General features: G+C 35.3%; 7 protein-coding genes and 1 long non-coding RNA gene across 11 annotated transcripts; all 8 read right to left on the bottom strand.

The window, feature by feature from the left end:
- Window positions 1–6,792: 6,792 nt before the first annotated feature.
- On the bottom strand, window positions 6,793–8,214 carry LOC100377461 (medium-chain acyl-CoA ligase ACSF2, mitochondrial-like). Its single transcript, XM_002732202.2, has one exon. The coding sequence runs from the start codon at window positions 8,212–8,214 to the stop codon at window positions 6,793–6,795; it is 1,422 nt and encodes a 473-aa protein (XP_002732248.2).
- Window positions 8,215–8,336: 122 nt separating this feature from the next.
- LOC144346188 (uncharacterized) lies at window positions 8,337–17,728 on the bottom strand. The gene is made up of 2 exons (XR_014929993.1): window positions 17,675–17,728; window positions 8,337–8,507 (listed from the first exon to the last, which is right to left on the bottom strand). It is a non-coding gene; the product is annotated as an uncharacterized LOC144346188 (long non-coding RNA).
- A 16,561-nt stretch (window positions 17,729–34,289) lies between these two features.
- On the bottom strand, window positions 34,290–35,984 carry LOC100375010 (medium-chain acyl-CoA ligase ACSF2, mitochondrial-like). Its single transcript, XM_002742269.3, has one exon. The coding sequence runs from the start codon at window positions 35,982–35,984 to the stop codon at window positions 34,290–34,292; it is 1,695 nt and encodes a 564-aa protein (XP_002742315.1).
- Window positions 35,985–46,657: 10,673 nt separating this feature from the next.
- Window positions 46,658–59,567, bottom strand: LOC100378453 (medium-chain acyl-CoA ligase ACSF2, mitochondrial-like). Of its 3 annotated transcripts, none has more exons than XM_085501698.1 (2): window positions 59,514–59,567; window positions 46,658–50,151 (listed from the first exon to the last, which is right to left on the bottom strand). In XM_085501698.1, the coding sequence occupies exon 2, from the start codon at window positions 50,129–50,131 to the stop codon at window positions 48,437–48,439; it is 1,695 nt and encodes a 564-aa protein (XP_085357824.1). In that variant the 5' UTR covers window positions 50,132–50,151; window positions 59,514–59,567; the 3' UTR covers window positions 46,658–48,436. The 3 variants fall into 3 exon arrangements, with proteins under 3 accessions (XP_085357824.1, XP_002730516.1, XP_085357823.1); XM_002730470.3 differs by lacking the exon at window positions 59,514–59,567 and adding an exon at window positions 55,934–55,986; XM_085501697.1 differs by lacking the exon at window positions 59,514–59,567 and adding an exon at window positions 54,464–54,537.
- An 8,034-nt stretch (window positions 59,568–67,601) lies between these two features.
- LOC146740859 (medium-chain acyl-CoA ligase ACSF2, mitochondrial-like) lies at window positions 67,602–94,662 on the bottom strand. Its single transcript, XM_085501860.1, has 2 exons — window positions 94,575–94,662; window positions 67,602–69,312 (listed from the first exon to the last, which is right to left on the bottom strand). The coding sequence occupies exon 2, from the start codon at window positions 69,294–69,296 to the stop codon at window positions 67,602–67,604; it is 1,695 nt and encodes a 564-aa protein (XP_085357986.1). The 5' UTR covers window positions 69,297–69,312; window positions 94,575–94,662.
- Window positions 82,087–83,475, bottom strand: LOC144350910 (medium-chain acyl-CoA ligase ACSF2, mitochondrial-like). The gene has a single exon (XM_085501859.1). The coding sequence runs from the start codon at window positions 83,473–83,475 to the stop codon at window positions 82,087–82,089; it is 1,389 nt and encodes a 462-aa protein (XP_085357985.1).
- Window positions 94,663–108,703: 14,041 nt separating the features above from the next.
- Window positions 108,704–134,016, bottom strand: LOC100372540 (cyclic AMP-responsive element-binding protein 1-like). The gene is made up of 7 exons (XM_085501302.1): window positions 133,903–134,016; window positions 123,284–123,368; window positions 121,511–121,642; window positions 114,807–115,044; window positions 113,139–113,300; window positions 112,105–112,246; window positions 108,704–110,700 (listed from the first exon to the last, which is right to left on the bottom strand). The coding sequence occupies exons 2-7, from the start codon at window positions 123,338–123,340 to the stop codon at window positions 110,556–110,558; spliced, it is 876 nt and encodes a 291-aa protein (XP_085357428.1). The 5' UTR covers window positions 123,341–123,368; window positions 133,903–134,016; the 3' UTR covers window positions 108,704–110,555.
- On the bottom strand, window positions 115,695–121,392 carry LOC102804530 (cAMP-responsive element modulator-like). Of its 2 annotated transcripts, XM_085501303.1 has the most exons (5): window positions 121,257–121,392; window positions 120,701–120,944; window positions 118,929–119,084; window positions 118,648–118,786; window positions 115,695–118,129 (listed from the first exon to the last, which is right to left on the bottom strand). In XM_085501303.1, the coding sequence occupies exons 3-5, from the start codon at window positions 119,020–119,022 to the stop codon at window positions 117,985–117,987; spliced, it is 378 nt and encodes a 125-aa protein (XP_085357429.1). In that variant the 5' UTR covers window positions 119,023–119,084; window positions 120,701–120,944; window positions 121,257–121,392; the 3' UTR covers window positions 115,695–117,984. The 2 variants fall into 2 exon arrangements, with proteins under 2 accessions (XP_085357429.1, XP_006822107.2); XM_006822044.3 differs by lacking the exon at window positions 121,257–121,392 and having other exon boundaries at window positions 120,701–120,963.
- Window positions 134,017–136,148: the final 2,132 nt, after the last annotated feature.

The raw sequence follows: 136,148 nt of genomic DNA, 5'->3' as shown, positions 1-136,148 counted from the left end.
TTATTAACATGATGCTCCATAATATTTTTACGAGTTGCAATATATTTTTCAATTTTATAAATATTCAACACTAAATGTTTTAATACTATGAAACTGCTAGATAGTTCCGTAGCAGAAGCCAAGTCTCTAACAAAACTGGTGCACAAGCAGTGTATTTCACTTGATTTGGACCAATCTGAATACCATTTATTTTATTATTTTCAGATATAGCATTTAGTAAAGGTTCCAAACTTAAAATAAACAACGCAGGAAATAAAGGGTCACCTTGTCTTACACCTCGATTCATGTTAAAATACCAAGTTGAAAAGCCTTTGTTCATTACACAACTTGAAATATCAGAGTAGAAACAATGAATCCAGTTAATAAATGACTCCCCAAAATTATATATCTTTAGAACAGCAAAAATATATTGCCATTCCAAAGAGTCAAATGCCTTTTCAAAATCAATGCAAAATAAAATTCCAGGTATATTCCTGTCTTTTGTGTAGTTCATAAGGTCATCTATCAGACGTGCACAGTCACCTATATATCTACCTTTAACAAAAGCGGACTGGAGTTCAGAAATAAGGGAGGGTAATACTTTCTCCACTCTCAAGGCAACACATTTAGTCGCAATCTTATAATCCAAATTTAACAGCGATATGGGGCGCCAATTTTTAATGTATCTGAGATACTTTCCTTCTTTAGGGAGTAATGATATCGCTGCCTGTTTTTGTGCAATTGATAATTTACCCACCCCATACCCAAAATTCAATGCTTTCACCACACAGGGTCCCACCAAAGCCCAAAATGTTTTATAAAATTCGGCACTAAGACCATCATTCCCCAGTGTATAATTATTTGGAATTTTTTGCAGAGCTTCGTAAGCTTCCTTCAATGTAATTGGATTTTATTGTTACCTGGTACAAAGATGCTCTGTGCTAATGCACAGATGTGATTAAGTTTTGGTTCAAATCTGTACTTATTAATTGCTTAATTTGCATAATAATTTTCAGCTGTTCCATGACTGTTTCGCTGATATTTCCTAGTTCTTTCTAAGCTTTCTTTGATTTTTCACTAAATTGGGATCTGCTGAACAACTACTGGATTTTAGTCGGATTTGCTAGGGATATTCATGCAATATTATTAGTGGTGATAATTTGCATATGTAAATTAGCTTATTGTTTTCACTAACTTGTAATTATCTTTTGAACAACACAATAGATTTAGACCAAGTTTGTAGGAATGTTTATTACTATTGTGGATGATATTCCTTGACCAATTTTTAACTGTTCAACCTTTTGTCCAAATACACAGAAGCCCTTTCTAATCTTTCTGGAATTATTTATTTCAGGTGGAAGTAGACTTGAGAGGAATCTTAATTTATCTGCTATTCTCAAATATGCCATTGGTGCAGAAGAAGAGCCTGTCCTTGGGTTTAATATCCACCCGTCTATAGAGTTCATTGACGTTGAGGATGGTTTCACCCCAAAAGCCAATAATTGTATTAACTGCTTGACCCTACCAAAACCATCTAACAAGTCTTTACCAGATGAGACTAGATTGTTTAATGTTCATGATTTTTCTTTTTGTAATACATTCTTTGGTATAAATTAATAGTAAAAAACGTACATATATGTACTGACCTGCTTAGTTTTTCGACAATGTCTTGAATCAAGGACTATTGTTAATTATAAGATTGTGATATTTCTTTATTTTTTGTGCTTCTGATTCAGACCAAACTATTGTTTGTATTCTGATTTTTGTCGTAAAATTTGCCATTTCCTGAACTGTTTCAAAAGGAATGAATTTAGGATATAGTAGTAGCATGATAATCATTTCAATACATATTTCATATGTCTGTACACTATTAGTTTACATTTCCTCCGGGTATAAATCAAATTTTCTCTATTTGAACCACATTCACTTACATACCGCCAGAGTGACTGCAGTAAAACTGTACTGAGAATATTCATCAGATGATAGTAATTAACTATTTCTAGACAAGCCAGAGAGAGAAATATGTACACACTAATGCAGTCTAAAAATAGCTACCTGAGAGCAGTTATTTGATCTGCTACTGTCATGGAAAAGTATATATTGAAACACAAAGCTGCACATGGTGTGTCTGTTGATGACATAGCCACAGTGGACCCAGTGATTACATAACTACAATGCACCTGGTGATTACATAACCACAATGCACCCGGTGATTACAAAACCACAATGCACCCGATGATTACAAAACCACAATGTACCCGGTAATGCAATAACCACAAAAAAGCTAGTAATGACAAAACCACAATGCACATGATTACATAACCACAATGCACCTGGCTATAACATAACCACAATGCGCCTGGTGATTACATAAATTTAATAAAAGCCAGTTGAAAGCAGCCTATAGATGTTCACATGATCTGTCTGTAAAATGTTAGAAAACAGCGTGAAAAGTTAGAAAAAAATGTTTGAATTGTTTGCCGAGTAGCTTGTATATTTAACCTAAATCAGTGTCATGACAACCCCGCGGTTAAAATTCGAAAACGTTAAGTAAATGTCTCGAGAATGCCTCATATAGAGCAGATTATCACAACAGCCAACTGAAAAATCGATGACAAACAGCTTACAAAGTTGTGAAAAGCGATTGTGATATCATATTAACAAGTTCCATAGTTAAAAGTTCGAAAATGTTTTTCTTTTTGTTTCATCATACAGATGGAGAAGATAAAAGGCAACGTTCCTGCATTCTTTCTTACTGTGGTGTCAATCATTTATAGTGGAGAATCGTGGATTTTTTGTGATATTTTTAACTAATGGAAAGTTTTCAAATTCCTTCTGCTTTTTAAGAACAAATTTTTGATGCTGTGCAAAGTTGTTCAAAGTGATTGCAAAGTTATGCAAAGTAATTTCAAAGTAGTAGATATGTTTGTAGATATGACGTAAGTTGTTGGTATAAAGAAACGCGCAGTTGTAAAGTCGACACATTTAATAAAAGCCTATTTCATTTATTAAAGATCATAGTTTTCTAAATATTAACTTTAAGTTTCAAATGTCGTGTATATACTGCCAGATGACCTAAACAGGATTATAAGCCACTTTCTGTTTCGGAAGCAGAACAATATCATCTGTATAGAAAAGCTAGCTTTACGATGTTTCCTATACAGTTCAAGGGTCACATGTGTTGGGATCAAATATATCTGGCAGATCGTTTATAAAAAGATTGAATAATGTTAGACTTAAGTTGCAGCGCGGTTTTAATCAAGAGTGAGATTGAAATTACCTGTATTGATTTGTACTTTTTATGTAACATTACTGTACATATGTTTTATACATATTTCCTGTGACCTCCATATTATAATCTTTGTTAGTATAAATCGCATTGTCACACTGTCCATAACGTCTGATTTGCTTCTTACCCTTCTGTTTTCATGGTTTGTAATTTTTAACTTCTTGTGGTTCGTTGTGATACAGATATTTATTTACCACTGTATTTAAGATAATAGATTGTCTGATGTGTGATGTTTTTTTACGAAAGCTAAATTGGTGATTAGAGAGAACATGTCTCATGTAAAAGAAATCCGTTATTATTTTTGAGTACACATGTAAACAGCTTGGCATTCATTTTCAGGTAATATGTAAATGCAGCTTTTAATACATCTTTGTTTGTTGTGGATAATGAGAAAATCACAACAGAGAAAATCACTTGTTGAACCTTTCACTATAATAATATATTGTCCGTATTTACTCTTGAATAAGACAGCAACGCCTTCTCTGTGTTGATTACGATTATATGTTTTACATTGTCTATCTTATCTCAAGAAACCATAGTCATTTAAACAGATAAAGTCTACTTCAGAAATGAAGTTGGTGAAGTCACAGTCGTTAATCTTGTTCTTCAAAATTGTTATATTCGAATTAACGAAGTGGTAACATAGTTGGAATTATTCTTATTTCCCTTCATTTTTGTGGAAGACAATCAACATGTGGAATAGTGGGATGTACTACATATTTAGAAATTCAAACTATTTAGAAAATCAGGATAAATCAAATTCATGAATGAATTAGTTGACAATTTTGAAGAAATTTCAATAATTCATATAATAACTGGGGAAGACGTTCTTGTAGACGTGGTCGGCTATATCTTGGGTCGTGATGCCTCGTTCTTGGGCGATATTTTACGTATATTATCGGTCCGTTTATGGAGCTAAAAGATAAGCCATTGTTACTACAATTCCTTGTTCTGTAATTTCTGTGAATCTGATCATCATTATGGTCTCTTGCTTTTACCTTTTGTACTACTGATTTAATATCCTGTACAAGCTTATTAACAGCGCCACGGTTGTATTACCTTGGTGCTTTGCTCACTTTGGTAAGTGGGAATGTGTTGTTTTGCATCATACGTGTTCTCCGTGGGGTTTTCTGCACTTACATGGTTTGTCGGTATGTCATTCATGGTGGTTGGTTGGTTGATTTCAACATGGTCACATGCTTTCTGATGGTGATCATGGTGTTCTTTTGTTAAACCCTGTGACCGCGCAATTTGAATATGTCTTTAATTGCATTTAAAAATCCAGCCATTAACCTGGAATGGCAATGTTCTATCAACTTGTTGACATTTATATATGTATATTTTAAACCGTTCTGGTATACACTGTTATGCCACGTGTAGTCACAAGAAACTTTGGCAATACTGATAATTAGTTCGATCTACTACAGTATCGTATAGTAGTTACGTAGGCGCTCGTATATGCTCAATTATTGACAATATTCACATTTCCTGTACTGTGTAACATGAATCACAATTTTATCATTATCTTTGTATTCACTCTTGTTGATTTATTAATTGTATGTTTAATTTGTGGGATGTTACAGGTACAGTATACATACTTCAGAAGAAACACACTAGAGAGGAACGACACGGCGTTCCCATGATTTGCGTCCTCTAGTGACTAAAGCAACCATTCCTATAAGTCGAGCATTCTAGCGACACAATTCTGATACGTAATTGTGGGTAATGGATGCAGTTCAAAGCGATTTGTTTTCTTTACCATCAGTAAAAACGTTTTCAGCGATTTCCTATATACTAAATGACGAACTGTACAACTAAACAGACATCTTTTTGGATAGCATTTACGTCACTGCCACGTGACGTCAGTTTTCATTCGTCGATAGAGGACGCAACATATATAAAATGTGTCTTCCATTTTGAAATTAATGTGTAATTTACAATTTCTTGTGATCAACAGTATGCTATAACACTCTACCGTAAATAGACGACAAGCAGAAGAAAAATGGCTAAATAGCTCTTCCTTGGACTGTAACCTTCACGTGTTGATCAACGAAAAGGCTTTCTGAATCCAGAGAAAATACGATAAAATACGATGCTACGATAAAAAAGGTATGGTTCGAACAATTGGGTGGGGCAAAGTGTGGCAAGTTATTACAGCTCAGTTATTTGCTGTGAAGAAAGGAGTAAATTTACAGAGCGAGTATCTTGGTTACGACTTAGAGACTCCACCCCACCCCCCCCAAAAAAAACGTGCTTCTCTGGATTCGTTACGGAAAACAATTGTTATTATTGGATGGAGTCTGCGATATGACTTGTGAAAGAAGAAGTATTTGCAAGTTAGTGGCGAGCGAATGACATACTGATTACGTAACACTTACTTGAGATGACATGACTATGCAGAAACACAATTTTATTCCACTATCTTCAACGACATAAACATGTTCTGTGACCAATCATTTTAAAATGTTATATTGCGCATGTCTATATTTAAGGGTTTGGTTTATTTACGTATTTACATAGTAGCTTTATATTATATAAAATCCACATACTAATGACCAATACAAGGGCCGATTTCGAAGGAGGACATAAAATGCAGTTGGCTGCAATCCGAGAAAGACATACATGTATGATGTATTCTTATTCTTCGAACCATTAAGGGTAAATTTCAAAATATTTCAAGTTTTAGATGTCAAATCAACACTAAATGTTGCATTTATGGTCAAAGGGCATTGTCTTGAAAAAAAAATAATGACTCCGGCCAGCCCATAAACACTTGCATTATCTTCATTTGTACACTTACCTCCCGAGTTTATACTAAACAATAACTTATCAGGGAATGTCACAAAGTCGTAAATGATATACATTTGAAATCAAATTAAATCTGATTATTGGTATTAAAATTATATGAAATGTTAGCGTTGACAACATTATTGTTAGAAGTATTCTATGTTTCAATATACATACAAACTATTATTTGACCAGGGAAATACCTTTTGAATTTGGGTACCCATCTAACCTAGGAATAGTAAAACATTTGGTACGAACACAAGTATTATTGTACATAAACGAGTATTTGACGACTTAAATAATTAAAGGCAAACGAAAATTCACATAACAAGCAACGTGAGATTCGCTAATGTAGACTAATGCGCTAACCACTGAACCATAATAAGTGGATTCTATAACAAGTAATTTGTACATGCTTGTCCGTGTAGTTGTATGTCTGATAATATCGGCAGTTGAGCATTAACTCAATTAAGTAACACATTTGCATCCTGTGTGTTATTTTTGTATCTACACATGTTTTCTCAAATAAATGTCAGCTTGATATGTAGCAATGGTTTTAATTTTAGATGTGCATGCACAATAAATAACTAATTTTACTTTGGATTGCATAATTGGCATATTTCCTCCTCTCCTCATGTTTACATTTTTGTAATAAATACTATTGTACCTATATAAATTATTGATTGATAGAATAAAAATATACAATTCACCTTTTACGTTTCCATAGAATGGTGAGGTTAGTTATTAAGATTTAGAATCTCTGCTGCTTGTATTGCCAACTCCTTACGTTTAATTTTGGAGGTTTTGGTCATCGGAAATTCCTTCATAAAAAGCACATATCTCGGATACTTGAAAGAATGGATCTTTCCCTTTAAGTGTTCAATTAATTCATCTTTCGTTGATGATACATCATCTACAAGTATTACACACAAACAAATCTCAGAGAAAAATCGTTCATCAGGTACAGGAACGACTTGAAGTCGCCTAATTTTTGGATGCCCAACAAACAAACACTCAATTTCAGTAGGGTAGATGTTGTCACCTCCTTTTATTATCATATCATCTTTACGTCCCAAAATCTTCAAGCAACCTTTATCATCCATTATTCCAACATCTCCTGTATGGAACCATCCACATTCGGATTTCGCTTCCCTCGTCTTCTCTGGGTCTCCCCAATATTTAATGAAAAGAAATGGACCACGAAAGCATATTTCACCAGGTTTGTTAATAGCATTTATGCGATTGCTTTCATTAACAATCTTAAGCTCCCCGTACATTGCAGTGTAGCCAGCAGTAGACATTCTCTCTTTCATTGGGACACGATGACTCTGATATGTAATTGACCCGCATTCCACCGAACTATATAGCTGATATAGTTCCCACGAAGTCACCAAGGATACTTTCTTTGTTAGTTGTTCAGAGAATAGACTTCCGATGAGAATTGGATAGCGAAAACAGCTGATATTATATTCATCAATATTCATATGATTTGCAATATCATAGATAACTTCTGGAAATAGTAGACCTATGTTACACTGTTCTTGATGTATGGCCTTCAGTAAGGAACTTGTGTTGTTTGGTGGATAGGAGATCACAATAGTTGCACCAAGTGTCAACATAGCACCTTCTGAAAACGTAAAACTTCCACTGACTAATATGTCTTGATGTGCAAAGATCAGCCGCTGTGTTTTGACGGTATCTATGGTGATATCAAACGCATTCTTCATGAATAATACATAGTCGTTGTGACGTGCATGAGTTAATGAAACAGCCTTTGGAGATCCAGTACTTCCCGAAGTAAAGACAATTGTATGGAAATCATCCATGTCTGTCTCAGATTTCACCTTCTTCAGCAACAATCTCGCAGCCTCATTATCTCCAAGAACCTCTAATTCCTTAATGTTGATGACACCTGGACATTCATCTGCGAGGAGAGATATGATGTGTTTCAAATTTGGTAATTCTGATATACTAAGGTTATGCGATGTAGATGTTTCCAGTGATGACATGATATTTTTGAGAACTTCTATTTGGTTCATATAAGTTATCCCAACTATTAAGGCTTTACATCCAACTCTATTCAGCGTGTCTTTCAATCCATCTAGTGACACCAATCGGAGGATTCGCACTGATGTGAAACCTGCAGTCGCTGCAGCCATCTCAGCTGAAATGAACCTGTAATTTTCATCAGCTAAAATGGCAACGGGGTCCCCTGGTTTGAGATTCAACTGCAGTAGACCAGCAGAAATCCGATTCACGTCATGGTGTAGATTAGCGAATGTTTTTCTTGTGCCATCTTCCATGAATACTAGTGCTTCTCTGTTAGGAAAGTTGTTTGCAGCACTATCAAGAAGTCTTCCCACTGTGATGTTTTTGAATGGACGAATACATGATTGATGAACGTAACTTTGAGTCAATCTTGTTTGCGCCATGTTGTCCTAGCTGTATCCGTCTAAATGAAGAAATAAAAGCAGTATTAATTGTCTTGGTTGTTACTACATTGTGTATGTATCAAGAACAATGTTTAAATTGCCTTTATTGTTGAAAAGAATAAAAATAGTAAAGTGCAGGTCTGTTATAATGAAGATTTTTATAAAAGTGCATCACCTCACTATTGCCAATCAGGTCTAAACATTTTCATCGTGTTCAATTGCACGATCTCTCCACACAGGTTCGTTGACAAGGATTGTTAATGAAATATCCCTGTTAGCATTAGGGGAAATGTTATTAATGTCAAAAATAAAGTAATATGGACAAAATTAGTTAGTAATTGGAACTGCATAATTGGCTGGTCTAGTATCAACAAAAATTAGATGTAATAAATGACTCTTCCAAAATCTGAATATTAAACAGGATATGGTATTCGTGCATTTCTTTATCCAAACTGAATTTCATTTGTCCAGGCTCATGTATAGAGATATAGTAGTCACAAAGTAAGATTATAGGAGGTCAACTGTCTTTGATCCGATTGCACAACCAATTGCCAAGAACATGTTTGTAATATGTACAATTTGAAGAGAAAAACATAACATGTCAACGATAATTTCGAAAAAAAAGATCGGTCATTTTGAATTCGAAAACGATAAGAATCATCAAGACATGTTTCTCAACATGTATAATGTTTGTAACAAATTTGAATGAAAATCGACAAATCCTGTCCAAAATATTTTCCAAAAAACAAGATGACATGTATTCCATTATTTATGATGCATGTGCCAAATATGAATAAAACTGGTCCAAAAGTCACATATATGTGTAGTAATATGGGTAAAAAGAAGATGGCCGCTGGTAATCTATAATGTATGATATATACTACAAATTTGAATGAAAATGAATATGTCCTTGATACCATATTTTCAAAAATTAAGAAGGCTGCCAGTCGATCATTTTTTGATCTGATCTCGAAACGAATTGCCACAGACATGTATCCTTAGATGTATAATCTATGTACCGAAACAAAGCATGCATAAGACACCACATTTTCAAAAAACAAAATGGCTGCCAGTCTGACATCTTGGATTCATTGGTGAATCTCTGCATGTACATATGTCCCTGATAAAGTACTGGGTATATGTGAAGAATGAAAAAATATGGTCCACACGGTTCTGAAATATGAGTTCGGATGGATGGATGAAGACCATCGTTCAACAAAAAGTTAATTTAAAATTGCATCACATCTAAATATAGATAAATACATCATTAAATCATTTGCAAAATACGATGAATGGTCAGAGCGCTCTCTAGCGTTTGTGGGGATTCGTCTTTATTTGGAATGCTCTGATTGGATGAAAGTTTGACCCAGTAAGATTTGATAGAATTGGCCTGTTATGTTTGGATTAAAATAAGCATGAACCACTAAATTGACAGGGAAGTGATACTTATAATGAAGCAAGCTGTTTTAATTGCTGTTGTGATAGAGTTTTTACATATCCCCGTCAAATGCAATTATTGGTCCACTGAAAAATAAAAAAACTCTTATTGTTCAAGGCATTTTGAAAATCATGGGTGTTAACTCCCCGCAAGTTATGTCCCCCATAAAACAATGGTTGCCTCCAATATTAAAAGATCCTAAAAAGTTAGTATTTATAAGCCTGTGTGTTTTTTTCACTGTCTTTGACTTTCCCAATACTTTTGTTGCTATTCACAACAATTTAGTCCTTTGCAAAGCTTCAGTCAATGTTTTTTCTTGACTACCTTCACAGCTCCTCGTCGGGCGCAATTTGGTTGGTGTGCCACTGGTGTGGCATATTTAAGGTGGGTTTAACCCACCAAATCAGCACAGATGATACAGCAATTGTCACATTCAGTGCTGCAAGAAAATATTCTCTGTCCATGTGTTTTTATATATGTAGACGCAGTTTCTTTTGCTTGAATCAAATTCACTGGCTTTGTACATATAGGTATACCTGTTTCTAGTTGAAATTTAGCAAATCTTATTACCCAAGACAGTTGGACATTTGCCACATGTCACAACACTCATTTCCTAGAACAAGTAGTCAAATCTGATACTGGTTGTAGCTTTTGTTTATATGGCTTAAATCATTAAATGCATATGGCGAATGGCAAACTCGGTGGTCAGACAGTAATACAAATACGCACCGGCTTACTCCTCCCACCCCATTTTTTAATTAAATGGCTGTTTATAAGGCCACTTTTTACCAAACACTTCAGCGTGGTACTAAGAGTTTGTTTTCAGGGGTGGGTGATACCAAGGTTGAGATTGGATGCACATATGGGTGTAATTTCTGGAATTGCAATAGAGAGGGCTCAGGCCGAAATACATGTTTCGTCTGATATTTCTGTGGTATTCTGCTGCTGTAAATAATGCAAGATTTGTTCCGAAATTCAGTGTGTTGTGTGCACTCCAGGGTTATTCGTTTTTTGTTCAAAACACCCATAGTCGAATAGTTTCACTCCCATTGGGAAATCTGCATTGTTGCTTGAATGAGAACTAATTAAACATATTTTCCAGACCGGCGAAAGTGTATGCAACAGCCAATTTTAACAGCCTTTCACGTCAGGGGGCCGATAAGTTGGCCGAAGGCCAAGTTCGCGAGCGCCGATGGCGCGAAGCCCTGTTGGTTGTTGAAAATAGGGGGCCGTGATTTTACTCCGTATGTCAACATGAAAAGAGGCTAGTCCATTTTATGCAGGAATAATTGGGAGTAGAATATGTGAGGGATAGTATCAACAGAGATGTGTATACTGAAAAATAATATCTATCCTTTTTTGTATCGCTGAGCATTTCTGTTTTAGTATACTGGTTTGAAAATGTTGAATTTGCATGATTTGCGATGTGTTTTTTTAACTGAAACTCCCCTATTGATTGAATTCCGGGTTTGAAGAAGAACGGCACACCACGTGATTCGTTTGAATACAATGGTGAAGGGTTGACACAAATTTATGTTGAAGTTAAAAGTTCCTCCACAGAACTTTGCATTTGCAAACATGCCATGCTACTGCGGTACTCCACTGACGGGATGAGTTTCGTCGACAGTGGTCGTCGCTGAGCTGCACGCTACAACTTCGCTTGTGATGTAATTTGTTAGCCGTGGATTGAATGAATCTTGATTACCGGTTAAAATGTTGCTCATTTGGCGTTGGTAATTTTTATTTGGAACTGGGTAACGTCGCAACGTCGCCAGCAGAAACCTCCTGGTACTTTGATCTTGATGGTTACGCCTCCATGGCAATCGCTAATTTTACTGTGGGGGGATCTTCCGAGAGCCCTTCAGGGTTTATAAAACTCAACATACACCAAGTTCTCTCAATCGTAGTATTCCATGTGATGTACACTTAATATGCCAAAAATGTTGCTGAATGATTTGAACTGGATAAAAATAGCAGACGAAAATGTGTATACAAAATAAAAGTAGTCCGGTTGCCAATGAAAACAAGCCGGTAGGCTGGTTGGCGATGGTAGGACATGAACGTGATGCTAACGTTGGTTTTTACCTAAAACCGGGCACCGTATACAAAGTTCGCAAAAAACATTCAGTCTTTAGAAGTCACTTAATTTTATTGCTAGGACGTATTCTGCCGTTAAATGTATTATTTCCAACCGTTTTGCGATAGTATTTTCTAGATTGGAGGCAGCATTTACATTTCATTCAAAGTTGCATTGAGATTACGTTGATACAGTGTAACAATGTCGGCGCTGGTGTGCAACGTAGCCAAAATAAAAGGCATAATCATTTAAACATTGCTATTACAAGACTGGTAGGAGGTAATAAAGTTGGCACGAAAGTATTAAAAAAAACAGTTTCTGGCTGTTGCCATGGTACTGTGGGCCAGGATTGTTTTTCCAATTAGTGACCGTACGACCTGCCTGTCATGTATGAACAAAATTAGCTAAGAGAGGAGTTAAAAGCTGTTGCTGGTAAAAAGTTATCCCATTGTCTCGGTAATGAAAATAGACATAAAAAAAACAGTAAATTTTTGCCCACACGCAAGCTGAGTAGAATGAGTTACGTCCGTGCTTTTTAATCATGGAAATGTACGGTGTGATACATTTGGCATGAAGGTATTACAAGAATCGGTTTTTGGCTGTTGCCATGGAAACGGTGATCAGAATTTGTTTTAGGATTTGACAAAAAATAATTTTGTGCCCACACTCAAGCTAAGTAAAAAGCTATGTCTGAGGTGTTGTATCCTAAATTTGTTGAAGGAGATACATTTAGCGCGAAGCTATCAACAAATCAGTTTTTTTGTTGTGGAAACGGTGGGCACATTTTTCCCCAGATTTTTCCTGATGAAGGTGTGACCTACCTGCTAAGTTTGAGCGAAATCGGCCAAACCAAGACACCCAAAAGTGATTGTAATAGCAATTCCAGTAGAGCGGATCGCCAATACCATGTCATTTGCATATTGACTGTGAAAATACCAAAAACCTTATTGCATGGGTGATATGCAAATTAGTTTTAGTCAAAATAAGTGACTGCCTAGAAGTACCATTACTGTTGTTCAAATTTTATTTCAGTCGGCAACTTGAAGTATATTCATGTACTCAAGGGTAAAATATCGTACTTCTAAATATAGTTTATTTCTGCCATGTTTCGAAAAACGCTACTCTTGAAAGGACTAATTTGTTTGCTCTCAGACCTCATTTGCATATGTGATGTGGAAATACCGATTTTGATTTCAGGGACGAATCAAAATAAACTGCAGTACATATGTAATAATGTGAAATACTTCATTTTCACTGTAAACATTTTTCCGCTAAAATAAATTCCAGTGAAAATGCCATAAGTGAAATTCTATGTGACTTCATGAGAGTTGGAAATGAACAAATTATATGACACCCAACCCTACCATTCCATACATAGTGTAAACTACACCCCAAAACATCCATTCACCTATGTATTCTATTTGACTTTAGGAGAAATTGAAATAAACAAATTATATGACAACTAACTTAATTATAATTTCAGCTTCTAGTTCAGCACTGTTTAAATAAACTATCTCGTCTTTATGCCAACTTGAAGTTATTCATTGCTTCATTGTATTGCTACACCAGTGACTTCAAAGTCTATGTTTCAATCCGAGGAATTTCACTTGCTATTAATTGCATTGGAGTGCCAGTCTTGTATTTTTTATTGTAATGTCAATTTCTTGCGACTACTCATAACATGAAGCTGTAACCACAGACCGCCCAGCTGTAACAAAAACCTGGTATAAGCACCGGTTAGGCGGGCTTGAACTATGCATGTGAAGCCAGCTGAGAGGTTTATCCAATCCTATAGATTTCTCATTGTTTGGTAACTATTTGCTGCAAATGCAACAAAAATCCATATAAAAATAGGCACGGATCTAGAAGCCGTACCTGTACACGAATTGGTGACGTCACAAAATACATGACCTTCAATCGGGGTCGTTTCCTCGGTATATACGAATTGGTATATACAAATTACAATAAAGATACTTAAGACATTACACATAAGGTAAAACAAATCATGTGACAATATAATGATAATAACGGTAATAAATCCTAGCTTAACAGTTGAACAAAACGATCATATAGTCAGTCGGGTCACGCCGAGGGTCACGCACTCTGTTCCAAAATGGCCGTGTGGTTGAAACTGGGTCATGGCGTGACGGGTGGATAGACATCCTTAAACACTCTCAAAATCACAATAAAACGGGGGAAGTGGTTGCATATTACGGCGTAGCCAACATGGGAAATTAAAAAAAACGCCCAATACAAACGACATGGGTTCGAATCACACTAGATACACACTCACCAGAATCGAAGCAATCAGAAACCAGCAATCGTTTTGGCTTTTCCGTTCAACTCATCGGAACACTGGAGTAGGCGTGGCGTGGTACGCAAGCGTGCCATCAAAATAAAACAAAATTAGCTCGAAAAGACAGTGGGTTAGAGTCTCGCTCAGAGCTACCGTAAAAACGTAAATCAAATAAACTGAAATCTCTCACACCGTAAACAAGTAAACAAAGAACGTCGCGAAAAAATAATAAACCTCACAAAACTCCACCAAACAAAACTGAATGAATAAATAATAAAATAACTTACGTCTTAAATTGGACGACGCGCAACAGATTCCAAATTGTGACAAGAGATGAACAAGACCCAAGTCAAGGTAAGTTTTGTTAAAGTGTCGATGGCGTTCCCTATATTACGAAAACAATTCAGGCAACAGACGAATATCTTCTGTGGTGTTGTGGAATTTATACTGTGTCTGCGGAATTGTTGATTGAGTGTTCGAAGCCAGCAGTTAACATTTTGTTAGAAAGTTTCACAATTAAATCAAATATCCAATGATACCAGTATATTTATTTCATTATTTTAACAACTTGCAATGGTGGAAGTTGGTCAAACACACGTTTTTACACCTAAACAAGTATCATTTATTCTCTCAATTTAACAACCTTGTAGAGGTGGAAATTAATTAAACAACAGGTATTTACTCACAAATATAATGGTCAATATTTGTCCATACATTCATTCTGTCAACTTGTAATTGTTGGAATTAATCAAATGAAAGTTGTCTACACCAAAATAAGTTTCAAAAAGTTGTTCATACATTTATTCTCTCAATTTAACAACTTGTAATGGTGTAAAATTATTAAATGAAAGTTGTCTACACCAAAATATTAAGTCTCAAATATTTGTCTGCACATTTATTCTCTCAATTTAACAACTTGTAATGGTGTAAAATAATTAAACGAGAGCTGTCTACACCAAAATAAGTCTAAAATATTTGTCTGCACATTTATTCTCTCAATTTAACAACTTGTAATGGTGTAAAATAATTAAACGAGAGCTGTCTACACCAAAATAAGTCTAAAATATTTGTCCGCACATTTATTCTCTCAATTTAACAACTTGTAATGGTGTAAAATAATCAAACGAGAGCTGTCTACACCAAAATAAGTCTAAAATATTTGTCCGCACACTTATTCTCTCAATTTAACAACTTGTAATGGTGTAAAATAATTAAACGAGAGCTGTCTACACCAAAATAAGTCTAAAATATTTGTCCGCACACTTATTCTCTCAATTTAACAACTTGTAATGGTGTAAAATAATTAAACGAGAGCTGTCTACACCAAAATAAGTCTAAAATATTTGTCCGCACACTTATTCTCTCAATTTAACAACTTTTAATGGTGTAAAATAATTAAACGAGAGATGTCTACAACGTGACCAACATAATTGTGGGAATTAATCAATTAACGCGAGTTTTTTACACCAAAGTAAGTATTAAATAGTTGTTGAGACATTTATTCTCTCAATTCAACAACTTGTAATGGTATAAAATAATTAAAGGAGAGTTGTCTAGACCAAAATTTATCTCAAATATTTGTCCACACATTTATTGTCACAATTCAACCACTTGTTAATAGTGGAAATTACTTAAACGCGACTTGTTTAATCAGTTGACATCAATGCAACTTACCCGCAGACAGTGCACAACAGAGTATCATTATTGAGCAATTATAAACAGGAACGTGTCTTGGCATTAGGGTTAGGGTCGGGTCAGGTATGGGCAACGGAATTATAAACAGGAACGTGTCTTGGCATTAGGGTTAGGGTCGGGTCAGGTATGGGCAACGGAATTATAAACAGGAACGTGTCTTGGCATTAGGGTTAGGATCGGGTCAGGTATGGGCAACGGAATTATTAACAGGAACGTGTCTTGGCATTAGGGTTAGGGTCGGGTCAGGTATGGGCAACGGAATTATTAACAGGAACGTGTCTTGGCATTAGGGTTAGGGTCGGGTCAGGTATGGGCAACGGAATTATAAACAGGAACGTGTCTTGGCATTAGGGTTAGGATCGGGTCAGGTATGGGCAACGGAATTATTAACAGGAACGTGTCTTGGTATTAGGGTTAGGGTCGGGTCAGGTATGGGCAACGCAAATGGCAAACACCCAATTGGCAAGATGTACACTAACGGGTTATGGCATGCATATAGTTTACACAAGTAAAAACACAAAATTGGCAATTGTTTGGACAATTGTAACACAATAATAGAAATATGTCGTATTTCTATATATATACACACTATATAGTCTTATCAAATGCAAACACATGCAGTCAATCAATTGTGGTCTTGTGGTTCAGTTATCTACACAGTAATCAGGAGGACACGGGTTCAATTCCCTTGCCTGCCAGTCTTATTTGGCAAACACTAATTTGCAATAAAGGTAAATATGAAAACAAATCATTCATTTGCATGACTATCCATATGGTTCAGGCGGATATGTACAATGTAGGCAATGTGAAAGATCGCTGGTTCGAATCCAGTACGGTTAGTATGATTTTTGAATGCTAGTGAAAACATTGATCCTATAAGTAGGACTTAAATCCTATCATTTGTGTGAAGGCACTCGTGGTACAGTGGACAAGACAATTCGATGGGAACTCAAATATTGCAAGTTCTTTTGTATTGCCCCCCTAAGGATTGCTAATCCCCCTTTCTAACTCTTCCCCCCCAAATAATATATCCCCCCTTTTAGAATGAATTGACCCACAAATTAATGAATATTCATGAGCAAAGAAACTGCTACGTCATGAATAAATTAGCATAATTAAAAAAAATTGCATAAAGTGTAGGTACTCATTCTGGAGTCCTGCCTAAAAATATTACCCACACAGCATTCTACAGGTTACTTGTATAATATATATATTGTCGTTTTGGGGGTGCTGCTTCCGTTTTGGTTGCATTACCGATCAACACCACAGCACTATACGTAGGTTTGGGACATGACGTAATAATCAATCAATTACAAAAGATTGACATGCCAAGGACTGTGATTCGCTGTTACCAGCTTGGTGGGGGAACACTCGATGTCTGTTTTAACTATAGATCAGTAGAAAACATTATTTGCAGTTTTTGGTGGTATGCTTCAGCCTGGTAACCACGCGTTATTTCCCAACAAATATAGTGGTTGTTGGCAAGATCATTCCTGCAAGTAAAGTCACTGCGTTCAATACATAGATCAAAACGTTCAAGTTAGCTGACGTCAATAGCAGCATGGATTCTAGCTCCATGATAACATGATAACTGTGACGACAACTTGTTACTCTTCTCATAGATATCGGAAGTCGACAAAAATGATTAGTATTGAGATGATTGTTTTAAATAAATACATACCAACCTAGCTGTGACAAAATCCACTAGCAGATGACACTGGGACAACCCACACAATGATCCTCAGCGGTACACACCCGCATTTGCATATTTATTTACAACCAACCCAAAATCTAAACAAATACCTGCAGAAAAATCTCCCAGGCGATGTGAATATTGCGTTTATTTGCAAACACCTGCTGAGCGAAACTGTAAAAAGTATATCATGTAAATATAAAATCAGGGGAGTACACTTTGTGTAAACATTTTTAATGACAGTAAAACACTGAACAGAACTTTAAACGGACAACATTCACATATTGGAATATTTATAGGTAATTATGGTTTAGAAAATTCCCATATGTTTCACAGTAACCCTATCACTGTAAAATTTACGCAATGGTTCGTCCTAATTCACACAAAACATTCAATAATTGTACACTATTGAATCACTCGAATTAAATAAATTAATTCCCTTTATATTAAAGTGTCCCAAGTAAGTATTGACCATCGCTTCAACATTGCATTGTGTGGCCAACACTTGTATATAAAATAATATCAGACATTCCGACTGATTACGAAAATGAAAAAATACGTACTAGTCACTGCATTTCATAAATGTCCGTTACCTATTTAGCAAGAATAACATAATGATTATATCTGTACTCACTTGACATACGTTGTTACCAATTATGTTGTTAATATATATATTACTGTACACCAACGCTTGATACACAACAGGATTTATCATGATTTGCGATGTGTTTTTTTTAACTGAAACTCCCCTATTGATTGAATTCTGGGTTTGAAGAAGAACGGCACACCACGTGATTCGTTTGAATACAATGGTGAAGGGTTGACACAAATTTATGTTGAAGTTAAAAGTTCCTCCACAGAACTTTGCATTTGCAAACATGCCATGCTACTGCGGTACTCCACTGACGGGATGACTTTCGTCGACAGTGGTCGTCGCTGAGCTGCACGCTACAACTTCGCTTGTGATGTAATTTGTTAGCCGTGGATTGAATGAATCTTGATTACCGGTTAAAATGTTGCTCATTTGGCGTTGGTAATTTTTATTTGGAACTGGGTAACGTCGCAACGTCGCCAGCAGAAACCTCCTGGTACTTTGATCTTGATGGTTGCGCCTCCATGGCAATCGCTAATTTTACTGTGGGGGATCTTCCGAGAGCCCTTCAGGGTTTATAAAACTCAACATACACCATGACCAAGTTCTCTCAATCGTAGTATTCCATGTGATGTACACTTAATATGCCAAAAATGTTGCTGAATGATTTGAACTGGATAAAAATAGCAGACGAAAATGTGTATACAAAATAAAAGTAGTCCGGTTGCCAATGAAAAGAAGCCGGTAGGCTGGTTGGCGATGGTAGGACATGAACGTGATGCTAACGTTGGTTTTTACCTAAAACCGGGCACCGTATACGAAGTTCGCAAAAGACATTCAGTCTTTAGAAGTCACTTAATTTTATTGCTAGGACGTATTCTGCCGTTAAATGTATTATTTCCAACCGTTTTGCGATAGTATTTTCTAGATTGGAGGCAGCATTTACATTTCATTCAAAGTTGCGTTGAGATTACGTTGATACAGTGTAACAATGTCGGCGCTGGTGTGCAACGTAGCCAAAATAAAAGGCATAATCATTTAAACATTGCTGTTACAAGACTGGTAGGAGGTAATAAAGTTGGCACGAAAGTATTAAAAAAAAACAGTTTCTGGCTGTTGCCATGGTACTGTGGGCCAGGATTGTTTTTCCAATTAGTGACCGTACGACCTGCCTGTCATGTATGAACAAAATTAGCTAAGAGAGGAGTTAAAAGCTGTTGCTGGTAAAAAGTTATCCCATTGTCTCGGTAATGAAAATAGTCATAAAAAAACAGTAAATTTTTGCCCACACGCACGCTGAGTAGAATGAGTTACGTCCGTGCTTTTTAATCATGAACATGTACGGTGTGATACATTTGGCATGAAGGTATTAAAAGAATCGGTTTTTGGCTGTTGCCATGGAAACGGTGGTCAGAATTTGTTTTAGGATTTTACAAAAAATAATTTTGTGCCCACACTCAAGCTAAGTAAAAAGCTATGTCTGAGGTGTTGTATTCTAAATTTGTTGAAGGAGATACATTTAGCGCGAAGCTATCAACAAATCAGTTTTTTTGTTGTGGAAACGGTGGGCACATTTTTCCCCAGATTTTTCCTGATCAAGGTGTGACCTACCTGCTAAGTTTGAGCGAAATCGGCCAAACCAAGACACCCAAAAGTGATTGTAATAGCAATCCCAGTGGAGCGGATCGCCAATACCATGTCATTTTCATATTGACTGTGAAAATACCAAAAACCGGATTGCATGGGTGATATGCAAATTAGTTTTAGTCAAAATAAGTGACTGCCTAGAAGTACCATTACTGTTGTTCAAATTTTATTTCAGTCGGCAACTTGAAGTATATTCATGTACTCAAGGGTAAAATATCGTACTTCTAAATATAGTTTATTTCTGCCATGTTTCGAAAAACGCTACTCTTGAAAGGACTAATTTGTTTGCTCTCAGACCTCATTTGCATATGTGATGTGGAAATACCGATTTTGATTTCAGGGACGAATCAAAATAAACTGCAGTACATATGTAATAATGTGAAATACTTCATTTTCACTGTAAACATTTTTCCGCTAAAATAAATTCCAGTGAAAATGCCATAAGTGAAATTCTATGTGACTTCGTGAGAGTTGGAAATGAACAAATTATATGACACCCAACCCTACCATTCCATACATAGTGTAAACTACACCCCCAAAACATCCATTCACCTATGTATTCTATTTGACTTTAGGAGAAATTGAAATAAACAAATTATATGACAACTAACTTAATTATAATTTCAGCTTCTAGTTCAGCACTGTTTAAATAAACTACCTCGTCTTTATGCCAACTTGAAGTTATTCATTGCTTCATTGTATTGCTACACCAGTGACTTCAAAGTCTATCTTTCAATCCGAGGAATTTCACTTGCTATTAATTGCATTGGAGTGCCAGTCTTGTATTTTTTATTGTAATGTCAATTTCTTGCGACTACTCGTAACATGAAGCTGTAACCACAGACCGTCCAGCTGTAACTAAAACCTGGTATAAGCACCGGTTAGGCAGGCTTGAACTATGCATGTGAAGCCAGCTGAGATGTTTATCCAATCCTATAGATTTCTCATTGTTTGGTAACTATTTGCTGCAAATGCAACAAAAATCCATATAAAAATAGGCACGGATCTAGAAGCCGTACCTGCACACGAATTGGTGACGTCACAAAATACATGACCTTCAATCGGGGTCGTTTCCTCGGTATATACGAATTGGTATATACAAATTACAATAAAGATACTTAAGACATTACACATGAGGTAAAACAAATCATGTGACAATATAATGATAATAACGGTAATAAATCCTAGCTTAACAGTTGAACAGAACGATCATATAGTCAGTCGGGTGACGCTGAGGGTCACGCACTGTGTTGCAACATGGCCGTGTGGTTGAAACTGGGTCATGGCGTGACGGGTGGATAGACATCCTTAAACACTCTCAAAATCACAATAAAACGGGGGAAGTGGTTGCATATTACGGCGTAGCCAACATGGGAAATAAAAAAACGCCCAATACAAACGACATGGGTTCGAATCACACTAGATACACACTCACCAGAATCGAAGCAATCAGAAACCAGCAATCGTTTTGGCCTTTCCGTTCAACTCATCGGAACACTGGAGTAGGCGTGGCGTGGTACACAAGCGTGCCATCAAAATAAAACAAAATTAGCTCGAAAAGACAGTGGGTTAGATTCTCGCTCAACGAAACGTAAATCAAATAAACTGAAATCTCTCACACCGTAATCAAGTAAACAAAGAACGTCGCGAAAAAATAATAAACCTCACAAAACTCCACCAAACAAAACTGAATGAATAAATAACAAAATAACTTACGTCTTAAATTGGACGACGCGCAACAGATTCCAGATTGTGACAAGAGATAAACAAGACCCAAGTCAAGGTAAGTTTTGTTAAAGTGTCGATGGCGTTTCCTATATTACGAAAACAATTCAGGCAACAGACGAATATCTTCTGTGGTGTTGTGGAATTTATACTGTGTCTGCGGAATTGTTGATTGACTGTTCGAAGCCAGCAGTTAACATTTTGTTAGAAAGGTTCACAATTAAATCAAATATCCAATGATACCAGTATTTTTATTTCATTATTTTAACAACTTGCAATGGTGGAAGTTGGTCAAACACGAGTTTTTACACCTAAACAAGTATCATTTATTCTCTCAATTTACCAACCTTGTAGAGGTGGAAATTAATTAAACAACAGGTATTTACTCACAAATATAATGGTCAATATTTGTCCATACATTCATTCTGTCAACTTGTAATTGTTGGAAATAATCAAATGAGAGTTGTCTACACCAAAATAAGTTTCAAAAACTTGTTCATACATTTATTCTCTCAATTTAACAACTTGTAATGGTGTAAAATTATTAAATGAGAGTTGTCTACACCAAAATATTAAGTCTCAAATATTTGTCTGCACATTTATTCTCTCAATTTAACAACTTGTAATGGTGTAAAATAATTAAACGAGAGCTGTCTACACCAAAATACGTCTAAAATATTTGTCTGCACATTTATTTTCTCAATTTAACAACTTGTAATGGTGTAAAATAATTAAACGAGAGCTGTCTATACCAAAATAAGTCTAAAATATTTGTCCGCACATTTATTCTCTCAATTTAACAACTTGTAATGGTGTAAAATAATCAAACGAGAGCTGTCTATACCAAAATAAGTCTAAAATATTTGTCCGCACACTTATTCTCTCAATTTAACAACTTGTAATGGTGTAAAATAATTAAATGAGAGCTGTCTACACCAAAATAAGTCTAAAATATTTGTCCGCACACTTATTCTCTCAATTTAACAACTTGTAATGGTGTAAAATAATTAAACGAGAGCTGTCTACACCAAAATAAGTCTAAAATATTTGTCCGCTCACTTATTCTCTCAAGCAATTATAAACAGGAACGTGTCTTGGCATTAGGGTTAGGGTCGGGTCAGGTATGGGCAACGGAATTATAAACAGGAACGTGTCTTGGCATTAGGGTTAGGGTCGGGTCAGGTATGGGCAACGGAATTATTAACAGGAACGTGTCTTGGTATTAGGGTTAGGGTCGGGTCAGGTATGGGCAACGCAAATGGCAAACACCCAATTGGCAAGATGTACACTAACGGGTTATGGCATGCATATAGTTTACACAAGTAAAAACACAAAATTGGCAATTTTTTGGACAATTGTAACTCAATAATAGAAATATGTTGTATTTCTATATATATACACACTATATAGTCTTATCAAATGCAAACACATGCAGTCAATCAATTGTGGTCTTGTGGTTCAGTTATCTACACAGTAATCAGGAGGACCCAGGTTCAATTCCCTTGCCTGCCAGTCTTATTTGGCAAACACTAATTTGCAATAAAGGTAAATATGAAAATAAATCATTCATTTGCATGACTGTCCATATGGTTCAGGTGGATATGTACAATGTAGGCAATGTGAAAGATCGCTGGTTCGAATCCAGTACGGTTAGTACCATTTTTGAATGCTTGTGAAAACATTGATCCTATAAGTAGGACTTAAATCCTATCATTTGTGTGAAGGCACTCGTGGTACAGTGGACAAGACAATTCGATGGGAACTCAAATATTGTATTGTATTGCCCCCCTAAGGATTGCTAATCCCCCTTTCTAACTCTTCCCCCTCAAAATAATATATCGCCCCTTTTAGAATGAATTGACCCACAAATTAATGAATATTCATGAGCAAAGAAACTGCTACGTCATGAATAAATTAGCATAGTTAAAAAAAATTGCATAAAGTGTAGGTACTCATTCTGGAGTCCTGCCTAAAAATATTACCCACACAGCATTCTACAGGTTACTTGTATAATATATATATTGTCGTTTTGGGGGTGCTGCTTCCGTTTTGGTTGCATTACCGATCAACACCACAGCACTATACGTAGGTTTGGGACATGACGTAATAATCAATCAAATACAAAAGATTGACGTGCCAAGGACTGTGATTCCCTGTTACCAGCTTGGTGGGGGAACACTCGATGTCTGTTTTAACTATAGATAGAAAACATTGTTTGCAGTTTTTGGTGGTATGCTTCAGCCTGGTAACCACGCGTTATTTCCCAACAAATATAGTGGTTGTTGGCAAGATCATTCCTGCAAGTTATGTCACTGCGTTCAATACATAGATCAAAACGTTCAGGTTAGCTGACGTCAATAGCAGCATGGATTCTAGCTCCATGATAACATGATAACTGTGACGACAACTTGTTACTCTTCTCATAGATATCGGAAGTCGACAAAAATGATTAGTATTGAGATGATTGTTTTAAATAAATACATACCAACCTAGCTGTGACAAAATCCACTAGCAGATGACACTGGGACAACCCACACAATGATCCTCAGCGGTACACACCCACATTTGCATATTTATTTACAACCAACCCAAAATCTAAACAAATACCTGCAGAAAAATCTCCCAGGCGATGTGAATATTGCGTTTATTTGCAAACACCTGCTGAGCGAAACTGTAAAAAGTATATCATGTAAATATAAAATCAGGGGAGTACACTTTGTGTAAACATTTTTAATGACAGTAAAACACTGAACAGAGCTTTAAACGGACAACATTCACATATTGGAATATTTATAGGTAATTATGGTTTAGAAAATTCCCATATGTTTCACAGTAACCCTATCACTGTAAAATTTACGCAATGGTTCGTCCTAATTCACACAAAACATTCAATAATTGTACACTATTGAATCACTCGAATTAAATAAATTAATTCCCTTTATATTAAAGTGTCCCAGGTAAGTATTGACCATCGCTTCAACATTGCATTGTGTGGCCAACACTTGTATATAAAATAATATCAGACATTCCGACTGATTACGAAAATGAAAAAATACGTACTAGTCACTGCATTTCATAAATGTCCGTTACCTATTTAGCAAGAATAACATAATGATTATATCTGTACTAACTTGACATACGTTGTTACCAATTATGTTGTTAATATATATATTACTGTACACCAACGCTTGATACACAACAGGATTTATCATATACCTCGTATTGCCCGGCCTCGTAACGCTATGGGAATCCCGATGCGCGAGCCGAGCAATAATTTTCCATATCACGCCCGGGCCCCGTTTACCATATTTGGTAAACGCGTCTATTTCCTGGAACTACTTTCTGTTTATAAACAACGCGCGTAATTTGCGTCTGTGCTTCGATAATGGCTGACGATATTATTCTGTGGATGGAAAATATACCGAAAACACCAGTTGGACTCATTATTACCCTGACGAAAGCCGACATTCCACCACAACCAATCATAAATATAACTGGTCACAAAAACGTGTCAAGTTTACAGCACTACGATACTCACAATCAGCTGGCATCGGTGTCGCGGGATACACCCAGCGACACCGATGCCAGCTGACCGTCTGACGATACTGTCTCTCAACGGAAGATCGTCGGCGCATTTCAGATTTGTTGGTTACGCCAGAATCTGGAACTGTAAACCAAACTGCTTCTTGTCAAGCAATTGTTGTTCGTTCACCGACTACGGTTTTCAACAACTGTGAAATTAACGTGTCTTTACCCGTCTTTACCTGTGGCTACAACATCAGCTCCAAGAAATCGTCGGTTGTCGGACGGTCAGTAAATGACCAACTTAGCTGGACTGTAACGGTGTCCATTCTTAAGAAAGCAAGTTTATAATGAGTTCGTATTTATTACCGTTAAAATATTGTTATAAATTTAATGCATTTGCTGTTTCATTAAAACGTAATTTGTGGATATACTTGGTGACATTCGTTTGTCTATAGATTCCTGTCACTGACGTCATGTGGTACCGGTTTATTGTGTGAGTGATGTTGACGCGTTTGCGTCATTTAGAATCCTCTGTATAAATCCGCACCAGTAAAAAGGCCCGTATCGAAACCCGGGTGAAATCGATTAGGTTTTCTTTTGGGCCAGACGAGCGAAAAATAACATAACTAAAGACTTTTTTTTCATATAAGGTATATGATAAAACCTTTATGGACTGGATACGGCTTTTGCTGCCCTCGATCGTACGACTTACGCGCCCTCGCAAGCTCGGGCGCTTCCGCCGCACGACCTCGGGCCGCAAAAGCCGTATCCAGTCCATAAAGAATAATATCACACTGTAGTTACACAGCAAAACCTCGCAAAATAAAAAATCGATAAATCCAATTTTTATATTAATGACAAATATGCAAATGAGGAGATACCGTCCAAATGATTGGAACATTTCGTCACGTGGATTAACGTCATATACAATAATGAAATGGTTCGTATCACCTATCATTCGAGATACAATTTGTTCAGTGAGGTTGCATTTTTTTTTATAAACAATGCCATTGCCTCACAGTATTTACAATATCAAATATTAATTGTTTTGGTAACCAAACTAAAATCGCAATTTTAAATGTAAAGTAGCGTGCATCAGTAACGTATCATATTAAGAGTAGGTAATTGTACGGTACTTTCTTTTTTATTTAGCCAGTATTCATCCGATTGAAGATGCATATCCTCCACTCGTACAATCATTTCTGGTCAATTGGACGGGCCCAAGTATAGACTCGGAAAATAAGGAACGGCACGTCACAAGCCTGAATTGAGAGGAGTGATTCAGTTGTCCGACGAAAACCGCTGTTCTTTGTGCAAGAAACAACTGGGTATTTTACGTGCACTGAGGATAGAAACAGCAGTAACCTTAATGTACATTGATATTCAATCGCCAATCGATCATATGCCAATAACGATAAAAACAAATTGACGAATATAGTATACCGTTATACTATTTACAATATCGTGTACTGATATCACATTGCTAGTCACATCAGTAACCTTAATGTGGTCAACACAAACAAATGATATCCTGTGCTCGCACAATTCCTGGGATTCAACTAGTGGTAAATAAGTGAAAACGGAGCAGTGACCTGATTATGTTAAATCCATATTGAATTGTACAGTAGAAAATATATCTGTGATGAGTTCATGACCTGTATGATGGTTATAGGTAACAACTCAAGAACGTTGTTGAAATAATATATGTGAATGATTTATCATAGCATTGATTCTGATCATAAAACTCTTGGTTTCTACTAGGAAATGTGAAACATGACTAGACAATATCTATACTTGTTCCCCGACGGTTGTTTTAATCATGTAGGACGCGATTGGTTCTACATTAAATATGGCCAAATCACATCCATATATGATCTTTGCACGTTGATACATCCCTGCATCTGGAACCTTTACGTGTTATTTTATATTATTATTAAAAAGCGATGTCCACACGTAAAAGAATGACAAGTAATTAGGAATATTTATCAATGAAAGTAAACCTGGATATTGTAAAATACTTGCAGGAAATTTATTTTTTATTGAATGACCCCTTCAGCGAAAATATTATTTTATAGTATATTACTTGTCCTTCGTCAACTTTAAAATTTCAACTTAATCTTCGAAATCACAAGTCAGAATGTTTTCAAATTTGATATGCAAGTACCTTGGATGGTTCTTCATCAGATTTGTTCATTTCATATCAAAATCTCGAATTCTATATTTTTGTCGAATATTTTGGTAATTTTTGGTAAAAAAAGATATTTTCGACTTCTTGTCCGATTGCTTTGATATTACACACATATATATATATATATACTACATGTGGACCTCTCTTAGATTTATTCATTTCGTGATGATATCTTCAATTATCTATTTTTGATGAATATTTTTGTCATTTTTGGTAAAAAGTGGTATTTTTGATTTCTTGTTAAAAACCAAGAGTCCGATAGCTTTGATAATACATATATAGGTACTACATGTGGACCTCTCTCAGATTTGTTCATTTCGTGATGATATCTTCAATTCTCTAGTTTTGATGAATATTTTTGGTAAAAAGTGGTATTTTTGACTTCTTGTTAAAAACCAAGAGTCCGATAGCTTTGATAATACATATATAGGTACTACATGTGGACCTCTCTCAGATTTGTTCATTTCGTGATGATATCTTCAATTCTCAAGTTTTGATGAATATTTTTGGTAAAAAGTGGTATTTTTGACTTCTTGTTAAAAACCAAGAGTCCGATAGCTTTGATAATACATATATAGGTACTACATGTGGACCTCTCTCAGATTTGTTCATTTCATGATGATATATTTAATACTATAATTTTGGTGAATATTTTATTCAACTGTTGGTAACAAGTTTGGTAAAAAGTCTGTTTGTTTTAATACTATACATATTGTTCATTTTCTAATGATATCTTCAGTTCTTTAATTGAAATGTGCATTGCTAACAGCGGAGCTATCTCAGCCGACAGACTGCTTCTTTAACAATGTTTATTTAACAATGCCCTGACGGCGTTTTGAAGATAAACACATTGTCAATCATTTGTGAAAATTTCAAAACAAAAGGTCAAAGCGTGTAGGAGCTATTTTTTTAAAAAAGTGTTGGGATGTGCACTAAAACGAAGCTGAGATAATTGCTAATTTGCAGTAAGAAGTTTCCTAATGCTCATAATTAAAATGGTTGTAACAGTTCCAAATTTAAATGTATTATCGTTTTGTTAAAAGTTAAATATAGTGCATAATATGGAGATCCCGTCCTTTCTTTTTTCACCATGTTTCTTTTTTAATATTTATGTACAGCCTTGCTAAATCTTGCTAAGCATTCAAAAAAGAGAATGTTTGCACCTGTTATCTATATTTTAAAATCGGTTTTTGAGTATGTTCCACTATTCACAATTCTACAAAATTTAACAGTTCACTCCCAAGTGCCCACGAACCTGCATCTCTACCTTAAATTATGTCACACGTTTATTTTTCAACTGGTGTTTTTGGTTTCGTGTGCCGACCAGATTGTCGAATCTAAATTTACTTAGCTGTTCACACAATTCAATATTGTACTCGCGTCAATATGTCTGTTGTGTAAGTTTCTGTATGTTGATTTTATATTTCTTTTATTTTTGCATTGGCAATTTTTGTTTGTTTATGCCCTTGTGCAGCGTCTTTGAGTTGAAAGTTTCTGTAGTTAATACATAGCTGTAATATTTAATTAGTTGCTTTTATATGAATGTGTCCCGCAGATATCTACCTAATTTCCATATATACCCATTATTGGATTATTTTTTAAAACACCTAGAAGATAGAGGTAATTAGTATGGACCTCTTCAATGACTGAACTCAGGGTAACCCCAATATAATTAAATGCATTAGCCATGTTTAATTCGCTGCCTTCAAAAGAGAATACATTATCGCATAAAAGCCTGTTATATTTACTAAAGATCATAGCTTTTGTTTTCGAGATATTTACTTTAAGTTTCCAATGTCGTGTATATGCTGTCAGATGATCTAAACAGGATTGAAAGTCACTCTCTGTTTCAAAAAGCAGAACAATATCATCTGCACAGAGAAGACAGGCGGGGTTTCCTTTAGAGTTGGAGGGTCACATGTGTTCGGATCAAATATATCTGGCAGATTATTTATAGAAAGATAGAATAATATTGGACTTAGTTGCAGCCCCGTTTTACTCAAGATTAAAATTCCTTTGATAGTCCTCCATTATCTTTTACATTTTATGTAACATTACTGAACACATGTTTCATATTTTCTGAATGCCCATATTGTATTTCATCAAAATAAACTTATTGATGTCTGCTGTCTGTTTGTTAACGTGAATAAAAAAATGTTTTTAGGCTCATCATCTCAAATATATTTTTGGTGGCAGAGGTTTAAGATTGTTATTTTTGCTTTTGTGTACTATTTATGTTTACGTTTTTACAGATAAAGTGATGATTCTAAAGTTGACGCAGTTACAAACTCTATGGGTAAAACTGGCGAGTGCTCCAACTGAATCACCGATATTACGTCTGTTTAGAATGAATTGAACCAGTTTTCGACCGAATTTGTTGACACAGGATAATAGGATGATATTCATATTGTTTCTTAAACTAAAATTGTCTTCAGTGTATGCTGATGGGACTGTGAGATACTTGTTATTGTAATCTTTAACAGTGTCCTTACCTACTAACAATTACCTATTACCTAATTAAAATCTCTTAATAAAATTATTTGCTGGGGTAGATATGACTTTTCAGAACTAAGAACTCAAATCCTCAGAACCTGGAGTGCGCCCTCAGACGAAGAAATTGGGGTTAATGAATAATGCCATCACATACAAAAATCTGAAGAGCTCAACTGAGGAAGTTTCATTTTATTATGACAAATCATTTGCATTATTGAGATAAGAACCATATACATGCAAGTGCCATCGCATAAAAGATTTGTAACAGACTGGTAACATGTAGTCTTGGTTACATGTAGACTTGGTAACATGTAGACTTGGTAACGATGCTATGATGTTGGATTTCTTAACAAAAAAAATAATGTCTGAAATTTTAAAAAATCGGTATGAGGACACCATGACGATGATAGAGGGCGATGCAAATTAGCCAAGACTGCAAAAAATCTTAGTAATGTAAAAAAATAATTCATATGCAAATTAGCTAATTAAGTGCTATAGTTTGGTCTTAAAAAATATAATATTTAGGTTGATAGTTCAGAATGTTTTCTATTCCCATAAAAAAACAAGAGCTAATTCATAAACCTTAATTTCTTCGTTTGAGGGCGCACTCCAGATTCTGAGTTCTGAGGCTCTGGGTTCTGAGTTCTGTGGTTCTGAGTTCTGAAAAGAACACATTTGTGTTCTTCCTGGGTTTTCTGCACTTGGATAGTTTGTCGGTATGTTATTCGCTAAAGTTATGTTATCTACGTGGTTGATTTCAATATGGTCACATGCTTTCTCGTTATTTTGGTAAACCCTGTAACCGCTCATCGGTTCTTTTAACCCTTTGTGTTCTCGTTTTGTATTTTCTATAGTTTGCTGAAATTCTGTTTTTGCTTCCATCAATTTACTATCATGTCTGTTCCATTAGAATTTTCATTCTGTTCATAGTTTCCTTGAATTCTAGCTGGATGGATGGATGGTCCACTTTCTATGCTGCAGTTGCGTCACTTTTTGTATATAAGCATTTTAGTCCCAATTGCTTGAATTATTGAGGTGTTTTGTAACTTCTATGTTCTCATTTTCGTATCTTCTGTAACTATAATCACTGTTAAAAGCATCGTTTAATTTGTTGATGAATTTTTGTAATATACACCAAACAATGCATTGTATACGCGTTGTATACGTTGCATGGAAAATATATCGAACACAACTCGTCGCGAAGACTGTGGCGCTTGAATTTGATAATTTGAATATGTCTTTAATTGTATTTGAATTTCCAGCCACTAACCTGGAATGGCAATGTCAATCAACTTTTTGACACTTTATATATGTATATTTTAAACTATTCTGGTGTACTATTCTGTATTGTTATGCCATGTGTAGTGGAAAAGAAACCTTGGCAATATTAATAATTAGTTCGATCTAGTACAATATTGTATTATAGTAGTTTCCTAGTTAACTAGAATCTCAATTACTGACAATATTCACATTTCCTGTACTGTGTAACATGAATCACTCCTGTTGATTTATTTGGTGCAGATTATACATACAGTACAATACGTGTTTAAGGTAGAGATGCAGTTTACCTGAAAGGTGTTTTAATTAGTTAATTAGGAAACCAAGATGACCTCCCTTGTCCACAAAACTATATATTTTCGGAAAGCTTATTGTATGAATTTTACAATTTTGTTAGTATTTTTTTTGTATGGACACTGTAGTTTGAAATATGCACAAAAATGTGCTTTTTTGGTCTATGTGATGTAAAAGTGATGTAAAAAAAATAGCTTCTAAACCATGCTTCTGTTTCAAGTCAAAATTGGTTTATGGGTACATCTGTTTACTGTGAAGAAAGTGCCGTCTTGAAAACTGTCTACCAGTTGTCAATTTTGCAGGTCAGCAGCTCAAATTTCACTACTTCAACTTTATGCATAAATTAACACCCAAGGCTAGTTGTCTGTACGATTGTTGTAACATTGTTCAACCAAAAACAATGCCCCGACGGCGTTTTGAAGATAAACACATTGTCAATCATTTGTGAAAATTTCAAAACAAAAGGTCAAAGCGTCTAGGAGCTGTATTTTAAGTTCCGAAATGTGCACTAAAAAGAAGCTGAGATAATTGCTAATTTGCATAACAATTCACTCAGTAAGAAGTTTGCTAATGCTCATAATTAAAATGGCTGTAACAGTTTCAAATATAAATGTATTATCGTTTTGTTAAAAGTTAAATATAGTGCATATTATGGAGATCCCATCATTTCTTTTTTTCACCATGTTTCTTTTTTTATTATTTATGTACAGCCGTGCTAAATCTTGCTAAGCATTCAAAAGAGACAATGTTTGCACCTGTTATCTTTTAAAATCGTTTTTTGAGTATGTTCCACTATTCGCAATTCTACAAAATGTTAACAGTCTATAGCCAAGACTGTTTGGATAATAAAAAGCAAAAAAAAAAAAATTCACTCCCAAGTGCACACAAACCGGTATCTCTACCTTAATTTGTTGAATGTTAGCGAAGATGGACAGGTACAGTATACATATTTCAGAGGAAACACACTAGAGAGAAGCGATACGCCGTTCCCATGAGTCCCCTCCTCTAGAGACAAAAGCAACCATTCCTATAAGTCGAGCATTGTGTGTAATTGTGTGTAATGGATGCAGTTCACAGCGATTTGTTTTCTTTACCATCAGTAAAAACGTTTTCAGCGATTTGCTATATACTAAATGACGAACTGTACAACTACAGACATCTTTTTGTACAGCATTTACGTTTCTGCCACGTGACGTCAGTTTTGGTTCATCAATAGTCTTTTCTGGTAAAAGTTTTGAAATAAGTGTGTAATCTACAATAATCGACAATATGCTATAACACACTGCTGTAAATAGACTACAAACATGTTGATCAACGAAAGGGCTTTCTGAAGCCAGAGAAAATTCCCCGGGTACAAATGGTTTGAACAATAGGGTGAGGCAGAGAGTGGGAGGTGGGTCACATGACCAAGAAAAGTGTGTGCCATGTTGTTGACATATTGTTACTTCTATATCAGTTCAGATAATCGCTATGAAGAAAGTAGTAAATTTTTAGAGCGATTTTCTTGGTTGTGAATTAGACCCTCCCCACAAAAAACGTGCTTCTCTGGATTCGTTTATTATTATGCATAATCATAATTAATATTTTCTACTATCTTCAACGACATGAACATGTTCTTTGACAAATCATTGTTAAATGTTATATTGCACATGTCCACGTCCATATTTAAGGGTTTGAGTGATTTACATATTTAAAGAGTAGTTTTATAACATCTTTGTTGTGAAAACAACAAATGCACATATTAACGACCGATACTTATATGTACTAGTGCCGATTTCAAAGGAGGCCTTAAAATAAAGTTGGCTTCACGACATACATGTATATATTCTTCAGATCATGAAGTGTAAAATTCCAAACATTGCCAAAGTTGTAGGTGTCAAATCATCGCCAAATGTTGCATTTAAGGTCAAAGGGCCTTGTCTTGAAAAAATAATGATTTAAAGATTCCCATCAGCCCATATGGATATTATCATCATTGGTACACTGAGTTTATATACTACTATATTTTATTAAGAAATGTCACAAAGTCGTACATTTAGAATAAAATTGAATCTGATTCTTGGTTATAGAATTATATGAAATGTAAAATAATGATTGTTGGAAACATTCTACATTTGAATACATACAAATTAATATTTGACTAGATGAATACCTTTTAAATTTGAGCTCCCTCGTTAAGCCTAACGCAAAGTAAAATTCAAATAAGAACAGGCAACGTGAGATTCGCCACTGTAGACTAAAGCGCTAACCACTGAACCATAATAATGACCCCCAAAAAATCAGCCCTCAGTGAATAGATAGAATTACAAAAGCTGAATCCCACAGGACACAAACAACGTATACTATTTTAACTATTGAAACATATTATTTTCTCAGCAGATATAGCAGGAAGGAAGCCCTGAACACGGACACAATCAAGATGTGGATACAATTTCCGGATCTTTTCCATTCATAACTAATATTTTTTGTGCATATTTTCAGGTGAGGTAAACCTTGATTCAAGAACCAATGCACCCAAAAGTTCTTTCTAGTAATTGTTACTTGCTTTTCGTGTTGTGTATGCCTGGCAATAATCGAGCATTAAATCAATTAATTAACACATTTGTATCCTGTCTATTATTTTTTTTTAAATGACAGCACGGTATGTAACAATGGTTTAAATTTTAGACGAGAGTGCACAAAGAATAACTAATTTTAATTTAACTCATGTGTCTTGGCAGTTTGGATTGCATATTTGGCATAATTCCTCACACTCCGCATGTTTACATTTTTGTAATAAATACTATTGTACCTATATAAATTAATGATTGATAGAATGAAAATATACAATTCATATTTCACGTTTCCATAGGATGGTAAGGTTAGTTATTAAGTTTTAGAATCTTTGCTGCTTGCATTGCCAACTCCTTACGTTTAATTTTGGAAGTTTTGGTCATCGGAAATTCCTTCATGAAAAGCACATATTTCGGATACCTGAAAGGATCGATCCTTCCTTTTAAATGTTCAATTAATTCATCTTTCGTTGATGATATATCATCTACAAGTATTACACACAAACAAATCTCAGTGAAAAATCGTTCATCGGGAACAGGAACAACTTGAAGTCGCTTAATTTTCGGATGTCCAACAAACAAACACTCAATTTCAGTAGGGTAGATGTTTTCACCTCCTTTTATTATCATATCATCTTTACGTCCCAAAATCTTCAAGCAACCTTTATCATCCATTATTCCAACATCTCCTGTATGGAACCATCCAGATTCGGATTTCGCTTCCCTCGTCTTCTCTGGGTCTCCCCAATATTTAATGAAAAGAAATGGACCACGAAAGCATATTTCACCAGGTGTGTTGATAGCATTAATGCGATAGCTTTCATTAACAATCTTAAGCTCCCCGTACATTGTAGTGTAGCCAGCAGTAGACATTCTCTCTTTCATTGGGACACGATGACTCTGATATGTAATTGACCCGCATTCCACCGAACTATATAGCTGATATAGTTCCCACGAAGTCACCAAGGATACTTTTTTTGTTAGTTGTTCAGAGAATAAACTTCCGATGAGAATTGGATAGCGAAAACAGCTGACATTATATTCATCAATATTCATATGATTTGCAATATCATAGACAATTTCTGGAAACAGTAGACCTATGTTACACTGTTCTTGATGTATGGCCTTTAGCAAGGAACTTGTGTTGTTTGGCGGATAGGCAATCACAATAGTTGCACCAAGTGTCAACATAACACCTTCTGAAAACGTTAAACTTCCAGTGACTAATAAGTCTTGATGTGCGAAGATCAATGGCTGTGTTTTGACCGTATCCAAGGTGATATCAAACGCATTCTTCATGAATAATACATAGTCGTTGTGACGTGCATGAGGTATTGAAACAGCTTTTGGAGATCCAGTACTTCCCGAAGTAAAGACAATTGTATGGAAATCATCCATGTCTGTCTCAGACTTCACGTTCTTCAGCAACAATCTCGCTGCTTCTGTATCTCCAAGAAGCTCCAATTCCTTAATGTTAATGACACCTGGACATTCATCTGCGAGAAGAGATATGATGTGTTTCAAATTTGGTAATTCTGATATACTAAGGTTATGCGATGTAGATGTTTCCAGTGATGACATGATATTTTTAAGAACTTCTATTTGGTTCATATAAGTTATCCCAACTATTAAGGCTTTACATCCAACTCTATTCAGTGTGTCTTTCAATCCATCTAGTGACACCAATCGGAGGATTCGCACTGATGTGAAACCTGCAGTCGCTGCAGCCATCTCAGCTGAAATGAACCTGTAATTTTCATCAGCTAAAATGCCAACGGGGTCTCCTGGTTTGAGATTCAACTGCAGTAGACCAGCAGAAATCCGATTCACGTCACGATGAAGATTAGCGAACGTTTTCCTTGTGCCATCTTCCATGAATACTAGTGCTTCTCTGTTAGGAAAGTTTTTCGCAGCACTATCAAGAAGTCTTCCCACTGTGATGTTTTCAAATGGACGAATACATGATTGATGAACGTAACTTTGAGTCAATCTTGTTTGCGCCATGTTTTCCTAGCTGTATTTGTGTAAATGAAGAAATAAAAGCACTATTAATTGTCTTGGTTGTTACTACATTGTGTATTTATCAATCAACAATGTTTGAATTGCATTTATTGCCGAACATTACCATTGATAAAATTAAATAATAGTGTGCAGGTCTGTTATAAGATACACCAACTCTGATTGGGTGTATGCAATATAGATGTGCCCAATCAAGTCTCTGCATTTCACCTAGTTTGTTGACAAGGCTTGTTAATGACATTAGAGGGAATGTTATCGATGGCAAAAAATAAGGAATATGATCAAAACCAATTAGTAACTGTGAGTGAATAATTGGCTGGTCTAGTATAAAAAAAATTAATGTAATAAATGACTTTTCCAAAATCTGAATATTAAGCAGGATAAGCATGGTATTCATGCATTGTTGTATCCAAACAGAATTTCATTTCCAGACTCATGTACAGAGATATAGTTGTATGGTCAAAAAGTAAGATTGTAGGAGGCCAATTATCTTTGATCCCATTGCTATTGTCATAGACATGTTTGTAACATGTGTATTTAAAGAGAAAAAATGTGTCAACTATAAATTTCGAAAAACAAGATGGCTGCCAGTCGGTCATTTTGCATTCGAACACAAGACAAATCATCATGCACATGTTTCCCAACATGTATAATTTGTGTGTCAAATTTGAATGACGGATACCAGTCAGCCATCTTTGGTCTGATTATGAAACAAACTGACATGGATATGTATTCTAATATGTATGATGCAGGTGATGGAGATATACGTGCAGTAGTATGGGCAAAAAAAAATAGATGGCCGCCAGACGGCCATTTTTGTAAAACAAATTGTCATGAACATATAATCTAAAATGTACGATGTATGTAACAAATTTGAATGAAAATGACAAACCATGTCCTTGATACTACATTTTCAAAAAACAAGATGGCTGCCAGTTGTCCATCTTTGATCCCATCACGAAACGAATTGTCATAGACATGTATCCTAATGTATAATGTATGCATCAAAGCGAAAACAGACAAAACATGCATAAGACACAACATTTTCAAAACAATGGCTGCCAGTCAGCCATCTTGGATTGAATCAGTAAATCTCTGCATGTACATATGTTCCTATATATGTATAACCTTCCTGTGAACTAATACAAACAACCCGAACCCGAGGAATGTGTACGCGTTGTTTGGAGATTTTGGCTGTTTTCAAAGTTAGAAGCTTCTTTTTTTTCTTTCTGTTACACAAACAGTATGGCAGTAGGACGATTTAGTTATCGTTTGTTTGTAATTCTTCGCCTGGCAATCGACAGGACGGTCAGTTTGATGAACTGAGTAACACCTTAGTAACGGTTATTACACAATGGAATCATTTTCTTTTGTAAATTATAACTATTTCACTGTTTTCAGTGCGTTCACAAAAAAATCATTATCAGCTATCGATGAAATATTTTAAAACTTGTTTATCAGTAGGAATAAATCAACACAAGATCTCTCTAATAACAAGAATACGCAAATGATACGCGTAGTAAAAGTCTTGTTCTAGTCGCAAGGAACTCTGGGAAGGAGAATGACTGTCCCCATCTGCAGGTTTATAGTTGATATGAATAATTCATAGTTGATGCTGACGTCAAGAAATAAATATATCAACATAATGTAAGTAAATTTATTCTAAATGAATGCGTTGGTTGTTCACGTTATGAACACAATGAATACAGTCACTCCAACTAAAATAGCAAAGAAAACTATTAAATCGCCTAGAACCAAAAAAACAAACAATGTGCATTGTTTGTGGCAGTCAAAATATAAAAAACCGGAAGAGACTTTTTCGCGGGATCAACATAACTACGACATGCGAATTTGTTGTGGCAGAGACGATCGATCTATATCCATATCTTGCCATTTCGTATGCGTACAGAAAATCTGGACTGAGAGCGTCGACTCTGCATAAAAACATGGATGAGTTCGGGAAGAAATTTCAACATACTAAGCGAGAGTCATTGGAAAGGTCGCAGGCATTTTCATCTAAAAGAATGGCAACTGAAAGTGGGGGATCCCTGGTTTTGAAACGAGTTAATTTTGACAAGATGAATGCCAACACAGTACGCACGCCCTGTGTAGTTTGCGATAGTGTCTCGCAGGTATTCTTTGCAAGAAATATCATGGTAGTCTAAACGTTCCAGCACTTTTATAATGCATTAGTCAAGATTTGTTTCTGTCATGGTATCAAAATCTTCGCGTAAGTCGTGGGCGACCCCTGACCCTTTTCACGATTGGCCACAATAAAATGAATCTGTGCGACTATCGTTTGCATATGAAAGTACCCGGATTTGGTAAGAAATCTTACAAGTGATTTGCAGGGCAGGACAGTCGGTCGTGCCTAACCGCACTCTATACTTCTAGCCCTGCGTACAGTGCTGTGTGTACGGGGACGCGTTCAGTTGATAGATAGATGTCCCCACCACAGCCCTGCGTACCTCCATAGACAAAGTCCGGGACTTTGAAAAATATAATTTTTTTAATGAAATAACATGCCCAGGTACCAAAAATGATGATCGATCACCAGATATATCCAGAACTCCCAGTTCGGAGTCCAATTGTGGATGAAATCGGCTACTTTGCCCTAAAAACAATCATATTCTCTTGCGTGAATGAAATTAAAAATATAATAATTTCTCCGGTGCCGACGCGTTTACATTTTGTCCGTCTTTACTAGTCGCTTTTTAAAGACATTTCAGTTTCAGATAATTTGTAATGGTTGTTACGGATAACTATCGTCATTTCAACCGATTTCGGCTGGGAAACTACTTATTTTTAACTTACGCACCAATTACGGTGCGCTCCCGGACTTTGTCTATGTAGTTACGCAGGGCTGTGGTGGGGACATCTATCAACCGAACGCGTCCCCGTACACACAGCACTGTACGCAGGGTTATCTATACTTCCTGTTATTCACGCCTATTACGTTTATACACAATATTTATTAATAACAACAGTTTAATATTAGGTACGACCGACTGTCGACAGTCTATTTGATTACCTAATATTTTTAGGTTCATGTGCTGAAAGTTACAGAGCACATACCTAAGCAGCCGCCCCTCAGCAAATAATGAAGCAAAGGCCTTTTCGATGTCGAAATCGCAAAACTCTCCCCTTTTTTACATAAACTGTGAAGTTCGCATTACTAAACGAAGTACAGGACGATGAAGATGAAATATCCAAGAACCAACACATACCAACAATTATATCTCAAAAGCGAGTATTTATGGTGTATTTTAAGTCAACCAGACCGGAAGTGGAAATTTGTAAATATACAAACGTATTTTAGAATAAGGTCGGAGTAAATAAAAAGTAAATTAAAAAGTGATGTTCAGATACTAGTATTAAAATATATTTAAATTTCAAGAGAAGACATAATAAGCTTCTGAATATTTATACAAAAAATTGAAATCAGGAGTAACAATGACTGTTATGATTGTGATCATGGTACATATGCTGCATCTTTTATTTACCATATATGGTAAATCCAAATGGTCTACAATCTTTTCATGAATACTGTTATATTAATAATGTATGATTGCTATAAATTTAAAAATATGGCAAATATATGAACGACATATGGTGACATATATCTACGAGTCGAATTTGGCCACAAAAACATCAGATTGTTCACCAAAAAGCACTAAATTTCAAACTCAAGAAATATACACAGTAGTTGAATTACAGATACATCCAATTTTTGCGTGAAAACGCCGATGAATTTAAAACATGCAAATATAGATAGTAGCAAACATAAATGCATGATTATTTTTTATCGAAATTATAACCATTGAAATAAATAAATAATTTAATTTTGCTACTATGAATATATTTTCGTGTTCAAAATCGACAGCTTTTTGATGCAAAATTAGATGTTTTGGGTCATATTTGTTATATCAATGGTCACTGAATGTATGTATGATATCCATGAAATATAGCTTGAAATAACGATGCATTTGATTTTTTTAACTGTGCATTTTGAGAGTTTGAGGTTGATGTCTTTTTACGCTCAATCGGATGTCAAATATATAGAAGTCCTGTGATATTGTGACCATTATTATACGGAAAAATTGGAAGAATGACATCAGCAGTGAAATCGTTCGTCAACAAAATGGGTATCGCGCATGAAATTTATTCAAGACCTTCTGTTGTGTAAAACCGCTTCAATCGGTATGCAAATTGAGTCGTTGTCTTTTGTCTGATTACGTAAATCAGTCTCTCAACAACGTGGACTATGTGTAAATGTAAGCACATGTTAACTGTGGTTTGAAAAATAAATTGAAATTTCTCCCTTTATACTGTTACTACATTGAATCTTAATTATAAATTTCACTGGTGGCAACAATTATTAACAACAATCGGAGATCACTATGTAATCTGGTCGTTTATCTTTGTATTTGACGGAAATTTTCACATCAATCAAGTTATTTGTATTATATATATAATTCGGTCACAGATTATTAAGGCGTAAACATGTATATCGTTTTTGGGGTGCTGCATTCGATTTAATTGGGTTTCCAATCAACACCATATCACATGGGTATGGGTCATGGCCATGCTCAATCAATCAATTACAAAAGATTGACATGCCAAGGACTGTTATTCGGTGTTACCAGCTTGGTGGGGAACACTCAATGTCTGTTTTAATTATAGATAGAAAAAAAAATGTTCGCAGTTTTGGTGGTATATTTCAGCCTGGTTCCCATGCGTTATTTCCCAACAAATATAGTGGTTGTAGGCAAGATCATTGTTGTAAGTATAAGGTCACTGCGTTCAATACACTGCGTCCATGTTCAATGGCGTCAGTAGCAGTGAGTGACACAGTGACGAGAGCTTATTGCTCTTTTCATAGATATCTAAAGTCGACAAAAAATGATTAGTATTGAGATGATTTTTTAAATAAATACATACCAACCTAGCTGTGACAAAATCCATTAAAAGATGACACTGGGACAACCCACACAATGATCCTCAGTGGTGCACACCAAAATTTGCATATCTATTTACAACCATGGCCTTGATCACACACAGAATCTAAACAAATACCCGCAGAAAAATCACCCAGGCGAGGTCAATCCTGCTTTTATTTACAAACACTTGCTGAGCGAAACTGTAAAAAATGTGTCATGCAAATATAAATTCTGGACATTACACTTTGTGTAAACATTTTAATGACAGTAAAACACCGAAAGCGTTGCACGTACTTCAACATTCTTGTAAATGTTTCCATGTGAGAGCCTGTACCTTAAAGCGGGAGGGTCGTCACCTGCGCACGCCCGAGAATTGAGTCCCGAGTGACGATAACAGGACACGCTAAAAATGCAAAGGCTCGTGGGTACACTGATTTTATACCCACAGTTGAAAAAGTATGCAAGTGACTTGAGAAGCTCGAGCAAGGCTCCAACTGCAAATGGGTTTCATGAAGCAAATCTAAATTACATTCGAATTTATTTGATTATTTTTAGTAAATTGACCATGAAGTTTCAGTGGTTATTAAAACTTGATTGGGAAATTGCTAAGGCAATATAGTAAACTGATGATTTTGTTGGTGGAGTGTCTTGATAGTAACCAGTTGACCTTCCCAATGGATAAGTTTTCCGTCCACATAATTATTGTAAAACAATGTTCACACGTAAAAGAATGACAAGTAATTAAAAATAATTAAAAATGATAGTAAACCTGGATAATGTAAAATTTATTTCCGCTGAAATAAAATTGTGGGTGTTTTGTATAAAATTTATTTTCACTGAATATTTCATCAGCGAAAACAAGCCATCCATGGCACAGTCCCCGTTAGTTATCAAATTTAAGATATATACTAGTAGTTTTGTTTATAGTAATATAGCTAAAATATAATCATGTCAGGAATATGATTATGATGATTGTTTAACATTTAAATGATTGACATTTGTATCTGATCGTCAAACGAGTATTGAGAGATATTGCTCTGGAACAGCATTAATTAAAACAAAATCAGTCATTTTGATGTATAATGAATATATAAAGTTTGAACATAGTCAGTCAAACAAACAGTCATCAAAAACAAAATGGCCACTAGTCAGCCAATCTGAATCCGATCTAAAAAATAAAATAAGGTGCACCAGGAACCCGTAATGTCTAATGTATGTACCAAGTTTGTACCAACAAAAAGTTTGTATGTACCAACAAAATCCATCCAGAAATGCTTGATTTTAATGATTTTTAGAACAAAAATGGCCACTATTCGGTTATCTTGAATCAGATCGTGAAACAAATTGATGTGCATATGTATAATATCATGTATGATGTATGTGTGAAGTTTGATTGTGATTGGTCCAGGCATTTCTAAGATACAGGTCCGGACGCCCGCACAGAAGCACGGACACACAGACACACGGAGGTCAAAACATAAGTCTGGGGGACTAATAAAGTATTTGCAGTATATTACTAGCTTTTTTTAATTCTAATCAAGTAACTGTAGAAATAAGTATTATAGTACGTTATTATGGATCGAACAGCTTGCACTACGTTCGATCATGGAAGTTACTAACGGCCGAGTCGGCGATATTTTAGCGCCCTCATCGACGGGTTCACTCAGACCAAAATGAGCAAGAATGGTCGGGATAATCTAAAGCAACGATACATTAACTGCTAGTATTCGAACAGAAACAATATCTAAGAATACTTGTCGCTGGCATTGCACCCATTTGTCGAAATCAAACGTTCACGAGCATCGATTATAGGTAATAATTTTCTTTACAATTCTTACTTTGAAGTTTCTTCAATGTCTTTTCCAAATTTTATAATGAACCCTTAAAATAAAAATCATCAATAATCATATCTAATGTATTTATTTCTTATAATTAGCATATTATAATGCCACGACTATCTAAACAATCTATATTGAGTGCAAACAACTCTGATGGGGTAATTAAATGAACGAACATAATTAACTAGGATTCAATTTAACTAAATATATTTAGAGTATAATATAATTGTTACTTAAATTATATATTCTGTCAAGTTGATATTTGAAATATTTATATTTATAATAATTTATAAATAATTAACCCATTAATGCCAATGTAAAGAAGCAGTATATATATATATATATATATATATATATATATATATATATATATATATATAGTGAAACATTTTTAAATGGAGTTTGTCATGTTTTCATCGAATTCCGGAAATCCCATTGATGAAAATGTAAAGCAAAAATGTGGCAAGATGATGGGAAATGCATTTCAGTGCTCAAAAATATTCTATCCTTGAGGATTTGTGTTATAGATATATTCTAGTTCTGGCTGAGTGTTTTATATTACGCAAATGCAATCGTGGTTGTCTAATTGCAATTACAAGTACGGTTTATTGCCTCCCTACCATGCCCTGATTAAATAAATAATGACGGAGTATACGGTCCTTGATTTCTATGCAAATGTCATCACAAACCCATAACCACAGGCACGGCTATTGAAAACGGCTGCAATAGAACGGAATAAAAAACTCAAAAAATACCGGGGAAAGTATCCACCTGTGTTCACAATTCAGTTAGTAGCACAAACTCCCAATAGTTCAAGGTGACCAAATAGACATAATTGCTAATATAATACAAATTATATAGGATATAGGAACAACATTCGACTTTCAGTGACAATAGTTGAATTTGGCATCTGAATGCTAATAACCTCCGCTCCCGGTTACATGCATTATATACTAACAGAAAACAATGATATGTAGAAATTAATATTATGAACTCAAAATCAGTTTGTATTTATACATCCAAAAAATATTACTAAATCACACTGGATTCGAGCAATCAAAATCAACTGCAATCTCAAACTTCACTGGGTTTTTACGGTGTTCTTTAAACGACATTTGAAGTTCGACATTTTTGAAAAAAACCCTATCCCAAAATACCTCGCACTCACACATTAAGATCAACATTTACGTTCATTATTAACCAAATTAACAATTCTTGCAACTAATCAATAAAACCTGGTGACCACACAGAAGGATGTTAGTCGGTTGAGATCTCGTATAAATCTCACGTCTGTTGGTTCTCAAAACACTCACTCTGCAGTTAGATATATCGTGGATCCACAATCTATTGTTAAGAGCTATGCACAGCGGATGTATGTACATGTATTCCTTCGAAGACGACCTGGGTTTGAGAGTTATTCAAGAAATGAATAATCACGCAACTTGATTAATTACTTTAGAAAGCGTTGCTAGGATATCAACATCCATTTTATTTTATTATTAAAGCGGGGAAGTCGTCACCTGCGCATGCGTCAGTTGGCCATAGCATGTAATTGTTTACAAACAAGCGTCTACCCATGAGGCTTTGCGTTTTTAGCGTATGTTGTTATCGTCGCTTGGGACTCCCGCGCGTGCGCAGGTGACGACCCTCCCGCTTTAAGTTTGTAACCATGAAACACCACACTAGGATTTGAAGAAACTTGAACTTCTGCTTAATGGAAGCAGAATTAGTTGTGCATGCTTTTGGCAAATTCACGAATTCTCCATTTGCTGCTCACAGATGAATGACTGGAAAAAAACTGAATTACTTTTTAAGGTGTCTGCGTACAATATTAATGATTTGGTATTGATTATGGCTTAAACATTAAATTGGGGATTCTGCTATAAAATGGCCCACAACAATTGAAGAGAATATGGATCCCAATTATAAATATATAAATTTCTATATATAAATAATTTAATAAATAATTTAATAATAAATAATTATTAGCCGATATTTTGGTTAGATTCGGTCATTTGTATGTGGTTATACACACATCATATTAATAGTTTCAACCACGTGCATGCTTACCTTCTGCATAAGAGATATACAAACTGTTACATTCCTTTGCAGTGGCTTGCATTTTATGTAAATAATGCAATGCTATGATTGGACAATTGAGGCTTGTCAAACACATCATTGTATACAATAGTGATAGCGGTGGTTGCTTTATGATATTTCTGGATTGGTAAATTGTGGTCTTCAACGATTCCCCCATTAAACCACTGGCATATACTTCTCTTTCTTGGGTCTATAATAAAATAAACCTTGACCAATAGAAAGGGCCTGGATTTCACTAGAAAACCTGCACACTTTTAATGGCGCAGTGGCACCCTTCTAACCCAGGTTTAGGCCGGGGGGTTTAGGTCCCTACCCCGTGCAAGGTGTAGTCGTATCTACTTTGTAAATACCATTGGAAGGACTATGAATGTGTACGTTTAACCTTGAAAGGCAAACCTGACCTGGATTCTGCTGTTAGGATGTACAGTATATGCAAATTCGAGACGTCACGTTATGGACGCATTTTTCAGAAGTATAGCGCCCTCAGTGAGCTGTGGTGATTTCAGAAGCTCCAGGACGCAAGGAGCAGCCACTGGCGGCGTTGTATACAATCGAAACTTATTTAGGCTGGCTACCACGGTAAAAAGAACATGTTAAATTTGGTGACCAGCTTAGTATGATAAAGAGTATGTATAGTTTTCAAATGACCACAAAACAGAGTCAGAGGGTCAAGACCGAATATATGCAATTACAGTGTTTCATAATAATTGCACTATAAAATAATATTCGTGAGATATGTCTAGGTCATAACCATATTGTGTACGCAGGGTGCAGACTTTTTTTTCTATATTCCACAATATATGCATCATCATCACTATGGTCTCAAACCTCATTTGATGGCATTCAGCGTTGTGTTCATATTTAAAGCCCACACAAAAGCGGATGCTACTAGATATATACACCAGCTAACATGCCACACCAACCAAGCAACTGCTCAGATTCCCAAGGATTTGTCCAAACTCCAAACATGTCGTACGCTGTAACATGCAATTACAATTCTGGTTGCCCCCCCCCCCATAACTCTGGATATTTAAAGACACATGCAAACAAAATCACAACTTCAGTCTCTTTCACTTGCATGAAACACTTCAGTTTTTTTGCTTCTTTTCAGTCAGTTTATTATTTACCAAAGTTTCCCATTGCAGATTAATGTCATTATCTCAATTTTGAAAGGCCACTTTATTCTTAGTCCTACATCATATAGGAACTGTGCTTCTCTGCGATGCTTGGCAGCAAGCATTTAGCCTTCTCATGAAGTTCTTTTGACTGAAGGTAGATGGTTTAACAAAGGTCACACTTTTTCTCAACAGTTGGTACCTCCTAAGATATTATTCTTCAGGCACCACTGTCTTGTGAACAAAACACTGAATAAAAAATGGACATTCTTTTTAAAATAAACAGACCAAAACTCTTTCTGCCTACAATATAATTGAATTTGTACTACTTTTGTACTGTGAATGGCAACCAATCACCTCTCCCAACCCAACCAGTACTGACACGTGTGGCAAACTGAACAAATTAGTTGAATAAATCAATTTTGAAATAAGTTATTAACAGTTTCATGAACTCATACTCTAGCAAGAAACTATGAAACAACGCTATCGACATAATATCACTGCCTCTTTACCAGACCTAAGTTAGCGTAAAGGGTCCCAAAGCTTAAATAAGAATCCAGTTATTCCCGAACATGACCCATTGCGACAACCACTAGGCATTAATGCTATTCACTAAAAACTCTAATTCTATTTTTTGGGGAGGGCACATTTAAATTACAGTAATCTGTAGTAATTCAGAACTATTTTTATTATTAATAATTCTAGGTACAATGCACACAATGCAATCTGTGCATACATTTCCCACCAGTGAGTTATGCGATGTATATCTGGTGTTTGATGTATAGCCACAAATTCTGATTATTTGATACAAATAAACAAAACATGTCATTACACAATGGTAATAAATATGGGCATCTTCCTAAACGAGAACATAGTTCAACTCTCATAACCTTGCCTATCGTAATATATAGATATGAAAAATATTTCATTTGTAAAAAGAACGAATTTATTGAACAGGTTCAATGAATTAAGGGTAATATGAAAGGAAACTGGACAATCAAACATCAATCTCAGACTGGTTTTAAACAAATTAATGCAATGCAATAAATAAATTAGTTGCATGTTTCAAAGCTTTCATGTCAAGATAAAGTTAGAAATTTAGTACAAGTTTGATCAGAAACATATTTTCAACAGTGTTCAAGGTGAATTGTTTCAAAATAAGACTTTGTGAAATTGTGTCACAAAACACAATCTCAAATCAAATATTTTTTGAAGTGTGAATTATAAACTTTCACAACAAAGTGATATCAGAAACAGCGTCTAAACAAGCATGGGAATGAAAAGCAAACTTGTTTATGTGCAAGTTGTAAAAACACTTATGTTTCAATCCAAGCTTTTCAAAAAATCCATACTCTGCTCCATGGTTTATTCCTGAAAGACTGACATTAAAGCTAACATTGTTGCCAGTCAGATTGATTTCAAATTAAATTCCCAGCATGATTAGGAACAACGCTACTAACAAATGACCAAATCTATTTTAAAGAAAAATGATACAGAGAAGGAGGACATAAAATGCAGTTGGCTGCAATCCGAGAAAGACATACATGTATGATGTATTCTTATTCTTTGAACCATTAAGGGTAAATTTCAAAATATTTCAAGTTTTAGATGTCAAATCAACACTAAATGTTGCATTTATGGTCAAAGGGCATTGTCTTGAAAAAAAATAATGATTCCGGCCAGCCCATAAAAAATTGCATTATCTTCATTTGTACACTTACCTACCGAGTTTATACTAAACAATAACTTATCAGGGAATGTCACAAAGTCGTAAATGATATACATTTGAAATCAAATTAAATCTGATTATTGGTATTAAAATTATATGAAATGTTAGCGTTGACAACATTATTGTTAGAAGTATTCTATGTTTCAATATACATACAAACTATTATTTGACCAGGGAAATACCTTTTGAATTTGGGTACCCATCTAACCTAGGAATAGTAAAACATTCGGTACGAACACGAGTATTATTGTACATAAACGAGTATTTGACGACTTAAATAATTAAAGGCAAACAAAAATTCACATAACAAGCAACGTGAGATTCGCCAATGTAGACTAATGCGCTAACCACTGAACCATGATAAGTGCATTCTATAACAAGTAATTTGTACATGCTGTCCGTGTAGTTGTATGTCTGGTAATACCGGCAGTTGAGCATTAACTCAATTAAGTAACACATTTGCATCCTGTGTGTTATTTTTGTATCTACACATGTTTTCTCAAATAAATGTCAGCTTGATATGTAGCAATGGTTTTAATTTTAGATGTGCATGCAAAATAAATAACTAATTTTACTTTGGATTGCATAATCGGCATATTTCCTCCTCTCCTCATGTTTACATTTTTGTAATAAATACTATTGTACCTATATAAATTATTGATTGATAGAATAAAAATATACAATTCTCCTTTTACGTTTCCATAGGATGGTGAGGTTAGTTATTAAGTTTTAGAATCTTTGCTGCTTGCATTGCCAACTCCTTACGTTTAATTTTGGAGGTTTTGGTCATCGGAAATTCCTTCATAAAAAGCACATATCTCGGATACTTGAAAGAATGGATCCTTCCCTTTAAGTGTTCAATTAATTCATCTTTCGTTAATGATACATCATCTACAAGTATTACACACAAACAAATCTCAGAGAAAAATCGTTCATCAGGTACAGGAACGACTTGAAGTCGCTTAATTTTCGGATGCCCAACAAACAAACACTCAATTTCAGTAGGGTAAATGTTGACACCTCCTCTTATTATCATATCATCTTTTCGTCCCAAGATCTTCAAGCAACCCTTATCATCCATTATTCCATCATCTCCTGTATGGAACCATCCACATTCGGATTTCGCTTCCCTCGTCTTCTCTGGGTCTCCCCAATATTTAATGAAAAGAAATGGACCACGAAAGCATATTTCACCAGGTTTGTTAATAGCATTAATGCGATTGCTTTCATTAACAATCTTAAGCTCCCCGTACATTGCAGTGTAGCCAGCAGTAGACATTCTCTCTTTCATTGGGACACGATGACTCTGATATGTAATTGACCCGCATTCCACCGAACTATATGCCTGATATAGTTCCCACGAAGTCACCAAGGATACTTTCTTTGTTAGTTGTTCAGAGAATAGACTTCCGATGAGAATTGGATAGCGAAAACAGCTGACATTATATTCATCAATATTCATATGATTTGCAATATCATAGATAACTTCTGGAAATAGTAGACCTATGTTACACTGTTCTTGATGTATGGCCTTCAGTAAGGAACTTGTGTTGTTTGGTGGATAGGAGATCACAATAGTTGCACCAAGTGTCAACATAGCACCTTCAGAAAACGTAAAACTTCCACCGACTAATATGTCTTGATGTGCAAAGATCAGTGGCTGTGTTTTGACGGTATCTATGGTGATATCAAACACATTCTTCAGGAATAATACATAGTCGTTGTGACGTGCATAAGTTAATGAAACAGCCTTTGGAGATCCAGTACTTCCCGAAGTAAAGACAATTGTATGGAAATCATCCATGTCAGTCTCAGATTTCACCTTCTTCAGCAACAATCTCGCAGCCTCATTATCTCCAAGAACCTCTAATTCCTTAATGTTGATGACACCTGGACATTCATCTGCGAGGAGAGATATGATGTGTTTCAATTTTGGTAATTCTGATATACTAAGGTTATGCGATGTAGATGTTTCCAGTGATGACATGATATTTTTAAGAACTTCTATTTGGTTCATATAAGTTATCCCAACTATTAAGGCTTTACATCCAATTCTATTCAGCGTGTCTTTCAATCCATCTAGTGACACCAATCGGAGGATTCGCACTGATGTGAAACCTGCAGTCGCTGCAGCCATCTCAGCTGAAATGAACCTGTAATTTTCATCAGCTAAAATGGCAACGGGGTCCCCTGGTTTGAGATTCAACTGCAGTAGACCAGCAGAAATCCGATTCACGTCATGGTGTAGATTAGCGAATGTTTTTCTTGTGCCATCTTCCATGAATACTAGTGCTTCTCTGTTAGGAAAGTTGTTTGCAGCACTATCAAGAAGTCTTCCCACTGTGATGTTTTTGAATGGACGAATACATGATTGATGAACGTAACTTTGAGTCAATCTTGTTTGCGCCATGTTGTCCTAGCTGTATCCGTCTAAATGAAGAAATAAAAGCAGTATTAATTGTCTTGGTTGTTACTACATTGTGTATGTATCAAGAACAATGTTTAAATTGCCTTTATTGTTGAAAAGAATAAAAATAGTAAAGTGCAGGTCTGTTATAATGAAGATTTTTATAAAAGTGCATCACCTCACTATTGCCAATCAGGTCTAAACATTTTCATCGTGTTCAATTGCACGATCTCTCCACACAGGTTCGTTGACAAGGATTGTTAATGAAATATCCCTGTTAGCATTAGGGGAAATGTTATTAATGTCAAAAATAAAGTAATATGGACAAAATTAGTTAGTAATTGGAACTGCATAATTGGCTGGTCTAGTATCAACAAAAATTAGATGTAATAAATGACTCTTCCAAAATCTGAATATTAAACAGGATATGGTATTCGTGCATTTCTTTATCCAAACTGAATTTCATTTGTCCAGGCTCATGTATAGAGATATAGTAGTCACAAAGTAAGATTATAGGAGGTCAACTGTCTTTGATCCGATTGCACAACCAATTGCCAAGAACATGTTTGTAATATGTACAATTTGAAGAGAAAAACATAACATGTCAACAATAATTTCGAAAAAAAAGATCGGTCATTTTGAATTCGAAAACGATAAGAATCATCAAGACATGTTTCTCAACATGTATAATGTTTGTAACAAATTTGAATGAAAATCGACAAATCCTGTCCAAAATATTTTCCAAAAAACAAGATGACATGTATTCCATTATTTATGATGCATGTGCCAAATATGAATAAAACTGGTCCAAAAGTCACATATATGTGTAGTAATATGGGTAAAAAGAAGATGGCCGCTGGTAATCTATAATGTATGATATATACTACAAATTTGAATGAAAATGAATATGTCCTTGATACCATATTTTCAAAAATTAAGAAGGCTGCCAGTCGGTCATTTTTGATCTGATCTCGAAACGAATTGCCACAGACATGTATCCTTAGATGTATAATCTATGTACCGAAACAAAGCATGCATAAGACACCACATTTTCAAAAAACAAAATGGCTGCCAGTCTGACATCTTGGATTCATTGGTGAATCTCTGCATGTACATATGTCCCTGATAAAGTACTGGGTATATGTGAAGAATGAACAAATATGGTCCACACGGTTCTGAAATATGAGTTCGGATGGATGGATGAAGACCATCGTTCAACAAAAAGTTAATTTAAAATTGCATCACATCTAAATATAGATAAATACATCATTAAATCATTTGCAAAATACGATGAATGGTCAGAGCGCTCTCTAGCGTTTGTGGGGATTCGTCTTTATTTGGAATGCTCTGATTGGATGAAAGTTTGACCCAGTAAGATTTGATAGAATTGGCCTGTTATGTTTGGATTAAAATAAGCATGAACCACTAAATTGACAGGGAAGTGATACTTATAATGAAGCAAGCTGTTTTAATTGCTGTTGTGATAGAGTTTTTACATATCCCCGTCAAATGCAATTATTGGTCCACTGAAAAATAAAAAACTCTTATTGTTCAAGGCATTTTGAAAATCATGGGTGTTAACTCCCCGCAAGTTATGTCCCCCATAAAACAATGGTTGCCTCCAATATTAAAAGATCCTAAAAAGTTAGTATTTATAAGCCTGTGTGTTTTTTCACTGTCTTTGACTTTCCCAATACTTTTGTTGCTATTCACAACAATTTAGTCCTTTGCAAAGCTTCAGTCAATGTTTTTTCTTGACTACCTTCACAGCTCCTCGTCGGGCGCAATTTGGTTGGTGTGCCACTGGTGTGGCATATTTAAGGTGGGTTTAACCCACCAAATCAGCACAGATGATACAGCAATTGTCACATTCAGTGCTGCAAGAAAATATTCTCTGTCCATGTGTTTTTATATATGTAGACGCAGTTTCTTTTGCTTGAATCAAATTCACTGGCTTCGTACATATAGGTATACCTGTTTCTAGTTGAAATTTAGCAAATCTTATTACCCAAGACAGTTGGACATTTGCCACATGTCACAACACTCATTTCCTAGAACAAGTAGTCAAATCTGATACTGGTTGTAGCTTTTGTTTATATGGCTTAAATCATTAAATGCATATGGCGAATGGCAAACTCGGTGGTCAGACAGTAATACAAATACGCACCGGCTTACTCCTCCCACCCCATTTTTTAATTAAATGGCTGTTTATAAGGCCACTTTTTACCAAACACTTCAGCGTGGTACTAAGAGTTTGTTTTCAGGGGTGGGTGATACCAAGGTTGAGATTGGATGCACATATGGGTGTAATTTCTGGAATTGCAATAGAGAGGGCTCAGGCCGAAATACATGTTTCGTCTGATATTTCTGTGGTATTCTGCTGCTGTAAATAATGCAAGATTTGTTCCGAAATTCAGTGTGTTGTGTGCACTCCAGGGTTATTCGTTTTTTGTTCAAAACACCCATAGTCGAATAGTTTCACTCCCATTGGGAAATCTGCATTGTTGCTTGAATGAGAACTAATTAAACATATTTTCCAGACCGGCGAAAGTGTATGCAACAGCCAATTTTAACAGCCTTTCACGTCAGGGGGCCGATAAGTTGGCCGAAGGCCAAGTTCGCGAGCGCCGATGGCGCGAAGCCCTGTTGGTTGTTGAAAATAGGGGGCCGTGATTTTACTCCGTATGTCAACATGAAAAGAGGCTAGTCCATTTTATGCAGGAATAATTGGGAGTAGAATATGTGAGGGATAGTATCAACAGAGATGTGTATACTGAAAAATAATATCTATCCTTTTTTGTATCGCTGAGCATTTCTGTTTTAGTATACTGGTTTGAAAATGTTGAATTTGCATGATTTGCGATGTGTTTTTTTAACTGAAACTCCCCTATTGATTGAATTCCGGGTTTGAAGAAGAACGGCACACCACGTGATTCGTTTGAATACAATGGTGAAGGGTTGACACAAATTTATGTTGAAGTTAAAAGTTCCTCCACAGAACTTTGCATTTGCAAACATGCCATGCTACTGCGGTACTCCACTGACGGGATGAGTTTCGTCGACAGTGGTCGTCGCTGAGCTGCACGCTACAACTTCGCTTGTGATGTAATTTGTTAGCCGTGGATTGAATGAATCTTGATTACCGGTTAAAATGTTGCTCATTTGGCGTTGGTAATTTTTATTTGGAACTGGGTAACGTCGCAACGTCGCCAGCAGAAACCTCCTGGTACTTTGATCTTGATGGTTACACCTCCATGGCAATCGCTAATTTTACTGTGGGGGGATCTTTCGAGAGCCCTTCAGGGTTTATAAAACTCAACATACACCAAGTTCTCTCAATCGTAGTATTCCATGTGATGTACACTTAATATGCCAAAAATGTTGCTGAATGATTTGAACTGGATAAAAATAGCAGACGAAAATGTGTATACAAAATAAAAGTAGTCCGGTTGCCAATGAAAACAAGCCGGTAGGCTGGTTGGCGATGGTAGGACATGAACGTGATGCTAACGTTGGTTTTTACCTAAAACCGGGCACCGTATACAAAGTTCGCAAAAAACATTCAGTCTTTAGAAGTCACTTAATTTTATTGCTAGGACGTATTCTGCCGTTAAATGTATTATTTCCAACCGTTTTGCGATAGTATTTTCTAGATTGGAGGCAGCATTTACATTTCATTCAAAGTTGCGTTGAGATTACGTTGATACAGTGTAACAATGTCGGCGCTGGTGTGCAACGTAGCCAAAATAAAAGGCATAATCATTTAAACATTGCTATTACAAGACTGGTAGGAGGTAATAAAGTTGGCACGAAAGTATTAAAAAAAACAGTTTCTGGCTGTTGCCATGGTACTGTGGGCCAGGATTGTTTTTCCAATTAGTGACCGTACGACCTGCCTGTCATGTATGAACAAAATTAGCTAAGAGAGGAGTTAAAAGCTGTTGCTGGTAAAAAGTTATCCCATTGTCTCGGTAATGAAAATAGACATAAAAAAACAGTAAATTTTTGCCCACACGCAAGCTGAGTAGAATGAGTTACGTCCGTGCTTTTTAATCATGGAAATGTACGGTGTGATACATTTGGCATGAAGGTATTACAAGAATCGGTTTTTGGCTGTTGCCATGGAAACGGTGATCAGAATTTGTTTTAGGATTTGACAAAAAATAATTTTGTGCCCACACTCAAGCTAAGTAAAAAGCTATGTCTGAGGTGTTGTATCCTAAATTTGTTGAAGGAGATACATTTAGCGCGAAGCTATCAACAAATCAGTTTTTTTGTTGTGGAAACGGTGGGCACATTTTCCCCCAGATTTTTCCTGATGAAGGTGTGACCTACCTGCTAAGTTTGAGCGAAATCGGCCAAACCAAGACACCCAAAAGTGATTGTAATAGCAATTCCAGTAGAGCGGATCGCCAATACCATGTCATTTGCATATTGACTGTGAAAATACCAAAAACCTTATTGCATGGGTGATATGCAAATTAGTTTTAGTCAAAATAAGTGACTGCCTAGAAGTACCATTACTGTTGTTCAAATGTTATTTCAGTCGGCAACTTGAAGTATATTCATGTACTCAAGGGTAAAATATCGTACTTCTAAATATAGTTTATTTCTGCCATGTTTCGAAAAACGCTACTCTTGAAAGGACTAATTTGTTTGCTCTCAGACCTCATTTGCATATGTGATGTGGAAATACCGATTTTGATTTCAGGGACGAATCAAAATAAACTGCAGTACATATGTAATAATGTGAAATACTTCATTTTCACTGTAAACATTTTTCCGCTAAAATAAATTCCAGTGAAAATGCCATAAGTGAAATTCTATGTGACTTCATGAGAGTTGGAAATGAACAAATTATATGACACCCAACCCTACCATTCCATACATAGTGTAAACTACACCCCAAAACATCCATTCACCTATGTATTCTATTTGACTTCAGGAGAAATTGAAATAAACAAATTATATGACAACTAACTTAATTATAATTTCAGCTTCTAGTTCAGCACTGTTTAAATAAACTACCTCGTCTTTATGCCAACTTGAAGTTATTCATTGCTTCATTGTATTGCTACACCAGTGACTTCAAAGTCTATGTTTCAATCCGAGGAATTTCACTTGCTAATAATTGCATTGAAGTGCCAGTCTTGTATTTTTTATTGTAATGTCAATTTCTTGCGACTACTCGTAACATGAAGCTGTAACCACAGACCGTCCAGCTGTAACTAAAACCTGGTATAAGCACCGGTTAGGCAGGCTTGAACTATGCATGTGAAGCCAGCTGAGAGGTTTATCCAATCCTATAGATTTCTCATTGTTTGGTAACTATTTGCTGCAAATGCAACAAAAATCCATATAAAAATAGGCACGGATCTAGAAGCCGTACCTGCACACGAATTGGTGACGTCACAAAATACATGACCTTCAATCGGGGTCGTTTCCTCAGTATATACGAATTGGTATATACAAATTACAATAAAGATACTTAAGACATTACACATGAGGTAAAACAAATCATGTGACAATATAATGATAATAACGGTAATAAATCCTAGCTTAACAGTTGAACAGAACGATCATATAGTCATTCGGGTGACGCTGAGGGTCACGCACTGTGTTGCAACATGGCCGTCCGGTTGAAACTGGGTCATGGCGTGACGGGTGGATAGACATCCTTAAACACTCTCAAAATCACAATAAAACGGGGGAAGTGGTTGCATATTACGGCGTAGCCAACATGGGAAATAAAAAAACGCCCAATACAAACGACATGGGTTCGAATCACACTAGATACACACTCACCAGAATCGAAGCAATCAGAAACCAGCAATCGTTTTGGCTTTTCCGTTCAACTCATCGGAACACTGGAGTAGGCGTGGCGTGGTACACAAGCGTGCCATCAAAATAAAACAAAATTAGCTCAAAAAGACAGTGGGTTCGAGTCCCGCTCAGAGCTACCGTAAAAACGTAAATCAAATAAACTGAAATCTCTCACACCGTAAACAAGTAAACAAAGAACGTCGCGAAAAAATAATAAACCTCACAAAACTCCACCAAACAAAACTGAATGAATAAATAATAAAATAACTTACGTCTTAAATTGGACGACGCGCAACAGATTCCAGATTGTGACAAGAGATAAACAAGACGCAAGTCAAGGTTAGTTTTGTTAAAGTGTCGATGGCGTTCCCTATATTACGAAAACAATTCAGGCAACAGACGAATATCTTCTGTGGTGTTGTGGAATTTATACTGTGTCTGCGGAATTGTTGATTGAGTGTTCGAAGCCAGCAGTTAACATTTTGTTAGAAAGTTTCACAATTAAATCAAATATCCAATGATACCAGTATATTTATTTCATTATTTTAACAACTTGCAATGGTGGAAGTTGGTCAAACACGAGTTTTTACACCTAAACAAGTATCATTTATTCTCTCAATTTAACAACCTTGTAGAGGTGGAAATTAATTAAACAACAGGTATTTACTCACAAATATAATGGTCAATATTTGTCCATACATTCATTCTGTCAACTTGTAATTGTTGGAATTAATCAAATGAGAGTTGTCTACACCAAAATAAGTTTCAAAAACTTGTTCATACATTTATTCTCTCAATTTAACAACTTGTAATGGTGTAAAATTATTAAATGACAGTTGTCTACACCAAAATATTAAGTCTCAAATATTTGTCTGCACATTTATTCTCTCAATTTAACAACTTGTAATGGTGTAAAATAATTAAATGAGAGCTGTCTACACCAAAATAAGTCTAAAATATTTGTCCGCACACTTATTCTCTCAATTTAACAACTTGTAATGGTGTAAAATAATTAAACGAGAGCTGTCTACACCAAAATAAGTCTAAAATATTTGTCCGCACACTTATTCTCTCAAATGAACAACTTGTAATGGTGTAAAATAATTAAACGAGAGCTGTCTACACCAAAATACGTCTAAAATATTTGTCTGCACATTTATTCTCTCAATTTAACAACTTGTAATGGTGTAAAATAATTAAACGAGAGCTGTCTACACCAAAATAAGTCTGAAATATTTGTCCGCACATTTATTCTCTCAATTTAACAACTTGTAATGGTGTAAAATAATCAAACGAGAGCTGTCTACACTAAAATAAGTCTAAAATATTTGTCCGCACACTTATTCTTTCAATTTAACAACTTGTAATGGTGTAAAATAATTAAATGAGAGCTGCCTACACCAAAATAAGTCTAAAATATTTGTCCGCACACTTATTCTCTCAATTTAACAACTTGTAATGGTGTAAAATAATTAAATGAGAGCTGTCTACACCAAAATAAGTCTAAAATATTTGTCCGCACACTTATTCTCTCAATTTAACAACTTGTAATGGTGTAAAATAATTAAACGAGAGCTGTCTACACCAAAATAAGTCTAAAATATTTGTCCGCACACTTATTCTCTCAAATGAACAACTTGTAATGGTGTAAAATAATTAAACGAGAGCTGTCTACACCAAAATAAGTCTAAAATATTTGTCCGCACACTTATTCACTCAATTTAACAACTTTTAATGGTGTAAAATAATTAAACGAGAGCTGTCTACAACGTGACCAAAATAATTGTGGGAATTAATCAATTAACGCGAGTTTTTTACACCAAAGTAAGTATTAAATATTTGTTGAGACATTTATTCTCTCAATTTAACAACCTGTAATTGTGGGAATTAATCAAACGTGAGTTTTTTACACCAAACTAAGTATTAAATATTTGTTGAGACATTTATTCACTCAATTCAACAACTTGTAATGGTATAAAATAATTAAACGAGAGTTGTCTAGACCAAAATTTATCTCAAATATTTGTCCACACATTTATTGTCACAATTCAACCACTTGTTAATAGTGGAAATTACTTAAACGCGACTTGTTTAATCAGTTGACATCAATGCAACTTACCCGCAGACAGTGCACAACAGAGTATCATTATTGAGCAATTATAAACAGGAACGTGTCTTGGCATTAGGGTTAGGGTCGGGTCAGGTATGGGCAACGGAATTATAAACAGGAACGTGTCTTGGCATTAGGGTTAGGATCGGGTCAGGTATGGGCAACGGAATTATTAACAGGAACGTGTCTTGGTATTAGGGTTAGGGTCGGGTCAGGTATGGGCAACGCAAATGGCAAACACCCAATTGGCAAGATGTACACTAACGGGTTATGGCATGCATATAGTTTACACAAGTAAAAACACAAAATTGGCAATTTTTTGGACAATTGTAACTCAATAATAGAAATATGTTGTATTTCTATATATATACACACTATATAGTCTTATCAAATGCAAACACATGCAGTCAATCAATTGTGGTCTTGTGGTTCAGTTATCTACACAGTAATCAGGAGGACTCCGGTTCAATTCCCTTGCCTGCCAGTCTTATTTGGCAAACACTAATTTGCAATAAAGGTAAATATGAAAACAAATCATTCATTTGCATGACTGTCCATATGGTTCAGGCGGATATGTACAATGTAGGCAATGTGAAAGATCGCTGGTTCGAATCCAGTACGATTTTTGAATGCTAGTGAAAACATTGATCCTATAAGTAGGACTTAAATCCTATCATTTGTGTGAAGGCACTCGTGGTACAGTGGACAAGACAATTCGATGGGAACTCAAATATTGCAAGTTCTTTTGTATTGCCCCCCTAAGGATTGCTAATCCCCCTTTCTAACTCCCCCCCAAAATAATATATCGCCCCTTTTAGAATGAATTGACCCACAAATTAATGAATATTCATGAGCAAAGAAACTGCTACGTCATGAATAAATTAGCTTAATTAAAAAAATTGCATAAAGTGTAGGTACTCATTCTGGAGTCCTGCCTAAAAATATTACCCACACAGCATTCTACAGGTTACTTGTATAATATATATATTGTCGTTTTGGGGGTGCTGCTTCCGTTTTGGTTGCATTACCGATCATCACCACAGCACTATACGTAGGTTTGGGACATGACGTAATAATCAATCAATTACAAAAGATTGACATGCCAAGGACTGTGATTCGCTGTTACCAGCTTGGTGGGGGAACACTCGATGTCTGTTTTAACTATAGATAGAAAAACATTGTTTGCAGTTTTTGGTGGTATGCTTCAGCCTGGTAACCACGCGTTATTTCCCAACAAATATAGTGGTTGTTGGCAAGATCATTCCTGCAATTAAAGTCACTGCGTTCAATACATAGATCAAAACGTTCAGGTTAGCTGACGTCAATAGCAGCATGGATTCTAGCTCCATGATAACATGATAACTGTGACGACAACTTGTTACTCTTCTCATAGATATCGGAAGTCGACAAAAATGATTAGTATTGAGATGATTGTTTTAAATAAATACATACCAACCTAGCTGTGACAAAATCCACTAGCAGATGACACTGGGACAACCCACACAATGATCCTCAGCGGTACACACCCGCATTTGCATATTTATTTACAACCAACCCAAAATCTAAACAAATACCTGCAGAAAAATCTCCCAGGCGATGTGAATATTGCGTTTATTTGCAAACACCTGCTGAGCGAAACTGTAAAAAGTATATCATGTAAATATAAAATCAGGGGAGTACACTTTGTGTAAACATTTTTAATGACAGTAAAACACTGAACAGAGCTTTAAACGGACAACATTCACATATTGGAATATTTATAGGTAATTATGGTTTAGAAAATTCCCATATGTTTCACAGTAACCCTATCACTGTAAAATTTACGCAATGGTTCGTCCTAATTCACACAAAACATTCAATAATTGTACACTATTGAATCACTCGAATTAAATAAATTAATTCCCTTTATATTAAAGTGTCCCAAGTAAGTATTGACCATCGCTTCAACATTGCATTGTGTGGCCAACACTTGTATATAAAATAATATCAGACATTCCGACTGATTACGAAAATGAAAAAATACGTACTAGTCACAGCATTTCATAAATGTCCGTTACCTATTTAGCAAGAATAACATAATGATTATATCTGTACTAACTTGACATACGTTGTTACCAATTATGTTGTTAATATATATATTACTGTACACCAACGCTTGATACACAACAGGATTTATCATATACCTCGTATTGCCCGGCCTCGTAACGCTATGGGAATCCCGATGCGCGAGCCGTGCAATAATTTTCCATATCACGCCCGGGCCCCGTTTACCATATTTCGAGATACAATTTGTTCAGTGAGGTTGCATTTTTTTTTTTATAAACAACGCCATTGCCTCACAGTATTTACAATATCAAATATTAATTGTTTTGGTAACCAAACTAAAATGGCAATTTTAAATGTAAAGTAGCGTGCATCAGTAACGTATCATATTAAGAGTAGGTAATTGTACGGGTACTTTCTTTTTTATTTAGCCATTAATCATCCGATTGAAGATGTATATCACCCACTCGTACAATCATTTCTGGTCAATTGGACGGGCCCAAGTATAGACTCGGAAAATAAGGGACGTCACAAAACTGAATTGAGTGGAGTGATTCAGGTATCCGACGAAAACCGCTGTTCTTTGTGCAAGAAACAACTGGGTATTTTACGTGCATTGAGGATAGAAACAGCAGTAACCTTAATGTGGTCAACACACAAACAAATGATATCCTGTGCTCGCACAATTCCTGGGATTCAACTAGTGGTAAATAAGTGAAAACGGAGCAGTGACCTGATTATGTTAAATCCATATTGAATTGTACAGTAGAAAATATATCTGTGATGAGTAAATATGACCAAATCACATCCATATATGATCTTTGCACGTTGATACATCCCTGCATCTGGAACCTTTACGTGTTATTTTATATTATTATTAAAAAGCGATGTCCACACGTAAAAGAATGACAAGTAATTAGGAATATTTAACAATGAAAGTAAACCTGGATATTGTAAAATACTTGCAGGAAATTTATTTTTTATTGAATGACCCCTTCAGCGAAAATATTATTTTATAGTATATTACTTGTCCGTCGTCAACTTTAAAATTTCAACTTAATCTTCGAAATCACAAGTCAGAATGTTTTCAAATTTGATATGCAAGTACCTTGGATGGTTCTTCATCAGATTTGTTCATTTCATATCAAAATCTCGAATTCTATATTTTTGTCGAATATTTTGGTAATTTTTGGTAAAAAGTGATATTTTCGACTTCTTGTCCGATTGCTTTGATATTACATATATATATATATATACTACATGTGGACCTCTCTCAGATTTATTCATTTCGTGATGATATCTTCAATTATCTATTTTTGATGAATATTTTTGTCATTTTTGGTAAAAAGTGGTATTTTTGACTTCTTGTTAAAAACCAAGAGTCCGATAGCTTTGATATTACATATATAGGTACTACATGTGGACCTCTCTCAGATTTGTTCATTTCATGATGATATATTTAATACTATAATTTTGGTGAATATTTTTTTTCAATTGTTGGTAACAAGTTTGGTAAAAAGTCCGATTGCTTTAATACTATACATATTGTTCATTTTCTAATGATATCTACAGTTCTTTAATTGAAATGTGCATTGCTAACTGCGGAGCTATCTCAGCCGACAGACTGCTTGTTTAACAATGTTTATTTAACAATGCCCTGACGGCGTTTTGAAGATAAACACATTGTCAATCATTTGTGAAAATTTCAAAACAAAAGGTCAAAGCGTGTAGGAGCTATTTTTTAAAAAAGTGTTGGGATGTGCACTAAAACGAAGCTGAGATAATTACTAATTTGCAGTAAGAAGTTTCCTAATGCTCATAATTAAAATGGTTGTAACAGTTCCAAATTTAAATGTATTATCGTTTTGTTAAAAGTTAAATATAGTGCATAATATGGAGATCCCGTCCTTTCTTTTTTCACCATGTTTCTTTTTTAATATTTATGTACAGCCTTGCTAAATCTTGCTAAGCATTCAAAAAAGAGAATGTTTGCACCTGTTATCTATATTTTAAAATCGGTTTTTGAGTATGTTCCACTATTCACAATTCTACAAAATTTAACAGTTCACTCCCAAGTGCCCACGAACCTGCATCTCTACCTTAAATTATGTCACACGTTTATTTTTCAACTGGTGTTTTTGGTTTCGTGTGCCGACCAGATTGTCGAATCTAAATTTACTTAGCTGTTCACACAATTCAATATTGTACTCGCGTCAATATGTCTGTTGTGTAAGTTTCTGTATGTTGATTTTATATTTCTTTTATTTTTGCATTGGCAATTTTTGTTTGTTTATGCCCTTGTGCAGCGTCTTTGAGTTGAAAGTTTCTGTAGTTAATACATAGCTGTAATATTTAATTAGTTGCTTTTATATGAATGTGTCCCGCAGATATCTACCTAATTTCCATATATACCCATTATTGGATTATTTTTTAAAACACCTAGAAGATAGAGGTAATTAGTATGGACCTCTTCAATGACTGAACTCAGGGTAACCCCAATATAATTAAATGCATTAGCCATGTTTAATTCGCTGCCTTCAAAAGAGAATACATTATCGCATAAAAGCCTGTTATATTTACTAAAGATCATAGCTTTTGTTTTCGAGATATTTACTTTAAGTTTCCAATGTCGTGTATATGCTGTCAGATGATCTAAACAGGATTGAAAGTCACTTTCTGTTTCAAAAAGCAGAACAATATCATCTGCATAGAGAAGACAGGTGTGGTTTCCTTTAGAGTTGGAGGGTCACGTGTTCGGATCAAATATATCTGGCAGATTATTTATAGAAAGATAGAATAATATTGGACTTAGTTGCAGCCCCGTTTTACTCAAGATTGAAATTCCTTTGATAGTCCTCCATTATCTTTTACATTTTATGTAACATTACTGAACACATGTTTCATATTTTCTGAATGCCCATATTGTATTTCATCAAAATAAACTTATTGATGTCTGCTGTCTGTTTGTTAACGTGAATAAAAAAATGTTTTTAGGCTCATCATCTCAAATATATTTTTGGTGGCAGAGGTTTAAGATTGTTATTTTTGCTTTTGTGTACTATTTATGTTTACGTTTTTACAGATAAAGTGATGATTCTAAAGTTGACGCAGTTACAAACTCTATGGGTAAAACTGGCGAGTGCTACAATTGAATCACCGATATTACGTCTGTTTAGAATGAATTGAACCAGTTTTCGACCGAATTTGTTGACACAGGATAATAGGATGATATTCATATTGTTTCTTAAACTAAAATTGTCTTCAGTGTATGCTGATGGGACTGGGAGATACTTGTTATTGTAATCTTTAACAGTGTCCTTACCTACTAACAATTACCTATTACCTAATTAAAATCTCTTAATAAAATTATTTGGTGATGTTATTTTCAAATAGTTTTTAACAATTGGCGGGGGTAGATATGACTTTTCAGAACTAAGAACTCAAATCCTCAGAACCTGGAGTGCGCCCTCAGACGAAGAAATTGGGGTTAATGAATAATGCCATCACATACAAAAATCTGAAGAGCTCAACTGAGGAGGTTTCATTTTATTATGACAAATCATTTGCATTATTGAGATAAGAACCATATACATGCAAGTGCCATCACATAAAAGATTTGTAACAGACTGGTAACATGTAGACTTGGTTACATGTGGACTTGGTAACATGTAGACTTGGTAACGATGCTATGATGTTGGATTTCTTAACAAAAAAAATAATGTCTGAAATTTTAAAAAATCGGTATGAGGACACCATGACGATGATAGAGGGCGATGCAAATTAGCCAAGACTGCAAAAAATCTTAGTAATGTAAAAAATTAATTCATATGCAAATTAGCTAATTAAGTGCTATAGTTTGGTCTTAAAAAATATAATATTTAGGTTGATAGTTCAGAATGTTTTCTATTCCCATAAAAAAACAAGAGCTAATTCATAAACCTTAATTTCTTCGTTTGAGGGCGCACTCCAGATTCTGAGTTCTGAGGCTCTGGGTTCTGAGTTCTGTGGTTCTGAGTTCTGAAAAGAACACATTTGTTTTTGCTTCCATCAATTTACTATCATGTCTGTTCCATTAGAATTTTCATTCTGTTCATAGTTTCCTTGAATTCTAGCTGGCTGGATGGATGACTTGTATGGCAATAGATTTGGGGTCGACTAGATCTAATACAAAAGAGGTTGCCTGTTCAAGCTGGTCCACTTTCTATGCTGCAGTCGGAAAATATATCGAACACAACTCGTCGCGAAGACTGTGGTGCTTGAATTTGATAATTTGAATATGTCTTTAATTGTATTTGAATTTCCAGCCATTAACCTGGAATGGCAATGTCAATCAACTTTTTGACACTTTATATATGTATAATTTAAACTATTCTGGTGTACTATTCTGTATTGTTATGCCATGTGTAGTGGAAAAGAAACCTTGGCAATATTAATAATTAGTTCGATCTAGTACAATATTGTATTATAGTAGTTTCCTAGTTAACTAGAATCTCAATTACTGACAATATTCACATTTCCTGTACTGTGTAACATGAATCACTCCTGTTGATTTATTTGGTGCAGATTATACATACAGTACAATACGTGTTTAAGGTAGAGATGCAGTTTACCTGAAAGGTGTTTTAATTAGTTAATTAGGAAACCAAGATGACCTCCCTTGTCCACAAAACTATATATTTTCGGAAAGCTTATTGTATGAATTTTAAAATTTTGTTAGTATTTTTTTTGTATGGACACTGTAGTTTGAAATATGCACAAAAATGTGCTTTTTTGGTCTATTTGATGTAAAAGTGATGTAAAAAAATTAGCTTCTAAACCATGCTTCTGTTTCAAGTCAAAATTGGTTTATGGGTACATCTGTTTACTGTGAAGAAAGTGCCGTCTTGAAAACTGTCTACCAGTTGTCAATTTTGCAGGTCAGCAGCTCAAATTTCACTACTTCAACTTTATGCATAAATTAACACCCAAGGCTAGTTGTCTGTACGATTGTTGTAACATTGTTCAACCAAAAACAATGCCCCGACGGCGTTTTGAAGATAAACACATTGTCAATCATTTGTGAAAATTTCAAAACAAAAGGTCAAAGCGTCTAGGAGCTGTTTTTTAAGTTCCGAGATGTGCACTAAAAAGAAGCTGAGATAATTGCTAATTTGCATAACAATTCACTCAGTAAGAAGTTTGCTAATGCTCATAATTAAAATGGCTGTAACAGTTTCAAATATAAATGTATTTTCGTTTTGTTAAAAGTTAAATATAGTGCATATTATGGAGATCCCATCATTTCTTTTTTTCACCATGTTTCTTTTTTTATTATTTATGTACAGCCGTGCTAAATCTTGCTAAGCATTCAAAAGAGACAATGTTTGCACCTGTTATCTTTTAAAATCGTTTTTTGAGTATGTTCCACTATTCGCAATTCTACAAAATGTTAACAGTCTATAGCCAAGACTGTTTGGATAATAAAAAGCAAAAAAAAAAAATTCACTCCCAAGTGCACACAAACCGGTATCTCTACCTTAATTTGTTGAATGTTAGCGAAGATGGACAGGTACAGTATACATATTTCAGAGGAAACACACTAGAGAGAAGCGATACGCCGTTCCCATGAGTCCCCTCCTCTAGAGACAAAAGCAACCATTCTTATAAGTCGAGCATTGTGTGTAATTGTGTGTAATGGATGCAGTTCACAGCGATTTGTTTTCTTTACCATCAGTAAAAACGTTTTCAGCGATTTGCTATATACTAAATGACGAACTGTACAACTAAACAGACATCTTTTTGTATAGCATTTACGTTTCTGCCACGTGACGTCAGTTTTGGTTCATCAATAGTCTTTTCTGGTAAAAGTTTTGAAATAAGTGTGTAATCTACAATAATCGACAATATGCTATAACACACTGCTGTAAATAGACTACAAACATGTTGATCAACGAAAGGGCTTTCTGAAGCCAGAGAAAATTCCCCGGGTACAAATGGTTCGAACAATAGGGTGAGGCAGAGAGTGGGAGGTTGGTCACATGACCAAGAAAAGTGTGTGCCATGTTGTTGACATATTGTTACTTCTATATCAGTTCAGATATTCGCTATGAAGAAAGTAGTAAATTTTTAGAGCGATTTTCTTGGTTGTGAATTAGACCCTCCCCACAAAAAACGTGCTTCTCTGGATTCGTTTATTATTATGCATAATCATAATTAATATTTTCTACTATCTTCAACGACATGAATATGTTCTTTGACCAATCATTGTTAAATGTTATATTGCACATGTCCACGTCCATATTTAAGGGTTTGAGTGATTTACATATTTACAGAGTAGTTTTATAACATTTTTGTTGTGAAAACAACACGTGCACATATTAACGACCAATACTTATATATACTAGTGCCGATTTCAAAGGAGGCCTTAAAATAAAGTTGGCTTCACGACATACATGTATATATGATATATTTGTATTCTTCAGACCATGAAGTGTAAATTTCAAAACATTGCCAAAGTTGTAGGTGTCAAATCATCGCCAAATGTTGCATTTAAGGTCAAAGGGCCTTGTCTTGAAAAAATAATGATTTAAAGATTCCCATCAGCCCGTATGGATATTATCATCATTTGTACACTGAGTTTATATACTACTATATTTTATTAAGAAATGTCACAAAGTCGTACATTTAGAATAAAATTGAATCTAATTCTTGGTTATAGAATTATATGAAATGTTGGCATTAAAATAATGATTGTTGGAAACATTCTACATTTGAATACATACAAATTAATATTTGACTAGATGAATACCTTTTAAATTTGAGCTCCCTCGTTAAGCCTAACGCAAAGTAAAATTCAAATAAGAACAGGCAACGTGAGATTCGCCACTGTAGACTAAAGCGCTAACCACTGAACCATAATAATGACCCCCAAAAAATCAGCCCTCAGTCAATAGATAGAATTACAAAAGCTGAATCCCACAGGACACAAACAACGTATACTATTTTAACTATTGAAACATATTATTTTCTTAGGAGATATAGCAGGAAGGATGCCCTGAACACGGACACAATCAAGATGTGGATACAATTTCCGGATCTTTTCCATTCATAACTGATATTTTTTGTGCATATTTTCAGGTGAGGTAGACCTTGATTCAAGAACCAAGGCACCCAAAAGTGCTTTCTAGTAATTGTTACTTGCTTTTAGTGTTGTGTATGCCTGGCAATAATCGAGCATTAAATCAACTAATTAACACATTTGTATCCTGTCTATTATTTTTTTTTTAAATGACAGCACGGTATGTAACAATGGTTTAAATTTTAGACGAGAGTGCACAAAGAATAACTAATTTTAATTTAACTCATGTGTCTTGGCAGTTTGGATTGCATATTCGGCATAATTCCTCACACTTTGCATGTTTACATTTTTGCAATAAATACTATTGTACCTACATAAATTAATGATTGATAGAATGAAAATATACAATTCATGTTTCACGTTTCCATAGGATGGTGAGGTTAGTTATTAAGTTTTAGCATCTTTGCTGCTTGCATTGCCAACTCCTTACGTTTAATTTTAGATGTTTTGGTCATCGGAAATTCCTTCATGAAAAGCACATATTTCGGATACCTGAAAGGATCGATCCTTCCTTTTAAGTGTTCAATTAATTCATCTTTCGTTGATGATACATCATCTACAAGTATTACACAGAAACAAATCTCAGTGAAAAATCGTTCATCGGGAACAGGAACGACTTGAAGTCGCCTAATTTTCGGATGCCCAACAAACAAACACTCAATTTCAGTAGGGTAGATGTTGTCACCTCCTTTTATTATCATATCATCTTTACGTCCCAAAATCTTCAAGCAACCCTTATCATCCATTATTCCAACATCTCCTGTATGGAACCATCCACATTCGGATTTCGCTTCCCTCGTCTTCTCTGGGTCTCCCCAATATTTAATGAAAAGAAATGGACCACGAAAACATATTTTACCAGGTGTGTTGATAGCATTAATGCGATTGCTCTCATTAACAATCTTAAGCTCCCCGTGCATTGCAGTGTAGCCAGCAGTAGACATTCTCACTTTCATTGGGACACGATGACTCTGATATGTAATTGACCCGCATTCCACCGAACTATATAGCTGATATAGTTCCCACGAAGTCACCAAGGATACTTTCTTTGTTAGTTGTTCAGAGAATAAACTTACGATGAGAATTGGATAGCGAAAACAGCTGACATTATATTCATCAATATTCATATGATTTGCAATATCATAGACAATTTCTGGAAACAGTAGACCTATGTTACACTGTTCTTGATGTATGGCCTTTAGCAAGGAACTTGTGTTGTTTGGCGGATAGGCAATCGCAATAGTTGCACCAAGTGTCAACATAACACCTTCTGAAAACGTTAAACTTCCAGTGACTAATAAGTCTTGATGTGCGAAGATCAATGGCTGTGTTTTGACCGTATCCAAGGTGATATCAAACGCATTCTTCATGAATAATACATAGTCGTTGTGACGTGCATGAGGTATTGAAACAGCCTTTGGAGATCCAGTACTTCCCGAAGTAAAGACAATTGTATGGAAATCATCCATGTCTGTCTCAGACTTCACCTTCTTCAGCAACAATCGTGCTGCTTCTGTATCTCCAAGAAGCTCTAATTCCTTAATGTTGATGACACCTGGACATTCATCTGCGAGAAGAGATATGATGTGTTTCAATTTTGGTAATTCTGATATACTAAGGTTATGCGATGTAGATGTTTCCAGTGATGACATGATATTTTTAAGAACTTCTATTTGGTTCATATAAGTTATTCCAACTATTAAGGCTTTACATCCAACTCTATTCAGCGTGTCTTTCAATCCATCTAGTGACACCAATCGGAGGATTCGCACTGATGTGAAACCTGCAGTCGCTGCAGCCATCTCAGCTGAAATGAACCTGTACTTTTCATCAGCTAAAATGCCAACAGGGTCTCCTGGTTTGAGATTCAACTGCAGTAGACCAGCAGAAATCCGATTCACGTCACGATGAAGATTAGCGAACGTTTTCCTTGTGCCATCTTCCATGAATACTAGTGCTTCTCTGTTAGGAAAGTTTTTCGCAGCACTATCAAGAAGTCTTCCCACTGTGATGTTTTCAAATGGACGAATACATGATTGATGAACGTAACTTTGAGTCAATCTTGTTTGCGCCATGTTATCCTAGCTGTATCTGTGCAAATGAAGAAATAAAAGCAGTATTAAATGTCTTGGTTGTTACTACATTGTGTATTTATCAAAAACAATGTTTTAATTGCATTTATTGTTAAACATTACCATCGATAAAATTAAATATAATAGTGTGCAGGTCTGTTAAAATGAAGCTCACTATTGCCATAAGATACACCAACTCTAATTGGGTGTATGCAATATAGGTGTGCCCAATCAAGTCTCTGCATTTCACCTAGGTCGTTGACAAGACTTGTTAATGACATAGTCCCCATTGGCATTAGAGGGAATGTTATTAATGGCAAAAAAAATTAAGTAATATGATCAAAACCAATTAGTAATTGTAAGTGAATAATTGGCTGGTCTAGTATTTAAAAAAAATAAATGTAATACATGACTCTTCCAAAATCTGAATATTAAGCAGGATATGGTATTGATGCATTTTTGTATTCAAACAGAATTTCATTTCCAGGCTCATGTACAGAGATATAGTTGTATGGTCAAAAAGTAAGATTGTAGGAGGCCAACTATCTTTGATCCCATTGCTATTTTCATAGACATGTTTGTAACATGTATAGTTTAAAGAGAAAAAAATGTGTCAACGATACATTTCGAAAAACAAGATGGCTGCCAGTCGGTCATTTTGCATTCGAACACAAGACAAATCATCATGCACATGTTTCCCAACATGTATAATTTTTGTGTCAAATTTGAATGACAGATACCAGTCAGCCATCTTTGGTCTGATTATGAAACAAACTGACATGGATATGTATTCTAATATGTATGATGCAGGTGATGGAGATATACGTGTAGTAGTACGGGCAAAAAAAAAATAGATGGCCGCCAGACGGCCATTTTTGTAAAACAAATTGTCATGAACATATAATCTAAAATGTACGATGTATGTAACAAATTTGAATGAAAATGACAAACCATGTCCTTGATACTACATTTTCAAAAATCAAGATGGCTGCCAGTTGTCCATCTTTGATCCCATCACGAAACGAATTGTCATAGACATGTATCCTAATGTATAATGTATGCATCAAAGCGAAAACAGACAAAACATGCATAAGACACCACATTTTCAAAACAATGGCTGCCAGTCAGCCATCTTGGATTGAATCAGTAAATCTCTGCATGTACATATGTTCCTATATATGTATAACCTTCCTGTGAACTAATACAAACAAAATGCATATCCATATGCATATCGTCGAACCCGAGAAATGTGTACGCGTTGTTTGGAGATTTTGGCTGTTTTCAAAGTTAGAAGCTTCTTTTTTTTTCTTTCTGTAACACAAACGGTATGGCAGTAGGACGATTTAGTCATCGATACGACAAGATGCTATCGTTTGTTTGTAATTCTTCGCCTGGCAATCGACAGGACGGTCAGTTTGATGAACTGAGTAACACCTTAGTAACGGTTATTACACAATGGAATTATTTTCTTTTGTAAATTATAACTATTTCACCGTTTTCAGTGCGTTCACAAAAAAATCATTATCAGCTATCGATGAAATATTTTAAAACTTGTTTATCAGTAGGAATAAATCAACACAAGATCTCTCTAATAACAAGAATAAGCAAATGATACGCGTAGTAAAAGTCTTGTTCTAGTCGCAAGGAACTCTGGGAAGGAGAATGACTGTCCCCGTCTACAGGTTTATAGTTGATATGAATAATTCATAGTTGATGCTGACGTCAAGAAATAAATATATCAACATAATGTATGTAAATTTATTCTAAATGAATGCGTTGGTTGTTCACGTTATGAACACAATGAATACAGTCACTCCAACTAAAATAGCAAAGAATACTATTAAATCGCCTAGAACCAAAAACAAACAATGTGCATTGTTTGTGGCAGTCAAAATATAGAAAACCGGAAGAGACTTTTTCGCGGGATCAACAGAACTACGACATGCAAATTTGTTGTGGCAGATCTATATCTTGCCAGTTCGTATGCGTACAGAAAATGTGGACTGAGAGCGTCGACTCTGCATAAAAACATGGATGAGTTCGGGAAGAAATTTCAACATACTAAGCGAGAGTCATTGGAAAGGTCGCAGGCATTTTCGTCTAAAAGAATGGCAACTGAAAGTGGGGGATCCCTGGTTTTGAAATGAGTTAATTTTGACAAGACGAATGCCAACACGGCACGCACGCTCTGTGTAGTTTGCGATAGTGTCTCGCAAGAAATATCATGGTAGTCTAAATGTTCCAGCACTTTTATAAAGCATTAGTCAAGATTTGATTCTGTCGTGGTATCAAAATCTTCGCGTAAGTCGTGGGCGACCCCTGACCCTTTTCACGATTGGCCACAATAAAATGAATCTGTGAGACTATCGTTTGCATATGAAAGTACCCGGATCTGGTAAGAAATCTTACAAGTGATTTGTAGAGCAGGAGAGTCGGTCGTGCCTAACGGTACTCTATACTTCCTGACCCGGCGTTCGCAATTTATTCACGCCTATTACGTTTATACACAATATTTATTAATAATAACAGTTTAATATTAGGTACGACCGACTGTCGACATTTGATTACCTAATATTTTTAGGTTCATTTGCTGAAAGTTACAGAGCACATACCTAAGCAGCCGTTCCTCAGCAAATAATGAAGCAAAGGCATTTTTGATGTCGAAATCACGAAAACGCCGAGAATTTAAAACATGCAAATATAGAAAGTAGCAAACATAACATTTCTATTTCGTAGTTATTGTTCAAATTTGTATTGTAGTTACCTACGGTCGGATTTTACTGTGGCAGATTTTAATCGTATTCGTGTTGCGTATAACAATGCTCTTAGAATTATATGTAATGTTTCTTGTTCTTTTAATAGTAGTATAACAGAGGCTTTCGCCAGACTACATGTTGATGATTTTCAGGTTAAACTTAGAAAAATGTGCCACAGTTTTTCGCAGCGTATTTTGTTGAGTAAGAACTCTGTTTTAATCAATTTATTATCTAGTGGTATTTTTTTTAAATCACGTATATGGCAAATGTGGCGTGGTCGATTTTATTTAAGGCATACTGTGTAATTTGCTAATATTTTTTTTACTTTTTATATGGGCTTGTCCTGAAATAAAAGATAATAATAATAATAATAATAATAATAATAATAATAATAATAATAATGATAATAAATGCATGATTATTTTTTATATATAACCATTAAAATAAATAGATAATTTAATAAATTTAATTTTGCTACTATGAATATATTTTCGTGTTCAAAATCGACGGCTTTTTGATGCAAAATTAGATGTTTTGGGTCATATTTTATCTCAATGGTCACTGAATGTATGTATGATATCCATAAAACATAGCTTGAAATAACGATGCATTTGATTTTTCAACTGTGTATTTTGGGGATTTGAGGTTGATGTCTTTTTACGCTCAATCGGATGTTAAATATATGGAAGTCCTGTGATATTGTAACCATTATTATACGGAAAAATTGGAAGAATGACATCAGCAGTGAATTCGATCGTCAACAAAATGGGTATCACGCATGAAATTTATTCAAGACCTTCTGTTGTGTAAAACCGCTTCAATCGGTATGCAAATTGAGTTTTTTGTCTTTTGTCTGATTACGTGAATCACAGTCTCTCAACAACATGCGTAAATGTAAGCACAATATTAAAGGGTGGCAGTCGTCGTGTCGCGTCCTGTTCGATATGGGACTCATATCGACGTATACAACGCCTGTAAAATACATTGTTTATTTACATGAAATTCGAAGACGCGCTGCGCGACGACCACAGCGCTTTAACTGTGTTTTGACAAATCAATTTCTTCCTTTATACTGTTACTACATCTTAATTAGCAATTTCACTGGCGGCAACATTTACTTTAAGTGATAGTGATACAGTTATTAAAGCAATCGGAGATCACTATGTAATCTGGTCGTTTATCTTTGTATTTGACAGGAACCTTCACGTCAATCAAGGTATTTGAATTATATATATATCATTCGGTCACAGATTATTAAGGCGTAAACATGTATATCGTTTTTGGGGTGCTGCATTCGATTTAGTTGCGTTCACAATCAACACCACATCACATGGGTATAGGTCATGGCCATGCTCCGATCAATCAATTACAAAATTAAAGATTGACATGCCAAGGACTGTTATTCGGTGTTACCAGCTTGGTGGGGAACACTCAATGTCTGTTTTAACTACAGATAGAAAACAAAACAGTTTGCAGTTTTGGTGCATCCCAACAAATATAGTGGTTGTAGGAAAGATCATTCTTGTAAGTATAAGGTCACTGCGTACAATACACTGCGTTCATGTTCAATGGCGTCAGTAGCAGTGAGTGACACAGTGACGAGAGCTTATTGCTCTTCTCATAAATATCTAAAGTCGACAAAAATGATTAGTATTGAGATGATTTTTTAAATAAATACACACCAACCTAGCTGTGACAAAATCCACCAAAAGATTGCACTTGGAGAAGCAACGCAATGATCCTCAGTGGTACACACCCGAATTTGCATATATATTTACAACCATGACCTCGATTGCACCCAGAAACTAAACTAACAAATACCCGCAGAAAAATCACCCAGGCGAGGTCAATCCTGCTTTTATTTACAAACACTTGCTGAATTAAACTGTAACAAATATGTCATGCAAATATTGAAATTCTGGAGATTACACTCTGTGTAAACAGTGCTTTGAACGGACAGCATTCACATAATGGAAGCAAATATAGGTAATTATGGTTTAGAAAATTCCCATATTTTCACAGTAACCCCATCACTGTAAAATTTAGACAATGGTTCGTCTTAATTCACACCAAAAATTCAATAATTGTACACGATTAAATCACTCGGATTAATGTAATTAATGCCCTTGAAAAATTGAACATTGCTTCAACACTGCATTGTGTGGCCAACACTTATATATTCGTTGGCACTGCATTTTTAAAATGTCCGTTACCCATTTCCCAAGAATAACAAGAATGATTATATCTGTACTACCCTGACATACGTCGCAACCAATTATATTGTTAATATACATATTAATGTATGCCAACGTTTGTTACACCCTGTAGTTACACAGCGAAACCTCGCAAAATGAAAAAAAACGATAAATCCAATTAAAGGTTTATATTAATGACAAATATGGAAATGAAGGAGATACCGTCCAAATGATTGGAACATTTCGTCACGTAATTGCACGTCATATAAATTGATAAAATGGTTAGTATCACATTCGAGATACAATTTGTTCAGTGAAGTTGCATTTTCTATAAACAATGCCATTGCCTCACAGTATTTACAATATCAAATATTAATTGTTTTGATAACCAAACTAAAATGGCAATTTTAAATGTAAAGTAGCGTGCATCAGTAACGTATCATATTAAGAGTAGGTAATTGTACGGGTACTTTCTTTTTTTATTTAGCCAGTATTCATCCGATTGAAGATGCATATCACCCACTCGTACAATCATTTCTGGTCAATTGGACGGGCCCAAGTATAGACTCGGAAAATAAGGGACGGCACGTCACAAACCTGAATTGAGTGGAGTGCTTCAGTTGTCCGACGAAAACCGCTGTTCTTTGTGCAAGAAACAACTGGGTATTTTACATGCACTGAGGATAGAAACAGTACACGGGACCGACAGCTTTTACGTCTCCTCCGAAGAGACGCCATTCTCCCAAATATGAATGCCACGAGAAAGCAGGCGGAATGTTGTTTTTATTGCACTGTTGATTGTGCAGTCGACCATGGGAGTCGAAACCACAATCATTATTTGTACCCGAAGTTTAGTTTTGAAAATTTGTATATAGATAATTAACTATAACATGTGTTATAATTATACTATGAATGGTTGGTGTCTTGTGTAGTGCACTGCTTCTATTGACCTATATAGTGGATCTGTACACTGACAAGTGCGTCGACCTATCACGTGCTGCATGCACAAGCCATTCAGTTCTTTCTGCGAACATGGACCTTTATTCAGAAATTTCTGAAACGGACTATACCAGTGAGATTGAACGCGTTTTGTACAGTTGGATACACTATACTTTACTTTTAGGCAATATACGTAATGTTAATGCTATGATAGAACGATGGGGCAAATTAACTGAAACAGAAACAACTCGCACACCACACAAACATTCCCACAAAACACGAACTTGCCTACCGAAGAATAAGTGTGCCTAGCAGCAAAATATGTAAATTCGTGTCTAGTTTGTGTCATGAAATGACAACAAAGTCCCTATTCTGCATTGGTCAGTTTGTTGCGGATAAGACCTTCTTCGGGCCCTTCACCTATAAATTTTGCTGACAAAAAGAGTTTCAGCTTGATTTTGGAGGGGCGACACCTCAACATTTGTTTCGAGGGGTGACCCCCCCCCCACACCCTGTGCCGTCGCCACTGTAGTATGCAAATCGTAAATGTACATACGAATTGTGCTGATGCGATTTGCACTAAGCAAAGTGTGTATGTTGTGCATATGAATTTAGTAAAATATATTCGTATGCAAATAAGTAAACCTTCACAGATACATGTACATTGATATTCAAAAAATAAAAACAAATTGACGAATATGTATACCATTATACTATTTACAATATCGTATACTGTGATCACATTGCTAGTCACATCAGGAACCTTAATGTGGTCAACACAAAAAAATGATATCCTGTGCTCGCACAATTCCTGGGATTCAACTAGTGGTAAATAAGTGAAAACGAAGCAGTGACCTGATTATGTTAAATCCATATTGAATTGTACAGTAGAACATATATCTGTGATGAGTTCGTGGCCTGTATGATGGTTATAGGTAACAATTCAGGAACGTTGTTGAAATAATATATGTGAATGATTTATCATAGCATTGATTCTGATCATAAAACTCTTGGTAGCTGCTAGGAAATGTGAAACATGGCTAGACAATATCTATACTTGTTCCCCGATCGTTGTTTTAATCATGTAGGACGCGATTGGTTCTACATTAAATATGACCAAATCACATCCATATATCGTCTTTGCACATTGATACTTCCATGAATCTAGAAGCGTCAAGTGTTATGTTGACACATTATGTAATTAATTGTGATCGTTCAATACCCCTACTTTGCTGCAAGCCAAACATCAAGAAACATAATTATCCAGCAGTTTTTTAGGACAATGCGAACATTGTAAATATGTCACCTAGTTTATATACCTTATTTTTGTTTCTCACATTATGAAAGTTTTAGATTTGTATTAGTTATTTAAACTTGATTGGGAAAGATTTTAAATATTTGCCAAGACATTAGAAAAAGACGGTGGGGTGTCCTGATACTAACCACCTGAACTTTTCGTTGTTTTTAATTTATATTATTATTAAAAAGCGATGTCCGCATGTAAAAGAATGACAAGTAATTAAGAATATTTAATAATGAAAGTAAACCTGGGTACTGTAAAATACTTAGCTTGAATTAATTTCTGCTGGGTATTTTGCAGGGAACTTATATTTATTGAATGATCCCTTCAGCAAAAATAGTATTTTACAGTATATTACTGAATTTGTATTCCATACCAAGGGACTGTTGAAATGAGCAACTCCGAACTTTCAAATTACAGCAGTAAGATGACTAAAAACTACAAGATAATAATGTGCTGCTATCTTAATAGTGTTTAATAAATTGTGTCATATTTTTCTGTGTGCTGCGAAGGCTCATTTTAGAGGTAAATTGACTATGAACTGACAAGATTCTGAAATTGTTTATGTGTTTGGTCATATCGTCTACTAGAGACTTACTTTGTTTATATATTGGACATGACATTATTAGGTGGAATTCCTCTTCAATTTCTCCTGTCTTAAATTATGTCACACGTTCTTTTTTCAACTGGTGTTTTTGGTTTCGTGTGCCGACCAGAATAAATTTTTAAATTGTGATTTTCGAATCTAAATTTGCTTAGCTGTTCACGCAATTCAATATTGTACTCGCGTCAATATGTCTGTTGTGTAAGTTTCTGTATGTTATTAATTTGTAGTGTGCCCTGTAAATATTTTCAAGTTGATTTTATATTTCTCTTACTTTTGCATTGGCAATTTTTGAATCGGTGTTTATAATTACAATTTGATCTAGTTGGGTTTTCACTTAAACAAACCATTTGCTTTTTGTTTGTTTATGGGCTGCTTCTTTGAGTTGAAAGTTTCTGTGGTTAGTACACGGCTGTAATATTTAATTAGTTACTTTTATATGAATGTGTCCCGCAGATGTCTACCTAATTTCCATATATACCCATTATTGGATTATTATTGGAAACACCAAGAAGATAGTTAGAGGTAGTTAGTGTGGACCTCTTCAATGACTGAACTCAGGGTAACCCCGATATAATTAAATGCATTTAAATGTTTAATTCGCTGCCTTCAAAAGAGTATACATTATCGCCTAAAAGCCTGTTGTATTTAATAAAGATCATAGCTTTTGTTTTCGAGATATTTACTTTAAGTTTCCAATGTCGTGTATATGCTGTCAGATGATCTAAACATGATTGAAAGCCACTTTCTGTTTCAGATAGCAGAGCAATATCATCTGCATAGAGAAGACAGGCGGGGTTTCCTTTAGAGTTGGAGGGTCACATATGTTCGGATGAAATATATCTGGCAGATTATTTATAGAAAGATTGAATTATATTGGACTTTGGATTGGCCCAGTTTCACTCAAGAATGAGATTGAAATTCTTTTGATAGTCCTCCATTATCTTTTACTTTGTATGTAACATTACTGAACACTTGCTACATATTTTCTGAAAGCCCAGATTGTGTTTCATCAAAATAAACTTATTGATGTCTGCTGTCTGTCATTGTTAACGTAAATACAAATTTGTTTTTAGACTCATCATCTCAAATATATTTGTTGGTGGCAGAGGTTTAAGATTGACACAGGTGATATTAAAGCACAATGATCTAGGTTGTGTACAGATAAAGTGATGATTCTAAAGTTGACGCAGTTACAAACTCTATGGGTAAAACTGGTGAGTGCTCCAATTGAATCGCCGATATTACGGCCGTTTAAAATAAATTGAACCAGTTTTCGACCGAATTTGTTGAGACAGGATAATAGGATGATATTCTTGTTGTTTCTTAACGTAAAATTTTCTACAATGTAAGCTGATGTGTCCTTACCTATTAACAATTACCTATTACTTTATTTATTATAATAAATAAAATAATTTAGTGATGTTATTTTCAAATCCGTTGAATAAAATAGTTTTTAACAATTCGTGAATTCCCGGGTGATATATAAATGTAGCCGAAAATTGATTGTTGTTTGTTATCGATAACTTCCTATCGATTTTATCATTTTTGGTCTGTAATTTTTGTGAGACTGTATCTACCTGTTGTATTACTGATTTAATATCTTGTAAATGCTTAGCAGCGCCTGTTTGTTTTGAGTTCCAGTATTTGCTTTACCTGCTTTTCATACTTCATTGGCAGAAAGTGAACTTTTCCTGGTGGTTTTCTCACTTTGCTATTGGTAACTGGAATGTGTTTCTTTGCATATTTGTGTTCTTCATGGGTTTTCTGCACTTGAATAGTTTGTCGGTATGTTATTCGCCATAGTTATGTTATCAATGTGGTTGATTTCAACATGATCACATGCTTTCTCGTTATTTTGGTAAATCCTGTAACCGCTCATCGGTTCTTCTAACTCTTTGTGTTTTCGTATTGTATTTTCTATAGTTTGCTGAAATTCTGTTATTGCTTCCATCAATTTACTGTCAAGTCTGTTCCCTCAGAATTTCCAATCTGTTTATAGTTTCCTTGAATTCTAGCTGGATGGATGACTTGTATGGCAATAGATTTAGTGTCGACTAGATCTAATACAAAAAAAGGGTGACTGTTCAAGCTGGTCCACTTTCTATGCTGTGGTCGCGTCACTTTCTGTATATAAGCATTTTAGTCCCAATTACTTGAATTATTGAGGTGTTTTGTATCTTCTATATTCTCATTTCCGTGTCGTCTGTAATTGTAATCACTGTTGAAAGCATCGTTTAATTTGTTGATGAATTGTTCTTTTTGCAATATACACCAAACAATGCATTTTATACACTGTATACGTCGCGTGGAAAACATTGGGGACACAACTCGTCGCGAAGGCTGTGGCGCTTGAAGTTGTTAATTTGAATATGTCTGAATATGTTTTTGATTGTATTTAAATTTACAGTCATTAACCTGGAATGGCATTGTCAATCAGCTTTTTGACATTATATATATATATATATGTATATTTAAACTATTCTGGTGTGCATTATTGTTATGCCACGTATAGCGGGGAAAAAACCTTGGCAATATTAATAATTAGTTCGATCTCGTATAATATTGCATATTAGTTTCCATGTTAACTACAATCTCAATCTACAATTATTGACAATATTCACATTTCCTGTACTGTGTTACATGAATCACAATTTTATCACAATTAATCGAGCGTATTCACTCCTGTTGATTTATTTGGTGCAGATTATACATGCTGTACAATACGTGTTTAATTTGTTGGATGTTAGCAGAGATGAACAGGTACAGTATACATACTTCAGAAGAAACACACTAGAGCGGAACGATACGCCGTTCCCATGAGTTCCCTCCTCTAGTGACTAAAGCAACCATTCCTATAAGTCGAGCATTCTAGGGACACAATTCTGATACGTAATTGTGGGTAATGGATGCAGTTCAGAGCGATTTGTTTTCTTTACCATCAGTAAAAACGTTTTCAGCGATTTCCTATATACTAAATGACGAACTGTACAACTAAACAGACATCTTTTTGGATAGCATTACGTCACTGCCACGTGACGTCAGTTTTGGTTCAATAGTCTTTTCTGGTAAAAGTTTTGAAATAAGTGTGTAATTTACAATAATCGACAATATGCTATAACACACTGCCGTAAATAGACTACAAACATGTTGATCAACGAAAGGGCTTTCTGAATCCAGAGAAAATTCCCCGGGTACAAATGGTTTGAACAATAGGGTGAGGCAGAGAGTGGGAAGTGGGTCACATGACCAAGAAAAGTGTGTGCCATGTCGTTGACATATTGTTACTTCTATATCAGTTCAGATATTTGCTGCGAAGAAAGAAGTAAATTTTTAGAGCGATTTTCTTGGTTGTGAATTAGACCCTCCCCACAAAAAACGTGTTTCTCTGGATTCGTTTATTATTATGCATAATCATAATTAATATTTTCCACTATCTTCAACGACATGAACATGTTCTTTGACCAATCATTGTTAAATGTTATATTGCACATGTCCACGTCCATATTTAAGGGTTTGAGTGATTTACATATTTACAAGAGTAGTTTTATAACATTTTTGTTGTGAAAACAACAAATGCACATACTAACGACCGATACTTATATATACTAGGAGGCCTTAAAATAAAGTTGGCTTCACGACATACATGTATATATGATATATTTGTATTCTTCAGACCATGAAGTTTCAGGTGTCAAATCAACGCCAAATGATTTAAGGATTCCCATCAGCCTGTAAGAACATTGTCATCATTTGTACACCGAGTTTATACACTACTATATTTTATCAAGAAATGTCACAAAGTCGTACATTTGGAATGAAATTAAATTCGATGTCGGCATTGAAATAATGATTGTTGGAAACATCCTACATTTGAATACATACAAATTATTATTTGACTAGATGAATACCTTTTAAATTTGAGCTCCCTTGTTAAACCTAGGAATAGTAAAACATTCGATACGAACATGAGTATTGTTGTAAATAATCGAATATTTGATGACTTAAATAATTAAAGGCAAACGAAGATCCACATGAGAACAGGCAACGTGAGATTCGCCACTGTAGACTTATGCGCTAACCACTGAACCATAATCATAATGACCCCCAAGAAATCAACCCACAGAGAATAGATAGAATTACAAAAGCTAATCCCACAGGACACAAACAACGTATACTATTTTAACTAACTATTAACTATATCTTATATAGCAGGATATTGCAGGAAGGAAGCCCTAAATACGGAAAGAATCGAGATACAATTTCCGGATCTTTTCCATTTATAACCGATAAATTTATGTGCAGATTTTCAGGTGAGATAGACCTTAATTTAAACAAAGGCACCAAAAGTGTATTCTAGTAATTGGTACATGATATTTGTGTTGTGTATGCCTGGCAATAGTTGAGCATTAAATCAATTAATTAACACGTTTGCATCTTGTCTATTATTTTTGTATCTTCACAAGTTTTCTTTAAAAAATGACAGCTTGGTATGTAACAATGGTTTAAATTTTAGACGAGAGTGCACAATGAATAACTAATTTTATTTTTACTTGTGTGTCTTGGCAGTTTGGATTGCATATTTGGCATAATTCCTCACACTTTGCATGTTTACATTTTTGTAATAAATACTATTGTACCTATATAAATTAATGATTGATAGAAATATACAATTCATGTTTTCATAGGACGGTGAGGTTAGTTATTAAGTTTTAGAATCTTTCTTGCTTGCATTGCCAACTCCTTACGTTTAATTTTGGAGGTTTTGGTCATCGGAAATTCCTTCATGAAAAGCACATATTTCGGATACCTGAAAGGATCGATCCTTCTTTTTAAATGTTCAATTAATTCATCTTTCGTTGATGATATATCATCTACAAGTATTACACACAAACAAATCTCAGTGAAAAATCGTTCATCGGGAACAGGAACAACTTGAAGTCGCTTAATTTTCGGATGTCCAACAAACAAACACTCAATTTCAGTAGGGTAGATGTTTTCACCTCCCTTTATTATCATCTTTACGTCCCAAAATCTTCAAGCAACCTTTATCATCCATTATTCCAACATCTCCTGTATGGAACCATCCAGATTCGGATTTCGCCTCCCTCGTCTTCTCTGGGTCTCCCCAATATTTAATAAAAAGAAATGGACCACGAAAACATATTTCACCAGGTGTGTTGATAGCGATAATGCGATTGCTTTCATTAACAATCTTAAGCTCCCCGTGCATTGCAGTGTAGCCAGCAGTAGACATTCTCTCTTTCATTGGGACACGATGACTCTGATATGTAATTGACCCGCATTCCACCGAACTATATACCTGATATAGTTCCCACGAAGTCACCAAGGATACTTTCTTCGTTAGTTGTTCAGAGAATAGACTTCCGATGAGAATTGGATAGCGAAAACAGCTGACATTATATTCATCAATATTCATATGATTTGCAATATCATAGACAATTTCTGGAAATAGTAGACCTATGTTACACTGTTCTTGATGTATGGCCTTTAGCAAGGAACTTGTGTTGTTTGGCGGATGGGCGATCACAATAGTTGCACCAAGTGTCAGCATAACACCTTCTGAAAACGTTAAACTTCCAGTGACTAATATGTCTTGATGTGCAAAGATCAATGGCTGTGTTTTGACCGTATCCAAGGTGATATCAAACGCATTCTTCATGAATAATACATAGTCGTTGTGACGTGCATGAGGTATTGAAACAGCCTTTGGAGATCCAGTACTTCCCGAAGTAAAGACAATTGTATGGAAATCATCCATGTCTGTCTCAGACTTCACCTTCTTCAGCAACAATCGTGCTGCTTCTGTATCTCCAAGAAGCTCTAATTCCTTAATGTTGATGACACCTGGACATTCATCTGCGAGAAGAGATATGATGTGTTTCAATTTTGGTAATTCTGATATACTAAGGTTATGCGATGTAGATGTTTCCAGTGATGACATGATATTTTTGAGAACTTCTATTTGGTTCATATAAGTTATCCCAACTATTAAGGCTTTACATCCAATTCTATTCAGCGTGTCTTTCAATCCATCTAGTGACACCAATCGGAGGATTCGCACTGATGTGAAACCTGCATTCGCTGCAGCCATCTCAGCTGAAATGAACCTGTAATTTTCATCAGCTAAAATGCCAACAGGGTCTCCTGGTTTGAGATTCAACTGCAGTAGACCAGCAGAAATCCGATTCACGTCACGATGAAGATTAGCGAACGTTTTCCTTGTGCCATCTTCCATGAATACTAGTGCTTCTCTGTTAGGAAAGTTTTTCGCAGCACTATCAAGAAGTCTTCCCACTGTGATGTTTTCAAATGGACGAATACATGATTGATGAACGTAACTTTGAGTCAATCTTGTTTGCGCCATGTTTTCCTAGCTGTATTTGTGTAAATGAAGAAATAAAAGCACTATTAATTGTCTTGGTTGTTACTACATTGTGTATTTATCAATCAACAATGTTTGAATTGCATTTATTGCCGAACATTACCATTGATAAAATTAAATGATAGTGTGCAGGTCTGTTATAAGATACACCAACTCTGATTGGGTGTATGCAATATAGATGTGCCCAATCAAGTCTCTGCATTTCACCTAGTTTGTTGACAAGGCTTGTTAATGACATTAGAGGGAATGTTATCGATGGCAAAAAATAAGGAATATGATCAAAACCAATTAGTAACTGTGAGTGAATAATTGGCTGGTCTAGTATAAAAAAAATGAATGTAATAAATGACTTTTCCAAAATCTGAATATTAAGCAGGATAAGCATGGTATTCATGCATTGTTGTATCCAAACAGAATTTCATTTCCAGGCTCATGTACAGAGATATAGTTGTATGGTCAAAAAGTAAGATTGTAGGAGGCCAATTATCTTTGATCCCATTGCTATTGTCATAGACATGTTTGTAACATGTGTATTTAAAGAGAAAAAATGTGTCAACTATAAATTTCGAAAAACAAGATGGCTGCCAGTCGGTCATTTTGCATTCGAACACAAGACAAATCATCATGCACATGTTTCCCAACATGTATAATTTGTGTGTCAAATTTGAATGACGGATACCAGTCAGCCATCTTTGGTCTGATTATGAAACAAACTGACATGGATATGTATTCTAATATGTATGATGCAGGTGATGGAGATATACGTGCAGTAGTATGGGCAAAAAAAAATAGATGGCCGCCAGACGGCCATTTTTGTAAAACAAATTGTCATGAACATATAATCTAAAATGTACGATGTATGTAACAAATTTGAATGAAAATGACAAACCATGTCCTTGATACTACATTTTCAAAAAACAAGATGGCTGCCAGTTGTCCATCTTTGATCCCATCACGAAACGAATTGTCATAGACATGTATCCTAATGTATAATGTATGCATCAAAGCGAAAACAGACAAAACATGCATAAGACACAACATTTTCAAAACAATGGCTGCCAGTCAGCCATCTTGGATTGAATCAGTAAATCTCTGCATGTACATATGTTCCTATATATGTATAACCTTCCTGTGAACTAATACAAACAACCCGAACCCGAGGAATGTGTACGCGTTGTTTGGAGATTTTGGCTGTTTTCAAAGTTAGAAGCTTCTTTTTTTTCTTTCTGTTACACAAACAGTATGGCAGTAGGACGATTTAGTTATCGTTTGTTTGTAATTCTTCGCCTGGCAATCGACAGGACGGTCAGTTTGATGAACTGAGTAACACCTTAGTAACGGTTATTACACAATGGAATCATTTTCTTTTGTAAATTATAACTATTTCACTGTTTTCAGTGCGTTCACAAAAAAATCATTATCAGCTATCGATGAAATATTTTAAAACTTGTTTATCAGTAGGAATAAATCAACACAAGATCTCTCTAATAACAAGAATACGCAAATGATACGCGTAGTAAAAGTCTTGTTCTAGTCGCAAGGAACTCTGGGAAGGAGAATGACTGTCCCCATCTGCAGGTTTATAGTTGATATGAATAATTCATAGTTGATGCTGACGTCAAGAAATAAATATATCAACATAATGTAAGTAAATTTATTCTAAATGAATGCGTTGGTTGTTCACGTTATGAACACAATGAATACAGTCACTCCAACTAAAATAGCAAAGAAAACTATTAAATCGCCTAGAACCAAAAAAACAAACAATGTGCATTGTTTGTGGCAGTCAAAATATAAAAAACCGGAAGAGACTTTTTCGCGGGATCAACATAACTACGACATGCGAATTTGTTGTGGCAGAGACGATCGATCTATATCTATATCTTGCCATTTCGTATGCGTACAGAAAATCTGGACTGAGAGCGTCGACTCTGCATAAAAACATGGATGAGTTCGGGAAGAAATTTCAACATACTAAGCGAGAGTCATTGGAAAGGTCGCAGGCATTTTCATCTAAAAGAATGGCAACTGAAAGTGGGGGATCCCTGGTTTTGAAACGAGTTAATTTTGACAAGATGAATGCCAACACAGTACGCACGCCCTGTGTAGTTTGCGATAGTGTCTCGCAGGTATTCTTTGCAAGAAATATCATGGTAGTCTAAACGTTCCAGCACTTTTATAATGCATTAGTCAAGATTTGTTTCTGTCATGGTATCAAAATCTTCGCGTAAGTCGTGGGCGACCCCTGACCCTTTTCACGATTGGCCACAATAAAATGAATCTGTGCGACTATCGTTTGCATATGAAAGTACCCGGATTTGGTAAGAAATCTTACAAGTGATTTGCAGGGCAGGACAGTCGGTCGTGCCTAACCGCACTCTATACTTCTAGCCCTGCGTACAGTGCTGTGTGTACGGGGACGCGTTCAGTTGATAGATAGATGTCCCCACCACAGCCCTGCGTACCTCCATAGACAAAGTCCGGGACTTTGAAAAATATAATTTTTTTAATGAAATAACATGCCCAGGTACCAAAAATGATGATCGATCACCAGATATATCCAGAACTCCCAGTTCGGAGTCCAATTGTGGATGAAATCGGCTACTTTGCCCTAAAAACAAACACATTCTCTTGCGTGAATGAAATTAAAAATATAATAATTTCTCCGGTGCCGACGCGTTTACATTTTGTCCGTCTTTACTAGTCGCTTTTTAAAGACATTTCAGTTTCAGATAATTTGTAATGGTTGTTACGGATAACTATCGTCATTTCAACCGATTTCGGCTGGGAAACTACTTATTTTTAACTTACGCACCAATTACGGTGCGCTCCCGGACTTTGTATATGTAGTTACGCAGGGCTGTGGTGGGGACATCTATCAACCGAACGCGTCCCCGTACACACAGCACTGTACGCAGGGTTATCTATACTTCCTGTTATTCACGCCTATTACGTTTATACACAATATTTATTAATAACAACAGTTTAATATTAGGTACGACCGACTGTCGACAGTCTATTTGATTACCTAATATTTTTAGGTTCATGTGCTGAAAGTTACAGAGCACATACCTAAGCAGCCGCCCCTCAGCAAATAATGAAGCAAAGGCCTTTTCGATGTCGAAATCGCAAAACTCTCCCCTTTTTTACATAAACTGTGAAGTTCGCATTACTAAACGAAGTACAGGACGATGAAGATGAAATATCCAAGAACCAACACATACCAACAATTATATCTCAAAAGCGAGTATTTATGGTGTATTTTAAGTCAACCAGACCGGAAGTGGAAATTTGTAAATATACAAACGTATTTTAGAATAAGGTCGGAGTAAATAAAAAGTAAATTAAAAAGTGATGTTCAGATACTAGTATTAAAATATATTTAAATTTCAAGAGAAGACATAATAAGCTTCTGAATATTTATACAAAAAATTGAAATCAGGAGTAACAATGACTGTTATGATTGTGATCATGGTACATATGCTGCATCTTTTATTTACCATATATGGTAAATCCAAATGGTCTACAATCTTTTCATGAATACTGTTATATTAATAATGTATGATTGCTATAAATTTAAAAATATGGCAAATATATGAACGACATATGGTGACATATATCTACGAGTCGAATTTGGCCACAAAAACATCAGATTGTTCACCAAAAAGCACTAAATTTCAAACTCAAGAAATATACACAGTAGTTGAATTACAGATACATCCAATTTTTGCGTGAAAACGCCGATGAATTTAAAACATGCAAATATAGATAGTAGCAAACATAAATGCATGATTATTTTTTATCGAAATTATAACCATTGAAATAAATAAATAATTTAATTTTGCTACTATGAATATATTTTCGTGTTCAAAATCGACAGCTTTTTGATGCAAAATTAGATGTTTTGGGTCATATTTGTTATATCAATGGTCACTGAATGTATGTATGATATCCATGAAATATAGCTTGAAATAACGATGCATTTGATTTTTTTAACTGTGCATTTTGAGAGTTTGAGGTTGATGTCTTTTTACGCTCAATCGGATGTCAAATATATAGAAGTCCTGTGATATTGTGACCATTATTATACGGAAAAATTGGAAGAATGACATCAGCAGTGAAATCGTTCGTCAACAAAATGGGTATCGCGCATGAAATTTATTCAAGACCTTCTGTTGTGTAAAACCGCTTCAATCGGTATGCAAATTGAGTCGTTGTCTTTTGTCTGATTACGTAAATCAGTCTCTCAACAACGTGGACTATGTGTAAATGTAAGCACATGTTAACTGTGGTTTGAAAAATAAATTGAAATTTCTCCCTTTATACTGTTACTACATTGAATCTTAATTAGAAATTTCACTGGTGGCAACAATTATTTTTTTTTTTTTTTTTTTTATTAACACTTACACATTCCCCGGAGGGATTGGCAATGGTTACAAAAGTTTAAAAAGGAATAAAAGGTTACAAAACAGAAAATAGATAAGAAAAAAAAAAAAAAAAAATCTAAGCTAATACATTACAGATAATAGCTAGTATAAAATAATGATACTACGATAGATAGAAAACAAAATGCAAAACTCAAATAGTGAGAGAAGGTTGTCACTGGGGTTGCTGTCTTATTTCAAAACACTTTTTTAGGTACCTTGCTACGGGGAGTGTTAGGCCACTGTTGTTTAGCAAGGCTATGAATTGAGTCTTTAGCGGCAAATTTTTAAAGTTTTGGATTATAGTTTTTGCTATTTCGAATAGGACATTTCTTTCGGGGGTATATCTTTTACATGACATCATGAGGTGATACTCATCTTCTACTTCATTTTTATCACAAAGGTTGCATAATCTATTAGCAAGGGGTATTCCTTTGTGTCTGCCAGTCTCAATTTTCAAGTTATGGTCACTGAGGCGGAATTTAGTTAAATTTTCGCGCATATCAATGTTTTTCAGGGTAACAAGGTATGTTTCGAAAGCAAAATTGTTTTTTAATTCTCTGTATGTTCTTAATTTATTTTTTTCATTTTGTTTTGATCGATTGTCATTATGTAATTCACTTTTCCAAGTTGATATGAATGATGTTTGTATATTTTTGTTGATTTGTCCTAATTCCCTTGCAGTTAGAGTTTCATCGCTGTCGATCAGGTAAGAATGGTTGATGTTATTTAAAAGGGAATCAATATTGGTGTACCATTTACTGTTAATTTCTTTATTTTCTTGGAAAGCTAGTTTTAGTAATGGATTTGACGAGTTCTTTATACGATTAAAATATTTTATCATTTGTTTTTCGATAAAAGTCTCCAATGGGTAACGTCCAAGTTCGCCGTATAAACCCATTGTTGTAGTGTTTTTGGATGTACCCAAAAGAAAACGAAGATAATTTATATGTACATCTTCAATTGGTGATTTTAGTGAAATTTCATCTCCCCATACATCACTACCATATGTGAGAATTGGTCTGATTAGTTTATCAAACAGAGAGAGTGACAGTGGTATACTTAGATTTTTGCCTGTTTTTCCCTTTAAGGAAAATAAGGCCTTTAAAGCTTTTCTTTTTATGCTTTTTAGGCCTTCCTTGAATTTTCCATTAGCGCTTACTATTAATCCTAGGTAATTGGTTGATTTTACAGTAATTAACTCACAACCTTCAAAGAAGAAAATATCATTCTCTAGAAGTCTGTTTGATCTGTTAAAGATCATAGTTTTTGTCTTTTCCGTGTTAACACTTAGATGCCATTTTTTAGTGTATATCGATAAATTATCAAGGCAAGTTTGTAATCCTGTTTTTGATTCAGAAAGTATTACAAGATCGTCAGCATACATTATACAGTTAATAGGTGTGTTTTGTAGTTTGGGTGGGTCACATCTAGGTTTATTAAGGACATCTGGTAAATCGTTTATGAAAATGTTGAATAGGGTTGGGCTTAAGTTACAGCCCTGTTTTACTCCCACCCTTGAAGTGAAGTGTTCAGTTAATCCTTCTTTGCTCTTAACTTTATATTTTACCTTACTATACATATTTTTTATAATTTTATAGATTTTACCCGATATTCCAAGTTTTAACAATTTAATATACAACCCCTGATGCCAGACACTGTCGAAGGCCTTTTTTAGGTCAACAAAGCACGCATATATTTTATTTGTATTTTTACTATTATTTTTTTGTATTTTAATATTTTCTTTGTTATTGGCAGTGCTGCTATTATAAAGATATTTGTTAATTATTGTCTTAAGAATGAAGATATTGTCTGTTGTGCGTCGATCTTTTCGGAATCCGAATTGCTTGTTTGAAAGTATGTTCTTTTTTTCTAAGAATGTGGTTAGTCTAATGTTTAGAATGCTTGTAAATAATTTGCCAAGGCAACTAGAAATGGCGATGCCTCTATAGTTAGATGGGTTGGATTTGGAGCCGGATTTGTGGATTGGTATCAAAAAACTGAGGTTCCAAGAATCTGGAAAGTGGTTTGAATTAAAAATTATATTAAAAAGCTTATGTATGGCTTTCAGTAAGTTGGCTTGGCTGTGTTTTAGCATTTCATTGCAAATTTTATCTTGACTCGAAGCTTTATTATTTTTCAATAGGTTAATTCCTTTTAAAATTTCATCTTTTAGAATTGGACCGTTCAAGTCAGAATTAAGAGCCATGTGTTCTTCTTTGTTCTTTAATTCAGTAGTTAAATCGTCACTGTGGGATGTGGAATTTGCATTAAATAACTTTTTAAAATATGATAGCCATTCAACTGGTTTTATATTGTTATTACACTCGTTGTGCGATTCTTCATTATTCATTTCACGCAATGTTTTCCAGAATTCAGAAGGGTTTTCTTTTGAGGTTTCAAGTTGGTTTAGTAGTAGAGCTTTTTTTTGTTTTTTCTTCTCTTTGATGGTTTTTTTGAACAGTTTTCTTGTTTGGAAGAAACGACCACGTATATTTGGGTTTTGGGGAAATTTTTCCAGCAAATTTGAAAGGCTTCTCAGCTCTTTTCTGATGGACCAACAATCTTGATCAAACCAATTTTTCTTTTTTTTCTTCTTTTTTTTCTTTATTTTGGGGGTGATTTTTTTTAGACTTCTGTCTGCAATGGAGGTGATTAAATTTTCAAAGTCAATAATTGCCTTGTCTGTATCATTGTCACTATAGGATCTGTTAAGATAATATTCGATATCACTGTTATGTAATAGCTGTGATGTTTCAAAATGATGTTTTGCTTGGTTATCCCATATATATTTAGATGGCAGGGGGTCTAATATATTTGTTTTTGGTGTTTTATTTATTTTGAAAAGACTATCTTTTATTGCGTGTATGGACAATGTTATTAAACAATGGTCTGAGATTAATGAGAGACCATGTACTTTAAAGTAATTAATTTTATCAAATAATGGTTTAGAAGTAATAGCAAAGTCAATGGTACTGCTACCTCTTGGTGTGTGGCATGTGTATTTACCCATTGAATCACCCATACTTCTACCGTTTAAAATGATTAGGTTGCAGTCAATGCATAATTGAATCAGTTTCCTGCCGAATTTGTTTACACTGTATGATGAGTGGACATCCATGTTATTTCGTTTCCGAAAATTGTCATTGATATAATGAGTTGGTAAGGGGAGATGCTGGTTTTTACTGTCATCGACTACATCATCTAAGTTGCCAATTCTACTATTAAAATCACCTAATAGGATGATGTCACCTTCAGATGAGAATTTTAAGATGTCTTTTTCTAAGAGACTAAATAGGTCAAGATCTTTGTTTTTATAAATAAAGGAATTTTCAGGGGGAATGTAAATACAACCAACAAATAGGTGTTTGTCTGAATTGAGTATTGCTTTGTTGATTTTGCACCAAATAAAGTTATTTGTACAGCCTTTAATTTCAGTGAGGTGTTTTTTATATCTATTTCTAAATAAAACAGCAACCCCTCCCCTCTGTTTTTTAGGGTTTTTAACACATTCATTTCTGTCATGGCGAATCATGTCAAAATCATCTAAACTACCTGGTAAACTAAAACTACTGCAACTGCTGAGCCATGTTTCTTGAACACACACGACGTCAAGTGACGTGATGTGTTTTCTGAAATCAATATCTTGCGATTTGTTGCTCAAGCCATTAATATTCCAACTGCCCAGCCTAATGTTAGACATTTTGTAAATAACAGTTGCAAAAAGGAAAAAAGGTAAGCTGCATATAATAATAATAAAAAGAAGAATAAACTGGAAATGCAGCTGATAAAAAAAACAATGGTAACAAATTAAAATTTGAAGAAAAAAAAAACGATTGGTAAGTACTACAGTGAATATTTAGTTAGTAACTTGGGGCAATGAAGAAAAACTTTCCTATGTGTATATCTAAAAAAAAGTATGATAGATGAAATACCTTGTCATGTCATTTACTTGTACATTGGCTTTCGATTTAGAATGAGTTCACAAAGTCTATAAATTTCATGAATTTTGAAAACACATTGTCGCTATCTTGACTTTCTGGAGCGATGTTTTGAAATCTTTGATAATTTGGGCGGTGAGGGCGCTCTGTCGTTGGACGAGATGGTTTGGAGCGAGGAGGTGGCCGCCAGCTATTATTTCTTCCATTCTTCTCTTTATAGTGGTAATTATGCTCCCGATGCTGGTTTTCAGAGGTGTTGCCTGGTGTAGAAGTAGTGACATTACGATGTTTTCGAGTTTCCTGCTTTACGTCTTGAACTAGCCGAGCTACGCCTTTAAAGTTGATATGTATGCCGTCACTTTCAAACAAGTCGCTACTCGCTGATAGGTCGTCATGTTTAACGATGGTTACATTCTTGTACTTTACTGCCTTGTCTGATAACATTGTGTTAAATTCTCGTATCTTTTTATTTGTCATTTTATCATTGTTATGACGCTCGAGTACTTCGGAAATAAAGATGTGTGAATTCGGCATGTTGGTTGTAGTGATATCAATGAGGCGAGAAAAGTTGTTGACACATTCTAGTGGGGATATTCCATCCTTCAGGTCGTTTGTACCGACGTGATAGACGACAGTGTCGACGGAGGATGACGTGATTCCGCCCATCTTTTTAATGACCTCTGTGGTGGTATACATCTTGATGTGGTCGACTGAAGTACGAGGAAACATTTTAGATGCTACTATACGACGAGTGATGGAATCCCCGACTATTAATTTCTTGATTTCTGTTTTGCGATTAAATGACTTGTTAGTGTTTTCAGTGCGATTACCAAAGGTTTCTGGCGTAGATTTTGGATTGCTGGGAGTGCGAACTTGTTTGTCAGTAGGGTCTTTGTGTTTGTGTTGTTTATTTTCGGTAGTCTCTTCAGTTTCCGGGGTTAAACCATTCTTGACTGGACTTTGAGAATTATTTGGTATATCTATGACGGTTGTCTCTATTTGCTGGTCTACTGTGTGCTTCATTGTGGGAACGGTTGGCTGTTGCATAGCTAGTAAACTAGCTTTAATTTGTTCTAGTTCTTGGTTGTGGCTAATTTGCATTTTCGTTATTGTTGAGTGGAAGTCGGCTTCGATGATTAATAACTTTTCGCGGTACTGTTCATGCATTTCTTTTCTGACTTCGTCAATTTGGTTTTTCACAAAGATTTCCATTCTTGCAAGACTGTTATCCAACTCAGTGTGAACTGCCGCTTGGGTGGCCATTGATTTAGAACAGATTACGTCATGTATTTCTTTGTTAGCTTCTTTCAGCTTGTCGATTTCCGTGGTAGAGTTTGCGTTGTTGCTGATTACTGTTGATTCCAACTCGCGTAATTTGTTGGCAAAAATGCGTTTTTCTTCGTTGTTAACATCTACAATCTCGGTATATTTATCCTCTAGTAGTGAGATACTTGTTTCAAGTTTCTGTGTATTTTCATTTGCACGCTTTATATGGTCCGAGATTATTGAGGTGGCTGGGTTTTGACGTGCAGGAGTAGAGTTCAAAGCTGTCAGTAGGGACTGTCCAAAAGTATCTTTTTCAAACGCGCGATTTTTTCCGCTGTTTTTGGGTTCTTTTTTGCCTGGAGTTGTGTACAGCTGGTGTAATTTTGTTTCCGTAACATCGTCGATATAATCTTCGTCACAAGTACAAGTATTTATAACGTCCGCTGGATGGTGTCCGTCACTGAGTTTAGCGTCGGAGTTACCCAAAAAAACCTCTGCGTCTGACAAATTATCAAAACCTTTGAAGAGATGACTTGGGTATTTATCAACGCTTGCGTGGCATTCTTCCCAAGACGTAAAGATACCAGTCGATCTTCCTTTCTTTACAACATAAAACTTACTATTTTTACCTTTCTTTGTCTTTCTCGAAGTTCTTTGTTCTGTCTTGTCCTCAATAGCGTCACTGTCGTATATGAACATTGGATCGCGTAGCTCTTTCCTCATTCTTTTTACTTCTTCCATATTTAGTCAGGATGTGATAAATAACTTTACGGAATTGTTTAGGGAGAATACTTGATTGTAGATGTCCAAGTTACTAACTAAATTTGAAAAAACTTACGGAGCGATGTTAACAACCATCTTCCAAGATGGCGTTCGTCATGAACATATTAACAACAATCGGAGATCACTATGTAATCTGGTCGTTTATCTTTGTATTTGACGGAAATTTTCACATCAATCAAGTTATTTGTATTATATATATAATTCGGTCACAGATTATTAAGGCGTAAACATGTATATCGTTTTTGGGGTGCTGCATTCGATTTAATTGGGTTTCCAATCAACACCATATCACATGGGTATGGGTCATGGCCATGCTCAATCAATCAATTACAAAAGATTGACATGCCAAGGACTGTTATTCGGTGTTACCAGCTTGGTGGGGAACACTCAATGTCTGTTTTAATTATAGATAGAAAAAAAAATGTTCGCAGTTTTGGTGGTATATTTCAGCCTGGTTCCCATGCGTTATTTCCCAACAAATATAGTGGTTGTAGGCAAGATCATTGTTGTAAGTATAAGGTCACTGCGTTCAATACACTGCGTCCATGTTCAATGGCGTCAGTAGCAGTGAGTGACACAGTGACGAGAGCTTATTGCTCTTTTCATAGATATCTAAAGTCGACAAAAAATGATTAGTATTGAGATGATTTTTTAAATAAATACATACCAACCTAGCTGTGACAAAATCCATTAAAAGATGACACTGGGACAACCCACACAATGATCCTCAGTGGTGCACACCAAAATTTGCATATCTATTTACAACCATGGCCTTGATCACACACAGAATCTAAACAAATACCCGCAGAAAAATCACCCAGGCGAGGTCAATCCTGCTTTTATTTACAAACACTTGCTGAGCGAAACTGTAAAAAATGTGTCATGCAAATATAAATTCTGGACATTACACTTTGTGTAAACATTTTAATGACAGTAAAACACCGAAAGCGTTGCACGTACTTCAACATTCTTGTAAATGTTTCCATGTGAGAGCCTGTACCTTAAAGCGGGAGGGTCGTCACCTGCGCACGCCCGAGAATTGAGTCCCGAGTGACGATAACAGGACACGCTAAAAATGCAAAGGCTCGTGGGTACACTGATTTTATACCCACAGTTGAAAAAGTATGCAAGTGACCTGAGAAGCTCGAGCAAGGCTCCAACTGCAAATGGGTTTCATGAAGCAAATCTAAATTACATTCGAATTTATTTGATTATTTTTAGTAAATTGACCATGAAGTTTCAGTGGTTATTAAAACTTGATTGGGAAATTGCTAAGGCAATATAGTAAACTGATGATTTTGTTGGTGGAGTGTCTTGATAGTAACCAGTTGACCTTCCCAATGGATAAGTTTTCCGTCCACATAATTATTGTAAAACAATGTTCACACGTAAAAGAATGACAAGTAATTAAAAATAATTAAAAATGATAGTAAACCTGGATAATGTAAAATTTATTTCCGCTGAAATAAAATTGTGGGTGTTTTGTATAAAATTTATTTTCACTGAATATTTCATCAGCGAAAACAAGCCATCCATGGCACAGTCCCCGTTAGTTATCAAATTTAAGATATATACTAGTAGTTTTGTTTATAGTAATATAGCTAAAATATAATCATGTCAGGAATATGATTATGATGATTGTTTAACATTTAAATGATTGACATTTGTATCTGATCGTCAAACGAGTATTGAGAGATATTGCTCTGGAACAGCATTAATTAAAACAAAATCAGTCATTTTGATGTATAATGAATATATAAAGTTTGAACATAGTCAGTCAAACAAACAGTCATTAAAACAAAATGGCCACTAGTCAGCCAATCTGAATCCGATCTAAAAAATAAAATAAGGTGCACCAGGAACCCGTAATGTCTAATGTATGTACCAAGTTTGTACCAACAAAAAGTTTGTATGTACCAACAAAATCCATCCAGAAATGCTTGATTTTAATGATTTTTAGAACAAAAATGGCCACTATTCGGTTATCTTGAATCAGATCGTGAAACAAATTGATGTGCATATGTATAATATCATGTATGATGTATGTGTGAAGTTTGATTGTGATTGGTCCAGGCATTTCTAAGATACAGGTCCGGACGCCCGCACAGAAGCACGGACACACAGACACACGGAGGTCAAAACATAAGTCTGGGGGACTAATAAAGTATTTGCAGTATATTACTAGCTTTTTTTAATTCTAATCAAGTAACTGTAGAAATAAGTATTATAGTACGTTATTATGGATCGAACAGCTTGCACTACGTTCGATCATGGAAGTTACTAACGGCCGAGTCGGCGATATTTTAGCGCCCTCATCGACGGGTTCACTCAGACCAAAATGAGCAAGAATGGTCGGGATAATCTAAAGCAACGATACATTAACTGCTAGTATTCGAACAGAAACAATATCTAAGAATACTTGTCGCTGGCATTGCACCCATTTGTCGAAATCAAACGTTCACGAGCATCGATTATAGGTAATAATTTTCTTTACAATTCTTACTTTGAAGTTTCTTCAATGTCTTTTCCAAATTTTATAATGAAGCCTTAAAATAAAAATCATCAATAATCATATCTAATGTATTTATTTCTTATAATTAGCATATTATAATGCCACGACTATCTAAACAATCTATATTGAGTGCAAACAACTCTGATGGGGTAATTAAATGAACGAACATAATTAACTAGGATTCAATTTAACTAAATATATTTAGAGTATAATATAATTGTTACTTAAATTATATATTCTGTCAAGTTGATATTTGAAATATTTATATTTATAATAATTTATAAATAATTAACCCATTAATGCCAATGTAAAGAAGCAGTATATATATATATATTTTTAACATTTTTAACATTTAACATTTAACATTTTTAACATTTAACATTAACATTAACATTTTTAAATGGAGTTTGTCATGTTTTCATCGAATTCCGGAAATCCCATTGATGAAAATGTAAAGCAAAAATGTGGCAAGGTGATGGGAAATGCATTTCAGTGCTCAAAAATATTCTATCCTTGAGGATTTGTGTTATAGATATATTCTAGTTCTGGCTGAGTGTTTTATATTACGCAAATGCAATTGTGGTTGTCTAATTGCAATTACAAGTACGGTTTATTGCCTCCCTACCATGCCCTGATTAATATACGGTATACGGTATACGGTCCTTGATTTCTATCCAAATGTCATCACAAACCCATAACCACAGGCACGGCTATTGAAAACGGCTGCAATAGAACGGAATAAAAAACTCAAAAAATACCGGGGAAAGTATCCACCTGTGTTCACAATTCAGTTAGTAGCACAAACTCCCAATAGTTCAAGGTGACCAAATAGACATAATTGCTAATATAATACAAATTATATAGGATATAGGAACAACATTCGACTTTCAGTGACAATAGTTGAATTTGGCATCTGAATGCTAATAACCTCCGCTCCCGGTTACATGCATTATATACCAACAGAAAACAATGATATGTAGAAATTAATATTATGAACTCAATTAAATCAGTTTGTATTTATACATCCAAAAAATATTACTAAATCACACTGGATTCGAGCGATCAAAATCAACTGCAATCTCAAACTTCACTGGGTTTTTACGGTGTTCTTTAAACGACATTTGAAGTTCGACATTATTGAAAAAAAAACCTATCCCAAAATACCTCGCACTCACACATTAAGATCAACATTTACGTTCATTATTAACCAAATTAACAATTCTTGCAACTAATCAATAAAACCTGGTGACCACACAGAAGGATGTTAGTCGGTTGAGATCTCGTATAAATCTCACGTCTGTTGGTTCTCAAAACACTCACTCTGCAGTTAGATATATCGTTTATCCACAATCTATTGTTAAGAGCTATGCACAGCGGATGTATGTACATGTATTCCTTCGAAGACGACCTGGGTTTGAGAGTTATTCAAGAAATGAATAATCACGCAACTTGATTAATTACTTTAGAAAGCGTTGCTAGGATATCAACATTCATTTTATTTTATTATTAAAGCGTGGGAGTCGTCACCTGCGCATGCGTCAGTTGGCCATAGCATGTAATTGTTTACAAACAAGCGTCTACCCATGAGGCTTTGCGTTTTTAGCGTATGTTGTTATCGTCGCTTGGGATTCCCGCGCGTGCGCACGTGACGACCCTCCCGCTTTAAGTTTGTAACCATGAAACACCACACTAGGATTTGAAGAAACTTGAACTTCTGCAGAATTAGTTGTGCATGATTTTGGCAAATTCACGAATTCTCCATTTGCTGCTCACAGATGAATGACTGGAAAAAACTGAATTACTTTTTAAGGTGTCTGCGTACAATATTAATGATTTGGTATTGATTATGGCTTAAACATTAAATTGGGGATTCTGCTATAAAATGTTATAGTAGGCTACAGCTAGCACAAATTGGCCCACAACAATTGAAAAGAATATGGATCCCAATTATAAATATATAAATTTCCATATGTAAATAAGTGGCACGGATCTAGAAGCCGTACCTACACACGAATTGGTGACGTCACAAAATACATGACCTTCAATCGACGGCGTTTCCTCGGTATATACGAATTGGTATATACAAATTACAATAAAGATACTTAAGACATTACACATAAGGTAAAACAAATTATGTGACAATATAATTATAATAACGGTAATAAATCCTAGCTTAACAGTTGAACAGAACGCTCATATAGTCAGTCGGGTCACGCCGAGGGTCACGCACTCTGTTCCAAAATGACCGTGTCGTTGAAACTGGGTCATGGCGTGACGGGTGAGAAAGAGATCATGAAACACTCTCAAAATCACAATAAAACGGGGAAGTGGTTGCATATTACGGCGTAGCCAACATGGGAAATTAAAAAACGCCCAATACAAACGACATGGGTGCGAATCACATTAGATACACACTCACCAGAACCGAAGCAATCAGAAACCAGCAATCGTTTTGGCTTTTCCGTTCAACTCATCGGAACACTGGAGTAGTTAGAAAAATGAATACTACTTAACGACCAACGTCGTGGCGTGGTACACAAGCGTGCAATCAAAATAAAACAAAAATAGCTTGAAAAGACAGTGGGTTCGAGTCCCGCTCAGAGCTACCGTAAAAACGTAAATCAAATGAACTGAAATCTCTCAAACCGTAAACAAGTAAACAAATAATAAACCATACAAAACTCCACCATATAAAACTGAAAGAATAAATAATAAAGTAACTTACGTCTTAAACTGGTTTTGTTAAAGTGTGGATGGCCGCGTTCCCTATATTACGAAAACAACTCAGGCAACAGACGAATATCTTCTGTGGTGTTGTGGAATTTATACTGTGTCTACGGAATTGTTGATTGATGGTTCGAAGCCAGCAGTTAACATTTTGTTAGAAAGTTTCACAATTAAATCAAATATCCAATGATACCAGTATATTTATTTCATTATTTTAACAACTTTCAATAGTAGAAGTTGGTCAAACACGAGTTCTTACACCTAAATAAGTATCAAATATTTGTCGACACATTTATTCTCTCAATTTAACAACCTTGTAGAGGTGGAAATTAATGAAACAACAGGTATTTACTCATAAATATAATGGTCAATATTTGTCCAATTTAAGAACTTGTAATTGTTTGAATTAATCAAATGAGAGTTGTCTACACCAAAATAAGTTCCAAATACTTGTCCACACATTTATTCTCCCACTTTAATAATTTGTAATTTGTGTGAAGTAAATTAAATGCGACTTTTCTAAACCAAAATAAGTCTAAAATATTTGTCCACACATTTAGTCTCTCAATTTGACAACTTGTAATTATGAGAATTAATCAAACGCGAGTTGTTTACACCAAAATAAGTCTCAAATATTAGTCCATACATTTATTCTCTCAATTTAACAACTTGTAATGGTGTAAAATAATTAAACGAGAACTGTCTACACCAAAATAAGTCTAAAATATTTGTCCACACATTTAGTCTCTCAATTTAACAACTTGTAATTGTGGGAATTAATCAAACGCGAGTTGTTTACACCAAAATAAGTCTCAAATATTAGTCCATACATTTATTCTCTCAATTTAACAACTTGTAATGGTGTAAAATAATTAAACGAGAGCTGTCTACATCAAAATAAGTCTAAAATATTTGTCCGCACATTTATTCTCTCAATTTAACAACTTGTAATGGTGTAAAATAATTAAACGAGAGCTGTCTACACCAAAATAAGTCTAAAATATTTGTCTGCACATTTATTCTCTCAATTTAACAACTTGTAATGGTGTAAAATAATTAAACGAGAGCTGTCTACACCAAAATAAGTCTAAAATATTTGTCCGCACATTTATTCTCTCAATTTAACAACTTGTAATGGTGTAAAATAATTAAACGAGAGCTGTCTACATCAAAATAAGTCTAAAATATTTGTCCGCACATTTATTCTCTCAATTTAACAACTTGTAATGGTGTAAAATAATTAAACGAGAGCTGTCTACACCAAAATAAGTCTAAAATATTTGTCTGCACATTTATTCTCTCAATTTAACAACTTGTAATGGTGTAAAATAATTAAACGAGAGCTGTCTACACCAAAATAAGTCTAAAATATTTGTCCGCACATTTATTCTCTCAATTTAACAACTTGTAATGGTGTAAAATAATTAAACGAGAGCTGTCTACACCAAAATAAGTCTAAAATATTTGTCTGCACATTTATTCTCTCAATTTAACAACTTGTAATGGTGTAAAATAATTAAACGAGAGCTGTCTACACCAAAATAAGTCTAAAATATTTGTCCGCACATTTATTCTCTCAATTTAACAACTTGTAATGGTGTAAAATAATTAAACGAGAGCTGTCTACACCAAAATAAGTCTAAAATATTTGTCCGCACATTTATTCTTTCAATTTAACTACTTGTAATTGTGGGAATTAATTAAACGAGAGTTGTCTACACCAAAATTAATCTCAAATATTTGTCCACACATTTATTGTCACAATTTAATCAATTTAGTGGAAATTACTTAAACGCGACTTGTTTAATCAGTTGACATCAATGCAACTTACCCGCAGATAGTGCACAACAGAGTATCATTATTGAGCAATTATAAACAGGAACGTGTCTTTGCATTAGGGTTAGGGTCGGGTCAGGTATGGGCAACGGAATTATTAACAGTAACGTGTCTTGGCATTAGGGTTAGGGTCGGGTCAGGTATGGGCAACGCAAATGGCAAACACCCAATTGGCAGGATGTACACTAACGGGTTATGGCATGCATATAGTTTACACAAGTAAAAACACAAAATTGGCAATTTTTTGGACAATTGTAACTCAATAATAGAAATATGTTGTATTTCTATATATATATACACACTATATAGTCTTATTAAATGCAAACATGTCCAGTCAATCAATTGTGGTCTTGTGGTTCAGTTGTCTACACAGTGATCAGGAGGACCTGGGTTCTATTCCCATGCCTGCCTATCTTTTTCTTGTAAACACTATTTGGTAATAACGCTAAAACACAAAATTGGCAATTTTTTGGACAATTGTAACTCAATAATAGAAATATGTTGTACTTATATATATATACACACTATATAGTCTTATTAAATGCAAACGTGTCCAGTCAATCATATGTAGTCTTGTGGTTCAGTTGTCTACATAGTGATCAGTAGGACCTGGGTTCTATTCCCATGCCTGCCTTTCTTTTTCTTGTAAACACTATTTGGTAATAACGCTAAAACACAAAATTGGCAATTTTTTGGACAATTGTAACTCAATAATAGAAATATGTTGTACTTATATATATATACACACTATATAGTCTTATTAAATGCAAACGTGTCCAGTCAATCATATGTAGTCTTGTGGTTCAGTTGTCTACACAGTGATCAGGAGGACCCGGGTTTAATTCCTATGCCTGCCCATCGTTTTCTTGTAAACACTATTTGGCAATAAAGCTAAATATGACAACAAGTTATTCAATTGGCATAACTACCTACATAGCTCAGTTGATTTGTTCTATGTGAGCGATCGCTGGTTCGAATCCAGTATGTTTAGTTAGATTTTTGAATGCGAGTGAAGACAGTGCTCCTATGAATCTCTTGTGTGAAGACACTCGTAGTACTGTACAGTGGACAAGACAGTGCCCTGGGAACTCAAAGATCGCAAGTTCGAATCACGGATTCGTCACTCCTGCAAAAGACATTAAAAACATATAACAGCGGATTCAAGAACTCAAGTCAGAAAAACAGAACACAAGAATACTACCCCACATGGATATGGGGTGAGAATACCGCCAAAATTAGCTTGGTGTCATTATTTGAACATTGTTCAGTTGTTTGGTCTTTATTTGGAAACTTGTTTGGTTATTATTCGGTTATTTGATCTTTATTTAAACTTTATTTTGCGCTTATTCCATTATTGTGTTATTACTGCAGCATCGTATTGCTATTGTTTCATTATTTCAACTTTATTTCTTAATTATTTCATTATTGTGTAATTGCTACAATATTATTTTGTCATTGTTTCATTATGTTACAATTGTGTCGTTATTTAGACATTATCTTGACATTCAATTGTTATAAGATTCGGTTATTTTCACGTCCAAATGTCTTGACATTCTGTTTGCTTGACTTGCGATTACCTTAACGTTCGGTTCGCTTGACTTGCGATTACCTCAACATTTGATTACCTGACCTACATTAGCTGACCCCGCTATACATGTAGTATTCAATTCATAGTCCCGGGCCGCCTCCGATAAAACATTGTTCAAGATGGCAATGCGGCCTTTGTAAAAGTTAGCGGGAATTTCTAAATAATGGTCGTTTTACTAACACACATGGAAATGACTGAGGTCATCAGAACCTGTCGTGACGCAATATCAAATAACACAAACTTGGTTAGAGAATATTACTTCAAATGCGATGACTGAAGTGAAGCTGACACGGTCAATAACCGGCATTTCAGCGGACTTGGTAGTGCCATCACGGTTCTTTTTTTAGTAAAAGTTGAACCATGTATCATTCTGATTCTCATTCCCGGCCTCTCTTATCTCAGGTACTTATTGACAGACATATTCCTGTTATGGGCGTGATTTTTTCCGTTCACTCCATTATTGTCAAAATGCCGATATATTTGTACGGCTGATTTGTAGCGCGCCATTCATTTCAAGGCGCTACGAAATCGGATGTCTCCGTTTGTAACAACTGCATTGGCAATGAATTTGAGGGTTTCCGACGGTTGACTAGAAATTTGCTATTTAGTAGATGGGGAGCGATTCAACGGGTTTTCATAAGTTGCGCCATGGACTAAATAAATTGGGTTGCAGTTGTAACTGTGAAATTTCGCTTGCTGTACAATGTTCTCGATAGATGACACTGTGGTTATAAACATTTGCTGTCCAGTATCACCACACAATGTATTTACGTAATTTCCAGAAATATCAGTATGTGTGGGTGGGATTTATTCGTTTTATCGATCTTTATATATAAACTTTGATGGTTTATAGTCTAATGTATGTTTGTGTTTATTCATATCACATTTATTGACAGTATACTTCTTAAAATCATCATTTCATAACCATGTTTTCTACGCATTTCATGTTTTGCACGTAATCCTATAGGAAACTACTCGTAAGCAAACCGATCATTAATTTGGCCGATATTTGTTCGAACATCGGAGTAAACACCGTATTCCTATTGGGTCAATGTGAACGCCTCCGCCCTAAAAATTGTTACTCGACGGGATCTATGGTAACGTTGTATGTTTTTGGCACTAGTTTTAGTTCACATCTGTAATTCAGATGGGGCGGCACGAAATTTTGCACCGGGGCGAGATCTGCTCACAACCTCTAGGGGGTTCGGCCCGAGGGCATGCACACATTTGAAATCTGGACCCTCTAAAACGCTATTTCCTGCATTTTGAGGGGAAAATTTTCTTCGTGGGGCGACCGCTGCCGCTGCCACTGTGGCATAGATCTAAGTACAATAAAGCATGGTTGTCATTCCATGTCAGAAACATTCAGAATAAAAAAAAGATACACTAGTATAAAAAACTAAACTAAACGAAACTAAAACAACAAACTTGCCCGAAAGTGGGTTAGAAATGCAAATTAATAAAGTGAATGTTAGGATTACTTATTGAGATATCTGTGAGGCAGCTGTTTTTTTTTTAATTTGCTTTTTTTTATATATATATATTGCTAGACATTTTAGCATGACAGTATTCTTTGTGCCTAGTATAGTATATTAATAAATCTTGTATCAGTGTTGCCCTCAGAACACTGTCTAATTGTGTTGAGAAGGATTTGTCTTTCACGTTTGTATAACTGTCATTTTAACAGAAAGTGCTCTTCATCTTCAATATCAATAGTATTGCATACAAGACAGCTTCTTTCGATAATGTTAATTTTATGGTATCTGCCTATTTCAATTTGTAAAACATGTGCGCTTAATCTAAGTTTGGTCATTGATGATCTGTGTAGTGGGTTATTTACTGTCAGCAGATAATTTTCAAGTCCAAATTCAGTTTTTAATTTTCTATAAGTACGTAGTTTATTTCTGTGGTTAATACCTTTATTGTCATTGTTTAGAGACTCCCTACTGTTTATTTTGAAGTTTGTTTCAAGTGCTGTAGTAACATTATTTATTAGGTATTTGTTCTCATTAATCTTTACATTTTCCCACTCATGTTCCATATTAAGGTCTTTGAGAATTGTTTTAATACAATTGACCCAATTTTGGTTGTCTGAGTTATGTATGAGTGTATGTATGCAATTGAGGAATAAATAAATAAGAATAAATCGAGGTTGAGTTGTAATTTTCACGACGTGTCCGTTTCAGTTTCACAGCTAAGAAGATCGACCCCCCCCCACACACACACACACATACGCGGGTCATAGATTGGAGTAAATTCATATCGTTTTCTAACAAAACTAAACTAAACGGTCCTTTTCAGGGCCACCATATCTTCGTACCAAAAATTACATAATTTTATTATATTCACACAGAAGTAATAAACTGTCACACATACTCGCCACGACTGACAAATTACTCTTTGTGTGGAGTATTGTGGAGTATAAACAAGGGAAAATTATCTCTGCGTGTTTTTTCTGTGTCCCTAAAACTTTTGAATGAAATAAAAAAACACTGATGCAGGCATGTCAATGTTACTATAGTAGTCTGAGATGTTATGACTTAGGGTTAGGAGTACTTTAGGGCCAACTACTAGTATCTTATTTCGGGCTCGAAAAGACTAATTGATACAGAGTAAAATATTTTATTTTTAGCTGGAATAAATTTTCACTGTTATTTCCCCCAATGCGTTTTTTATTATACCCTGCCCTAAAGGTCGTTTTGTCCACCCTGCGATATGTTTTATGTAAGTACCCTACCCACTAAAAAAAAGTTTCTTTGTCCTTATATTTTTTTAAGAAATCTGCCTTGCCCACTGTACTGATATTTCCCGCCCCCTACAAAAAATAGAAAAAATCCTCTGCCCTTAACAAAACTTCCTTGGAACAGCCTTTCCAATGAACAGCTCCATTGGCTGCACCTGATTGTAACACAGTCCTGCATGATTTAATGCCGGGGTCAGTTCCAACAGGCTGCCTCGTCAACAGAAACGAATTGTTAATTTTACTTTTCACAGCTTATACCACAGGGAGCCCAGAAACTATAATAAACTATACTTGGCACCTATGAGCGGGCGGGGGGGCGTGATCGGCTGGTCTCTAGTGTACTGGTATTAGAAATAGACAAGGGATGAAGGCTCCAGTCAGTTCACATTTTTGAACTGGAAAAACAGGCGAAAAGAATGAAAAATGAAATCTATAAAAAAAAATACCATCTTGAAGAATATTGGTTGCTCTTTCAAATTTCGCGACACGGTAACTAGTCTTGTGATTGGTTCTTGGCACATTCTGGTCATCATCCAATGATCTAGTCGGATCATCTCTCGCGAATTTCGCTAGGAGCGCGTTGTGTCAACAACAAGTTTTGCGGCATTTGCTATTTCGTCACGACAGGCTCTGACGACTTCAGTCAGCCCTGGATGTTGATGAAACGGCCATCATTTTGAAATTCCCGCTAACTTTTACAAAGGCTACATTGCCATCATGAGCAATGCTTTATCGGAGGCGGCCCGGGACTATGAATTGAATACTACATGTATAGCGGGGTCAGCTAATGTAGGTCAGGTAATCGAATGTTGAGGTAATCGCAAGTAAAGCGAACCGAATGTTGAGGTAATCGCAAGTCAAGCGAACCGAATGTCAAGACATTTGGACGTGAAAATAACCGAATCTTATGACAATTGAATATCAAGATAATGTCTAAATAACGACACAATTGTAACATAATGAAAGAATGACGAAATAATATTGTAGCAATTACACAATAATGAAATAATTAAGAAATAAAATTGAAATAATGAAACAATAGCAATACGATGCTGCAGTAATAACGCAATAATGGAATAAGCGCAAAATAAAGTTTAAATAAAGACCAAATAACCGAATAATGACCAAATAATAACCAAACTAGTTTCCAAATAAAGACCAAACAACTGAACAATGTTCAAATAATGACATCAAGCTAATTTTGGCGGTATTCTCACCTCATACATGGAAGCCAGTCGAAGTCGTCGAAGAACGAACACAGCTGACAGCTGTAGGTCACGTGCAACAACAGACACGAGGAGCATGGCTGCACTCCAAACGGGTCCCTTTTGTATTGACCCCCTAAGGATTACTGATCCCCCTTTCTAACTCTTCCCCCCAAAATAATATATCGCCCCTTTTAAAATGTATTGACCCACAAATTAATGAATATTCATGAGCAAAGAAATTGCTACGTCATGAATAAATTAGCATAATTTAAAAAAAATTGCATAAAGTGTAGGTACTCCTTCTGGAGCCTTGCCTGTGGTTATATACACATCATATTAATAGTTTCAACCACGTGCATGCTTACCTTCTGCATAAGAGATGTACAAACTGTTACATTCATTTGCAGTGGCCTGCATTTTATGTAAATAATGCAATGCTATGATTGGACAATTGAGGCTTGTCAAACACATCATTGTATACAATAGTGATAGCGGTGGTTGCTTTATGATATTTCTGGATTGGTAAATTGTGGTCTTCAACGATTCCCCCATTAAACCACTGGCATATACTTCTCTTTCTTGGGTCTATAATAAAATAAACCTTGACCAATAGAAAGGGCCTGGATTTCACTAGAAAACCTGCACACTTTTAATGGCGCAGTGGCACCCTTCTAACCCGGGTTTAGGCCGGGGGGTTTAGGCCCCTACCCCGTGCAAGGTGTAGTCGTATCTACTTTGTAAATACCATTGGAAGGACTATGAATGTGTACGTTTAACCTTGAAAGGCAAACCTGACCTGGATTCTGCTGTTAGGATGTACAGTATATGCAAATTCGAGACGTCACGTTATGGACGCATTTTTCAGAAGTATAGCGCCCTCAGTTAGCTGTGGTGATTTCAGAAGCTCCTGGACGCAAGGAGCAGCCACTGGCGGCGTTGTATACAATCGAAACTTATTTAGGCTGGCTACCACAGTAAAAAGAACATGTTAAATTTGGTGACCAGCTTAGTATGATAAAAAGTGTGTATAGTTTTCAAATGACCACAAAACAGAGTCAGAGGGTCAAGACCGAATATACGCAATTACAGGGATTCATAATAAATGCTTTCTATTAATAATTGCACTATAAAATAATATTCGTGAGATATGTCTAGGTCATAACCATATTGTGTACACAGGGTGCAGACCTTTTTTTCTATATTCCACAATATATGCATCATCATCACTATGGTCTCAAAACTCATTTGATGGCATTCAGCGTTGTGTTCATATTTAAAGCCCACACAAAAGCGGATGCTACTAGATATATACACCAGCTAACAAGCCACACCAACCAAGCAACTGCTCAGATTCCCAAGGATTTGTTCAAACTCCAAACATGTCGTACGCTGTAACATGCAATTACAATTCTGGTTGCCCCCCATAACTCTGGATATTTAAAGACACATGCAAACAAAATTACAACTTCAACCTCTTTCACTTGCATGAAACACTTAATTTTTTTTTGCTTCTTTTCAGTCAGTTTATTATTATTTACCAAAGTTTCCCATTGCAGATTAATGTCATTATCTCAATTTTGAAAGGCCACTTTATTCTTAGTCCTACATCATATAGGAACTGTGCTTCTCTGCGATGCTTGGCAGCAAGCATTTAGCCTTCTCATGAAGTTCTTTTGACTGAAGGTAGATGGTTTAACAAAGGTCACACTTATTTCTCAACAGTTGGTACCTCCTAAGATATTACTCTTCAGGCACCACTGTCTTGTGAACAAAACACTGAATAAAAAATGGACATTCTTTTTAAAATAAACAGACCAAAACTCTTTCTGCCTACAATATAATTGAATTTGTACTACTTCACCTCTCCCAACCCAACCAGTACTGACACGTGTGGCAAACTGAACAAATTAGTTGAATAAATCAATTTTGAAATAAGTTATTAACAGTTTCATGAAGACAAACTCATACTCTATCAAGAAACTATGAAACACAATGCTATAGACATAATATCACTGCCTCTTTACCAGACCTAAGTAAGCGTAAAGGGTCCCAAAGCTTAAATAAGAATCCAGTCATTCCTGAACATGACTCATTGCGACAACCACTAGGCATTAATGCTATTCACTAAAAATTCTAATTCTATTTTTTGGGGAGGGCACATTTAAATTACAGTAATCTGTAGTAATTCAGAACTATTTTTATTATTAATAATTCTAGGTACAATGCACACAATGCAATCTGTGCATACATTTCCTACCAGTGAGTTGTGCGATGTATATCTGGTGTTTGATGTATAGCCACAAATTCTGATTATTTGATACAAATAAACAAAACATGTCATTACACAATGGTAATAAATATGGGCATCTTCCTAAACGAGAACATACTTCAACTCTCATAACCTTGCCTATCGTAATATATAATTATGAAAAATATTTCATTTGTAAAAAGAACGAATTTATTGAACAAGTTCAATGAATTAAGGGTAATATGAAAGGAAACTGGACAATCAAACATCAATCTCAGACTGGTTTTAAACAAATTAAAGCAATGCAATAAATAAATTAGTTGCATGTTTCAAAGCTTTCATGTCAAGATAAAGTTAGAAATTTAGTACAAGTTTGATCAGAAACATATTTTCAACAGTGTTCAAGGTGAATTGTTTCAAAATAAGACTTTGTGAAATTGTGTCACAAAACACAATCTCAAATCAAATATTTTTTGAAGTGTGAATTATAAACTTTCACAACAAAGTGATATCAGAAACAGCGTCTAAACAAGCATGGGAATGAAAAGCAAACTTGTTTATGTGCAAGTTGTAATAACACTTATGTTTCAATCCAAGCTTTTCAAAAAATCCATACTCTGCTCCATGGTTTATTCCTGAAAGGCTGACATTAAAGCTAACATTGTTGCCAGTCAGATTGATTTCAAATTAAATTCCCAGCATGATTAGGAACAACGCTACTAACAAATGACCAAATCTATTTTAAAGAAAAATGGTACAGAACCCTGCTTTTTCAATTCATATTTGCAATAAGGGCATGGTTACCTCTTCCCTCCTTATCACAGCACATTTTTTTTTATTGCAAAACTCACTGACAGTGAAAATATTTAGTTATATATCTAATTTAGAAAAAAAGCTGGGTATATTAAAAACATATAAACTAAAACATTACAGTGTTTATTGAAAAGGGGAAGGGTTCTTCAACAGTCAACTGAATTTACATTTGGACTCTTGAAAAAAACTAAATCACAACATACATATTATATAAATCTTAGTACAAAACACAAAATGATTCAAAAATCAAGAAAAAACTCACATGTGGCTCCCATGTTTCAATAAAAAAAATAATAAATATTTAAAATACATCTTTTTTCTTTAAAATTATTTCATTAATAACACGAATGATGAACCGTGTGCGACTTCAATGACGCTTAATTCTATTTTATCCATATTTAATTTGGAAACAAAGTGATAATCAGCTTGTGTATTTTTTTTTATCGTCAATTACATAACACTACAGATATTTAAAATGAGTTTTAGCCAAATATCCCTCTTTTTGTCAAACCTTAACAAGTATTTTTCGAACAAAAGAATCAATTATTGTTGGCATTACGTCATTAATTAGCATGCTATATACTCAGTTTTCATGTAATCTACCACTACCTTTAGCCTTATATATATATAAATTGATCCAGTTTTTCTTTCATGAGCCAATATTTATCTTGTGATTAAGACAATGTGTCTATTGGCGCATGGACTGACTGAGACAGACAGACGTACATACATACATATGCAGGACTATGGGAGCCAACAAGAAGGAAATAAGTATACACAAGAATGACAATATTCACAAATAAACACTTGACACTCGAGAATAGTTTTCATACCATTTAAAGTTGTGATAATATTAACCATTAAGTGCACGCATACCGTCCTTTGTAATGTCTATGTAATCAAGTCTTTCAAGAGTGTAATAAAAATATATAAAGGCGGCCAATATACGCAGATGGTGACAATCGGTGTAAGGTTATTCAGATTTGTGACAGTAGAGATCTTTCAAAGCTTTCAATTCCTCGATAAGTGCTTTGTTCTGGTTCTCTAATACTGCTACACGGTTTTCAAGACATTTCACATATTCTTTTTTCTTTCCTCTACATTCTTTGGCAGCAATCCTGAAAACAAACCAAGTGAAAGTTAGTTTTAGCATGCCCGTAGTATCATTATTTGAATAAAACATTTGGAGTAGGAACGAATTTCAAAATACTACCCCTCCAATTGAATTATTTGAAGAGTGTGCAACTTGTCGCCTGGTGACAGATTGAAACGATTAATGCCATCTCTACGTTTTAGAAACTCCTTCAATACTCTGCACATCAGTGGGAACGTCATATGTATATCATCACAGATCAATATTTAGGTGTTGTTAGATACGTTTTAGTCAGTGGTCTTTTGTTTTCTGAATTATAAGGGTGGAACAAGCCATATTCCAGCGCAAACACGAATGTGTAGACAGGCCCAGTCATGGCAATTTTATTGTTTTATATAATCCATTTTAGTATCGAGTATTGATTTCCACAACTGATCTGTTCTGCCGCATACACTACACTTGTTACAACGTTTTTTGATAAATATGCTAATGAGTAGTATGAATTGTAAGCTGCCAACCAATAAGAAAGGCAGCTTTTGATCTGAACTGTTCTACGCACGTTTAGAGAATCATTTGCACAAGCACGTCTACTTTCCTCATCACTGCATATCATGGATAAGTAATAACAATGAGTATCAGAATAGACCAGTCATGATAATTTCACATCAAACCAATATTAAAAACAAGCAGCCTGTCGGCTGAGATAGCTGCGCTGTTAGCAATGCACATGGCAATTAAAGAACAGAAGATATCATTAGAAAATGAACAAATCTGAGAGAGGTCCACATGTAGTACCTATATGTATAATATATCAAAGTAATTGGACTTGCGGTTTTCAACAAGAAGTCGAAAATATCACTTTTTACCAAAAATGACAAAAATATTCACCAAAATTAGAGAATTAAAGATATCATTACAAAATGAACAAATCTGAGAGAGGTCCACATGTAGTACCTATATATGTAATATCAAAGCAATTGGACTTGCGGTTTTTAACAACAAGTTAAAAATATCACTTTTTACCAAAAATGACAAAAATATTCACCAAAATTAGAGAATTGAAGATATCATCATGAAATGAACAAATCTGAGAGAGGTCTACCCAAGGTACATATACACCAAGTATCAAAGCAATCAGGCTTGTAGTTTTCAAGAAGAAGTCGAAAAAGTAAAACATTGACACGAACGACAATGGACAATCACTCATATGATAAGCTCCGCTCGACAAAGTCGACAGCGGAGCTAAAAATTATAAAATTGCCATGGCTGAGCCAGCCTAACTAATGTGTACAAGGCAGATATGTCTGGTGCTTTTACAGATGAAGAATGGACAGCTACCAATCACCATAGGCACAATAATAAGGCACGACTATTATCCAATCTCTAACACAAGGCAAGCAAGTCTTAGACAACAGCTAAAAAGTCGTACCTGTTTTTCATCAACCGTAATTCTCGCTTCCTTGTGGCTTCTTCTGCAAGTTGTTGCTGTGTTGGTACATTACCTTGTTGTGCTACAACAACACCCTGGGGTAGGGCACCAGACAGTTTAATAGGATATGACTGCAAGTCACCTAGAATAAATATAAATGTATTATAATTTAAATGCGAAAGATCAACTTTGATAACATTTTATGCTAATTAGATGCATGAATTTAAACCAAAAACACCTGAAGTTCATCACCAAACTATGTATAGATACACCAGTACATTTGTTATATAGGGAACACATACACTTATATAAATGACATGTGTGCCTATGGTCATGTTTTATTTTAATTTTTGATTTATAAATACCATAAAATACACAATTGAGACCTTGTCTTAATTTGAAAAGTGAGAGTTCAACTTCTTAGTTGAACATATCACCCTTTACTTTGCCAATATACAACTGACTTTCAGCAGACAAATTGTTAAAATCACAAAGATGAGTCTTATATTGAAGTTTTCCGTTAAAACTGAATCTAGAATGCTCAAAAATATGTAAACTAGATGTCACAGTGAGACTAATTGATGTATGCACTAATTGTTTAATAAAATAAATGAAACCACTAATACAATTCCTTTGATTTTCAGGTGGTTTATATTAACAAATATTTTCTAAATTCTGTTTTTTACGAATAGCGTAGTGTGAACGATCTAACAATGGGGGGGGGGGGGTGGCTTTATATATATGTGGCCTAAATTACATATTTTACAGTACTTCTATCAGAATGTAAATTGAGAACAGACTTCTCAAGGTAGAGTGAACCAAGTGAGTATTAGTCACCAAATCGAGGAGAATAACGCACCGGAGAGGAGCACTTGTAGCCAAGGTGTTTATTGCTCAACTGCTCAGCCTGGAACTGAGTCTAAATACTCACGAGATGTTCAATGATAATGTATCAATATCATTATGCAAATAACTAAACTAAACGTCATAGCCTCAAATCAATTAGTTGTTTGCAATCAAGTAGAAATACTTACTGGCATTGACTGGAACAAAGTACTGTTGTCCATCTTGTGACTGAGCCAGCTGTACTACAGCACCTTGTGCCCCAGCGTTGGACATTGTTATTGTATGTAAACCTCCTTGTTGTTGCAGACCTTCACTAACAAGTTGAAGTGTCTGTGTGCTTTGTTGACCAGCTGTGGAAAATAATAAAAAGCACTTGTACAGATTAAACTGCAGTATCCAAATTTGGGTAAAAATGCTGATAGAAATATAAATAAATAATTCTAAATATTTAAAAACAAAATGATGAGCATCTATCCCACACAATCTCAAATGTATGTACCAAGATTGAACAAAATCTGTTCATACACTATCAAGATGCAGTTAGGGTTGAAATAATCCGTTTTTGGACTGCATCTGAATAAATAAAATTGTTGGGTTGAGTGTGCTTCTATTAGATATACAGTGACCCCTCGCTAAGTCGCGCCTCGCTAAGTCGCGGGTACTTGGATGGCTCCCAAAATTTCTATTGTGTTTTGACAGCAGTTCTGAATTACAAAGACTAATGTTTCGTGGCATAGTGTTTTTAACAAGCTGTTAAAGAGACAATTTAACACCTACTGTCCGTCAATTGCTGAGATGCAATGGGCGACAGTGACCTTACTCAAGGTGTCAACAGGGGTGTTGAGTAGTGGCCGTACGTGCTTCTCGGCCGGTCCCATTTTGAGTTGAATTCATTATTTGATCTCTATTTCTCAACTGAGCAGCATGTTTAAGCGAAAGCTATCCAGCCTGTTCGTACACCATAAACTCACTGCGATCGACCGTGTCAAGAAGAGGTGAAACCAAGTGAAGGGTTGCACTTGATCTAGCAGTAGGTGAGCCCACTATTCGTGGGTGGGTGAAAAATGAAAAGGGAATATGTTTTCAAAGTTGATCAAGAAGCGAGACTGAACAGAAAAACGTGCGAAATTGTCCGACAATGATGACATCGATAAAGCTGTTTACGTTTCTTTAAGAACGGTCTGCCGGAACTACACTCTCTGGTCCCATCACCCAATGCAAGTCACACAACTCAGATACGACGACTTTTAATTTGAGGCCAGTTTAGGGTGGTTCTTGTGAAGGCAAAGAAGATACGCTATCCACGAAGTCTCTGCAGACATTATCTATGAAGGTGGTTATTCCGACGAACAAGTTTATAATTGCGATGAAACTGGTTTATTTTGGAAGCTGTTATTGTCGAAGTCGCAACCAACAGCAAACGACCCACATAATATCGGACACAAACAAAATACCGGTAAACAACGCATCACTGCAACGTTTACAGCAAACATAATCATGATCAATTCTCATTAGAATACTGCCAGACACATATGATTCATCATACAATTTGTAAATATGTGTCTAATTTTTCAATTAACTAAACCAAGGGTTTATATGTGCTTTTTGAATGTTTTCAATGCATGATCCCCCCTCTTTCACAAGGTCCCTCGGTAAGTCGCGGCTCTCGATAAGTTTTGGTTTTTGCTTGGATCTCGACACCCGCGACTTAGCGAGGGACCACTGTATTATGGGAATGCAAACAAATACGGATGATGTACTAGTGTTTCATTATTATTTCAGTTTACCAGAGGGTGTCGCAGTGCTGTCATTCTGACAAAAATATTGTGTGTGAATGCATCTATACAATAACTCACCATTCACTGTATGGTAGTTCTGCATACTATGCCCCTGGGAATTGGCAAGTGATGTGATGGAATTGACCGTTTCATTTTCATTTTCCTCCTCTATTTTCGCTACACCAGGCGCACCCGACGATAAGTCATTCAATATTTTCCGGTAGGACGGCCTCCTCGAAAGAATATCGTGTCTTTTTCGACATTCCATCTCATTTTCCATTCCATTATTACCTTCAGATTCGGGAACCGTTGTGATCTGTGGATGTGCAAGATTAAGATATCAGTAAGGTACACTAGAAGACAATGTAAGCTCATTTAGTTTTAAAGCTGATTACCACTTAGTTACGAGTGCAATCTCTTCAACAGTAACCAACAGCGATGCAGGAGTAATTAATCAGTAGTTTATCTACGCATAAATAAACATATCCAGACGTGTATCAAAGCCTCATGTCAAGTACATCATAAGCAGGTCTCCAGAAACATACAATTAAAGTCAATTAGAGGAGTTCTCACGTTCACAGCTGTTTTTGGTTCTGTTTCTCAAATATTCAATTTTTGCACATACAAATGTTGCATAGACATACAAATTCAGGCATAGTAATCTTGGTCAAGGTACACTAATATGAGAATTACAGTTTCAGAGCACGAGTGGTGTTGATGAATCAAATAAAAGTAAAATTTATTTTTACTACAAATTTGTAATGCATATTATATTTAGGTCCCAAGACCATATACAGCCAAAACACATGGCTTAGGTCAGGGTGAACCAAATTGAGAAAATGGAAAAGACTCTTTACAGATAAATGGCACTGTTGTGACAATTTTGCAAAAAAATTTACACAGACACCACATGCATTATATATATGATAGTTGGAAGAGGCAGAACAGAACGACAATACACTCGCCTTATACATCAAATAATTTTTAATAAATAGCAAAAAAAAATCAATTTCAATTCAAAGGCATAACTGCAGTTATTAGCAACACTAAACCAGGAGTGGATTTATCACCAAACAAGTGCCCGTTGTCATAATAACTGGGTGAAGGTGTGTGATTGCATGTCAGAAAACAATTATAAAACTTAAAATATCTTGGGTGCAAAACCAGTAGTAGACGATGGTTCAGTCAAGCACTTTCAGTTTAACTTCAAAAACACACTTTGACTTCAAACAATCACAACACAAAATGTTACCAACCATGGTTTCTGAGTGCCGACACACCTTCACACACCTTTTAGCATAGCGGCATTTACATTCCTTTAATTATTATCATATTTATCCCTGTGCAAGTGTGAAATAAAAAAGCATACTTAATGCGTTCCAATGTTGCTCGCTAATGTCCCCAGAGATGATGACAAATAGGGCATTCTTTTTAAAACTCTTTCCTGTAATAATTTCACAGAAATCAGACAAATGTACAATTCCACATCATCTCCAAATGCATCAACTTCAATAGAAAACTGGTACTACAGGTAAGTCAATATAGCTATAATTATATATACAAATGGTGCCTTCATAAAAAGTTTTCCCTTATCACAACTGCATTATGTCGCACTTGATGACTTAAGTTTAGTCTCTGGCATGATAATTAAACCTCCATTTTAAGCACATATGGCGAGTAGTTCAGGGACATACAGTCAAACCTGTGTTAACGGCCACCTGGATATAGCGGCCACCTATTTGTAATAAAGTGTTTGGATACTGTGTACAGTAGTGTAATAGTGTGTCAAATGGGGTTGCGAGATCCGTTTTAATACATTCAGTGCCTAATTAATATTCATGAATAAATTAGTGAACCTGTATAGAAAGGCCACCTGTCTATAAAGGCCAAAATTTCAAAGTCCCTTGGGTGGCCGCTATAGACAGGTTTGACTGTACATACACTTCATTTACAAGTATACTACCCAGTTCACAGGTGATAAAAGTAAGTTAGGTTTAGTGATTACTTCTTTCCTTTCTTTAACATAGAAATACTATCTCAGTTTAATAAAGCATGTTTTACTGTATACATCAAGAAAACAGATTATTAAATGTCACTGAAACTTGGATGATGTTCACAGCATTACTTGTCTTAACCTTTGCCATTTCATTTCTTCATTCTATAATATGTTACCATAATACGTTAATAGTTACCATCCGCATATATAATCCACCATCTTAACAAAAACGCTATGACCTGATATTATGGCATGGAAGCAATAAGCTAATACAGACTAGTATTTCATTTTACTAATCTGTTGGCTTAGCCTTGGTTATATACTTTACATGGTGCACTGAAAACATCATATATTTAAATAACATACTCCTGTACACACTTGTATAGTTACCATGACAATCTATAAGTACATGTAACAAACTTCTATACAAAGAGGCAATTTATAATAACCAATCTTACTTTGATTGGAGGCACTATTAACACGACTGTACAAAAATAGACTTGATAGCAATTAAATATTATGATTAAAAAAACAAACATTAAAAATGATCCTGACTTCAGTTCATGAAATATTTTATGACAAAAAGTAGCAAACAAAAACAAAGTACAGATTTATACAAAACTATTTTGATTGATACATAAAGTTCATTTCTGTACTTAAAAACGGTAGCATAATTTTGAGTGAAAAATATCATTTTTACAGTTAGACTGTGCTGATGTAGAGCTATTTTTTACTCAAGCATTGGTAGATTAGGCAAGCAACATTCACTACGATTGGTTTATATGTAGCATACTAAAATAACTAAATGAAGCCGAACAATTCTTACACCATACAGCCTGATTGGCACAAGACCTGTAGTTTTCAATGGACGGGTTAATCCATTTCTTCTCAATTTCATACATACTAAAAGAAGTGATTCCTCAACTATAAATTTCTCTTTATATAACAAATCAAGCAATACTGTACAACTCTAAAACAGACTTTAAAAAATATATATATCTTTTTTTTTTTTCTCAATGAAATTCATGTGTGAAGAAACATACACGTATGCCAGTGACGATTTCTTTGATTGAAGCACTACACTCCAAAGATGGGCCACAGTATTGGCTTGCTCCACAGACACAGACTATCCCAGTTGTATGTTCACAATTGGCCGAGACTTGTTAAAAGCCTTTAATATCGGATTCCTCCTTCAATATAACCAACATGAATTGAGAACTACTAGATTGTAATCACAGCAACAGATTTTAGTCTTCCTTCCTAATCAGATTTGTGACAGTAGAGATCTTTCAAAGCTTTCAATTCCTCGATAAGTGCTTTGTTCTGGTTCTCTAATACTGCTACACGGTTTTCAAGACATTTCACATATTCTTTTTTTTTCCGCCTACATTCCCTTGCAGCCTCCCTGAAAACAAATAGAGCAACAAACCACAAATGTAAACAACCTCACAAATTATCTGCAGCAACCCTAGGACACTATACAAGTTGAATTAACTGCTCAATGTGGCCAATATCATTGACTTGAGGTACACACACCTATCTCCAGAAACAATTATTGAAATCATTCCACAAATATTTCTAGGGGAATGTATCAAATGTAGCCTTATTCGTAAGTTACCACCTAAATTCAATACTGCAATAAGTGAGTGTGCAATGTGTAACAATGTCCTAGTTTTACATTACAACTTGTCACTGTGTTTGTACATGTCCCATGATAACTATTTGCAAGAGCTGAATGCCATCAGTCAAGACGTGTGGCAGATTGGCTCTGATAAAGCTTGATTCTTTAACACCGTCTTTCCATGCATATCAGTTTCAGAATGGAGAAATTTCGGCATATTTTTAACACTCTACCAGTTGGCATGACTCAAGTTTACAGTTGACAACTACACAGAGACGTACTAAGTCGAAACAACCACATACCTATTTTTCATCAGCCTGAGTTCCCTTTTTCGAGACGCTTCTTCTGCAAGTTGTTGCTGTGTTTGCATGTTGTTTGGTTGCGCTATTACTCCTTGAGGCAAAACACTAGACGTCCTTATTTGGTAAGCCTGTATATCACCTAAAAAATATAAAAACAGTTAATTAACAGTTAACACCTGACTGATAGTGAAAAACAAATATAAGAAATCTGCTTCAACAAATCATTATGCCGAATGAAACGTGCAACTTGTAATGACAGGAAAGAAGAAAAAAAAACATACCACTGGCAGTGGGAACAAAAAACTGCTGACTTCCGTCTTGAGATTGACTGTACTGTACTATAGTGCTTTGAGCAGCTGCCCCTGCATTAGTCATGGTCAAAGTTTGTAAACCACTTTGCTGAAGTCCTTCACTGACTATCTGTAATGTTTGACCACCTAGAATGGAACAGTGGAAGATTTACAAATGTATATACACCTGAAATTGCATTTATTATTTGCTAGAAAGTAAAATGTGACTTATTTTGCACGTTGCCACACACGTGTCCATTTATGCAAGTGTATACGTGACTAATAGAGTTACTATGGTATTATAATGAAAGCTGAGTGGTTTGCAGTTGATAGGTATATCAATTTCTTTGTTGTCTACTGTCACTGAACTGAATCTTATCTTACACAAAAAGGTTCACAATCTGGCTTCATGCCATCATCACCATCATGATAGGTTTTGATCTAGAAACTGCAATCTGAGCACCTTTTTTGTTTCCCTAGCAACGATTGTACGATTTGTTCACAAGCAAGTGCACTTATCGGTCATATTTTTGGTAGTCACAAATATAATGGAGCAATGACAGCTTGGAGATTACACTGTCATGGAAGAGCTATTTAAATGTTAAATAGAATGTTAAAACTTGAGAAAGCATATATGTGTATCAATGAACTTGCTGCATGATATTCATGCATCTGCTAATGTGCACTAAGAAAAAGTAAAAAAGAAAGCTTGAGGAGAAAAAAAAAGGCATTTTCCAGTTTCAGGGCGATATTTTAGTGCTTTATGGCACTAAATAGCATATTTGCTCTTAGAAGCACATGTGCTTACATAGATGACAGGTGTGTCTAATGATCAAACACTCAATACATACAAAATTGGTATGTAGTATTTCAATTCAATTCAATTATTATACACAGATTTAGGTCTGTATATTGTTTTAGGGCGCACATGTAAAAGTTTCATTTTAATGTGATGATTAATCCTAACGAAATTAGTCGAAAGCTGAAAAGTTAATTATTATGCAAATTAGGTAATTATTATGGATGTACATAAATTAGATTGTCACATTGTGTTAAGAGTACATACATACTAAGATTCATTTAAATAAGATAAGTACTGTCACAGACCATCTAAGTACAAAAAATTATGAATTACTATGCAAATTAGGTAATTAATATGATCTGATTCAAACCAGAAACTGAGGTCTGTGCATTGTCTGAGCATCTATGTACCAAGTTTCATTGAAATGGATAATTGGTACTTAAAATTCACTAATTATGCAAAGTAGGTAATTAATATGCAGGGTGTTTTCCTTTAACTGATCAAATCTATGCATTAGTCCAGAGCATGCATGTTTCATCAAATTCCAATAAGTGGCTCTTCAGATATCAGTGGAACAGTCATGGGACAGCTAAAAAAATCAGCTAATTATCATCCAAATTAGGTAATTAATATGCATGAATTTCAACCAAAACCTAATCAAATATGTGCAATAGCCCAGAGCATCTATGCGCTAAGTTTCATTAAAAACCAGCATGCGGTTCTTAAGATATCACTGGAACAGACACACACACACACACACACAGAGACAGACAGACAGACAGACAGACAGACAGACAGACAGACAGACTAACTGCAAAAACTCCCATTATGTGCTTCGCACATGGGAGTCAAAAAGAGAAAATACTAGGTATCCAATAAACAACTGGTTCTAAATCTGCTGCAATATTATTCAGTTGAATTCACAGTGATAATGACAAACTGAAAAAGGTATTTTGCTCACCATGTGGTGTGGTTTGGTAAGTCTGAATAGTTGTAGCATTTGTTGTGATGTTATTAGCTGCTTCATTGTCTTCTTGACTTGACGTCTCCTCATCTATTTTTGGCACAGCGGGAACATCAGAAGACAAGTCATTGAGTATTTTTCGGTAAGACGGCCTTCTTGACAAAATATCTCGCCGTTTCCTACTGTCTAACTCATTTTCTACTCCTGTCACTCCATCTTCCGAATCTTGGACTGATGTCACCTGTTGACCAAACATTACACTGGTGTTGGCAGATAAGAGAATGCAGATTTATGCAGAGAAAAAAATTAAAATTTAAATTACTCAAAGCTACACATATGTTGCAGGTATGCAAGTTTTTGTGTGTGACTAATCTTATAAGCATGTATTCAAACTAAATGCACAGTAAAATCAATTTCATCTTTCATACATACATACATACAGACTTTATAGACATACATACAGGTACTATGTATCACATTTAAAATATATGAAATTTGAAAAAAGCAAGCGTGAAGAAAAAAAGAAATGACAAAAATTTGAAGTTTTGATTACCTCTTTGTGAAGCCGATTCGCCTGCACGCCCGTAAAATCCACAGTTCAGTCTCGCAATACATCTGGGCCCTGTATTACGGTAGGCCAATACTCGCTGACCATGCGACTTGTTCATTTTTGCTCTTTCAAGTTTGCCGACATACATTAATCAATGTATGCTTTTGTAATTTCATCAAGGGGAAATCATCTTGGCCAATTCCCTGATGAGCAAATAGGATTTGAATACATCGCAACAAACACCATTTTATACTTACATGAACTTGTACAGTTTGTAACGGAGCAGTCTGTATAACTGAGGGTTGATTACTAGGTTGTATTACTGATTGAACTTGAACTGGCTGATTTGGAATAGCAGTCACGACCATAGTAGCTGCCTGTGATGTTGTCTGAGAAGTAAACAAAATAAAAATTGATTATTATATATAGTAATGGAGCGACCAATCTCATGGTCAAAATAGTTGCACCGTCTTTGTAGAGAGACATTCTCAAAACAAATGTTAAAAACAAACATAATGTTCTGTGCGATGAAATATTAGCAATTTATTACAGGTATTGTTAACAAAAGTATGACAATAATACAATTTTTTCTTTAAAATGACAAATATATACAATACTAAAAATGGAGAATTGAAGATATCGTCACAAAATGAATAATCATACATAGATCCACACACGACCATGCATGCCAAGTATCAAGCAACTGAGCTGATAGTTTTTAAAAGAAAATGAAAATAACATTTTTTACTGAAAAATATTTGCTAAAAATATTGAATTTTAGATATCACAAAATTGTGTTGGTAGCATTCAAGAAGAAGATGCAGTCTTGAAATGTCTTTGATGATATGGGAGCTAAAATTATAAGTCTGTAGGCGGTGTCTGTCAATCAATCTTTCCCTTCAGCATTATAGTCAATTTGCATACCTATATACTATATTAGGCTAGCAACAGCTATTATTCAGACATTTTCTAAAAGTTACTAAGCTACTATAACAACCTATACATAAACAGAAAGCTTAGATATAGGAAAATACAGTAGTTCATACATCGTACGAATGTTTGTCTAAGGGATTACCTGACAGACAATATCACTATTGTATTTTTATACTATTCCTACTATTGAAAACACTGATTTCAACACTTCCAGTCATGTGAATGACCTGTGAAATGCATAGTACATTAATAACACTGTAGGTAGCACGTCTAAGACAGATAAAAAACAAACACAAAACTAAGACTTGATCATCTAGTCTACAGCATCATGAAGGTCAGTGCAATCAATAGGTTTATTGCTAAAATGCAAAAAAAAAAAGACAGACACTTCTGAATAACTGATAAGACAACTGTTGAATAAATGTAAAAAAAAAAGGAACTTGGATAACATGGGGACACACTACGTCAATGGCTAGTATTTGAGGCAGGACTCATTAAAGTCAATGATGAAGATAAGAAGATAATTGAACATTAATAAATCTCTCATTATTTTTTAATTAATTGTGAATGAAACACACCATACACTGTGGTGGTAATGCTATGCTGTTCATATCATAAGAATACTGCATTGCCTGCTGAAAGCCTCCTAAGGATAGACAAATTGAACATGGGGAGGGGGGCAAATACACATGCTGATTATCGACAAAGTTTTGGTGCTAAATAAGCACAGTTGGTAGGCAGATCCTTGTTTTTTTGCAACCACATAAGTACCAACTAAGGTGCCTAATTAAAGTAATTAAGGGCAGGTAGTTTTCAAAAAGTCAAAAATCATGAATGAATATCTAGTCACAAAATGAACAAATCCACCCAAGGTAACGAATTATACAGAATGAAAGCAATCAGGCAGGTAGTTTTCAACAAGACAAATATAATGGACAATCAGAAACGATCATCTTTGATAACATTGGAGTTAACTATCATATTATAACAATTCCCCAAAATAATTCTCTATAATTATTATACATGTATTTGATTCATGATTATTTTGTTTCATTAGTATCACCATAGAAACAAATATACACTCATCTTGCCCTTACCACTTGTGATTGGTCAGTTTCAACCGATCCGCCCGTCTCATCCACCATACTCTCCATAGTATGTTAATGAGGCTGGAGATGAACCCTATAAAGAAAATATAAATTATTGAAGTATTAGCACAAATACTATACATGTAATCATATAGAATAAGACATCAGCTGGCAGAAGATCACGCTTCTCCTGTAATTTATATTATTAGGATAGCAATTTACAGTTTGATTTTAGATACTGACGTTACACCAATTGTCATGGACCTCAATAACAACTGTCATATCATGTTTGACTCCTGTATGGCATTTTTTTAAGCTTTGTGTGTGCGGAACACACAAGGGAGATAATGAGTTTGGGGTGTTCGTGTGTAAGCAAAATCTCAAAATGGATTTTGATCAAATTTGTTTTGGGGGCTATGTCCTTGCATATTAGGTAGCTAATATTAATTATCTCATTTCAGCCTATGTAAGCAAAATCTCAAAAACGTCAGAATTTTGCAATTTTGCTGAACATCTGATCTTAACCTTTAATGACATTGCTTTTCACCGACTGTTGGGAATTTTCATTTCCTAGATATGTTTTCATAAAACAACAACGACTGCATATTTTGTATAGTTTAACTTTGATTTGTATATAAAGTTTATTGCCTATGGTTAGATTGAATTTCATATCACAGTTACATGTCAATGAGTGATGACATGTTTGTGTAATGACAAGTTTTTGCAAGACCAGAGTGAATTAAAAAAAGCTACAGAGCAGCTTTGTCTTGAAGTTCGAAGCCTAACAGTAGAGCATCAAAAAATGAAATGCTTGCTATTTTCTTGTTCAAAATCAACAAGTCATTGTCAATGACACGTCCCCGTTCCGTTCATATTTGAGTGACATATACATTCAAAGCAGATCATGACCGAAATGCACCTGCATATGTACAACACATTGTGCTAAATGTGAACAAAATCCATCCATGCATGACTGAGATCCGGTTCTGGAATTGTGAAAATACGTGATTTTGATGCATTTTCGGCCTTAAAATGGCCATCATTCCGCTATTGTTAAGCAGATCATGAAACAAATGCACATATCTATTTGTGACATGATGTACCATGTGTGTGTGAAGTTTGAACTTGATCAATCCAGACATGTCTTGGATACGGATCCAGAACTGAATTCTTTAACAAAATGGCTGCCAGTCGGCCATTTCGAACTTGATCCGAAAAAAAAAAAAAAGACGTGCATCAAGGTCCTATTATGTTTAATGTATGTACCAAATTTGAACAAAATCCATCCATGCATAACTGAGATACGGGTCCGGAATGGTGAAAATGTGCGATTTCAATGCATTTTCGGCCTTAAAGCGGCCCCCATTTGGCTATCGTTAATGAGATCATGAAACAAATGCACATACATATTTGTGACATGATGTACCTTGTGTGTGTGAAGTTTGAACTTGATCAATCCAGACATGTCTCGGATACGGATCCAGAACTGAATTCTTTAAAACAAAATGGCCGCCAGTCGGCTATTTCGAACTTGATCCGGAAAAAAAAATGACGTGCATCAAGGTCCTATTATGTTTAATGTATGTACCAAATTTGAATGAAATCCGTCCATGCATAACTGAGATCTGGGTCCGGAATGGTGAAAATGTGCGATTTCAATGCATTTTCGGCCTTAAAGCGGCCCCCATTTGGCTATCGTTAATGAGATCATGAAACAAATGCACATACATATTTGTGACATGATGTACCTTGTGTGTGTGAAGTTTGAACTTGATCAATCCAGACATGTCTCGGATACGGATCCAGAACTGAATTCTTTAAAACAAAATGGCCGCCAGTCGGCTATTTCGAACTTGATCCGGAAAAAAAAATGACGTGCATCAAGGTCCTATTATGTTTAATGTATGTACCAAATTTGAATGAAATCCGTCCATGCATAACTGAGATCTGGGTCCGGAATGGTGAAAATGTGCGATTTCAATGCATTTTCGGCCTTAAAGCGGCCCCCATTTGGCTATCGTTAATGAGATCATGAAACAAATGCACATACATATTTGTGACATGATGTACCTTGTGTGTGTGAAGTTTGAACTTGATCAATCCAGACATGTCTCGGATACGGATCCAGAACTGAATTCTTTAAAACAAAATGGCCGCCAGTCGGCTATTTCGAACTTGATCCGGAAAAAAAAATGACGTGCATCAAGGTCCTATTATGTTTAATGTATGTACCAAATTTGAATGAAATCCGTCCATGCATAACTGAGATCTGGGTCTGGAATGGTGAAAATGTGCGATTTCAATGCATTTTCGGCATTAAAGCGGCCGCCATTTGGCTATCGTTAATGAGATCATGAAACAAATGCACATACATATTTGTGACATTATGTACCTTGTGTGTGTGAAGTTTGAACTCGATCAATCCAAGCAATGTCTCAGATATGGATCCAGAACTGAATTCTTTAAAACAAAATGGCCGCCAGTCGGCCATTTCGAACCCGATCCCCCCCAAAAAATGACGTGCATCAAGGTCCTATTATGTTTAATGTATGTACCAAATTTGAACAAAATCCGTCCATGCATAACTGAGATCCGGGTCCGGAATGGTGAAAATGTGCGATTTTGATGCATTTTCGGCCTTAAAATGGCTGCTATTCGGCTATCGTTAATCGGATCATGACAAAAATGCATGTGCATATGTCCCATATAATGTGTGATGTATGAGTGAAGTTTGAACTTAATCGGTCCATGCATGTTCGAGATACAGGTGATCACGGACGGACGGACGCACGCACACAGGGCAAAACATAAGTCCCCGTTTTCGGACTGCGTCTGAACGGGGACTAATTATTGGTGATTGATTATTATGGTTTACGTGTTTCAGAACAAAATTAGTATTTTAATGAAAAAAAATGGTTTTCAACTCAGCCTATGTCAATGTCCTTTTAGTGTACTAGTACCTCAAAATTAGCGTCTTATTTGCATACAAAAATAACCCTACAGATCAGTGTTCATAGCCACTAATGCAAAAAAAGGTGGATTCTTATTCAGTTTTCTCGTCAATTGACTAAATTGACCCACATGTACTTCTTAATCTAGCAAGATAGTACCACAATGAACACAGATTTTCAAGATTGTCGGTATAGGGTCAAGTCAGATGCGACATCAGTCAATTCTAGTGTAGCTGGTCGATAAGATCAGCAGTCTTACGGAAAAGTTAAAATGATTCAAAATAAAATATTTTAATATTACAGGCATTGTATTATACCGTAAAAGTCCTAATATAAACAATGTATCAATTTAAAAATTGGGGTCAAAAGCTCAAGTTCGGGGTCTGGTTTATATTACGTACATATTGCAATCACTAAATAGATGTAGTCAGTTTTCCCACAACACATGCACGAAACAAACAATACACATAAAATCTTTTAAATAGGCATCACAAAAGAGTGAAAGGCCTTAAAGCGAACCTCAATGCGGCCTTAATTTATAGTTGTGTATATTCTAAACTGAATTCAAAATAATATTGCAGTGGTTTAATTTTGCATTAATTATAACTGTAGCTTGGATAGGCATTTCAAATGTATAAACTCAACTTTTATATGCACAATGTGCTTTTTAGAACTTGGGTTAGAACATTATGCATTTGAACCACAGTATTCTGACAGCGGGAGCCCAATTGCGTTAAAGTACCGCACTTCCCCGATCGTAAGCCCCTCCTGAGTATAAAGCCCATCCCTCTATTTTTAGGCATTTATCTAGTTGAGGGCATTCACAATTATAAGCCCAGAGTGTTTTTACTGGCTGTCAATGATATTCTTCAAAATATGCATGTAAAAAGTGTTTTTATTTCATAATAAATGTTATTGGTACAGTAGTTTGGTTCGCATCTTTTCTATTCTGTCATTTACTCAGGATGAACCCCGATTTTGCAAGACTGAAATAATCCATATTTCTTTGAGTAGTAGCTTTCGAAAAGCCAAAATTGTGATCGTAAAGTCATGTACTTGGTTTTGGACATGCTTTTACTTAATTGTTTACTTTGATACTAACAGGAAAGGGGTGTGGACAATGTGACCTGTTTGCGACTGTGAAAGGCGTTTAAATACTCCACACTCAGTTTACTAACGGTTACTAATAACCGTGGTTAACCTATCGTAAATTGCGAATCGCCAGTTTTTAGGGGAAAAAAATCACTTTTTTTTCGTCAAAATCAGTGCTACAGATCGCATTTTAAAATTGCGGTAATTCACCTCCGCATTGCGTTAACAAAAATCATCGTCAATAATCAGAAAATTAATTGTTAATGAAAGACATAACCTGTTAGGTCAAAGGAAGTTGTTTCATCCAAATTTGGATAATTTTACGTGATAATTTTTCGTTGTTGGCAAGACGGTTACAATGTTTAACCCAAAAAAAAATCATCTTTTCTGAGGTGGTCCTCGAGTATGATAGAATTTGATAGAATAATTCCCTCACTTTTCTGGATTTTACGTGTTTATGCCTCGGAAAGCACGGTAGACTGTGAACTTAGCGAAGATTCAGATCAGTCCAGTGTGAGTGACGAGAGTCTATCTGACATTAACGATGCCCCTTGTTTGGATGAAAGTTTTATTTCGGAAGTCTGTGAACAATCTGCTTGGTGTTCCCGTGACAATTGTCCCATTGATTTGCCAGTGCAGCCCCATGAATACATGGACAAAAATGTTTCCACGCGCCCCCTTACCCTTGGTAGCAGATCTGCTGGCAACCATAAAATTCAGATTGACCAGGGATCACATGTGGCCACAGTCTACAGTCTGTGACCAGTCTGATAGTAATTTTTGCCTCAAGGAGGCTATAGAATGCTCCATTTTAACTTAGAATTATCAAAAACTCCACACCCTGGTAGGGAGAACCCTATCTCCCCCGCTTGGTGGCGCCACTGAATTGCAGTGCTCCCTTATTGAGTTTTTTTTTTAGAAAAACCCCTGGTTTCGTCTTGCACAACTTTAAAATAGTAACATGTATTGATCGAAAGGTAATCCCACCTTTGTTAGCCATACAAAAACAGTGATAAGTCTACAAGAAGTTACCCAACTTGTAACTTCTCGTAGACTGTTTTTGTATGGCTAACAAAGGCAAGATTACATTTCAATCAATACATGTTATTGTTTTATTAAAGTTGTGCATGACTAGACTGACACTTGTAAACAATACAATAAGCAGACAGGATTCCAAGTGGGCGAAACGAAAGTGACGCGGCTGTGCGATGCAGGCCTGCAGTGCATGAAAGGCCCAAGGAGAACACTGTGTTTTAAGTGTCTCAACTCCTGCGTTTATAATCATATCACTGATGAGAGAATAGTACCCAAGCTTTAGATTAAAAATTGGTTACTGTGGAATACTTTATATTTTCATTTGAAATTAATTTTTGCTATTTTTGCTGAAGGAATGATTCAGTGAAAATAAAAAGAATATATCTTTTTTTCTATATTTTAGATTAAACTTGTGAAAATAAATTCCATACAAAACACCAAAAAAGTCTATTCATCGAAATTTAAATCTAAAATAAAGTATTTTACAGTATTATGGGATATGCCTGAGAATTTGTTGACTGTTCCCCTAATGTCACGAAATGAAGTAATCTAGTAGCATCCACCCCAGGCAGTGTATGTGTTTTAAGGTCACTATTTAAAAAAAAAAAAGATCTGACATTTGCCAGGTGTGAAGCTTTCTTTAGTATTCCAAATAAACACGACAGCACACTAGGCTTAAATTATCAGTACTGTAAAACAATTTATTTTATTACTATGTTTAGAGCATATTCACTGTATTTTAATTTCACCATTTTTTTAAAGAAACAATTGTTATTTGAGTTTTATTGTTATTTTACATGTTAATGTAGATTTATTTCAGTGGATTTTAGTGATCAGCGAAATTCAAACCCAGTGAATAATTAATGTATTTACGGTATACACACTAAAAGACTGCTTGAAATGATGAAAATTCAGTATCAATAAATCTATCAACACTTTTTAATTAGTATTGAAGTAAAAAAAGGTACCCGAGAATGTCAGAGAGATGACTTCATCTATTATTGACTATGGAGACCAGGAAGTTTATTGGTGTGCCAAAAACTCTATCACAGACACATTTTTATAACCAGCTGTTTATTTAGCTGACTATTAAGACAGAATACTTTCGAAATTTTAAAGTGCCTGTGAAATGGCTGCTATTTTCACGCCTAAAATTATTATCATTAGCTTCTCATTTGTATACAGAAATTCCCCTTGTGACGTCAGAAGGGGAAGTCGCAGGGCAGCTTGCATTGCCGTTACGTGTAAATAAGGCAAATTTCTTGTGCAGTTTTCTCGTCTTTGACTATATTGTCACTTATGTACTTGTTCGTCGAGAAAGAATGGACCATAATGAACACATAGTATCAATTTTTGTTGCATGGGGTTGAGTTAGATGCGAAATATGTCCGTTCTGGTGTAGCTGGTCACCGTGATCGTCACCGACACCGGCGCACGTTTGTGCACTGTTGCTGGACAAAATAGAATTTGATGTCGGAATTATCTCGTTATTTAGCAGGTTACAAAATGTACTAGGCACGTCACTACACTGTTTTATTTCATCGATCGTCCGAGTAAAACTTTCAAAATTAAAATAAAAGAGAACATATTTTGACATTCTAAACATTAGACTATAGTGATCACTATAAAATAATTAAAAAAACGACAAATCACAATTACTAAATAAATTGACATTTTGTTGAAATAGGTGAACGCGTCGGATCACGGCAAGTGCGTTAAAAGCGGCGTTTAATTGGATAACAAAAATAATCAAGATCGACACACATACAGATAAATTCAGAGTGGATTCGAGTTAGCTTGATCCATGGCGTGTTTGTCATGATTATAACATCGTATTAAAACTTTATTTGGTGGAAACACATTGACCAAGCCCGGATTCTTATTTCATAAATTATTATGCAGATCAAGCTGCAAGCATGGAGGTAAAAAAAAACAAAGGTGTAAATTCAACATTCAACACCAATCACCAAACAATTCAGAAACTTTTAGCCTTCGAAAATGAAAACAGTTAGCAGTGTGTAAGGGCTGTGTAATTTCCTGGTTGTCCGATGCTTCGTTTTCGTGTCACTGTCAAAATTATTGCTACCTTTTACTTAACAGGGACTAAATGGTCTCTATAAAACGATAATCAGGATCGCAAAAAAAGTCAACTGATTTGAAACACTTGCCGGACGTCTCTCTCTCTTCTAAAATCCGCCTCGGTGATCATGGGCTGGTCCGGAATCTATTTCTTTCAAAAGTGTTGCGCCAGGTTTACGTTGTCGGTGTTTCTCTTTAAACCTAGTCGTTTTTTTTTATGGACGAGGACAGTTGAATGAATCTAAGGTTAAGTGATGTCGCACCTTCGGATTGATTAGAAATGTGTGAATACATACACTAGGCTATACGTTTCACTGCAACTGCCCACAACACAACATCTAAAAACTCTCTCTCAAAAAAAAAAGAAAAAAAAAATAGACAAAAAAAAAAGAAAAAACGCTGACCGAAAAATGTATATCGTTTAAAAGTATACTGAACGACCAGTGTTATTACGGCTCAGGTGTATGACTTCCTCTCACATTTTGTCATTTGGTGGCGCACTTTCGACGAGAGTCGGAAATTTGAAAACAGTCGACCGTTTCACGATAGGTGGGCGTGGCTACAACACGAGAAATATCCCAAATTTACTTGGATACGAGTAATCATTTTCAGCAAAAAAATCAATAACTACCCTTTTCAGTGGGACACAGATCTAAAATGGGAAACGTGAGGGTGGGCATTGCACAGGCACTTTAAGCAAGCACAATTAACCTGCGTTTTGAGAAGAAAAATAAATAACAGTCTCTGACTGAGATGCATAGTTCCTATTTTTTTTTAAGTTAACATGTAGTATGTGAAATACCAGCATATGCTTAAAGCTGTTAAGGAGACAGCAAAACAAAGGATGAGGGGGGGGGGTGAATTTACGCAACTTAAACCTTAATTTTAATAGTTATTTTCTAGTCCTGATTTTTTTCCTCAACACTATCAGAATGTATATGATTGTAACCAATTAATATTTAACAATATATTTTTGACAATTAGTATGCAAATGAAATGCAACTCCACCACCTCAGAAAATTCTCTAGGGATATGTACATATACACTAGTATCAAAACAATCACAAAAGCAGCTAACAAGAAGTCAAATAGCCTTTTTTACCTAAAACTACAAAAATTTTCAATAAAATTAAAGACTTCACAAAATCATCACGAAATATTCAAATCTAATAAAGGTCCACACAAGGTACATGTACAACAAGCATCGCACCAATTGTGGTTTTCAAGAATAAGTCCTTTAAAAGAAAAATCATCACAAACTGAGACAACAACAATCACAAACTAACAGCTCCGTCTGTCCTCTTCAATGACACACAAATGACAGAAGATTGTATGAAAAAATATGTAAGGTTGATATAACAAATTACTGCAGATGGCGACTTCTGATGCACACCATTTTGGCTAACAATAAGTCTCAAGATCTAACACATTTTTTTAAGCATCTGTCTACAGCAGAATGAGTTAAGCTGCAATGGGCTCTTGCATAAAATTCTAGCATGCAATAAAATTAAATTCTGCAGTAGTGATCTCTGAACCATCTTATCATGGCTTGACTGTATGATTGTATTTATATTGGATACAAGCAGACTAACAGGATATATATGTCTAATGTTGGTTTCATGTTCTCAACGTTTCAGTTTAGAGAAAGGCGTTGAGGGATTCTTCAAACCTTGATGGATTACTGACGTTGGTGGCATGCTTGAGGAAATTGAACCAGTCTCTGCCACATTTAACTTTTTTTTTCAATATGCTATGCAATTCATAGTTTAGCATTTCATTTATTTTATATAATAAAGTAAAAATAAAATAAAAATTCAGTAGCTGTAAAAATGAGCCATATAAACATTGCCCAACACAAAAGTAGGTTCGCTTTGAGTACAAAGATGTGAAGGTACCAGCACTGCCTGGGAACATTCAGCAAGAGAAATAGATGAGTACGATTATGATTTCTGCTGAAATCATAGACCTTAGAGTTTTCTAAGGTTTACGCTGAAATAAAGTGCATAAAACCAATTTACCTACGACAGAGACTGATTAGGTACACTCAGTCAACGCTCCAAGACTTGGAATTGAGAGAAAGGGTGTTTTAATAAAAACTTGCAAGCTCTTAGACTATTTTAATTCAATAGAGATTTTATATTTAAAAATTAAAGAGACATTATAAAATTAACTATTAACTTCTTTGTACTCAAAAGTAAAATGTCCTGTTCGTTATGCTCAACAGTATATCAAGTCAACAGCAGTAATTTAATAATTTGATTATTAAAGTTGTATTGCATAAGTATTTGAATGCTGCAAATGTCAAATTCACTGTAATCTTAATCTTTCTCAGATATTACAATTTGAGCATGCATAAAACACTTGATTTTTTTTCAAATAAAGAGAAGGTTTTAGTCTATCTTTTAAGAAGATGCACTGCAAGTGACCTTAAATTAAATGATGATCAAGGGAAATGAACCAGACTGACATTCAAGCTCCTGGCAAGGAAAATAATTCAAACTGATTTAATCTTATTTTCCATCTTACAGACAGTCTGACAGTTAAAAGAATGAAAGTGCAAGTGATAAATAGATCATTTACTCTTAAAAAGTGTCTGATCACAGACCAGAGAGCATAAAAGAAATGAAGAGAAATATTTTATTGCATAGCGACTTCTCAGACTACTTTGCAACCTACGGGAAAACGCATACAACTAGACAATCACATTTACCCTGTGCATACGGTAACTATTTTATCTCCAAAATCATCTATAAATTATCAATACAACTTTCAAGTTTAAGCCTTCGTTTCTGTGAGTCATTACAGGCATACCACTGACAACTGCCGACATAAACATTTCTATTAAATTTAATAACTGGCACTACTGTGTCAAATCATGGAAAATCTGTTCAAAATCAAAACAATAACAACATCATATAAATCGACACCGATTGGAAAGTGCTCATGAACTATTTATTTTCCATTTGATTTTAACTTAATTAGTGACTCACGAGTTGTCAGACCTGGTGCATAGTGCACTGATCCGGGCCATGACCGACAGATTTTTTTTTCAATTTTAGTTAACTCGCGATCGCTACTGTCTGCACTTCAAGCTTGAGGTGCCGTATGCAGACTGTAGAATATTTTTTACTTGGATGCACTCGATCGAATATTAACGATAACCCTATCGTCTGACAGACAGCGTAATGAAGCACATATGAAGCGACCGTGAATCAAAATGTCAAGCACACGAATAACGCAACGCATCTGATTTAGGTTTGGCGAATAAAATTCAGCTGGAAATTCGTGAAAAATGCAACCGGAACTGAGCTAAAACCTGCAAAACTCCTTCCAGATTTCCAGTGAATCGGTGGCCGGTCAGATCGATGTTGAAATATCATCGGCAGCTGTGTGGTACTATAAATTGGGCACCAGGACAGCCACGTGAAGGGAAGCATGCTTTTGTGTTGTGATTTCTCAGCTGAGTACTTACCAGTTACGTATTTTCTCGTCACAGCGATGAAGAAAGCCGAGTGGATCAACGTAGCGCCACGTCAGAAATACACGTACAGCGTCATCGATGGCAAACAACGAGACCTGACAACTCAACAAAACAGGAAATATCAATCCGCTAAACATATTATAATTATATGCAGTTGTTTACGATGTCGTGAGCAGAAAATGACGTCACAAATAACACCAGTGATTGGTTAGAATATGTGTTTGACCGGCAATGTTTGTTAATTCGTTCCTCAACTGTTATTTACACATGTAAGTGACGTCACTTTTCTCTTTGTTGATTAGTGGGAAAATAGGAAAGGGGTAGTAGATCTAGATCATCATGGTACGGACTACTTTTGTGTGTCCTCGCCATGACGTCGACATTGAAGCACACCGTTAACATGGATTTAAGTCAGTGTGTTTGTGCAAAATGTCACATTTACTTTGCGAGTTGACGGTTATTATACAAGTGGGTTTTCTGTAATGCCTGGATATATAATTATGACTATTTAAAAAAGAAATAAACGCTGTTTTCAGGAACTACATTTTGAAGGCGATATGCTTCATATGTTGGCATGTGTGTGAGGAGTTCTTGGTGTTTGAAATGGCACATTCCATGAAATTGTACGACAGGGTGCGCAAAGGTGGAATGATGGGCACACTCTGGCTGTGCAATTAAATAAGTAATAACAATACATATACATATTGAAGTTAAAACGAGGCATAACGCGCTCTTGGAACATGTTAGCCAAATAGGGAGTAAAATTTGATTTAGTTTAGGCATTTAAAATGCCTTTCCCACACTGGCACTCCAAAATTCAATAGTTTTGAAATATTGGCATGTTGATGCAATTAGGAGAGCATTGATACTATAATAACTTGTCTCCCAGAGGGAAAAAAAACGAAACACATCAATATTGTTTATTTTCATGATACACGCATGAATATAAAACAAAGTAATATTTCAAAATATCACTATAAATATACTGACTTTATTTGAGGTAAAACCATTCAAGACATGACGTCATTGGAACAGGTTTGACGTATTTCCGGTTATGAAAACAGGTAAACTGTGCACTGGGAATACACAAGTCATCGGCCCATTTCAAATTTTATTGTCGATGGGGGAGAAAAATGTGCAAATGTCTGCAATGAAAGTTGTTTGTGTATCCAACAAAAATGGATGAATGCGTAGACGAGTAAAACATTGCTCTTTATTGTTTAAGTCGTGCCCTTACAATATTGCCGCCGGAGAACTGCATAGAATGCAAAAATAGCCGGGATACTAAAACAGCATAGCCCCTCCCAACACCTAACACTACTGCTAAAAGTATAATTAAAAATAAACTGAGAACACAAAATATGAATGAGAACATGAATGAAAAAAAACAGATTTTCTCTAGAGAAATATTTACATATAATCAAAAAAACTGCTATAATATCGCTCTACAAATGACCAAACTGAGGATAAGTGATAAGTGTTCATTGCTTACTGATTGGAATAGGAAATTATATACATATGTATATATATGACATCTGGGGTCCAATATAATTATGGTTTCACTGATAGAATAATAGATTATGTAAGTCAACTGTTTTTCGTGATTATGCCACGGCCTCCTTACATCAAGTTTATCAATGCCCACACGAGCAATCGAAGAACAAATCTCCACCGTCACGCTGAAGTTCGTACCTACATCTATATAAAACTCGTTCAACGAGAACAATGATCAGCGGGTTGTGTCGTTCAATGGGTAGCAGGGCGTCAAAGTGACAAGTTAAAACCACGTAAAAAACTATTTCGAACAAAAAATATTTTTTTAAATAGTCCATACACTACACCATATTTTAATCAGGTTGACCATAGTTTATTACAGTGCTAGTTATTTAGTGTGTATATTACAATTACGGAAACTGTATTTTATCAGCCAATCAACGATAATGTTACCCGGAGTAACTAGGTCGCACACAATTACGTTGAGGGAACCAACATACCAAGCTTTCTCATCTCATATGGATAAAGGAAGCAGAAACTTCTCCCATAGTCCTTTGCACACCAATAAACCTTATTCATGACCCCTAAAGGTCATACATCCTGGCACTTTTGGGGGGATATTGTTGTAACAGAGTAATTATTTCAATAATATTTCTAAATTCGTGTCATTTTTTATTGTTTTTAAACTTCATTGCCAACTGCTTGTATTTTTTTTTTAAATTAAACGCGAACCCAGGCGTTTC

Source organism: Saccoglossus kowalevskii, chromosome 7 (assembly GCF_978046115.1).
Source record: "Saccoglossus kowalevskii chromosome 7, keSacKowa6.1, whole genome shotgun sequence".
Taxonomy (NCBI): Eukaryota; Metazoa; Hemichordata; class Enteropneusta; family Harrimaniidae; genus Saccoglossus; species Saccoglossus kowalevskii.
This window is presented reverse-complemented; position numbering and strand designations above follow the sequence as displayed.

Coding starts and splice junctions, on each gene's coding strand:
- LOC100375010 (XM_002742269.3), bottom strand. CDS start 35,984: ATGGCGCAAACAAGATTGACTCAAAGTTACGTTCATCAATCATGTATT.
- LOC146740859 (XM_085501860.1), bottom strand. CDS start 69,296: ATGGCGCAAACAAGATTGACTCAAAGTTACGTTCATCAATCATGTATT.
- LOC144350910 (XM_085501859.1), bottom strand. CDS start 83,475: ATGGCGCAAACAAGATTGACTCAAAGTTACGTTCATCAATCATGTATT.
- LOC102804530 (XM_006822044.3), bottom strand. CDS start 120,959: ATGTTTGGTCAACAGGTGACATCAGTCCAAGATTCGGAAGATGGAGTG. Junction 119,085..120,700: donor TTACCAAACCACACCACATG/GTGAGCAAAATA, acceptor GTTCCATTCTAG/GTGGTCAAACATTACAGATA. Junction 118,787..118,928: donor TTTTGTTCCCACTGCCAGTG/GTATGTTTTTTT, acceptor TATATTTTTTAG/GTGATATACAGGCTTACCAA.
- LOC100377461 (XM_002732202.2), bottom strand. CDS start 8,214: ATGGCTGCAGCGACTGCAGGTTTCACATCAGTGCGAATCCTCCGATTG.
- LOC100372540 (XM_085501302.1), bottom strand. CDS start 123,340: ATGGAGAGTATGGTGGATGAGACGGGCGGATCGGTTGAAACTGACCAA. Junction 121,643..123,283: donor AAACTGACCAATCACAAGTG/GTAAGGGCAAGA, acceptor TTTACTTCTCAG/ACAACATCACAGGCAGCTAC. Junction 112,247..113,138: donor CTTTGTTCCAGTCAATGCCA/GTAAGTATTTCT, acceptor TATTTATTCTAG/GTGACTTGCAGTCATATCCT.
- LOC100378453 (XM_085501698.1), bottom strand. CDS start 50,131: ATGGCGCAAACAAGATTGACTCAAAGTTACGTTCATCAATCATGTATT.